General features: G+C 34.4%; 8 protein-coding genes, 2 long non-coding RNA genes and 1 pseudogene across 15 annotated transcripts; 4 read left to right on the top strand and 7 right to left on the bottom strand.

Annotated features, from left to right (window-relative positions):
* Positions 1-10,130: 10,130 nt before the first annotated feature.
* Positions 10,131-29,258, top strand: LOC107915273 (DNA polymerase eta). Its single transcript, XM_016844431.2, has 15 exons — positions 10,131-10,337; positions 10,503-10,623; positions 10,728-10,839; positions 10,940-11,110; positions 11,417-11,581; positions 11,696-11,799; positions 11,949-12,068; positions 25,899-26,022; positions 26,846-26,959; positions 27,090-27,305; positions 27,408-27,516; positions 27,597-27,706; positions 28,153-28,228; positions 28,317-28,423; positions 28,799-29,258. Exons 1-15 carry the CDS (start codon positions 10,316-10,318, stop codon positions 29,114-29,116), a joined length of 1,989 nt encoding a protein of 662 aa, XP_016699920.2. The 5' UTR covers positions 10,131-10,315; the 3' UTR covers positions 29,117-29,258.
* Positions 11,824-13,364, bottom strand: LOC121217868 (uncharacterized). The gene is made up of 2 exons (XR_005914072.1): positions 12,819-13,364; positions 11,824-12,301 (listed from the first exon to the last, which is right to left on the bottom strand). It is a non-coding gene; the product is annotated as an uncharacterized lncRNA (long non-coding RNA).
* A 1,970-nt stretch (positions 29,259-31,228) lies between the features above and the next one.
* Positions 31,229-36,700, bottom strand: LOC107914093 (pentatricopeptide repeat-containing protein At4g20090). Its single transcript, XM_016842839.2, has 3 exons — positions 33,964-36,700; positions 31,819-33,388; positions 31,229-31,695 (listed from the first exon to the last, which is right to left on the bottom strand). The coding sequence occupies exon 1, from the start codon at positions 36,214-36,216 to the stop codon at positions 34,318-34,320; it is 1,899 nt and encodes a 632-aa protein (XP_016698328.2). The 5' UTR covers positions 36,217-36,700; the 3' UTR covers positions 31,229-31,695; positions 31,819-33,388; positions 33,964-34,317.
* On the top strand, positions 31,762-33,248 carry LOC121217121 (cationic amino acid transporter 5-like; annotated as a pseudogene).
* A 676-nt stretch (positions 36,701-37,376) lies between the features above and the next one.
* On the bottom strand, positions 37,377-40,914 carry LOC107914092 (renalase-like). Of its 4 annotated transcripts, none has more exons than XM_016842838.2 (4): positions 40,780-40,913; positions 39,040-39,309; positions 38,702-38,828; positions 37,377-38,165 (listed from the first exon to the last, which is right to left on the bottom strand). In XM_016842838.2, exons 1-4 carry the CDS (start codon positions 40,843-40,845, stop codon positions 38,143-38,145), a joined length of 486 nt encoding a protein of 161 aa, XP_016698327.1. In that variant the 5' UTR covers positions 40,846-40,913; the 3' UTR covers positions 37,377-38,142. The 4 variants fall into 4 exon arrangements, with proteins under 4 accessions (XP_016698327.1, XP_040950314.1, XP_040950313.1 ...); XM_041094380.1 differs by lacking the exon at positions 40,780-40,913 and adding an exon at positions 39,890-40,746; XM_041094379.1 differs by lacking the exon at positions 37,377-38,165 and adding an exon at positions 39,890-40,682 and having other exon boundaries at positions 38,304-38,828; positions 40,780-40,914.
* Positions 40,915-40,982: 68 nt separating this feature from the next.
* On the top strand, positions 40,983-42,243 carry LOC107914091 (putative serine/threonine-protein kinase). The gene has a single exon (XM_016842837.2). The coding sequence runs from the start codon at positions 40,983-40,985 to the stop codon at positions 42,081-42,083; it is 1,101 nt and encodes a 366-aa protein (XP_016698326.1). The 3' UTR covers positions 42,084-42,243.
* Positions 42,244-44,053: 1,810 nt separating this feature from the next.
* On the top strand, positions 44,054-46,071 carry LOC121217869 (uncharacterized). The gene is made up of 2 exons (XR_005914073.1): positions 44,054-44,290; positions 45,933-46,071. It is a non-coding gene; the product is annotated as an uncharacterized lncRNA (long non-coding RNA).
* A 5,518-nt stretch (positions 46,072-51,589) lies between these two features.
* Positions 51,590-54,074, bottom strand: LOC107914090 (protein NRT1/ PTR FAMILY 5.7). Of its 2 annotated transcripts, XR_001688699.2 has the most exons (4): positions 53,822-54,036; positions 53,537-53,757; positions 52,025-53,441; positions 51,590-51,901 (listed from the first exon to the last, which is right to left on the bottom strand). XR_001688699.2 is itself a non-coding variant. In XM_016842836.2 (3 exons), exons 1-3 carry the CDS (start codon positions 53,943-53,945, stop codon positions 52,092-52,094), a joined length of 1,695 nt encoding a protein of 564 aa, XP_016698325.1. In that variant the 5' UTR covers positions 53,946-54,074; the 3' UTR covers positions 51,590-52,091. The 2 variants fall into 2 exon arrangements, 1 of the variants encoding a protein (XP_016698325.1); XM_016842836.2 differs by having other exon boundaries at positions 51,590-53,441; positions 53,822-54,074.
* A 12,857-nt stretch (positions 54,075-66,931) lies between these two features.
* On the bottom strand, positions 66,932-68,409 carry LOC121217870 (light-harvesting complex-like protein OHP2, chloroplastic). The gene is made up of 2 exons (XM_041094381.1): positions 67,770-68,409; positions 66,932-67,228 (listed from the first exon to the last, which is right to left on the bottom strand). The coding sequence occupies exons 1-2, from the start codon at positions 68,210-68,212 to the stop codon at positions 67,114-67,116; spliced, it is 558 nt and encodes a 185-aa protein (XP_040950315.1). The 5' UTR covers positions 68,213-68,409; the 3' UTR covers positions 66,932-67,113.
* Positions 68,410-74,479: 6,070 nt separating this feature from the next.
* Positions 74,480-78,558, bottom strand: LOC107914088 (uncharacterized). Of its 2 annotated transcripts, none has more exons than XM_016842833.2 (3): positions 78,290-78,558; positions 77,015-77,666; positions 74,480-74,761 (listed from the first exon to the last, which is right to left on the bottom strand). In XM_016842833.2, the coding sequence occupies exons 2-3, from the start codon at positions 77,569-77,571 to the stop codon at positions 74,692-74,694; spliced, it is 627 nt and encodes a 208-aa protein (XP_016698322.1). In that variant the 5' UTR covers positions 77,572-77,666; positions 78,290-78,558; the 3' UTR covers positions 74,480-74,691. The 2 variants fall into 2 exon arrangements, with proteins under 2 accessions (XP_016698322.1, XP_016698321.1); XM_016842832.2 differs by having other exon boundaries at positions 77,015-77,659; positions 78,290-78,509.
* Positions 78,559-80,366: 1,808 nt separating this feature from the next.
* LOC107914087 (uncharacterized) lies at positions 80,367-84,585 on the bottom strand. The gene is made up of 3 exons (XM_016842831.2): positions 84,238-84,585; positions 82,824-82,904; positions 80,367-81,150 (listed from the first exon to the last, which is right to left on the bottom strand). The coding sequence occupies exons 1-3, from the start codon at positions 84,394-84,396 to the stop codon at positions 80,746-80,748; spliced, it is 645 nt and encodes a 214-aa protein (XP_016698320.1). The 5' UTR covers positions 84,397-84,585; the 3' UTR covers positions 80,367-80,745.
* Positions 84,586-106,276: the final 21,691 nt, after the last annotated feature.

Raw genomic sequence — 106,276 nt, forward strand, 5'->3', positions numbered from 1 at the left:
TGGGATCGAGTCACAATGGACTTTGTGTCCGGACTGCCATTGTCAGCAAGTAAGAAAGATGCGATTTGGGTTGTTGTCGATAGACTGACTAAGTCGGCTCACTTTATCCCCGTGCGTACGGATTTTTCATTGGATAAACTAGCTGAATTGTACGTTTCTCAGATTGTGAGATTACACGAGGTACCTATCGGAATCGTTCGACAACATCCGAGGTAAGTTCTTGAGTAAAAGAGCTTAAATTATGATTTGATTAGATCATGTTTTAAGCAAATCAAAATCATGCTCTTTGTGTGTGGCTATTGAGCCGAAATTGCAAGAATGATAAGTGTCTTGTGTTTGAGTTTTGCTAACGAAAACGAAATACGAATGTGCCATGATTTATTGTTAAATGTGCATGGTTATTTGAATGATGTCCGGGCTAAGTCCCGAAGGCTTTGTGCTAAGTGACCATATCCGGACTAAGATCCGAAGGCATTTGTGCGAGATACTAATTCCGGGCTAAGCCCGAAGGCATTTGTGCGAGTTACTAAATCCGGGTTAAGTCCCGAAGGCATTTGTGCGAGTTACTATAACCGGGCTATGTCCCGAAGGCATTTGAACGAGTAGCTATATCCGGTTAAATTCCGAAGGTACGTGATTTGGGAATGAATGATCTTGCTGTAAAAATTTCAGTTAATACGCTTGAAACATCCCAACATTAAGGTATGTTTCGTATGTGCTTTGAATTAGTTGAGCCCTTACAAATAAGTATTCGCTCAGTTGATAAATGAGCTACCGGCCTTTGGCTAAGTTGATCTTTGTGTATGAATAAAAGGGTTGGTAATGTGAAGTAAGTATGATATTGAAAATTTGTGCATATGAAATTATCCGTTTAGCTTCATGAATGCTATACTTTTGTTGTGCTGGAATCCCTTGCTCAAAACTTACTAAGCATAAATTGCTTACTTCGTCTCTTTGATTCTCTGTTTTATAGATTTTGGTTCTCCAGCTATCGGACTCGGGATTTTGAAGTCGAAGTCGCCCACACTATCAAAGCCCCCCCTTTTGGTACAATTTTGGTTGAACTTCGAAATGGCATGTATAGGACTACCCTTTTTGTTGGGGGTCATGGACCTTTTGGACTTGTATAATTTTGGATAGCCATGCGAAAATGGCTTATATATGTTTGAGTATAATGTTATAATCATTTGGTATGGATATGGTTATTGAGAGGTGTGGATATGCTTAACAAGGATTGGCCATGGGAATGGTTAATCACTATCATAATTTGTGCTATTTATGCAAAAAGGGCTAGTTGAATCATGGAAACTATGAAATAGGTAAAGTCTACCTTAAAGGCAGATGCTGACAGCAGCAGTGATGTAGATTTGGAAAATCACTAAAAATAGTAGGAAGGGAATTAAATAGTGAATAAATTATGTAAACGAACCTTGATGAATCTATTTTCATAGGAAAGTAACGAAACAATCATATGGATAGCATGTTAAGAGATATTCAGGTTCTCGTAAGACAGGGCCAGAACGGTTTCTGGATTCCCTGTTTCGACTTTGGAAATTCATTATAAATTAACCAGAGATAATTAGGAGTCATGCCATATATTTATAGATTCCTCTTTGAGTCTAGTTTCTATAGAAACAAACGACATCAGTATTGAAGCCCTGTACAGGGAGATATCCAAGTCGTAATGCGCAAAGGTCAGTGTAGTCGATCCCTGTAACATGGAAGATTTTGACTAATAAACTGTACTAATTGGCCCAACCAAAAATTCTAGAAAAAAATATGTAGATGGGAATATGAGTCTAGTTTCAGGGAAAATTTACGGAACTGGATTCTGAGTTTCTGAACTCAAGATATGATTTTTTAAGCGACTAGTACGCAGATTGGCAGTGTCTGGGAAATTTTTTTTATAAGTGGTTTAAAGTCTGTTAACACCTCGTGTTCGACTCCGGTGACGGTCTCGGGTTCGGGGTGTTACAAAGAAGCATAGAGCTCAATAATAGTTAGATTTCCATATACATAAACTTTCCACATCATGAGTCCATATAACATGTACAAATTATTTCAATGTATTTCAGATATATTTGAGTAATAGTTCATTTAGAACCCATGTTATCTCATATTAGAACTTTATCCGTTGAACCTTTTAAAATATCGATGGATAAGAAGGTAGTACACACAAAGTGTACAAATCTATAATCCGTCAATTCATATTCAGGAATGCTCATATGAGCACATAAACGGGAAGCTCTCTCTCGAGCCATATAACAAGAAGCTCATAAGAGCCATAATCGGGAAGCTCATGCGAGCCATTATCGGGTAGCTTTGGAGAGCCATTAATTGAGAAGCTCATGAGAGAGCCTTTAATTTTAAAGCTCATGAAAGAGCCCTTAATCAGGAAGCTCCGAAGAGCTATATATTGGGAAGCTCATAAGAGTTGCGGTGTGTCCACAACATATGCAGGATCACAACCAATCGGGATGCTCAAAAGAGCTATTAACGGGAAGCTCATGAGAGCCATATATCAGGAAGCTCTTGAGATTCATATATCATAAAACTCAAGAGATTCAATATCAGGATGCTCTTGAGAGCTAATAACGGGACGCTCTTGCGAACTGTGATGTGTCTGCAACACATGTAAGACCACAACCAATTTGGGAACCCTGTATTCCATCGAATTTTATTTGTTCAAACAGAACTTAATACTTGTCAGACATTGGCAGATATGTGATTTATTTACATACATATCAATTACATAATTCACATACACAACATTCAATTCAAACGTATAAATATACAATTTTAGTTACACGAACTTACCTCGACAATGTTCGTGTTCTCAAAAGCTACTAATATGTTACTTTCTCTTTTCCATGATCTAACTCCGTATTTGATCTATCCATATCTATACGAATGAATTTAACATCAATTTGTATTCAATTCAATCCAATTCACATTTTTGGCAAAATTACCATTTTGCCCCTATACTTTTAATTAATTATGATTTTGTCCCTTGGCTCGGAAAATAAAATTCATGTAATTTAATCCTTATTCCAAGCCTAGCTGATTTTTACATATAAAATTAGCAGCTCATGCATTTCATAAAATTCAAATTTTTTTCCATGAATTTTTCATCTTTCCAATTTAGTCCCTAAATCATTATTTCATCGAAATTCCCTTAACAAAAGTTGTTTATCTATCAACAACCTTTTATTTTCTACCATAAAAATTCATAGTTCATAGATATTCATCCATGGAAAAACCCTAACACTTTGATAATTTTACAAGTTAATCCCCGAGATAGCTAGAGTAAGCTATTACGATCCCGAAAATATGAAAATTATTAAAAACGGGACAAGGATACTCACCTGATTAAGCCAAATAAGCTTTTCTTTCTTCAAGTCTCCATAGCTAGGTTTTCCATGTTTTTAATTTAGGAAAGATGATAATATGATGATATTTTACTTTATTTTATTAGTTATCATCTTTTTATCTTTTACTTTCCAATTTCATCCTTTTTTATCAAATTTTCCATTGATGACTAATCATGTTTATCTACTAAATCTTCTTAATGGTCTATTTGCCATATAAGGACCTCAAATTTTGAATTTCATAACTATTTGATCCCTTTAGCTACTAGAATTTAGCTTTTGCACTTTATGCAATTTGGTCCTTTTTATCAAATTAGACATATAATCGGTAAAATTTTCTTAATGAAATTTTCATACGATATTTATATCATAATGCAAACCATGAAATAATATAAAAATATTTTTTCTTCTAAACTCGAATTTGTAATCTCGAAACTAATATTTCGATTTCACTGAAAACGGCTATTACACACTCGTATTTTTGAGTTACTTCATTTTGATTTATAAGGGTTTCATGATACTCTATTTTGTAGATCTCATTATTTTTTGGCATTGGTTGATGATTTCTCTCATGCTATTTGGGTATATCTCATTATTTTTTGGCATTGGTTGATGATTTCTCTCGTGCTATTTCGATTTCACTGAAAACGGGCTATTACACACTCGTATTTTTGAGTTACTTCATTTTGATTTATAAGGGTTTCATGATACTCTATTTTGTAGATCTCATTATTTTTTGGCATTGGCTGATGATTTCTCTCGTGCTATTTGGGTATATCTATTAATTACTAAGGAGGTTTTCAAGATTTTCATGTCATTTATTGCTATGATTAATCGTCAATTTTCTTAACTGATAAAGTTTGTTAGAAGTGATAATATGACAGAATTTAATTTCCTCCAGGATTATTTTATTACAAGTGGCATTATTTTTCTAACATCTTGTGTTGGTACTCCTCAACAAAATGGGAGAGTGGAAAGGAAATATCAGCATATTTTAAATGTGGATCATGCTTTGCGTTTCCAAGGAAATCTACCCATATTTTTGGGGGAGTGTATTTTGGTTGCTTCTCATCTTATAAATCGAACTCATTCACCTCTTCTTTATGGTAAAACACCTATGAAATGTTGTTTGGTAGACCTCCTTTGTTTGATGATCTTTGAGTGTTTGGTTGCTTATGTTTTGATAATAATCAATGTTTTAAGGGTGGTAAGTTTGCGAAAGGGAGCCGAAAGTGTGTTTTTATTGGGTATCATTTTGGCAAAAAAAAAAGGTTGGTATTTGTATTATATGGATTCTAAAAAGTTTTTTGTGTCCCATGATGTGAAATTTTTTAAGGATATTTTTCCGTATTTGGATGGGAATGCTACAACCATTGAGCCCGACCCTGTTGCTCTGCCATATGGAAGTGCAAACACAATTTCTTATACATATTTTGGTGAGTCAGAATTGTTGCAGCCTGCGATAGTTCTTTTGCTTGTCACTCTGTAGCCTGTGAGTTCACCACCTGCGGATTCTTCGACACATGTGGCGTCTTCTTCTTCGGCCGATGACACAATGATACAAGGGGAATTGGGTAACAATGTGCTTGAATTGGAACGAGAGCATGAGGAGAAATTTCCCTCAGTGAAGCTTCGGGATTTTTTCACTCATATCGCCATAAAGAAAATTTCATCTTTGCCTCACATACTTCAGAGCCTTCCTCAAGTACTCTATTTTCTATAGCGCATTATGTTGATTATGACAAATTTACTGTGAAACACCAAAATTTTTTTGCAGCTATTATTGTAGGGGTCGAGCCACAGTCTTTTAAAGAGGCTGTGAAGGATGCAGGATGGCGTGGTGCTATGCAAAAAGAGATTCGTGCTCTAGAGGATAATGGCACTTGGTTTATAAAGACACTTCCTCCTGAAAAGAAAGTTCTGGGTTTACAAGATTAAATATAACTCCAATGGAAGTATTGAGAAACTTGAAGCTAATCTTATTGTTTTTGGTAATCATCAGGTAGAAGGCATTGACTATAATGAAACTTTTGCTCCTGTGGAGAAAATGGTGATTGTTTATGCTTTCTTAGCTATTGCAGCTTCGAAAAATTGGGAGTTGCTTCAGATGGATGTACATAATACCTTTTTGCATAGTGATCTTAATGAAGAGGTTTACATGAAGCTTTTTCCAAGTTTTTCCCTTAATAAGCTTGAAATGGTTTTTCGTTTGCGCAAGTCTTTGTATAGGTTAAAACAGGCTACTCGGTGTTGGTTTGCTAAACTAGTTACTACACTGAAAGGGTATGGATTTGTTCAATCATATTTAGATTATTCTCTCTTTACATACACTAAGGGATCTGTACACATTAATGTGCTAGTTTATGTTGATGATTTGCTTATTTCTGGAAACGATTCTGTTGCTTTGAAAACTTTTAAGAGGTATCTCAGTTCTTGCTTCCATATGAAGGATCTCAGTGTTTTGAAATATTTTTTGGGGATAGAGGTAGCTCGTAGTTCTTTGAGTATATTTCTTTGTTAAAGGAAATACGCACTTGATATTATTTTGGAGAGAGGTCTTTTGGGAGCAAAGCCCACAAGATCGCCAATAAAGCAAAATCATAGATTGACACGTGCTACATGGGCTGTTTTGACTTATCCTGAGTCATACAGACAGTTAACGGGTCATTTGATTTATTTAACAGTAACCAGACCTGATTTAGCATACTCGGTTCATATCTTATCTCAGTTTATACATGAGCCGAGGCAGGAGCATCGGGACGCAACTCTGTGTATTTTTCGGTACTTGAAAGGCTCTCCTGGTCGAAGGATTCTATTGAGATCTAATAGTGATTTGTCCTTAAAGGAGTATTGTGATTCAGATTAGGTTTCTTATTTGTTAACTCGGCGCTCGCTTATTGGTTGGTTTGTCTTTCTGGGACAATCTCCTATTTCCTAAAAAACTAATAACGAACAATTGTTTCTCGTTCTTTCGCTGAGACTGAGTATAGGTTTATGGCTTCCGTAACTTGTGAGCTCAAATGGCTAAAGGCCTTGCTATTGAGCTTAGATGTTCATCATCCTAAAGTTATTCCTTTATTTTGTGATAGACAATCTGCATTGCATATTGCACAAAATCTTGTATTTCACGAGCGTACTAAACATATTGAAGTCGGTTATCACTTTGTTAGAGATGCAATCGAAGATGGGTTGATTGCACCTTCTTATGTTTCAACCTCTGTTCAATTGGCTGACATTTTTACAAAGGCGCTTAGTAAACCGCAATTTGCATACCTTCTTAGCAAATTGGGCATTGATGATCTCCATGCTCTAACTTGAGGGGATGCTAGGATATTATTATGCGATATTATCTTTTAGGAATATATTGTATATTATTGTATATCTTTTAAACATATATTTAAGAATATATTTAGAAATGTATTATACTATGTATAAATATTCTCATCAATATAAGTTAGTTATTATGTAATCAGAATCTCACGAGGAGTTCACCGAGGATGCATGCAAGTGATGGACGACAATAGCAAACAAATCATCGAAGGTGCGTGAAGTTTTGATAATTGTTACAAACTATCAGGTATGGTTAAATGTTAGAAATCTACAAAAGATGATCCAGAAAGCAGGCATAAACAAATTCTTCCCTTACTATATTTAAATACAAATTAATAAAATTATATTTAAATTATCCGAAATTGGATCATTGCAGAGTATGAAGTATTCTAAGTAAAAATTGGGTGTTCAAATGATTTAATTTTTTATAGGTAAATTGAATTGAAGGATTTAAATGAATTTAATCCACATTCGAGATCTGAATCTAAATTAACATCTCTTCTATACATATGCACATACTACATTATAAAAATTAATTACTAAACCAGAAACCCTTTTTTTCCCTCGAGATTACAATTTGCAATATAAACCAGAGCAACACCAATGACACCCTTCATTCCGTATAATATACAAAGCAAGACTTCACATCCACAATTATTTATTATCCTTTATTTTGGCACTTTCTTTCATTATGCAACGAGTATAGACAAACTCATCTCCCTAATTCATTTTTGCTGTCATTCCGTGTCCCAATGAAGAAAAATACTGCAAATCATGATTCCCATTGGCAATTTCCGGAGCATTAACAGACGCAGCCGCCAATGCCTTGATGCACGTTTCAGCATCGGGGCCAATAAGGCTAACATCATAGTTCGCACTCATTGCATCTTCACTCAGTTCATCACTTATCATCCCGAACGACCTGATAGAATTTTTATAAACATTCTGGCACGTTTTGAGAGCTTCCAGAGTCGCTGGTGAACTCGGCTTCTTCATCATTTCGACGATGACCTTCAGCGTTGTGTGAGCTTTGGCCACCGCTTCTTTCATGGCGACATCCACGAGTTGGTTCACGCTCTTCGCGGCATTCGCTTGGGCGTTGGAAAGAGCTTTCAAGCAGAAGTCGTGGTCGAGGATCGCGTCGTCACCGCATACTTTGGCAATGAGTGCTTTAGAAGCTGATCCCCTTGATGGAGAAAAGAAATTGACAGACAAGAATAATATTGTGAAAATTACATTAATGAAATGACTTTGTGATGTCATTTCAATTTGTGTTTGTATTGAAAGGGTTGATGGATGTTGCTAGGTTTTGTTTTCGGATGAATGCATTGATTAGTAAGGTTTTGCCATAGTTTCTTCAATTCTTTTGTAGGAGAAATTGTTTTTGAAAGAGTTGATTTGGGATGAGCAGCGACAACCACAAATTTCCCCTTCTTTTTTTAGCATTAGAACTGAACCTTAGTTGATGGCTAGAATTACGATAGAAGTTCAACCATGAATTTACCGTCTGTGATTCTTATATGTATTTATATCTTAGATTTTTATTAACGTTTTCTTCTATTTTCTTTTATTAATTTTAAAAAGATTAAACCAAAAAAAAATATTTAAATTATATCATACTTCTCAATTTAATACTTAAATAGTATTAAAATTATAATATGTTATCTCAAATGATACTTAAATTGTACTTTATTATTCTAAATTACCTCCACCATTAGAAAAACACTTAACTAATCTTGCAAGGCACTTTAAAATTAAAAAAAAAGTTAAAAAAATATCTTTACCTTAAGTTTTTTTTTAACTTATAAATATGCATGTCTTTCTTTCTTCATCAAAGAACTCCGATAAAAGAAAATTCAAGAACACGTCAAAAAATTTATCCCAACAAAACTCAAATTCCAAAAAGCTTTTCTTTTCCGTTTTTAGACTTCAATTTCAATACATTTCCCACACCGATTCAAATTTCATATATTATTTTTATTAAAAGTAAATTTCTCAAAGAAAATTTATCTAATAGTTAAAAAAATGCGAGAAGAAAAAGTGTGATGGAGATGGAGAGATTGTAAAACAACTGAAAAGCTTTAATTTAATTAAATTTGATTTTTATAATTTAATTTTTTTATTCTTATAATTAAATTTTAATTTAAAAGTATCACATATTACAAAATGACTGGTTAAATGATTTTTTTTAACTGCAAAGATAATTTGAATAACAAAATCTAGTTGAAATACCACTTAAATAATGAAGCACACTTTAGGTACCATTTATGATAAAAAGAAAATTACATATCAACTTTAAAAAAAAAGCATACTTGTTATACTTCCTTTAAATTTGGACACGTGTCAACATAATAAGCTATTCGAAAAACTATCATAATTAGATCTTCAACTCTATCCAATTGTCTTCATGATAAGCCCTCCTAAATCTCTACTCTCCATTCAGCTCTTAGTATCAATAAGAACTTATAAGTTATACTACCCAATTCTTTCTGAAAGACCTAAACTTCTCGCTTTTAGGATAGTCCACTAGACAAGCATCCTTGTCAATTACTCATTTTTTAAGTGTGAACACTCCTTAAATGTGAACACACTCCTAAAAACCATCATGCCCCACCTTAGCATAACAACCTCGTATTACCATAATAGAATGGGTCACACAATACACGTCCTCCCTGATGACAACCACTCTGTAATGGGTTGTCACGTCATACTAATAGATAAAAAGATCTCTTTTATTAATACATTTCTAAACGATGAGAAAGGGACCTTAGAGTCCTTAAGCAACCTTTGAGCATTTATCCCTTTTAATCTCCTCCTTAGCTGCCTTCATATCCTTTTTCTTTTTCAACTTTCCGCCTCTCAAACTGAATCGACCTATTCAACACCACCACATGTTCCTCCTTACCTTCTTTTTATTTTACACTATATCAACAAATTTGAATATTGGAATTTGGTATAAATATGAGGACTAAACAATGAATATTGGAAGGAAACTTGCAATGAACACGTCCATAACGAGGCTGATAAAAGATGAAAGTTGTTCTGAAGTTGCTTTGAGTTACTGTCAATTCATGTAATGACATGCACCACAAGTATTTTTGAGTTCGGATTCTTTATTTTTGCCTCGTAAATCAAACATTGCAATATACAAAATGGAATATTATGTGCAATATGATTAAAAATAGCTTACAATTAATGATTTAAATACTTTTTTTGGGGAGTTTATATGTAAAAATATAAAATAATTACAAATACATATATAAAAAATTAAAAATTAAAAAAATAAATACTAAAATTAACTCATCAAACTATAACCCAAGTATACAACCGAAAGTGAATTTTCTTTTTTGAACTTTTGACCCTTCATTAGAAACAATGACTAAAACGGTAACGGAGTGTCGCGTTGCACCGCATTTTTACAGTCAAAACGATGTGTTGAGGTCGGGACGGGCGGGCACTGGACGTACTCTGTTAAATTACCCTCTCTTTTTTTTTGGCTCTCCTTATTGGTTGATAAAGGTGAAGATTACAGAAGATTTGGAGGGAAAAGAGGAGAGCGAGCACTGCCAGTGGCAAAACCAGAATCGTCTGATTCCAGGGTGATTGCTCATGTTGACATGGATTGCTTCTATGTTCAAGGTTTTTTATGCGATTTAATTTTATTTATGTATATGTTACTTAGGTTTCCGACCAGTTCTTCATTTTCCATTTCGTTTTGTTCTGTTCCAATTTCTCAAACTTGTCTTTCTCTTTGGAATCTCAATTTCTGGCGTAATTAATATCGTTAAACATTATACTTTATAGTGGAGCAAAGAAAGCAACCGCAATTACGGGGTTTACCTACTGCTGTTGTACAGTACAATGAATGGAAAGGAGGGGCTTTGATTGCAGTCAGCTATGAGGCTCGTAAATTCGGGGTTAAGCGGTAATTATAATTTTTAAAGTAATCATTTTCAGGATTCTCAATTGATAAGCTGTGTTTTCTTTTTTTTTCCCCCTTTTTTTTCGTATCTTATGTGTGGTTTTCAGTTCAATGCGTGGCGAGGAAGCAAAGGAGGTTTGCCCACAAGTTCAGTTGGTCCAAGTGCCTGTGGCCCGTGGTAAAGCTGATTTGAGCGGGTACCGGAATGCAGGCTCTGAGGTGCTGGCGATTTGATGAACAATTGTACTCTTTCAAGTATATACTTTCAGTAGTTCATTAGAAACCCATCTTATTGCTGAATTTTTAACAAAATTCACAGGTGGTATCTATTCTTGCAAGGAGAGGTAGATGTGAAAGGGCTTCCATTGATGAAGTGTATCTTGATCTTACTGATGCAGCTGAAATGATGCTAGCTGACAATCCTCCGCAAGGCATGGAGACAATAGATGAGGAAGCTCTTAAATCACATATTCTAGGGCTAAATAATGAGGTTTACTGCCATGCTTTGGATCTTTTGTCATAATATTTAATAATGCTTGATGTTGAAGTTATTTATGAGTTAATGGCACCTCTGTTGATGGACAGATGCCAACATATGTGATTTTAGCTTAAGTGCAATGTCCTTGGAACATAGATGCCTCTATCGCTACGAAATCTAACAAGTTTGTAGGCTTGTATATGTATCCTGTCTTAAATTTTGGTCTCTAGTTGGGATCATTGTGTACTTTTTTGGCATTTTTGCAGTGGTAGGATTTTGCACTACCTAAGATATTATACTGTACATGCAACTGTGCAGGACGGAAGTGATGTGAAAGAAAATGTTAGGAAGTGGATACATAGGCACAATGCTGATCACCGTGATAAATTACTAGCTTGCGGTATCCTCATTGTTGCAGAACTTAGGATGCAGGTTTTGAAGGAGACAGAATTCACTTGTTCTGCAGGCATTGCTCATAATAAGGTAGCTAAAAGTTTTTTCACTCATCTGTAGTTTTTCTGCCAGTACCATAAGGTTCTGTATAAAGGTAACTTTTACTGACCTATGACATCGTCCTAATGCTGACTTTATCACCAGATGCTGGCGAAACTTGCTAGCGGTATGAATAAACCTGCACAACAAACTGTTGTACCTTTCTCATCTGTAAAGGGATTGCTCGATACCTTGCCTATAAGAAAAATGTAAGTTTCTAAAATTTCTGGATGTAACTGAAATGTTGTGTGAGAATTAGTTAATTTCCTTGAGGAATGATATATAAACATCAGCAGCAGAGCAGCTACTTCTCTCCTAATACATGACACATTATTTTGACTAGAAACTTTCTTGCCAGGAAACAGCTTGGAGGCAAGCTGGGGATTTCCTTGCAAATGGACATGGGTGTGAACACTGTTGGAGATCTATTGCAGTTTCCAGAGGAGAAGCTTCAAGAACGTTATGGCATAAATACAGGGTCAATACCTACTATTAATGGGTGTAAAAGCCTATTTTTGCCCGGGCCCATACCAACAAATAACCCAAATAATAAAATCCAAAATAAAATCCCAAAACCCTAAACTTCCACTTGCCTCTTCCCACTCTCCCATGCTGTCTGCCACCAACACCACTCCCACTCTTCCATGCTGTCTGCCACCAGCACCATCACACACCCCCATACCGTCTACCACCACCATGCCTTTGCCGCACCTGCAAACAAGCAAAGGAAAAGGACAAAAAAAAATGGAGCAATAAACAGTAACAGAATATTGTATTTTTGGCTATAAAAGCCACAAGAAAAATCGAACTCGAGGGGGAGGGGCTTCTTTCTTTTTACGAATACAAACACAAAAAAAAACAAAAAAAAACAATACAGAAAAGCTTGAACAAAAAGTCTCCACAAGGTGATTTGATTCTCATTTTTCTTTCGATTTTGTTTCTGTTTTCTTTGATTTATCTATCGCATGAAAAACGAATAAAAGGGGGGATCGATGATATTTTGGGGAAGAATCGATTGTATTTTAGAGGAGAACCGTTTGTAAATAGGGGGCTTTCTTCTTTTTTTTTCCTTTGTTTTCAAGAGAAACGGGTATGGATTTTTGAAGATAAAATACGCAAAAAAAAATATATATTTCTTAGGTGATTACTTGTTGCACTTTTTTTTATTTCAATTTTTCTTCTTTCATTCGACACAAACACGAAATATAAGAGAGGACGAGAGGCTTACCGAAGTTGTATCGTGTTTTCGCTGTCGAAGGGTCTTGCTTTGTTGGTCACAATCAAATTTTGGAGAATGGTTGAGGGCTTGAGATGAGCCTTTCGGCTGAAAAGAAAAGGGGAAATGGGTAGAGTAGAGAGCATTAAGGATTTTTTTTTAAAAAAGAAAATGGGCAAAAGTAAAAATGATTTTAAAACAGTTTTTTTTTATTTTAAATAGTACAATAAAACAGCATTGGAAAGGGGAAAGTCAGCATGCGACTTGGGCCATGTGCATTGTCCCTTTAGATGGGGGATTTGTACTTTTAGTCTCTCCCCTTCGCGCCAGCTTCTAAATTGGCCCAGTTCGCATTTTATGTTCTTGTAAATTTACCCTGAAATTTGCATACTGTCCCAATTTGGCCCAGCCCAGGTGTTGCATTTAGGAGTTTGGATTTTTTTGAGCTTTTGGTCCCTCCTTATTATTCGCGTGTTCGATTTGGTCCTATTCTCTTTATCTTTATTTCGGATCTGCCCCGAATTTTTGTTTTCAATCCAATTTAATCCTTTTAGTTAATTTGCCATTTTATTATTAAAATTGATTAATTATATTTATTTATTAATTTTATTATTTTTGCTATTATTATTATTATCATTATTTTTATTCTGTTATTGTTATTATTTCTCTTGTTGTTTTCATTATTATTTATATTATTGTTAGTACTATTAGTACTCTTTAGTTTATTATTATTATTATTATTTCGTCATTATTTTCTATTATTGTTATTAATATACTATTATTATTCTTATTAATGTATTACTATTATTTTTTTTACTTTATTATTACATTATTACTATTGCTATCATCACATTATTAAACTGATTAATTTCGGATTGATTTTGTCATATTATATATTTTCTCTTTGTATATATTTACATTATTATTGCTATTACTATTATTATTATTATTATTATTATTATTATTATTATTATTATTAGACATAACATATATTTTATATTATTATCAACTTTAAATATTTTACATATGTTATTTCTTTTAAACTTTTGTATATATCGTTTATATGTTAATGATTTTAAATTCTATTATTGTTATTTCCTTTGAACTTTATATACATATCACTTATTTTAAATTTTATCTTAGAGTTTTACTGTGTATTATATTTATATGTAAATTTTCATCTAGACTCTTTTTAAAAAAAAATTCATTAAAACGAAAGAGACGTTTGATATTTGGCAATCCATGAAATTGTGCCCTAACGTGCTGGGTTTCGGTTTTCTCGTTCGACCAAATAGCCGAATATCCTTTTTAAACTTTCAAAATAAGGTAATATTTCGTATTTAGAAAATTCGAGAAAATCGTGCCCTAACTTACTGAGCTTCGATTCTTCTCGCGTTGATCCTAAATAACCAAACATCCTTTTGAAATTAAAATAAATGAGGTTTAAACAAAAAAAAATAAAGGCAAGCTTACTCTCGAAAATACGATGTGTTGTATCCTAACTTACTGGACGTGACATCTTGTTACTTCGAGATAAGGAAGCATTTTCCATTTTGATTTATTTGAGTAATTTTAAAATAACAATATAAGGAGGGATTGTATTTTAAATTCTTTTTGAGTTTTTTAATTTTCGACACCAAGACATTAAGAAATCAACTAGGTACCAATTTTGGGCGTATCGAGGGTGCTAACCTTTCCTCGTGCGTAACCGACTCCCGAACCTGTTTTTGGATTTCGTAGACCAAACTCGTTGTTTTAATAAAATCAAATTGTTTATCAAAAACAACCATTTTACGAGGTGACCCGATCACACCTCATCAAAAAAATTGGTGGCGACTCTCAATTTCGTTTCATTTTCAAAATCCAAGTCGACCCCGTTTTCATCCAAAAAATGGTGTCAACAGCTTGGCGACTCCGCTGGGGACAATAAGAGAGTCAAGCCACGTGTTGATTATTTCTTGTCTTTTTGTCGAAAGTTGAAAATTCGATTTAAATTTACGATCCTCTCATTGCATCTCTTTTGTTTTGAGTTATATTTTTATCGTGTTCAGTATTTTATTTTATACCTCCGCACATTGCATTGCATGACCGCTGGTCATACCCTTTTAAGTGGGAGTGAGAAACTACGCCTTCGTGAGGTTTTCACCTCCGCATGGGATAGTGAATCGCTTCCGGGATACATCCGTACCTATGTCTTCGTGAGATTTTCATCTCCGCATGGCCATAGGGAAATGTATTCCCCTGAACTGAACTCGGTCCATATGAGCCTATAATGGGTGAGGATCGAGGAATCTGCTGGTTCAGGTACCCTTACTCTAGAACCAAACCACATATAGAGAGACCTAGGAGCCTACCCTACGTAGAGCCACTCCAAACCCCTAGTGGTCACCCGAATTACTTTATTTGTTATTTATTCTGCACTAACGTGTTTTGTTTTTTTGTTTATAATTGCATTGTATTACATCATCCTAGGAAGGAGGTGTTGATTCATATTTGATTGCTAAATAGAACAGTTTGTCATAAGAAAACAATTTTTTTTGATAAAGTGGATTATAACACGGTTGTCTAAATATGGTCCAAGTGAATACATGAAAGAAGGCTGATAGTCCATGAAGAAATACAAGACTTTGATTCATTGCCTAAAGACAGAAACTAACAAAGATTATTCGAGAGCTGTCATGTCTTGACTTTCTTAAAAGAGCTGAAAAGTATCATAGAAATAAGTGAGCAACGAGTCGCAGCCTGGATCAAGCAAAAAAAAGGAGTTAATATAGACATCTCTTGGAGAATTCGTCAGACTCGACCATAAGATCCAGATATGAAGAGGAAGAAAGGTGTCTTCACTTGGAATATGAGAGAAAGACCGTGTATGTAGTCCGTTTTATGTAAAGGAATTTGTTTTCTAGAAAAGTTGTTCCAATGAAATTAAATTCAGAATCAATGTCTTCCTTTCTTTTTGCATTCATGCATTTGCATTACATTACATCAAAGAAAAGAATGTGTTGATTCGAAATTCGATTCCTAAATAGAATAGTTTGTCATAAGGAAGCGAATTTCTTGATAAAGTGGATTATAGTGCGGTCGTCTGAATATAGTCTGAGTAAACACGATGAGAGAAAGCTGGTAGTTCACGGAGGAATACATAATGTAATTTCTAGAGATTCAAGCCAACGAAGGCATGACGAGAGAAAGCCGGAAGTCCACGAAGGAATACATGACTTGATTTAATTGCCAACGAAGATTATCCAAGAGCTGGCACTTTTTGATGAGTATCATGGAGATAAGCGAGCAAGAGATCGAGGCTCAGATTAAGCAGTAAGGAGCTAGCAAATGCATCTTTTGGAGAATTTACAGGGTTTAACCATGAAGAAAATATCAGCGTTTACTTGGACTATGAAGGGCAATACCACATATGTAAACTATTTTCATGTAAAAAATCTGTCTTTTAGAAAAATTATTCTAATAGAATTAAATTTAGAATCAACGCCTTCCTTTCTTTTGCATTCATTTCATGCATTTGCATTGCATTGCTTTATTTTGCATTAGACTTTCCCTAAAAGGACCCTAATTAGGTAAAATTATCCCAGTTAACTTGGAAACCGACAAAAGTCAAATGACTAGGCATCTTTACGTTACACGATAATGAGCAAAGAGTTGTAATGCCTTGAACAAGTCAAAAGCCTGAAAGGAATATCGAGGAATTTCAATGATATATCCGAAAAGGGAACTGAGGAATAAAAGTCTCCAAACTTTTGCATATTTGGGAGTGTTTTGAACAATGGGACTGTGGAAGAGATCCCTGTATTTTTAGAGCTAATCTAGAGTAATATTCAGAACACTTGTTGCCCTAAGCCTGGGGGTGATAAGAATCTTTTGTAAAAGGCACATGTCCAAAATCTAATTTTAGTGAAAACTTATCATTCAGTTTCATCTTGAGCAAATATTCTTTCATTCTTTTCATTCCCTTTATAATCATACTATGCATACAAGTATTCTTAGATTCTTTTATTTGGGCCTCCATTTGTTCCAATAACAGGTCTTCAGATATCAACGAGATGAGCGACGCTGTTACGAATTCAGAGTCTCTATTTGAACAAGACATGAGTATAGATGATCCTCAAGATTTTGAAGGTGACCAAGACAGCGTTTTATCTCCGGATTTGTTAAGAATGATGGAAGAAGAAGAAAAACAAATTCTACCCTATAAGGAATCAGTAGAAGTTGTGATCTTAGAAGAGGGCAGAGAGGTAAAAGTTGGCGCTTGCATTGCCAAGGAAACAAGGCAAGAACTTGTTGAGTTGCTTCAAGAGTTTAAAGATGTCTTCGCATGGTCCTACCAAGATATGCCAGGGTTAAGTACTGATATCGTGGTACACCGATTGCCTATAAAGGAAGAATGCAAACCAGTCCAACAAAAGCTTCGAAGGATGAGGCCTGATGTCTTGCTAAAAATAAAGGAAGAAGTTAAGAAGCAATTTGATGCTGGTTTCTTACAGGTGGTCAAGTACTCAGAATGGGTAGCCAATATAGTCCCTGTTCCTAAGAAAGATGGGAAGGTGCGAATGTGTGTGGACTACAGAGACTTGAACAAAGCCAGCCCAAAAGATAATTTCCCACTGCCTCATATCGATACCTTGGTAGACAACACGGCCGGATACTCACTGTTCTCTTTCATGGATGGTTTCTCCGGGTACAACCAAATTAAGATGCTTTCTGAAGACATGGAGAATACCATATTCATAACGATGTAGGGGACGTTTTGTTATAAAGTAATGCCTTTTGGGTTGAAAAATGCGGGAGCAACGTATCAGAGAGTCATGGTAGCATTATTCCATGATATGATGCATAAAGAGATAGAAGTTTATGTTGATGACATGATCGCAAAATCCAGAACAGAAGGGGAACACGTGCAAGTTCTGAGAAAACTGTTTCTAAGGTTAAGGAAGTTCCAGCTAAAACTTAACCCAGCCAAGTGTACTTTCGGGGCGAGATCAAGAAAATTGCTAGGATTCTAAGTCAGCGAAAAGGGAATTGAAATTGACCCAGACAAAGTTAAGGCCATACAAGAATTACCTCCGCCAAGTACTCAAAAAGAAGTTCGGGGTTTCCTAGGAAGACTAAATTACATCGCTCGATTCATTTCACAATTAACTAAGAAATGTGACCCCATATTCCGTCTTCTTAGGAAACACAATCCAGGTGTATGGGATAAAGAGTGCCAGAAAACTTTCGAAAGAGTTAAACATTACTTGTCCAACGCCCCAGTACTGATGCCACCTTGCCCTGACAAGCCACTGATACTATACTTGGCAGTATTTGAGAATTCTATGGGGTGCGTGCTCGGCCAACATGATGAGTCAGGACGAAAGGAAAGAGCGATCTATTATCTCAGTAAGAAGTTCACTGAATGCGAAATGAGATATTCGCCAATTGAAAAATTATGTTGCGCATTGGTTTGGACTACTCGGAGATTGAGACAATACATGTTGTACCATATGACTTGGTTAATCTCAAAGTTAGACCCTCTGAAATACATGATGGAGTCAACTGCTCTAAACGAAAGGATGGCCCGATGGCAAATTCTACTATCTGAATTTGACATAACCTATGTGAATCAAAAGGCTGTAAAAGAGAGCGCGATAGCAGATTTTCTAGCAAGTAGAACCCTGGACGATTATGAGCCTTTGAACTTTGATTTCCCAAATGAGGATCTGATGTATGTGGCAACTACTGAAGCAAGCACACAAGAAGGCAATACTTGGAAATTAAATTTTGACGGAGCCTCAAATGCCATGGGCAACGGAATTGGGGCAGTCTTGGTATCTCCAAACGGTGATCATTATCCTTTCACCAGTAAACTAGATTTTGATTGCACAAATAACATGGCGGAATATGAAGCATGTATCATGGGAATCCGCGCGGCTATGAACGCAAAATCAAGGTACTTGAGGTATATGGGGATTCGGCATTGGTAATTTATCAGCTCAAAGGCGAATGGGAAACAAGAGACCCTAAGTTGATTAGTTACCGAAGGCTAGTCCTAGAATTGATTGAGGAGTTTGACGACATCACTTTTCGTTATCTCCCACGAGACGAGAATCAGATGGCCGACGCTTTAGCTACATTGGCTTCCATGATCAAAGTAAATAAACCAGAGGATGTGAAGCCTATCCAAATGAGCATTTATGATGCTCCAGCCCACTGTTGTAACATTGACGAGGAAGAAAAAAAGGACGACAACCCTTGGTATCAGGACATATTGCAATACGTGAAAAATCGTGAATACCCAAACCAAGCAACTGAGAATGACAAGAGAATGTTGAGGAGGTTGGCCAGTGGTTACGTCTTAGATGGAGAGATCCTGTACAAAAGAGGAAAAGATCAGGTGCTGTTAAGATGTGTGGACGCTGTGGAGGCCAAGCAGATCTTGGAAGAAGTCCATGACGGTATTTGTGGAACACACGCTAACGGTTTCACAATGGCCAGACAGATCATGAGATTTGGATATTATTGGTCTACCATGGAAGGAGACTGCATTAAATATGCTAAGAAGTGCCATAAATGCCAGATTTACGGAGACAAAATTCATGTGCCTCCATCACCTCTTCACGTCATGACTTCCCCATGGCCTTTCTCCATGTGGGCATGGACGTCATTGGGCCGATATCGCCAAAGGCTTCAAACAGACATCGTTTCATTTTTGTAGTGATTGACTACTTTACTAAATGGGTAGAAGCTACTTCATATGCTAATATCACAAAGCTGACAGTCGGTAAATTCTTGAAAAATCATATGTCAATATGGAATGCCAAAAGGGGATCATATTAGACCATGTATTGAATTTGAACAACGGCACGACATCAGAAGTTTGCAGTCTGTTCAAGATTAACACCATGCCGCCCAAAATGAACAGTTCAGTGGAGGCAAAAAAAAAGACAAAAAAAGTAAAAAAACGAGAAAATAAAAAGCAAAAAAAAAACCAAATAAAAGAAAAACCTCTACTGGAGCAACTCAGTTCTCACTAGTATATGGAATAGAGGTAGTTTTACCCATCAAAGTTGATATTTCTACCCTTCAAGTCTTGTCAGAGCTGAATCTGGATGAAGCAAATCCAAACCCGATATGATCAGTTAAATTTGATTGAAGAGGAAAGATTCAAGATTATCCGTCTTGGTCAAAAGTACCAATAATAAAATACGCGAGCTCACCAAAAAGTTCGCCCCAGAGACTTGATATCGAAGAATATTCTTGTCATACAAAATGACTTCAGAAGAAAATGGATGCCGAACTGGAAAGGACCTTATGTGGAAGGCCTTATCTGAAAAAGCATTGATATTGACAGGATGGATGGCAAGAACCTGCCTAATCTCGAGAATTATGATTCAAGAAATAAATACTTCACTTGAAAAAAAACGAAAAGAAAAATAAAAAAAGAAAAAAAGAAAAAAGAAAAAGAAAAAGGAGAGGCCAAGGTGAAAACCCGCAAAGGGCGCCTTGAGACCAAAGGGTTTTGAATTGAAAACCCATGAATAGGCCGTTCAAATTTTGTTCAAAGGTGGGGCATGCGGTAGTCTTGCCCTTTCTGAATTAATAAGAAGGAGAGATGCTACATCTTGGGGCATCAACAAAGCCTTCTAGGACTTCTAAACACATATCAAGTTCAAAAGGGTCCTTAAGAAGTTTGGGGCAGAGAAGCTCATGCTACGATATCTGGGGCACCTATTCCCATTTTATTCATTTTTTGTATTTTTGACAAAATACATCATCTTGATTAATTTATTCTCATTTTGTATTCTAGCAAAATTTGCTATCCTGATTAATGTGTTCATTTAGAGCTTTGCTCTCAACAAATTTTCATCTTATCCATTGTGATAATATTTTCCATCTTATTCATCTCGTATCTCAGCAAAATTTGCTATCTTGATTGATTTGTTTGTTTAGAGCTTTGCTCTCAACAAAATTTTATTTTGTCCATTTTGATAATCTTTTTCAAGCATTTTTCATTGAAATAACGATTAATGGACTGACAATACACACGCAGAAGGAGTTCTGCATATTACTCTGAAAGTTTCTAAATAATACGAGGACCTGAAATAGGACTATTGTTTAGAACTAACCAAACCTAAGGGTTGGAAACATTTGAGAAATGATAGTCTAAATAGCGTCTATTTCTTTGGGTTTTCTGTCAAACTGGCTGAACAAGAAGGCATCAGTGATAGAACCTTGATGAACAATGAGGAATGACAACCTAAGCATTAAAAATGGATCATTCTCATGACATTCTACAAATATAATACATACACATCTAGTTAGGAGCATTTGATTCATTCTGATCATGTCATCCTAAACACTAGGCATAAATAGGTCCATGAAATGGATTTTGCAGGTCATGTTCCCCAGAGAACAGATCAAAGAAACAAATCCTATACCCCTGAAGTTACAGTGGGATGGATTGAAGTCATTAAAGCAAACCTTGTCTTCATGTATTGGCGTGAAGTAGATCAAAGATAGTAGGTCTTGTCTTCCTATATTGGTAGGAAGTGGATCGACGATGCAGATCTTGTCTTCCCATATTGGTGGCGAATTAGATCGCAGAAAGCAGATCTTGTCTTCATGTATTGGCGTGAAGTAGATCAAAGATAACAGGTCATGTCTTCCTATATTGGTAGGAAGTGGATCGACGATGCAGATTCTGTCTTCCTATATTGGTAGGAAGTAGATCGAAGAAAGCAGATCTTGTCTTCATGTATTGGCGTGAAGTAGATCAAAGATAACAGGTCCTGTCTTCCTATATTGGTAGGAAGTGGATCGACGATGCAGATCTTGTCTTCCCATACTGGTGACGAAGTAGATCGAAGAAAGCAGATCTTATCTTCATGTATTGGCGTGAAGTAGATCGAAGATGCAGATTCTGTCTTCCTATATTGGTAGGAAGTAGATCGAAGAAAGCAGATCTTGTCTTCATGTATTGGCGTGAAGTAGATCAAAGATAACAGGTCCGGTCTTCCTATATTGGTAGGAAGTGGATTGACGATGCAGATCTTGTCTTCCCATACTGGTGGCGAAGTAGATCGAAGAAAGCAGATCTTATCTTCATGTATTGGCGTGAAGTAGATCGAAGATTGCAGATCTTGCCTTCCTGTATTTGGCAGAGAAGCAGATCGAAGATGGGAGATTTTACCTCCCTGACTACAGTGGAGTACATTGAAGCCGATAACTCTATCTCCCTGTATTTGGCAGTGGAATAGATTGAAGATTACAGATCTTATCTCCCTAAGCAGTAGTGGAGTAGATCAAAGATGGCAGATTTTACCTCCCTGACTACAGTGGAGTACATTGAAGCCGATAATTCTATCTTCCTGTATTTGACAGTGGAATAGATTGAAGATTGCAGATCTTGCCTTCCTGTATTTGGCAGCGAAGCAGATCGAAGATGGTAGATTTTACCTCCCTGACTACAGTGGAGTACATTGAAGCCGATAATTCTATCTCCCTGTATTTGGCAGTGGAATAGATTGAAGATTGTAGATCTTGCCTTCCTGTATTTGGCAGCGAAGCAGATCAAAGATGGCAGATTTTACCTCCCTGACTACAGTGGAGTACATTGAAGCCGATAATTCTATCTCCCTGTATTTGGCAGTGGAATAGATTGAAGATTGCAGATCTTGCCTTCCTGTATTTGGCAGCGAAGCAGATCAAAGATGGCAGATTTTACCTCCCTGACTATAGTGGAGTACATTGAAGCCGATAACTCTATCTCCCTGTATTTGGCAGTGGAATAGATTGAAGATTGCAGATCTTACCTTCCTGTATTTGGCAGCGAAGCAGGTCGAAGATGGCGGATTTTACCTCCCTGATTACGGTGGAGTACATTAAAGCCAGTAGTTCTATCTCCCTGGGCAACAGTAGAATAGAGTGAAGATTACAGATCTTATCTCCCTAAGCAATAGTGGAGCAGATCACATCCAGTCTTATCTCCCTAAATAGTAGTGGAGCAGACTAAAAACACAAATCTCATCCCCATGGAGTCGTAGCAGAATAGATTGAAGCTACAAGGCGTATCTGAAGTTGCAGTAGAGTGGATCGAAGCAACAAGACGTAGCAGACTGGAATAAGGCTACTTGAAGAAGATGAGCACCAAAAGTCAAGACTCGGCAAGACCGGGCAAAATTGGCCCTTTTGATGTCTTTGCTCTATTCTCGTTACACGAAAATGAGCAAAGAGGGGCAGCTGTAAAAGCCCATTTTTGCCCGGGCCCATACCAACAAATAACCCAAATAATAAAATCCAAAATAAAATCCCAAAACCCTAAACTCCCACTTGCCTCTTCCCACTCTCCCATGCTGTCTGCCACCAACACCACTCCCACTCTCCCATGCTGTCTGCCACCAGCACCATCACACACCCCCATACCGTCTACCACCACCATGCCTTTGCCGCACCTGCAAACAAGCAAAGGAAAAGGACAAAAAAAATGGAGCAATAAACAGTAACAGAATATTGTATTTTTGGCTATAAAAGCCACAAGCAAAATCGAACTCGGGGGGGCTTCTTTCTTTTTACGAATACAGACACAAAAAAAAACAAAAAAAAACAATACAGAAAAGCTTGAACAAAAAGTCTCCACAAGGTGATTTGATTCTCATTTTTCTTTCGATTTCGTTTCTGTTTTCTTTGATTTATCTATCGCAAGAAAAACGAATAAAAGGGGGGATCGATGGTATTTTGGGGAAGAATCGATTGTATTTTAGAGAAGAACGTTTGTAAATAGGGGGCTTTCTTCTTTTTTTTTCCTTTGTTTTCAAGAGAAACGGGTATGGATTTTTGAAGATAAAATACGCAAAAAAAATATATTTCTTAGGTGATTACTTGTTGCACTTTTTTTTATTTCAATTTTTCTTCTTTCATTCGACACAAACACGAAATATAAGAGAGGACGAGAGGCTTACCGAAGTTGTATCGTGTTTTCGCTGTCGAAGGGTCTTGCTTTGTTGGTCACAATCAAATTTTGGAGAATGGTTGAGGGCTTGAGATGAGCCTTTCGGCTGAAAAAAAGGGAAATGGAGAGAGTAGAGAGCATTAAGGATTTTTTTTAAAAAAAAAGAAAAGGGGCAAAAGTAAAAATGATTTTAAAACAGTTTTTTTTATTTTAAATAGTACAATAAAACAGCATTGGAAAGGGGAAAGTCAGCATGCGACTTGGGCCATGTGCATTGTCCCTTTAGATGGGGGATTTGTACTTTTAGTCTCTCCCCTTCGCGCCAGCTTCTAAATTGGCCCAGTTCGCATTTTATGTTCTTGTAAATTTACCCTGAAATTTGCATACTGTCCCAATTTGGCCCAGCCCAGGTGTTGCATTTAGGAGTTTGGATTTTTTTGAGCTTTTGGTCCCTCCTTATTATTCGCGTGTTCGATTTGGTCCTATTCTCTTTATCTTTATTTCGGATCTGCCCCGAATTTTTGTTTTCAATCCAATTTAATCCTTTTAGTTAATTTGCCATTTTATTATTAAAATTGATTAATTATATTTATTTATTAATTTTATTATTTTTGCTATTATTATTATTATCATTATTTTTATTCTGTTATTGTTATTATTTCTCTTGTTGTTTTCATTATTATTTATATTATTGTTAGTACTATTAGTACTCTTTAGTTTATTATTATTATTATTTCGTCATTATTTTCTATTATTGTTATTAATATACTATTATTATTCTTATTAATGTATTACTATTTTTTTTACTTTATTATTACATTATTACTATTGCTATCATCACATTATTAAACTGATTAATTTCGGATTGATTTTGTCATATTATATATTTTCTCTTTGTATATATTTACATTATTATTGCTATTACTATTATTATTATTATTATTATTATTATTATTATTATTATTATTATTAGACATAACATATATTTTATATTATTATCAACTTTAAATATTTTACATATGTTATTTCTTTTAAACTTTTGTATATATCGTTTATATGTTAATGATTTTAAATTCTATTATTGTTATTTCCTTTGAACTTTATATACATATCACTTATTTTAAATTTTATCTTAAAGTTTTACTGTGTATTATATTTATATGTAAATTTTCATCTAGACTCTTTTAAAAAAAATTCATTAAAACGAAAGAGACGTTTGATATTTGGCAATCCATGAAATTGTGCCCTAACGTGCTGGGTTTCGGTTTTCTCGTTCGACCAAATAGTCGAATATCCTTTTTAAACTTTCAAAATAAGGTAATATTTCGTATTTAGAAAATTCGAGAAAATCGTGCCCTAACTTACTGAGCTTCGATTCTTCTCGCGTTGATCCTAAATAACCGAACATCCTTTTGAAATTAAAATAAATGAGGTTTAAACAAAAAAAAATAAAGGCAAGCTTACTCTCGAAAATACGATGTGTTGTATCCTAACTTACTGGACGTGACATCTTGTTACTTCGAGATAAGGAAGCATTTTCCATTTTGATTTATTTGAGTAATTTTAAAATAACAATATAAGGAGGGATTGTATTTTAAATTCTTTTTGAGTTTTTTAATTTTCGACACCAAGACATTAAGAAATCAACTAGGTACCAATTTGGGCGTATCGAGGGTGCTAACCTTTCCTCGTGCGTAACCGACTCCCGAACCTGTTTTTGGATTTCGTAGACCAAACTCGTTGTTTTAATAAAATCAAATTGTTTATCAAAAACAACCATTTTACGAGGTGACCCGATCACACCTCATCAAAAAAGATTGGTGGCGACTCCCAATTTCGTTTCATTTTCAAAATCCAAGTCGACCCCGTTTTCATCCAAAAAATGGTGTCAACAATGGGGCTTTTGCACATGTCTGATATATCTCAGATCATTACAGCTTCTCCTCTTAAAATTTAAAAATTATACTGCATCAAGAGCTGTTATCTAGCACTTTCCAAATTTACATTTGATGTTGACTTCTTGTTTTAATCTTTATATGGTCAAGATCCACCAGAAGAAATTACCATTTTAAGATGTGCTTTAACATTTGCTGATTCATTTAACAACTATCTAAATATGGTTCCTAAATACCTATGTTTTGCATGGGATCTAGAACTTGGCTGTGGAACATTGCAAGAGGAATCAGTGGAGAAGAAGTTGAGGGACGCCTTCTCCCTAAGAGCCATGGTTCTGGAAAGACATTTCCTGGCCCTCGGGCATTAAAGACAGTTCCTGCTGTAAGAGTTTTTCTTAATAAAAAGTGCTCTATGATTTTATCATGTCATGAAGTCAATGTGTTAATCTCCTTTGCAATCATTTTAGCGTGTAGAATTTTGTGCAAACTAAAGAGCATATTTTGTGAGCTTAATCCCTAAGTGTTGGAATTTATAAATGATCATGCAAATTGCAATGCAGTGCTGTCTAATTATGCAATGCCAGTAGTGCTTACGGCCCCTACGGTTCCCTAGATTGCGGTCTATGATGGTGGTGTCTCTTCTTCATATTCAAGGAATGAAAGTATCAAACATTTTACAGTTGTTGGAAATATTCCAAGTGTCATAAAAATGATAGTCTTAGATCTATCGTGCAATGACTATAGCTTTACCAACACCAGTGCCTGTGCTGACTTGTGCTGAATTGGTTATTTATGTGAGTCACGATCGTTGTTAGAGGGATGCTTGACAGGGGTGGCTAACGGAAAGTTTTCTGCTGCAAAAACTGGTGCTGAAATTGGAGAAATGGTTTTCTCAACTATGAATCTGTGTAAAAAGAAATGATCATAGTTGGTGGAAAAGGGAATTGCTTTGCAGCTTTTTGTTTCTAAATTTGCTTACTATCTGCATTTGTTATCTAGCTCTTATATCAATTAATTTACTAGCTTCCATCATTTAGTGATTCCTTCAAAGCATTTTTGGGTCATTTAGCTTGCCTCTTTATATGTTAACCAGGTGATCATAGTTGGTGGAAAAGGGAATTCCTTCAAAGGAATGCCAATGGTTCACTAAGCTCTTATATCTAAAGTTCATATTGTTGTAACTTGCCTCTTTATATGTTAACCAGGTGCAACACTGGCTTAATCAGCTTTGCGAAGAACTTAGTGAACGACTTTGCTCTGACCTGGACCAAAACAAAAGGATAGCACACACGTTAACTCTGCATGCTAGAGCATACAAGGTACCCATCTTTTATCGTTTAGTCTGCATCTCTATGTACCTTTGGCATATTTCTATTAACCAACCCAGATTCTTTTATACGATGTGCTAACTCCAACATTCTATTTTGCTGATTATGAGTATTTCTACAGTCCAGTGACACAGATTCTCAGAAAAAGTTCCCCTCAAAATCTTGTCCCCTAAGGTATGGGACTGCCAAGATCCAGGAAGATGCCTTCAACCTATTTCAAGCTGGATTACGCGAGTATATTGGATTTTATGGTGGTAAGACTCAAGGAAGCCATTGTAGTGGATGGGGAATAACATCTCTTTCTGTTTCAGCCAGTAAAATCGTTCCCATACCATCTGTAAGTTCCAATGTACATTGTTTGCAGTAAATGATGACCTTAACATGGTTTTTGAATGACTAAACACTTTGTATTATGTGTTATCTTTAATATTTTTGGCAGGGAACATGTTCAATTGCGAAGTATTTTCAAGGTCAATCTACATCCCACTTTTCTTCAATGCAATCGTCGGATAACCTTAACACTGAAGCAACGCTTTCGTTACCCTCAGGTCTTCTTGCTTTTCTGATCATTTTCTGGCCTTGTTTATGATTGTAATGCATTTCTGAATGGGACTAGGTGTTTGTTCAGGTAGTGAATGCTACTCAGAGGTGAATTTATCTGAACCGAAAATTGATTTTCCTAAGGAAGAAAGCTGGATTAAGGATACTGTGCCTGATTTAGATCTGCAAGAACAAAAAGTAAATTTCTTGAAGACGAAATTATTACTGTTTAGTTTTTTTGCAGGTTCTTTTCTAAATGGCAGTTTTAAGATGATTAAGCTCTCAAAAGAACAAAAATCAGCAAAGTTTCTAGATGTAGAATATTTAGGAGTTTTTCATTTCCACCGCTAAATTTGAATTGTATATAAAAATTTGCAATTTGACCAGTGATTCGTTTTTGCAATTCAGACTATGATCGTGCGATGCAAGCAACATAGATCTGTAACTATTTTTATTTTTCCTTCATGTAAGAAAGCAAGATATTAAAGTTTTCTTCGTCTATAATGCGTAAGCCTCTTGATATGTGTATAATGTATGTTGTGTAAGAACTATTAACCTATTTTCTGATGTATTCTGTCTTATCTTCCTATTGTTAAATGCTTCTGGTAGTGAACAATCATATTACTAGTTTATTCTGTCTGCAGGATCTATCTAGTACTCTATCAGAGAAGACACAAGATGGGTTCATCCAGGAGGATATTTCACCATTATTACTCTCAGGTGATATCTTTTGGTACTTGCTATTTCCGTTGGCTCCCTAACTGCCCTTTCTAGTTCTGATTTTGTTGTGTTTATTGAGGAACTTAAGGTTGCTTGGAACAGAACCGGAGTAAACAACAACAAGATTTAACTAAGGATGAAAGTCAGTTTAAGTCAGAATACAAGGAGCGAAAAGGAAAAAGATTGGAATACAAGGTTCAATCATGAATTTTACTTATTATATCTTCCTGTGTTATTGCTATTTAGTGTTTTTTATACTGCTATCTAGAGAATACTTGCTCATCATGATCTGGTTTGCTTTGATGGAGAAAATGGTTTTAATATCTAGAAGTTGAACTTTCATGGCTTTTCAATTTCACATTAATCATTCAAGTATATTCAAGGTGGAAGCAAAGGGGAAAAAAGAGAAGAATTTTAATGTTTTCTGAAAAAAATCATGATGCAACTGATTATACATTAGGGTTGCTCATGTGGAACTGGTTTCAGTTTATGCATTTTATAGTTGGCTCTTGTTTCGATTTACGCCACCAACTTTTGCTTAGCTTCTTTTGACATGTTGACTCTTAACAGGGAACATATTCAATAATAGAACTTTTTAAGAGCTACAATCCCAATCCCTCTGGCTCTTTTTTGTCCCACGAGTACAACAGAACTGTTGGAGGCACTGATGCTAGTAGTAGCAGTTACAGTAGAGATGAGGAAGAAGGAAGAAGGGAAGCATGGGGATACAACATTGATGAAATTGATTCATCTGTGATGGAGGAATTGCCGACGGAGATCCAAGACGAGATTAAATCATGGATGCAGCCTCATAAGCGGCGGCCTAATAATATGGTCAAGCGAAGTTGTACCATCTCTCATTATTTCTCACCCTCCAAAAAGTCATAATTATGGAAACAATGATTATATGCAGGATGGATGGCGTCAGTGTGTATAAAACCAAATGAGAAATGTATCAGTCAGATGACACCAAATTAAGAGATATCAATATGAATCTTCTACTCCCATGTATAAAATTAACCATTTTCATAAGCCAATTTTGAATTTTATCTAACGACACCTAAAGCTAGCTAGTTGAAGGTGTGGATCTGCATGGTTGTGTTTATATTTTCACATCAGTCTACTCTATTCATTTTCTTAATCTTTTGTAGTCATACCTTAATATAAACGTGAAAAACGAGTATTGATTAAAAATAATTGATAGCACTACATGTTTTTGAAACTATGATTTAGATTTTAAAAATGTTTTAAATTACTCATCAAAGTATCAGTATTAATCAATTACATCTTTCTATCAATCTAGTTAACATGTGGATCAATTTATAAACATGCATATACATATTATATGAGCTGTTTAAATTTGACATGTTAAAAGAAAATTTTAAATTCAAGCTATTCATAAGGTGGGTACACTTATATTTATAGTTTGATCAATATGTTGTGTCATATTCGAATTAGCATTTAACGTCAAAATTGATGAATAAATTGATGAAATGACTTGATTAATACAATACTAATATTTTTATAATTCAATTAGAACATTACAATATTAATATTTTAAAAATTCAATTAGAAGTTTAAAAAATAAATTAAAATCGAAATGCTAGTTTTGAAAACCTTTGATGCCATCTACTATTAAAAATGAAAACCTGAAATCTTATTCTAAAGTACAAGCAAATCAAATCCAAGTTACAAGGTAGGCTTGCTTTGTAATGGTAAGCCATATCATGTTTATTCTATATTAACTCTGCACATACTTGCACTCTTCTTAACCTGTTTGTGTTTGGTTCATGGGTTGCGACATTTTTCAGTATTAAATTGATTTTCGTTCAACCAGCCTAATAGTAGCGGTGACAAGAAACAAGTAACAAAACAAAAATATTTTTTTCCCAACAACTAGGTAGGAAATATGAAGAGCAATAAATGTTATCATATCGAGTATTCTCTTTCTACCAATCATCACAAGCTTCCTCTGTTTTCGTTGGTATTCCCTTACATTATATGGGTTGAAATAGGGAGTTGTTTCAATGAATGACTTGATTCACCACATTTTTAACATTACTCTTTTCTTTGGTACATATCAATTTGAAGTAAAAAAAAATGTCAGGACCAGCTGACGAGATGTCAATATCTCTCGTTTTTTATGCCTAGCCATTCACTTCTTTCACATCATGAGGATCTGCAAATTAACTATAACGACTTTCTAAGTAGGAAAAAATCCTACCTGCGAAAGAGGGAGAGCCACAGGTCTCGTTATGAAGGGAGACCGAAAGGACTGCCAGAGATGGACAAAAAACAAAGACTGCTGAAGAAAGCTGAGGAAAACTGAGAAAAAGACTGAGGAAGCAAAACAAAAATCGAAGAAAAGGAAAAGATATACGAAACAAGGGAAGAACAGAAGAAGGGTGAAAAGGATGAAGGAAAGAAGATGGTGGGAGGGGAGGTGACCAAGGAATGGTGAGCCACAGCGGTGTAATGGTTGGCTGCACTAAAATCGAAAACCCAAGGTTAGAAACAAAGAGATGAGGTAGAGGATAAGCACTGAGAGAAATTTGTTACACTTGATTTGTTTTCTTAACATCAACGAATATTCATTTTTTTTTATACAATGCTTACTTCTATCCATAATCAATATACGATTCTTCTATTGTTTCGATTGTTTTGTATAAATGTCTCGTATTTTCTTTTTTAAAACAAGAACTATAGAAAACGGATTCCTTTTTGTAACTTATTATCGATTGTGTGGTAAAGTCGTCTGCTGTTACATAGAATACGCCCTTATCAAAATAAACCCTTCTTTCAGAGGCCAAAAGAGCTTAGGCTACGTCGAGGCTAATAGGAATGCACATGTTAGAAATTACTTCAAAATAAATCCAACCTGCTACAATGACTAGGTATGAGCCTATATAGTGTATATATAACATTAACATTAACATGCAAAAAATTCTTATATGTTGAAAATTATAATGCCAAGCCAAGAACACGAATTTGGTTTTGAAATTGAGAATTGAGCCTTAACATTCTTATTTTCCATCTGAAACTAACAAATAGAAACCAAATGACGAGGTCCATATACAACTTTTGTTGGTTGTTAGACCAACCAAAACCATTGGATAAAGTCTGTAAAAAAAAAAAGAAAAGCATCGTCTCAATGGCATGTTAGAACCAAGACTAAGCTAAGGCACAGTACATGATATTAATTATTTAGACTTATGTTACCCGTTATTACTTTTACCTGTCTAAAATATTCTGCATGTCGGACTCTTGACTCTAATGCTGTATGGCAATGGACGAAATGGGAGCCTCACAGTTAGCGACAGTTCAAATCACTAGTAACTAACTAATCAGGCAAGTTGTGATGATAAGGCAAGAGTGTAGAGGCAGTAACATTGTCTTAATATTCAACGGCATTTGAACCACTGTGCCAAGGATCCCACACATTGCTACATCATATTATCATCAGCAGTCTACACCAAGAATTGAAACGCTATGAGAATCTAGAAAACAAAGCAACAGTATTTACATATGAGAACATGGGGTCAAGGTCCCACAAAGAACTCACTGGAGATGAAGCAAAGATGATTTCTTACCACAAGAATCATTCCAGAGTCAGGGTACCTATTAATCAGAACTATCGCAAATATGTTTCTGATTCAAGGCCCATCTTATAAGCCACTCTGATGATGCCAATGAGATATCTTAGCTTCAAAAACAACGCGAGGATGACATGAATTGTTGTCTCCCCTTTCAGGGATCTTACCTGATTTGGATTTGGCTCCATTATTGGATAAGGCATCTTTGTGCTCACTTGTCAAGAAGCTCATAATCACTCTGCACTAACCATTGTCATGTTATATGCTGACAATGCTTTTCTTCTGTATTTGCTATACATAGTTTGTAGCATACATACTAGAGGCAGATCAATTGTTAAGTTATCTAAGAATTGAATTAGGAGATTATTTGACATTCATCACAGCTGGAAGGAAACATTCTTCTGAAAGCATTGCTGGAACTGCAGCAGTTATCAGACATGGACTTCTTCACCACTCTCCTACACTGTCAACCTAAGTCACTAGGTATCCATAAAAACATCAACAAGCAAAATAACCTTTTGGAAACCATTGCAGTTGCAGTTTTGGCAATTGCTACAACCACTGCAGTAAACAGCATGAAGAAAACTTCACAATCCAAACAGATAGCAACTTCAGCGAATACACTAGTAATATTGTTAGTGATAATTCCAGGGTTCGCTCATGCCAACACATCAAATTTCAACACCCTTTTCTTCTGGCCAAAAGAATAAAAATACATCACTGTTATATATTGCTTGCTAACACTTTTCCGATGTATGACACAGATAGATCCAGGTGCTTCCTATTCTGTTGCTGCTGGAATGAAATGGACTAAGTAGTACCTAGTAGCTCTTGGTGCCCTTAAGGGGTAACCACTGTCCTTCTGGTAGAGGCACTAGGGCAGGCAAGATACACTAATCATATTGCATGAGCACAAGTGATCCGACCATGGTCTTTTGTCCATCCAGACTGGAACACCAAAAACTACCGTCTCAAGTGGTCTGATTGCTTTCTTTTCAAGCTTGAATGTCTTAACAAGCTAGCCATCTGTGAGCATTCTAGTCATATTCATGTTGATTGATGTTGCACTTCTTGTGAGGAGATACTATATAACTGCTTCCTCAATAGGAACTTCATCTGACTGGAGATTAAGGCCTCATTATTGGACAGGTTACATAGTAACAATTCCACTTTGGTTCCTGGGGACGTTGGGAATGTCAATTTTCTTCCCAGCTGAAGACACCAATAATTTGGGGGGGTCCCAAGGGTTCCATGTTCTCCATAGTTGTCAATTGCAACAAATATTTTCGTGATGGGGTATTTGAACCTTAAGCTTTAATAAGATTTGGAATCTCTGCAGGGGTAATGCTGGTTTACTACATTTTCTTAGCCTCCATATAACTTATGATGTGGAGTATCAACAAAAGATGTTAAGCCCTGAAGGCTAAGAAGGAATGCATAGGCTTAGTCTATCATGTTCCACTATCTACTCGTCTTTTTGGCGAGTTGTCTGTATTCCACCATCTATCTCTAGTCCATAAACAAGATTGTCAATAGTGTTCAGTGCAGCATTCTTCAGCTATAAGCCCTGTGTTTTACAGTTAAAATCAGATCATTACTCTTGTCATCCCCAAAACTCTACTTGTACGATGCAGTGAAAAGATGAATGATATATTAAGGTATATCATACATCTAGACAGTAAAAGATTCCCAGCAAGACACTGTAATCATATTCTGCATTTTTAGGCACTGAAATAAGCATTTCATAAAGCCTTTTATTTAGTCAATTGGGCTTCTGTTAATGCACCTGTTGGGGTTGGAGGGGATGGGAGGATTTGGGACATCAATCCTAAGACCTACACAATTGCCTACATAATGATATAATTCAGAGCTAGAGAGGCGGGTTTCATTTGATTGATATAAAGCCCAATGTGTGTTTGATGCATATTCCAATTCCTAGAGAAGACATAATTTTATGTTATTCAATATCTACCTGATTCTAAAACTACTTTCATGTGGCTAGGTCTGAGTATCTTGGGCATAGCTCAGCTGGAGCAACAGAGAATGGAAACATATGCAGACATATGTTAATGCACATGTTCAAGTTATGTCAAAATGACAGCAAGTGAAAACTCGTATATTAAGGGACAATGACTTGTTTACCTTGCATTGTCAGTCTCCTTCAACCTTTGTCAATGTCTCAAGTATTCTGATTGTGAACCACATTTCAGCAATTTGGAGCATAGTCACAGAAATAAAAGGGAATGAGACCATCCCCTATCCAAGATACAAGAGAACATGAAATGAAGTTTAAAAGAGAGTTGTAAAAGCATGTCAAGAAGAAACATTTTGCAGTTAACAGATTGACTTGTATCTCCAATAAAATCCTGCAGATCCATCCTTGAGGATATTATTTCTCAATGTAACTATGATGAGAAAAGAAACTATTCTGCTCAGCGATGAAGAAATCTTTCAGAATTAACCACTTAAGGATTTACAAAATCACAAACAAAAGAATTAAGAGTCTAGGTTTCTCCAACACTTGTCAATGGCAGCTTGAACTTTTTGAGGTTTACAGAGCTCTTGGACAACTCTTTCCCAAGTTGATGCTTTTGGTGGCAAAAAATTCTGTAGCATCACTTGCATAATTCTGGAAGCACCAAAAACTCTTTGCCTGTTTAATAACCGGATGACAAGCTCATCTAAAAACTCCCTTCCATCTTGAGGAGGGTCTAGCTTCTCTCTCAGTGTTCTCAAAAATATATTGCATGTGGCTATGTCAGGATCACAGGCCCTATCCAGCATGCCGTTTAAGAGATCAATGGCATGAGAAATGCTATTTTGGTTGCATAAAGCATTAAAAAGTATATTATAGGTGACCACATCTGGTTGGGATTCAGTCTCTTGACAAAGCATCTCATGAAAAAGTTTCAAAGCTTCTTCTATTGAGCCAGCATTGCAGAGGCCCTGAATCACTGAACTGTAAGCCACTGCATCAGGTTTACAACCTTTTTCTAACATCTCTCTCCAGACCATCATAGCTTTGCTGAGATTACCAACCTCACAAAGGCCATGGATCAGTATGCTGTAATAAACCTTGTTGTGAATACATTCATGTTCTGCCATGTCTTTCCATAGCTGGACTGCCTTATGGCTATTGCCCGCCTTGAAGAAACCCTTCATCAGGGAGCTATATGTATAAGCATTAGGGGTGCAACCCTTGTCTATCATTTCAGATAGAACTTCCTCGGCTTCATTTGGCTTTCCTTCACGACACAAACCATCTATAAAAGCACTATAAACAACAGTGTTTGGTTTACATCCTTTTTCCATCATTTGAGTCCATAGTTTCCTTGCATCCTCGGACTTACCACTCTTGAACAACCCACTAATAAGGGCTGAGTAAACATATTCATTCACTCCATACCCTCTTTCCTGCACAGCAGTCATTAGCTTAAATGCATCCTCCGCTCTCCCTAGCTTAACAAGCCCATTAATGATGGTTCCATATGTGACGTCATTAGGAATACAATTACTGGACACCATGCGATCCAAAAGACTAACTGCCTTATCCAACTTCCCCTTCATACACAAACCATGAATGAGTGTGTTATAAGTGACCTGGTTAGGACAACAACCTTTGAGAAACATATTGTCCACTAGCTTGGCAGCGCGAACCAAGTCACCCTTTTTGCATAACCCATTAATCAATACATTAAAGATAACAGGAGAAGGGAAGCAACCCTCGGTTTGCATCTCGTCCAACAAGGAAACAGCCTCATCAATCCTATCCTCCTTGCATAATCCATCCATCAATGTACAGTAAGTATAGACATCGGGCGGACATTTCCTCAGAGGCATTTCTCTGAACACCTCGACTGCACGATCGACCCATCCCAACTTACACAAGGCTTTAAGAAGCAGGTTGAAAGTGAGCACATTTGGAGAAATATTGGTGTTCTTGGCATTAACGGAACGATTATAAAAGTCCAAGGCTCGATGATAAAAGCCCTCTCGTATAATGACGTTGAGAACAGAATTAAAGGACTTAACAGTGGGTATGCAATGAAAATCAAGGGACATCCTATGGAACAAATCCACAGCTTTATCGGGTAAATGGGCTCTCCCATAAGCCTTGAAGATGACTAGAAAACACTTCTCAATAAAAACTCGGTTTTGGAGCTTCATCCGACATAAAACATTGTCTAAAGAAGCAAAATCAGCAGTATGGGCATAGTGGCGAATGAGGGAATAGAAAGTGGAATCGCCTAATCTAAAAGAACCGGATTGGGGAGTGGAGTTGAAAAGCTGATCGGAGAGAGGCGGGTACTGGGAGGGTCCTTGCCCTCGGGACACTTTACCCGGGAATGAAGAGAGGCCCCTGCTGATTGTGTTGATAACACTGAGCCTTGCCATAGTGGACTGAAGCGCAGACAGCAATCGAATGAACTAATGTTGGCAACGCATTCAAAATTCAACAATCCACCATTTTTTTGAGTTTGAGAAACATACAGTGAAGTACAAGCAAACACACTGGTCACCGTTGCCCTACCTTGCTTGCTTGTGCTCGGTTTTTCCCCATAAAATGTAGAACATAATTTATTTTCTTGCTTTTAATTTATTACGGATTATACAGGCTTTATTATGTTATTTTGCCTACCAAATCAGGCGCGTGGAAAATTGGCTTTCGATCCACTGTGATTGTACTACGGTGAAATCTTTTACCTCATATCGAAGTACCATTCATCTAAAATTACACTAAGAGTGCGTTTGGTTCACTGTATTGGATTAGAGATGTATTGGATTAGAAGTGTATTGGATTAGAGGTGTATTGGATTAGAGGTGTAATAGCAAATCAACTGTTTGGTTGAATGTAATGGAATAGATGCGTAATAGTAATCTTGTGTTTGGTTGAATGGAATAGAGGTGTAATAGCATAGTGGAAAAAACTAAAATGACTAGAATACCCTTAGCATAAATTTATTTTGGTAAATGATTATTGTTATTGTTATTTAAATTTTAATAAGATTATTATTATCAATAATAAATATTTTAATCATATTTAAACATAATTATTATTAAACATATTTTAATTAAAATATATAATTTAATAAAATTCTTAATAAAAACATAATTTGATTTTGGAAATAAACAAAATACTCAATTTAATTTTATTATATTTTTTAAAATTTACTCACATTATAACATTAAGAACAACAAATGAGAGCGTATCCAGTAATTTTGGCAACAATCTCTTTAATTTTCGTAATGCTAAAATATTACCTTATTTTTTTTAAATTAAATCGATGAAAAGAAATTCATAGGTGCATTTTCATATAAATAATTGAATTATTCAAAATTACATGCATTTAGAGATAAATATTTTACCCAGCACTATGCTTGTTCGACTCGTAAAAGGCAAAAATTAGGATTCAAAATTAAATTATAATTTTTATGATAATAAAAATTACTTAGGACATCATGTTCTCAAAAACTCAAACCTTTATCAACATAGAATTGAATCGAATATCGTTTTCATCTTCACAAGTTTCTATACATAAACTATGAACACGGAATTAAACAATACAAAAATGGTATTCTTCTTCCATTGACATTTGATATCAGCTTCAGAAAAGGCAAAAGACAAGAATAAAGAGATAAAACAAAAGATTAAATCAATCCTATATCCTTGACTGACATAATTTACCTTAAAAACTCTATACTTTAACCAATCCCACCTATATGATTTTTCTGTTTTCCTATACATAACTTAAAGCTTACTTGGAACCAAGTCATTGTATTGTATTTCATGTAATTTTTTGAAGCAGATCCTCATCTCCTCCATCTGCATTGAAGGAATAGATGTCGACCGGGGCCACCGTGCAACCCATGGCATTCTGCTTGGTTCTTTTATTACAAAAGGAGCCTCGGTGTTTGTCTAGATAGATTACAATCACGGTGATTGGAGCTTGGCGAACCTTGATATTCGATTTATAGCTGACGGATTGCATCAGAGCCATTGGTAAGGAATGTCAGCCGCCAAGAGCAAGAACATGTAGTTCAGTTCACTTGGTTCATATGGTCGTCCAGAAGGTCTAGATTCGAATCTCACTATTTGCAAAATCTTCCTAGGGCAAGAGAAAATCATACTGTGGGACTGTTGCAGGAATCTTTGAAGGTTGAAGATTGAGATTTTAAGTGGCAAGTTGAAATGCTGACATTTCATTGTGTTGTTTTAAGGATGACTCAACCCCTGCAAGTGCAAATTGTCCAATATCATGTCCTTCAATTGCCTCAAATTCCTTCTCTAAGCCAACAGCAAACTCTTCAGGACATGCTCCATCACTTTGTAAATAGTCTGCAATCTACATCATTAAATCCACAACATTTCTTCATTAATCTCTATGTCAAAAGCAAAGGATTCATGAAGGAAACCAAACAGCAAGGAAAATAAATAAATATATATATAGACATACAAATAGATGTTACATTTATATATATGCACTTTTAAGCAAGATCTCGAGTACTGTCCTATAACCTAAATGGTTGGCTTATTTAGCTTTTAAGCCATCCTTTGTATGCATACACTTTTTGTATTCCTACAAAAACAGCTTGTTTCTAACCTCCAAGCATACCTTGATTTGCCCCCAAACAAATACCGAAATATGTCATAACGTGAAATTGTTACCTATTATCTAGAACTTTATCTGCATGGTCAGCCCTATCTAGATCTTGACTGTAACAACAATAGTAAAATGACATTCACAGCTCATTCAGTGCATGCATAAAATTAAATCCTAACCCTATTACCATAAAATCATAAAATAACACTCCTAAGCAAATTTGAATTGAAAAAAATGGGACAGAAGAAAAAAACATAAGTATTGAGGCACAAAATTACCATTATGAGCAATAACAATTGCATCAAATTCCCCACGAGGTTTTCCATTCTCGCTCAAGTGCCACATCCCGTTAAATGGCTCGAGCTTACTTATCCAACAAGGTCTCACTACATTGACCATAGAAGTCTGCACCAAGCATCTAACTTACTCAGATATAACCACTGTTAAAATGTCAACCCAATTAAGCACTTGAGACAATAGGGTCCAATAATGAAAGGCACCACTCTAGACAATTAGTAATTTATTTGTTTCACAAAGTATAACCTTTCCATTCGACTAATAATAAAGCTTTAAAAAGATCAGAATAAGCAGCAAGAACGAAAATGAAGGTGATCACCTCAGAAAGCAAAGAGTCGGCTAAAGGGCGCATCCCATTGACACCTATAAACCTTGGTGGTGATGAAGGAAGAGGAACAAACCGGCCACCTAATTCAAGCTGACCAACTAAACCTTGCCATTCTCGAACCAAGCCTTTCTCCAACCAATAATCAACTAGCTTGGAAAACCGAGAATCACTGACAGTAAAAAACTGAGCAGCATGGTCAAATATAAGTTGTTGAGGATCAATGACTCTAGTTCCCATTCTTCCTCCCAAACCATGCATTCCCTTTTACGGCAAAAGACAACAAGAAACCACATCACTTGCAATTATCCAAACTACATTATGCAATGTTAATGCAAATGGTTGAACTTCTAAACTTGTCCTCCCATAACTAAACTATTGAGCATTAAAAAGAAGAACGGTACCGGAAAATCACATGAAAGGGTTGAATTATATTAGCTTAGGCATGCCAAATTCACAATTTAATTTCATTGAAGACTGGAGTTTCTCTTAACAGAAGAAGAATATTTGAGTGCAATGAATACACAAACAAAAAGAGGCCTTCTCTTCTTCTGTCATAAGACAAGAAATTTAGAGACAACTATTCATCACAGAGATTAATTGCGCAACTCCAAAGTTAAATTTATGCATGAGTTCTAAAACATACTAACAAAATGAATTTCTTTCTATAAATTAAATGCATTGTTTTTATTCAAAAAAAAATCCAATTGTCATATACTCATGTAGGGAAAAGAAAAACATTATTACAAGAAAAGAAACATTTTTTAATTCATTGATCAAAACACCCTAAAGAACAACAATAACCCAAATTAAAGCAGCACGAAAGGTAACCAAAGGAACCAATCGTGTCAAAAACAGTGGACTTAACACCTCTTTTCTCCAAGCTCAAAGCACAAAGAAGACCAGCCATTCCTCCACCAATAATCCCCACGTGAGGGTCAGCTGAAACACCAGCAGTGAACTTGACCTGCTCCTGAGTGAAGGTTATCTTGAGAATTGACCTCCTAGAAGTCCCATATGGTGTTCTTTTCCTGTTCCTTGAAGTGGGTCTTTGTGGGTTTTTGGAGGGTTTTTTGGGTTCTTGTGAACTGCAAATTATAGTTAGAGGTTTTGGGGGTTTAAAGGATTTCTGGGTTTTGAGAGGAAACAGAAATGAAGAAGAAAAACTGGGCAGAGCCGAAGGTGCCATTGTTTCTTTTTCTTTTTGGAGGGAGCGACAACTAGCAACAATCTGGGCAAAGAAATAAGGAAGGAAATCGGATGAAGGAACAGAAGAGAAACAAGGGGATGGGGGGAGGGCAAATCAGGGAGCTGATGCTCAATCAGTAGCTAATCTGGGCAAAGAGGGGGAATAGAAATCGGTGGTTTTCACCGATTAAGAAGGTAATGGATTAGATGCGTATTACCAATACATCAAACCAAACGACGTGTTAAAGAGGTATTAAGTGGGGCCCACCGATTAAGGGTGTATTAGCTTACGTGTTAAAGAGGTATTAGGTGGGGCCCACCGATTAGGGGTGTATTGGCTAAGCCAATACACCCAACCAAACAAGCTGTAATTTTTATTTTTAATTGGCGGTCAGTAAACCGTAATAGTAACAGGAAATGCTTTGTTACCTAAAACTCCCAGAAGACACCTAATTCACGGCCAAAGCGGGACCCAAAAGTAAAGGCCAAAAGAAGTCAGAGTGAGATGAGGTAGAATTTTGAAAATTAAAAAATAAAAAAACTTACCATTAAATACCATTTTTTCTTTCTCTCTCTTCCGTTGACTCGTCCTTTCCACGATGCTGCCACCATTGACCTTCTCCCTTCTCCCCGTTCCTATTCTAGTTGCTGCCTTATTATTCACTCTCTCGTTCACATGGCTGATCTTCCTCCTCTTCTTCTAATCTAACTTTTTTCTTAAAAGAAAAAAAATTGGGCTTTTTTCCTCAATGGATCTAGCTCCTGCTTTAATTGTTGCAGCAATTTCCAGCTTGTTTTCAGTATCTTTAATCTTAGCTTGCATCTTCCTAATCTGCAGATCCACCAAAAAACCCGCTCCCCCTAATCCTCCTCAAACCCGTTCCTTAAACCGAACCCGACCGACCCCTAACCCTGCCACTCTCACCGCATGCGACAGCGCCGCTTTCGATCCATCTCTCACCCGTATCGACATGGCGGAACTCTCTGCCGCCACCAAGAACTTCTCCTCTGATCTCATCATCGGCGACGGCAGCTTTGGCTACGTTTACAAAGCTACTCTGTCCAACGGAGTCACCGTGGCTATTAAGAAGCTCGACCCCAATGCTTTTCAAGGCCTCCGAGAGTTCCGAGCTGAGATGGAAACGCTAGGTAAGCTTCGCCACCCAAACATCGTTAAGATCCTAGGGTTTTGCTCCTCGGGTCTCGATCGGATTTTGATTTATGAGTTCATTGAGAGAGGGAGTCTCGACCAATTGATTTACGGTGAAGATCAAGAAAACCCGGACGGCAGGTTTCTATGTTGGTATACGAGGAAGAAGATAGTTCGTGGGATAGCTAATGGTCTGGCTTATTTGCATGGACTGGATACACCCATCATCCATAGAGATATTAAGGCCAGCAATGTGTTGTTAGATCGGGATTTCGAAGCCCATATTTCTGATTTTGGTCTGGCTCGGCAAATCGAGGAGTCCCAAACACACGTATCCACGCAGGTGGCCGGGACAATGGGCTACATGCCGCCGGAGTACCGTGAAGGGAACACGGCGGCGACGGTTGTGGCAGATGTTTATAGCTTTGGAGTATTGATGATCGAGATAGCCACCCAAAACCGCCCCAATTGGCCGGTGAGGTTTGAGGGGAAAGTTATAGGACTAGTAGAGTGGGCTCGACGAATGGTAGCTCAAAATCGAGAAATAGAAATGGTATATCAAAAGATTCCGAGGGATGCGTTAATTGAAGAAGAGGTTAAGGAGTATTTTCGAATTGCGTGTATGTGTAGCAGTGAAGGATCGAAAGAAAGGCCCGCAATGATACAAGTTGTAGAGCTTTTGAATCAAATTTCGACTTGAATTTTGCGTTAGGAAATTTTCTTCTTCCCTTTTATAAGAATGCTGTATTATTTTGTTCATGATTCTATCTCTAATTGGGGATAGGATCATGTGAATTATGTAAATAGCTTATCATCATTTTGGCTAATAATCAAACTTCCATTAATAATGTTGATGAGAATACATTTTCTCCAACTTGATGTTCGTTTCAGCATCTTTAAAGAGTGGAATTCTTTAAAAAAAATTTAAATCACTCTTTTTTATTTGAATGCATAAAGAGGTTTAAACATAGGTATAAGTAAAACACCAAAAAAAATTAAATTTTGAGTTAATCGAATTAAATTATTTGATTTATTGAGTAATTCAAATAAATAATTTAATTTTTCGAGTCTGAATAATTTAAATAACAAAGCCATGTAAATACTTTGTGGTCCCTACCAATTTCAAAATAAGCAAATTAATCATTCTCAACAACAAAATTAAAATATTCAAAATATTAATAAAAATTATAAATTTTTATTTTTTTAATTATAAAAATTTTAAAAAGTTTAAAGAATACATACAAAAAAATGTTTAAATTTTAAATTTTTCTAAAATAATAATTTTAAGGATCTAAACAAGTAAATTATCAATTCAAGTTTATCATACTAAACTATTTCTCTTATTTTGTTTTAAAAAGATTTTCAAATATATATAATTTTAAATTTATGTGCTCTAACATGAAAATAGTTATATTGTAATAAGATTTATTTTTGACATGTTTAATTTTTTCAATTTAACTTGAACAATTTCGCTCGATTTGACTTGACTACAATTTTATTTCACTTGACTTGATTTGGAAAATTTTCAAACTGAACTATGATAATAAAATAGGACTCCTCAACTTTTCACTTGATTCAGTCGAATGCTCATCTCTAAATGACATAAGAAGTCGAATTGATTGGATTCTCTATTTTTTAATTAACTATTTAAATAATAATAATGATAATCATTAAAAAATATAAAAATATATTTTAAAATATTAATATTTAAAAATAAATATATTTGCAAAAAAAATCAAAGATAAAAAAATATCCAAAACATAATAAAAATCTAAATTTTTTTGTTAAAAATAAAAAATAATAATACCCTATTTTTCGATTGCTTGATTTGAAAGAGTTCAAGCTATTTCTAGTTATATGTCACTAGTTGAATCGGTTGGACTCTCGATTCTCAATCATTTAATTCATTCATCCAATTAAATCAAATTAATCTTAGATCATCTTTTACCTTCTTGAGAAAATGCACTTACCGCATTTAGTAATTCATGTAATTTAAATCTCCTTCATCATTTTGTCCATTCATTCAAATGTCTTATTCGGTAATTAGTTTAGAGTTATAGTGAGCTAGTGAATGGGTCAATTGAACATATATAATTACGGATGAAATAGTTTATAATTAAGTTTCGACTCTTCTTTTATTAATTACAAAATTATTTAGTTATGGTCGATTTAGTCTTAACTCGATTGACATGGACATTGTTGCCAATGCAGGAGAACGTGAGTTCGAGTGCGCCGAAGCACACTATCCTCCCATTTATGAGTTAGGGAGGGGCTATGGGTAGTTTTAGGCATTGTGTCAAAAAAATAGATACAATCAAAACATTTAATGAAAGGGTAAACTATACCTATGGTCACTTTTGTTTACCTCAGGTTACATTTTAGTCACTTATGTTTGAAATGTTACGTTTTAGTCACTTACGTTTTCATGTTGTAACATTTTAGTCATTGAGCCATTAATTGCCATTGACTAGAGGTGCTCGGGCCGCCCGGCCCGACGGCCCGCCCGAAATATGGGAGGGTTTGGGTAAAAATATAGGCCCAAAATATGGGCTTGGGCAAAAAAATAGGCCCGTTTAAAAAATGGGTCGGGCCTCGGGTAAAATTTTTTTGGCACGGGCCCGGCCCGGCCCGAATCTAATTAATATTTTTTTATTTTTTAAATTTATTATTAGATTAACAAATAACAATATAACATTTCCCGTTCCCAATTCCCCTCCCCATTTCCCGTCTCTGATAAATGCCTAACCTAACGCCTTCCCTTCCCTTTTTTTTTCCCCAAATCGGAAACCCACCTCGCTTGATCCACCATTCCACCTCCGGTGACTGGCCTTCCACGACTCCACCTCCGCTCTAACGGTGCTTCCAGTGAATCTAGCCTTCAACATCTTCTACCTTTTAATTTCAAATGTGAGTTTGCTGTTAACGGTTTCCTAATTTTTTAACGTCTTCTCCCTTTTTTGCTTTTTGATGTTGGTTGTGATTTTGATTTTTGCTGTTAATGGTGTTCTGATTTTGATTTTGAGACACTAAATCTTGGGGGATTTTGTTTGTGTTTACACTTTACATCTGTGGACTGCACTTACAAGACATGAAACAAAACCTTGATTCAACAGATCATATACATTTTGTTTGTTTGTGTTTACACTTTACATCTTATGCAACATGAAACAAAATCTTGGGGAGAGTCTTGTCCATGCTAAGATGAGACTAAACTCCATACAAGACAGAACCTGACAATGTTAGCCATGTTCGTTGATCTTTACACAATTCTCCATCTCTTGCCTGTCCAAATACATATGGTACCCAAAATTAATCCATGCACCATTAACAAGCACACACTTTATTTATTTATTTTGCTTTTCAAGACCTGAAGATTGTTGTTTGCATATATAACTAAATGATGATGATGATGATGAACCAAAGAACAAAACATCACTCATTGGTTGTTTACCTTAAGATATATTGACAATGTGGGTTCTGTCTGAAATTTCATCTTACAGGTTCTAGCTTCAACATCTTCAGCTGCAAATGAATATTTTAACTACTAAATGTTTTAACTGTATCTATATCCATAAGATTAAAAAAACATAACATTATTTTATTTTTTTGTTTCACTTTATTATTTATAACATGAATGAGAAACCAGATTGAGGCACCAAAAATAACAAACAAAAATATGTTCTTACCATTATTATTAGTAACTCTGCCTATACTCGAAGAAGATTTTTTCAGTAAGGGTAAAACAGAGAAAGTGAATATTAAAGAACAAAGGGTCTGGAATAAAAATAGTAACCAATTTTCTTCAATACAAAATATACTACTTTTTTCTGGTCACACTTCATCAGTCAAGCCACTTGTTCATTTTTAGTCCAAAACTATCAATCCATGGTTATTATTTCTCTAAAAGTGATCAATTTAATGATATGACATTTTGGAATTTTTCCTTGAAAAATGTTTACCATAATGTAGCACACTAATTCATTGGAAGCTTAAAATGCTTAAAATGTTATTGAATTTAGTTGAAGTATAAAGGTTATATATATATATACAAGGTTCGAATTCACACATGTATAAATTATTGGTTTAATCAAAGGTATGTATATATATGTGTACATAAGGTTCGAATAAATGCATAGGTATATACATGTATAAACCTTTGGATTGGATTTATAATATGTATATTATACTTGTTTAAGTAATTTCGAATAAGCATGCAAATATACTTGTTTACATGTATAATTTCTTGTATTAAGATATGTCATTATATAAGTATATGAGGTTAGCATGTTTCTCTGTTTTGGTTGATCAATAACAGGAAGAAAGCAGTGTGTTTTTTTATGTGCCATGCTTAGTCGAGTATTGTATTCACCTATCACTTATCTAGAAATCAAACTCCAGTTTATATCTTCTAGGGGCGTAGATGCTGACAACTCTTTGCTCATTCCATTATTACTTCACTTCTTGCAGTAGTAACATTTCCCATTGTATTTGTACATGTTATTCATAATTTTAATCTCATCTTTTTTGTTTTTGCTTTGTTTTATTGTAGAAACAAGCTATTGAGGCAAAAAATAGCAGGCCCAGTCAGGTTGCTATCACAAGGCTAGCATAGTTAAATAACTAGTTTTGGTAATTAATTTTATTTGGTACTCAAAATAAGTAATTTTTAACTACTTTTATCTTACTTATTAAATTGAGTATGAAATATAATTTGATATTTGATATAATTTTAATAACAATTAGTTTTAAGTAAGTAAAAAAAAATGGGTCGGGCCGGGCCGGGCTCGGGCCTCATATTTTCTCCACGGGTCGGGCCTGGGCAAAATTTCAGGCCCATATTTTGGGCCTAGCAATCGGGCTAAAATTTTTTCTGGGTCCGGCCCGAACTCGGCCTGACCCGGCCCATGAGCACCTCTACCATTGACAGTGTAACGGTAAGCTGACGTGGCACATTAAATTATCATTTCAAACAAAAATTTTAGGTTAAATTATATAATTGGTCCCCATATTTTTTTCATTTTGAGCAATTTAATTTTTTCTTTTATGTTCTTTTAACTTTTTTTTTCTTTATTTTCCATTTTCTTCTGCTTCCCCGTTTGTTTTCCTACCTTCTCCATTTCTTTTAACATATCAGGAAGTCGAATTGGCAGTGAAGAAAGAATCATGGTACGGGTTTATGGGTTTTGATTATAGGCAATGATGGCTTTTGACTTCTTACTTCTTTCTTCACTGCCAATTCGACTTCTTAATATGTTAAAAGACATGGAGAAGGTAGGAAAATAGAAGGAGAAACAGAAGATAATGGAAAATAAAGAGAAAAAGAGAGAGTAAAGTTTAAAGAATATAAAAGAAAAAAATTAAATTGCCCAAAACAAAAAAAAATATGGGGATCGGTTGTATAATTTAACCTAAAATTTTTGTTTGAAATGATGATTTAACGTGCCATGTCAGCTTACCGTTACACCGTTAACGGCAATTAACGGCTCAGTGATTAAAATGTTACAACAGTATAACGTAAGTGACTAAAACGTAATATTTTAAACATAAGTGACTAAAACGTAATATTTTAAACATAAGTGACCAAAATGTAACTTAAAGTAAACAAAAGTGACCATATGTGTAGTTTATCTTTAATGAAATTGTTCATAAAAAACAAAAAAAAAGTTTTTTTGTTATAAAGTTCGTCCACTAAAAGTAGAATGATCGAACTCCTTATTAATACCATTAAGAAAGCTACTTATATCAAGTTTTAGTTCAATCACCTTGTCATATTTGTGTTATCTCATAGAATATTTGTGATCCTAAGTTAAATCATATTTTTCATTGTTGTATCTTAGACAGTGAAAATTATCATTACATTTGCCAAGTAAAGATAAAATCATTTTTAAAACAAAAAAAAATGATAAAATCATGTGTCTCATACAAATGTCCCATGATCATGTTCTATTTTTACAATTCATACAATGCTAATGAGATATATCTTTATTCTTTTTATCGAGCTATGATTCTATTATTATGAATGAAATCATGTCATGAATAATAAGTTATATACCCAACATACCAACTTTTAGCCTACTAGACTGAGAGCAAAGATTTTCAATATAATAAAGTATATGAGTTATACATGCATGGTCATTTACTTGCTCAGAATTTAGGAAAGGCACGAGTGAATTAATTTATAAATAAATCTAAGACTAATCCAACTTGGATCATATTTATCGTATTATCAATTTAAACAATCACATCTATGTCTTTATTTCATGGGAGTCAATCTAGCTCCAATAGCTAAGATGACCTAATAGGCGTAAAACCATAAGGTGCCCAAAATCCCGGGTACGCCAAAAAAGTACCGGGCAATGACATCGCCATCGATTGCTGCATGGGCGCTTGCATCGGTGGCGATGGGTACGCCGACATCTTTCTCGACACAGGGTTCGACATCGACTTCTTCTTAGGGGTGTAGTATGTGGGGGATGTCGGTGAAGCGAAATATGTACTTATAGGAACAGAAAAATCGGCCATATGCAGCGGTGGCCCACAGTGCGGTGGTGCTTGTGAATAAAACACAAGATTACTTAATTGAATGAGAATACGTGGACCGAAGTGACCCGAATATTGTGCAGCCACAGGCAGCGCATCTTCTGCCGAAACGGATGACAAACCCATCGTGTGGTCGCGTCCCCTCCTAGTATGTTGTGACGATCCTTGTGACCTCTTCGCCCAAATTTGTCGACTCCTCCCCTCTGGTGATAGCATATGTGACTTAACGACAATTCTAAACCATGCCAAGTAATCATCAACTATCGTTGTGTCCGCTAAGAAAAATTGTTCACAAACGGTTATAGATTGCATCCTACAATCCCATGCCACGATGTGCTCCTCGTACTGCTTCAACCAGTCGATGTTGTCCTTCCCTCACATGTCCACCTTGTGCAACTCCTTCAGGTCTTGTGATGGCGGCGAAATTCGTTGCTTCTACCTGAACTGCCGCAACATCTGCTCTGTTTCATGCATTTCCACCATCATGTACACTATCAACAACACCTTCACGTCCCACATCTGCCGATTGCGCAACACTTCCGGCGAGATGTAGAATATGACATCAGTGTCAGCGTACGACATCCATTCAAATTGAAAAGTAAAATTATAAATATCATTATTTATGAATGTTTTTTACAAATTATTACGTAATTAATATAGGTTCAAAAGAATAGGTAACTAACTTCGGCTTCCGAACGTTGATCTAAAAATAGCCTAATATCTTCTAAATCTTCGTGTAGTCCCACGTAGCTCGACTTATGGTTCCACCTGTACAAACGATATATTAGTCCAAACATATAATAATAAATGTTATTGTACAAACCACGTATTTGTTAATAAATAATGTTTACCTCGTCACCAACGGGAACATATATGGGTCGATCACCTTGGGACGTAGAAATGGTAGTCCCCACCAAGCCCACGATTACAATAAGAGTAGATAACCACCAATCGACGTCGCACTTGGTAGCGTGGCTAGACATATCTCCCGATTCAACATGGACAATACGGCAGATCCCCAACTTAGTTTCCCGCACTCATTAAAGTCCACTAGATGTAGTAGTCACCTTACATGCACCAAATTTTAAAATTTGTCGGGCATTAAAATGCACCCGATTAACGTCATGATGTATGCTCGAGCGTATTGTTGTATCACCTTATCTATTCAGTCTTCAGGGTCCTTAGGGAGCTCGTTGAAATTATCTTTCAACCAATTCATCGATATCCAACTACCTTTGAACTTGTCTAGAACCTTCCCCGACAGTGATTGGCAGAGGTTCACTTTGCTTGGAACGATCGCAGATCTCGTGATGATTGATCTATCCACTGTTAGACTGAGTTGCAGCGCTACGTCTTCGAGTGTGATTGTACACTCACCGCATGGAAGATGGAAAGTATGTGTTTCGGGCCTTCATCTTTCCACCAATGCACTGATTAGTTGCAAATCGAGTTTATAGCCCTGAACATACGAGACGCATGTAAGAATCCAACTACTTGCAAGTGTTCGCGAATTTTAGGGGTCACAGGCTTTCCCATATTATGGATGAAACCCCCCAAAACACGATTGTCCGCCTATTTACACAATAAAAAGTATAATTATAATAAAAAAATAAATTTAATATTATTGAAATTAACGAAATTTAAATTTCGGTCTTACCATTGCTAATTGGGCGGCGGAAATATACTTGTCGTCGAAGCGGATTAGGGAGGCGGTCATTCATGAGAAATCAATTTAAATGAATAAAAACGAGATAATTAAAAATAAAAATATCGAAAAATATTTAAAACAAGAGAGTTGAGAGGCTTGGGAGGGTTTGAGAGAATTGAGAGAGTTGAGCGAATGATGTGAATGAAAAAAATATTATAGGGTAAAAAAAAGTTACCGTTGGGTGTATTTATTTTTTTTTACTATCGGCGGCAATGTTCAAAAAGCGGTTGGAATCTGACCATTAGCTGGAAAGCGCGTCTAGTTGGATGAGCTTTCTAGTTAAATCGACCTAAATCCTTAATTGATTTTAAAACCGACGTAAAACCCTAATTAAAATTTTTTGACATACATGCCTTATTTTGCCAAATCCACCACCATGTTCACAGTATTGTCATCCTTTAATTCTTCGAGATGGACTTTCTTGGTGATTCGATCTTCATTAGAATCTTCTTCTCTACCATCTCGGTCGTCGGACGAGATCACGATTGTATTCATTGAAACATTTTTAACATATTCAACCCACAATATAGTTTTACTTTATATAATTAATGCAAAGTAACATTATTCAAAATAATAAGTAATTAACATAATTAACTCTAATATTAAATAAGTGGTAATTAATTTACTTAAAATTCTATCCAAACTCTATTTTACATCAATAAAATTAACAAAATTTTTTAAAAAAATAGCACAACTTTATTTATGTCAAAATTTTTAACTAATAATAGTAAATTTTAATTTTAATTTTAATTTATCATAACTTTTTTTCCTTATATTTTATACTTAAAGTTTTATTCAATAATTAATTATTATAATTATAATTTAATTATTTTAAATATTTAATTATTAGAACTTCTATTAAATTATAATTTTTTAAATATATAATTATTTCAATTTCAATTTTATTTAAACTTTTTAACTAATAATTCTAAATTATATATTACAAATTTAGTAATATGAAAAAATAAAAAATATTCTTAATTTTTTTTTCAAACTTGTGTTGTTATATGTATATATATACACATTATAGATTGCGATATTATTCCCATTTTTCAAAAGTTCACCTTTTCTCTCTTCTTTCTCTTCTATCCTTCCCTTTTTCGGCGAGCATCCGCTGCCGGAGAACCCAATGTTCTCCGGTTTTCAACGGCGGAGCACGGTGGTTGGTAAAAAATCTTCAAATATTTTTTCCTTTTTTTAGAAAATTGAAAAGAAACAGATATCTTTCTTTCTTAAAAAAAAAAAAAACCAGCTTCGACACTTAAAAACAAAATCAATCTTTTTTCATTATTATTTTTTGGGTTCTCCAGATCTAGGGATATGGTGGCTTCCTCACGGCCCCAAAAAAATCGATATGCAAGCCTTCAAGAAACACAATAGCACTTGAAATATGCTTTTGGTGTTTTGGGATCTTTGTGTGTGTAACTGATTAGTATTTTGATGACAATGGTCTCTGTTTTGGTTGATTTTTCTCCGATCGGTTCTTTTTGTGTGTGTGAATGTGCAGGTCTTTATAATGCTCAAAAGTTTTTACCAAGACATTGTTTTACAATTTCGATTCTGTCTTGGGATTCAAGGTTTTGCATAAACATATTTTTCTTGTGCATCAAACATCAAAGGTTTTGTGTTCGTGTTCTTGATCTGAAAGAAACTCGAAAATTTCACACTATGATTTTTGTTAAAAGTTTTGGGATTTTAATATTTTTCTGTATTTTTTTTTTGCTTCTTTTTGGAAAATAAAATAAAATAAAATATATAATATATATGACATCATAGGGATGATAATAGTAATAAGAATATGTGGTATTAATTTCACTTAAATGCATTCAATGTGCTCCTTGACTTTCCTTAACCATGTACGGTGGCTGTAGATTTTTCAAAACTCTAACTTCAATTTTCATTATAGAGGTGTGAAAGTTAATTATAAATGTATTTAAAACAAAATTATAAATTACAAATTTGCAATCAATAATTCAATATTCATTAACAAATACTTGAATGACAATTACACATTTGCAAGGGTAAATAAAGGCAAATTTATTAGATATCCCTCTAATAAACAATTTTTACGTATCATCCCTTCAGGTAAGCATTTTTTACGTGTCAACTCTTTATCTCTTTCCCGCATCCTTTTCTCCATCAATCATGTTGCAAGAGAGTAAATGGAGTTTCCTTCTTATTGGAGACATTTAGGAACACATTTAGCAATCACCTATTTAAGAGTTTACGTCTACGAGTTGGCCATGAATAATAATAAATTACGTCTAAACCTGTACAAAACAAAACCAATACATGGTCAACTCTATAATAAATACTAACATAAAATTTGTAAAAGATCTCAACTCCACCCATTTTACTTGCAAATAATAACGGGTGCTATAACACTACTCCACCTGTATATGTATTTGAATTTTGAACCCACTGTTGAGTTTCAAGTTTTGCAGTTAATTGGATCTGCTATTACCCCCCCTTTTGGACCCGATTCCCGAAACTTCGGTTCCTCAATGATTTCCTCCCAAAATCATTCCAACCACTAGTAGCCATTGAATCACCATGTAAAGGGAAATAAGGAGGAGATGAGGCTCCTTTCAGTACCCTTTTAGTGGAGAATTCCTGGGTAATTAACTGTTCAGCTGAGGATGGATTTCCCAAGGGTTCACCGGAGGAGGATGCAGGAGGTGCTTGTGCTAGACCCTCTTCCATTTCCATATTACTACCCACCACATCCTCTTCTGGAGCTATCTTCCAATAAGATGCGTATGCAGCGACACTAAAGAAAGCCAATGAACCTAAGCTTATCATCGCCAGCATCAGAAAATATCTGTCCAGATGACTTGTGCTACTTTCGTCACCAAACCACCCTCTGAAAGCAAATATGGTTAATATACTAAGAAATTTCCCCATTCCCATCACGATTTCTTTGAACAGTAACTCATAAACTTTCATGGATCCCGGGACGAGGTTATAGAAACAACCCTCAATCCCTGCCTCAACAAGTCCGCTCATGATTCCTAACAGTAAATACTGAGGAGTCAACCACAAGATACTCATCGGAATCTTCTCAACTTCGCTTTTGGGGATCTCATATTCTTTGATTAACTTCAATCTGCGAACCTCCACCTTCCAAGCTGTTATGCAACACAAAAACGAAACAAGCATTCCGAGTGTAATTCTCACGACAAAAGCACGCTTTCGTTGGTTTTTGTTACACAACTTTGAGGTTACAAAATCAACCAACCCCGCAGTTACGAAGGTTGTTAAGGAACTGAGGACAGAGAAATAATTTAGAGGAATTCTGAAACCGTTGCCGATTCCATTTTCCAGATAGTCACTTTGTTCGAGGAAGAATGTGGTGCCGGCTGCCTCTACCAGGCAATAGACGAGGAGTGTTATCCAAAAGGGGACTAATCTTCTCCAGCCGTTCATGATCTGTAATGTAATTTTTCTTTCGGGTGGTTCTTTGCTGTAACACCTGATGCCTTGCACAAAGAACAAGGAAGCCGTTCCAGTTATTATTGATGAAATCAGGATAGGTTTCTTCAATGATAGGCGGCTTGAGATTGAAACTATAGTAAAAATGAGGACACCAAGAAACCAAGAAGTACACCACCAAAACTGGTGTCGAGCCTCGGCCCTTTCCCGGTTCTGATACTCTGCCTCTGCCACTTGGGAGTTCTGGTTCCGACCAAACTGATCTTTGAGAAATGCTTTCAGAGTTGGACTTAGTCCACCCTTCCCCAGGGTTACAAGTAGCAGTGCCACGTAAAATATTCTACTGTCTTTATACTCAAAACATAATATCACTAATCCCTGTAATTATTAAGAGTATCGAATTAGTTCCTTTATACTATCTTATGACAGCTGAAAAGCTAGCTTTCTAGTGATGAATAAACGTCCCCACTCACAGTGATGAAAGCTGCAGTGGTGTAACCAACGACCTTGAATCGACCCAAACGTTCGTCTGCTACATATGCGACGATAGCTGCAACGAGTAGTGATGCGCCTTCTTGGGCATTGACAATGGCGGCAGCTATTGGGAGACGGTAGCTTTTCCAATTGCTTGTGATGTAAGTTATCAGCACGAAAAAAAATGCATGCTCTACAAACGCATGACTGAAAACTAAACCTGCATTTCGTGTATGAAACTTATCAACTCATTTTAGCAAATGAACTAAAACGGCTAAAATTACCTGAGATGAATAAAGCAGCTTTGGAGAAACAAATATAATAAGACGCCCAGTTGGATACTTCTTGCCCCATCTCCAACAACATTTTAGCTACTGAATCTGAATTTTTGCAAGTGTTTATAATCATTTAACTTGTATTATTATATTTATAGTAACTCCTACCGTGGAAAAATATTACTACCGGCCGCAATGAACCAACCGAGAATCTACATTGTAAGTGCGTGCCTGTGAACGGTGGAGCCCGGTTTTTAGAATAACATTATTTGCGTAACGTGTACGCAACCATATTAAATACATCCACTCTTTTAGGGTTGTACAGGGCCGGACTGGGTAGGCCTGTTTTCTGGATCTGGTCCGGTTCAAAGAGATTAAAATTTTATTTTAATTCGACTCGAATAAAAATATTAAAACTCTATTAAAATTTTTATATTATATTTTTACATAAAAATAAATTTAAAAATATAATATATTAAATACACTTAAAAATTAAAATAAATATTTTCAAACAAATAATTTTTAAAAATTTAAATAACTCTAAATAATTGTAACTTAACATGCAAATATATCTAAAATAGTAACAAAATTAATAATAAAATAATAAATATATAATATTCAAATAATAATAAAATAATAGCAATATAATAATAAAATGATAACAAAGCAATGAAAAAAAAGTTAAAAAAAGCAGTAATATATATTTTTTTTGCAAATTTGGGTTAAATTAGGCCAGGCCCAAAAAGCTTACTCGAGGCTTGACCTATTTAGAAAATGGGCTTCATTTTTATCCAAACTTATTTTTCGGGTCTATATTTTTGTCTAAACCCTCCCACTTTTCGAGTGACTCGGCTCATAAACAACTCTACCCTCTTTAAACAAAAATATTGTTTTCGAACAAAAACAATTATATTACGTCTCATAATAACAATATACAACAATTGTATTCATTTTCCTCCGTCAATTGTATTCGGTATTTTAATTAAAATTTATAATTTTAAATGGGTGAGAATTGGGTTTTTTACGAAAATAATCCAAAAAAATAAAAAATACCAAAATAGTATAATTTTTTATTTACGAAAATGGTATAAATTTTTTAAAAAACATAAAAGTAAAAAAAAAAACTGGGGATTGAAGTGACAGGACCCTAGTGGAGGGTAGACCTGTCCATGGGCCGGGCCGGGCCTGGAAAAAATTTTTGGCCCACCTCCTAGGCCCGGGCCTGGCCTAGCCTGAAATATGGGCCTGAAATTTTGCCCAGGCCCGTCCTGGCCCATTTTTTAATAAATATTTAAAATTTATTTTAAAAATAAAAAAAATAAAAAAAATTATTTTAAAAGTATTTTTAAAATTAAAAAATTAAAAAATATATTTATTATATTCGGGCCAGGCCCGGCCCAAAAAAGTGGTGCCCGAGGCCCGGCCCGTTTTTTAAACAGACCTCGTTTTTTTGCCCAATCCCATATTTCAGGCCTATATTTTTACCTGAACCCTCCCATATTTCGGGCGGACCGTCGGGTCGGGCCGGGCCGCCCGGCCCATGGACAGGTCTTTTGGAGGGCCTGCCACAGGAGTCACCAGCCTTTATATTGGGGGGACCATTCGGCTGGAGGAAAAGAAAGAAAAAGAAAGAAAAGGAAAGGAGAAGAGGGAGGGAAGGAAAAAGAAATAAAAAAAATAAGCAAAGGTATTTTTTTTGTATTATTTGTGTAAAAAAATTGTGTTATGTACATTGTATGTGTTTTATTATTTTATTTAGCATATATTTTTTTATGAAATTTATTTAGCATGAAAAAACCCATGTTATGTACATTCTATGTTGATTAGATATTTAAGTAATGAAATTTATTTAGCATGTTGTAATGAGTTTTTTTACAAAATAGAATTAAAAATAAAATAATAATAATAATATGTTTAAGAAAACATAAAATACGAAAAAAAAACGGAAGTACTATATTTACTGAAAGTAATAAAATCTGAAAATAAAAAAAATACGAACAATTTATTTAAAATAAAGGTTTTTTACTAAATTTATATAAAAAACACACTAAATTAATACATTTCAAACATAATGTACTTAAAGAATGTAAAATAATAAAATATGAGAATAATATATTTTTTGAAAGTGAGAAAATCTGGAAAAAAAATACGAACAAATAGCCGAAATAATATTTTTTACTAAATTAATACATTTCAAAGATAATCTACTAAAATAATGTAAAATAATAAAATACGAAAATAATATATTTTTATTGAAAGTAATAAAATCAGGGAAAAAAATACGAATAAAGGGCCGAAATAAGGGTTTTTTTAAAATTTTATTTAAAAAACACAGTAAATTAATACATTTTAAACATAATGTACTAAAATAATGTAAAATAATAAAATACGAAAATAATATGTTTTTATTGAAAGTAATAAATATCGGGAAAAAAATACGAACAAATGGCCGAAATAAGGGTTTTTTTATAAATTTATTTAAAAAACACACTAAATTAATATATTTCAAATATAATGTACTAAAATAATGTAAAATAATAAAATTAAAAAATAGTATATTTTTTAAAGGTAATAAAATCCGGGAAAAAAATACGAATAAAGGGCCGAAATAAGGGTTTTTTACTAAATTTGTTTTGAAGTTGTAGGCATCGCAATGGCTCGATTGATTAACGACGATCCTCACATATCTGATACGGCTAATAATATGGTAATATATTATTATTTGTTAATCACTGGTTCTATTAAAAAAGGTTATACGTAATATATAGAAATAAATCATGTTATCCTAATATTTATTTTCTGTAATTTAACACTATCAGGGCTCGTACCGCGTATTAAGGGTCGGGTGAATGGTATAGGATATACGTAATATATAAAAATAAATCACGGGTTTCTTGCACTTTTTTGTACATTACAAAGTTTATACTTTTTGTATAAATTTAATTATTCTAATTTTATGTATGCTTACTTACTATGGAATTGGTCATTCACATACCAGCATAAATTTAATTATTATAAATTTAATTATAATTACACATAACAATTTTACAGCATAAGCTCAATTCCGACCCGATCTTGACGATTGTCCAACATGATAGCTTGGTCATTCACATACCTGCATAAATTTAATTATTATAAATTTAATTATAATTACACATAACAATTTTACAGCATAAGCTCAATTCTGACCCGATCTTGACGATTGTCCAACATGATAGTTTCGCTGAGAGCATTTATTCTGATTATAACCACTTAACCTGCATAATCCATAACGCTTACCATCGGATTTCTCCCTAATGTCTATTTCATTCTGGATTCTGGATGATTGTGGACGACCTCTTGGATTCCTGTGTAGCCCTCTGTCTGGGACAAACTCGAAAGTCGTCGGAGGCACCTCCCACGTAGACAGGTCAGGCAGGACGGGGAACTCATTTTCCCAGACACGCAATGTGTGCTCGAGTGTGTACACATCATCGACAAATTGTTCAACATTAAGGTTCACTTTAGTACACGCTGCCACGACATGCGCACATGGATAATGAAGTGTTTCGAACCTCCTGCAGTCGCGTCGTCTGTTCTAGAGATCAACTCTATAGGACCTAGGTGGTATACCGGGTCGACGACTGATGGTCTCAGTAACTCGAAACGTGTCCAGGCGTCGTGAATATATTTCTACATTCATCGACCTCACCATTCGACAGTTTACAACCATTGCATCCCTGACATCTTCGACAAACACGTGTCCTGCCTCGATCTGGTCGACTTGTTGCTGACCCATTCTTGGCATAAAGGTAGCCAACCTGTAGAATATAGCCGAGAAGACAGATGCAATCGGAAGATGTCATGTTTTCAACAACACAGCGTTGACCCCCTCCACTAAGTTTGTGGTCATTTGACCATAACGAAAGCCCTCGTCAAAACTTTGAGCCCATTGTCACGGTTCTATTATACCCAACCATTGTCGGAAAGATGTGTTTTTTTGACCCTCTATGTCACTCTCAAGTCGAATCATTCTTTGGCGGAAAATATGTGGCTCTAACTCGTACGCTATATACGTATTAAGAAAAGATAAGTTTCAGTAACTCGATAACATAAAATATTACAACTTATATTGAAAAAAAAAGGTTATCATTTACCCATTGCCACTACTTGTCTCTTCCAGTCTGCATTCTTATAATCTTTATGGAAGTTAGTCGCAATGTGACGGATGCAGTAAACGGATCTTCATGGCACATCAGAACGCCTAATTGCTGCAATTAAACATTTCCCTCAATCGGAGATGATGCAAATATTATCGTTGCTAATAACATACCTCCGCAGGTTGGTAAGAAAGAATTCCCAAGATTCTAAGTTCTCCTTATCTACGATGGCAAATGCTATCGGGAGCACGTTTCTATTGCCGTCTTGAGCAACCGCAAGAAGTAGGATCTGTGTATATTTTCCATATAGCCAGGTCCCATCCACCTGCACAAATGGCTTGCAGTAGGGAAATGCTCGCGCACATGGATCAAACGTCCAGAACATCCGATGAAAAATTTTTTTTCCCGGCTGTAATTGGTCATCCGAGTCGTAACAAGGTCTTGTCTGTAACTCAATCACAGTCCCCGGTACGTACTCCCACATAGCAGTTATCCATCATTGTAGCTTGTTATACAACAAATCGTAATCCCCATACAATTTCTCCATTGTCATCTGTTTAGCTATCCACGCCTTTCGATATGATACTCGATACTAGAACCATTCTTACATTTTGACAATCAGTACCGAAACTTTAATGGTCGGCATGTCCTTCACCATTAACATGATACAAGTACAGATAGTTTTCGAATCAAGTTTTCGATGATCTTCTGTCATACGTGTTGATGTGCATGTATAAGGCCCAACAAATTTTCGTATCTCCCACATCTGAGAATTTTGAATGAATGCAGCTCGTACCCGACAATTACAGCCTTCCGTTGCCTTCCAACACTCCCCAATATATATTGTCGGTTTAGACACTGCGACTTTATAATCTATTGACATGTTCATGCTATACCGTTTAATAGCACGTACGCACCCTTCTTTACTTTTGAATCTCTGGCCTACGAATAACTCCTCATTATCAGAATTTACGGCCAGCCGGTGAGCAGAAATTATTTCAGGGTACTCCGGGAACTCAGCTACATGCGCTGCGTCGGGGTCTATGAGCGACATATGTGGCCCAAGATTACTATGTATCAAAATACGTCGCATCTGGTTCCCGACCGAAGAAGCGTTAATATTTTCGTCGTTATTCACATCTTCATCGTCAATATCATCAGGTACATCGTCCACATCGGGATCACTGTCACTATTGACCTCTTCATCACAATGATCGCTACCATCGTATCCATCATCACCAACCACATTAATATCGGGTGTAATATTCAAATCGATACCGATCCCACCTATAGTCAATTCACTATCAACGTACAATATTGGAGCCATCATGCACGGTTCTTGAGCTCCGTGTTCTTCACCATATGCATTGACATCTTCATTTTGCTCCATACCAGCTAACTCAGCAAATAAGTGAATCGGTGCATTTTTGTCACTCTCATTCCCACAGTAAAGAGCGACCATTGTCTCCACGTCTTCGTCGTTTACAAGTTCCATTTCGGTGAATTTGATCGGATTTGTCGAAACTGGAAACTTGTAGAAAAATTTTTGATATACTTCTCCCACAACGTCTAACAATTTTTGCATTAATCATTCCCTTCATATCATCCAACGAGGCATTTCTATTAGATCTCATTGCTATTTGTTGCCGACATTCAAATATACATCCAATAGTTGTTGTCAAGATGATTCCATCGAAATAAACGCATACAAAAAACTTATCATCCATCTTCAATATTCAATCTGTTAAAAAATAAAAAAAATTCAAAAAAATTTTCGAACAGTAAATAAATTACTTAAATAAAAAAACTAATGTTTCAATATGCAATTTTTTCATTCTTAAGCTCATACTATTTCAGTTATCATTTTGTACATGAACAACGTTTAACCACTAGTCGTAATTACTAACACAATAATAATAATAATAATAGTTTTTTACTCAAAATAATACTAACTAACAATAATAATTAGGATTTTACTAAAAATAATAACTAACAATAATATAATGTAAAAACTAACAATCATACTAACTAAAATAATAATTAGGGTTTTTACTAATCCTAATAACTAACCATAATAATAATATTAGTTTTTTACTAACAATAATACTAAGTAACAATAATTATTAATAACTAAACCCTAAAAAATAACAATAATAATACTAACTAAAATAATAATTTGGGTTTTTATTAATCTTCATAACTAACCATAATAACTAACTAACAACAAAAAACAATAAAAATTATACAAAAAAAACATAATAACAAGATAATCCATTATTTTTTAGAAAAATGCCTTATTTTTCTATTTTTTTCTTCTCTTTCTTTCTCCTTCCTCTATTCTCTTTCTCTCTTTTTCTTTTCTTTTTCCGGCACCACCTTCTTCTTCTTCTTCTCCTTCAGCTGGTCTGAAATGGGCTTATTATACTAGAAGTGGTGCCGCCTGTGGCAGGCCCATCATCTAGATTTCAACTTTTTTTAACTGTTTTATTTTTTTGTTTTTTGTACCATTTCCGTAAATAAAAAAAATTATACTATTTTGATATTTTTAAAATTTTTTTATATTATTTTAGTAAAAAACCCGATGAGAATCTCTATTAGATTAATCTAAAGTATTATATATATATTAGTATTTATTAAATAGTTAAAAAAATTAACATAAAATATATAATTAAAAATTTAACTTATGATTAATTTGATATGCATAATTTATAAGAATGAAACATGATAATTAAATTATTAAAATATTAATCTTACAAAAATAAAAAAATTATGTATGAATAGATCTTTCTCCTTTTAAATATAATATGGACATGCTTAATAATATAAAATAATTTGGAAGTTAAATGCAACTTACTTATGATAAATATAGGTTTATAATTTTTATTTATTTATACAAAACTAAAGAAATACAAAATTTATCAAACAAGTAAATTAAACGTTGAGAATAAAACTATTTTACCTCTTTAAATAAATAAATCAACGTATAACAATTATTTAACCCTAAAAATTGATTGCTAATATATGGGGACATTGAAATGAAGTAGACGAGTCAAATCCGACATTTGTACATAAGAAAACAAGTGAAAATAAAACGAAAATTTGTCAATTCACATTGGTAGTTGGTACAATGTCGGCAAATTTATTTCTATTTTTCTCTGAGACATTCACTTCAAGTCCCTGCTGTCCCGGTTGGCGTGGCGGTCACCATTTATTCTTAGTATAGAGATCCTAACAAATATGTAATTAGTATGAAGTAAATATTCTAATTATTGAGTCAATGTACTATAGACAAAGGAAACAAAGAGTTAAAATAACTTTTATATATTTGTTTGTATTTTAAGAAGTTTATAATTGATTATTTTTAGGGTTAGAGTTGAATTATAAATTTTGGTAAGAGTTAAAATGTATTTTTATTATTGTATTAATTAATGTTTTTAAAAGATTATCCCTCTCATAAGACTCCTAATCATGATATCAAATTAACTAAACATAAATTTAATTTAACAATACTCGAAGATTTAAACTTCTAAAACATTTGAACTCGGATGCGTGAAACTCTACACCCAAATTTTAATTATCAATATTACTTACATTTTTATATTTTTTGAAGATACACTTTTACTATTTCATCAATAATTGTTATCTTTTTATAAAAATATTGCTTAATTTTTTATATTATTCTTATTCTTTTCACCCATAGTCATAATACTCATTTATTTTATGTATTGTTCATATTTTAATTTTTCATTTTGTCTAATTGATATTGTTAAAATAATTTACAATATGCCACATATTATAATTATTTTTTATCATAATAATATTTAAAGTATATTTAAATAAATTTGGCATGTAAAATTTGTTGTAGGCAGGGTTGAACCCTTTCATATATTTGCATTATTTTATGTTATTTATTTCATTGTTTTGGATTAGTGTTAAATATACTCTTTTTTTTAAATTTCATTAAAAATGTATTTTTTCTTGTTTAAAAAAGAACAGTACAGGCTATTACATAGCAATTAGTTTAATAGTAAATAATCCGTTGAGGTCTTTATGTGGTGCATTTAGAGCAAAATCAAGAGGTTGAGACCAACAATGAACGCTAATGCCCCATTCTTTCTGCAGCCTTTGCTAAGCAATTAACTAGTCTATTTTCATATATTTGTATTGTGGCATAAGAACTTGGGTTCAATCCTTAACAACACCACCTCTACCCCTAACTATCAAAAGAAAATAATAATAACTTCTTAGGTTCTAATCTTATTGTGTTAAATTATTGATTTTGTATAAGAATATAAAAGGACAAAAATACCCACATAATAATGCAACTTTGTATAAAAGCACTTTCTTTAGTCATTTTTTTTTATCCAAAATGACAACTTAATTATGAACTTAAATAATAGTTGTAATAAGGCCCAATCGGCCTGGGCCCACGTAATAAGCCAAAACAAAAAAATGAACAGGCCTACATTTTGCAAGCCCAACAAAGCAGCCCAAACCCAAAGATCAACACAGCAAAACACAAAAAACAAAACCCTAGCCGCATCTACCTCAGCGCTGCAACAGCATCCACGCGACGCCCAATGCCCGATTGCCGCAGACCAAAATGATTTTTAAGGTGGACCGGTCACACCTTAATAAAGGATCGGTGGCGACTCCAGTTTTATTTTTAAAAAGTCGACAACTAAAATTTTTGTTTTCAAAAAACGGTTTCGACAATAGTATTAAAATATAAAATTATTATTATAATTGTCGATTGAGTCTTAGCTCGGTTAGCATTAGCATTGTTGCTAGTGCAGAAGTTCGTGGATTTGAGTGTTCTGAAGCGCGTTTATCCCCCTATTTAAAAGTTGGGATGAGTTACGAGAATTTAAACTAAAACCATTAATGTCACTGTTCCTAAACAAATTGTGACTAAACTTTTGTGCTCCATTATCTGTAGAACCCTGACTACATTGTATTCTTGTTGTTGCTAGTCCCTCAAGCTTCACTACATTGGGGTGATCCAACTTCTGTAATATCATTATTTATTGTGCCATAAATTTCACACTCCCAAGATCTGATATGTCAAACCGGAACTTCTTCACTTTTGTGTTCCATTACCTGTAGTCCCTCAAGCTTCACAACATTGGGATGATCCAACTTCTGTAATATCATTATTTATTGTGCCATAAATTTCACACTCCCAAGATCTGATATTTCAAACCGAGACCTTCTTCAAGTCAACTATCTTTTGTATCATTTTCTTACCATAGAATTGACCATTTTTCAAGTTATACTTGTATCAGTTGCTCACAGAATTAAGGGAAATAATATCATCAACCTTCAATAAATTCTTGTTACTTGGATCAAGTGTGGTAAAAAGCAACTCAGATCATATAAAACAACCAACTTGGTCCTGTCCAGTTTAGATTATTCAACACTCTAGCCAAGTTAGTAAAGAATGAGAGCATCAAAGATTTTAGTGAATCTTTTTCTTTTTTCTTTCCAGCACTTCCTTTGTAGACAAAATTGTTTGCAACACATGCATCGATGATATCATGTGCTTTATGATATCATCAGACAGGGAAATAATAGTGAAACTAGAAGCCCTGATCATTGAATTGTGCTTGTCATTGTTGTACAAATAGCTGAAACTTGAGAATGCAATCCCCTTAACACTTCCATGGGAAAAACTGAAGAGTTAAGATTGGAATATGCAAACCACTAGCATTTTTGCCATTTTAGAATTTAGAAGTTGCAATGCAAGATAACGTATGACAAACAGAACTTAAGAAGGGTGTAACACTCCTAACCCGTATCCATCGTCAGAATAGGGTTATAGAGTATTACCGGAGTTTACAAATTAATTTACAGACATTTCATTTCATCAAGCATTTATATTTATAACCAATCAAAATCAAAACATTAATGAGCTAACATTGGCCAATTTAACTTATACATGTCATTATAACCAGAATCAAGTCATCCAAAATTATCGATAAAACCAATGGATAGTGTGATATATCTTCGACAAGCTTCCAACCCAATCTAGCTTCTGATAATCATTTCAATGCATCTAATAATTATACATATTACCAATAACAATTCAATTCCAATAAGAAAACACATATTTATATAATATTCATCACCAAATAACATTCACTTTAATTAAAATTATACAAAATATAGTTCATACGAACTTACCAGGCTAAATTGCAAAAATACCAAAATTCAGGGACATTTTGGTAATTTTTATTTTCCTCGAAATTTCCACCCAATCTTGATCTAAATTAATATTTCATTCAATTTATTAATTTAAATAATAAAACAATTCATTTCATGCAATTTGGTCACTTTTTGACATTTTTACAAAATTACCCTTAAAATTTTACTTTTATTCAATTTAGTCCCTGAACCTAAAACATGCAAATTAGCCATTTTTAATGAAAACTAATGCTAGTTGAATAATCATATATTTTCCTCCTCCTCCTGTCCTTTCCACATCCTTAATGTATATAACATGTTTATATGTAACATTATCTATAATTTCACTATTTATTTATATGTTCATTCAAAGCTGTCCACTTGAGTCATAGTCACTAAATTATTTATATCTTGAGCTACGAAACTCCGAATTAAGATCCGCTAAATTTATATGAAACTATACTCACATATCTTATTACCATAAAATTTTCAGAATTTATGGTTTAGCCAATAAGTACAATTTATTCTTTAAAGTCATCCCTGTTCTACTGTCTGACAGTTTCGACCCTTCTTCACTAAAAATTAATTATCTCCTCGTACAGGATTCAGATGATGTTCCCGTTTGTTTCTATTGAAAATAAACTCATTAATAATTTTAAACATATAAATTCTAACCCCCAATTATTTTTATACAATTTTTAATGATTTTCCAAAGTCAAAAAAGGGGAACCCGAATTCATTCTGACCTTGTCTCACAAAATTTATTATACCTGATGATTTACAATTCAATTACTTACACCGTTTCTTCTATGAGAAACTAGACTCAATAAGCTTTAATTCCATATTTTTAATCCTCTAATTCGATCTCTACAATTTATGGTGATTTTTCAAAGTTAGTCTTCTGCTGCTGTCCAAAACTATTTTAGTGCAAGATGTTAATTACTAAGTTTATAACTCCCTATTTCCCTTTCTCTATAATATTTCCCATCACTTTTACACTTATTTCCCTTCACTAACATATCAAGAATATAAGACCTTATATAAGAAAACTCTACTATAACATCATTTCCATGCTTTTTCAATAATATCAAACTTAAAAATATATTGAAATCTTGATGTTCTTACCTTGCCCTTTTAGTTTCAAACTTTAACTTGATTTTCTCTCTCCTCCAGCTTCTATTTCTTGAATCTAACTTGATATTTTAGCTCCCCATAGTCTCCTTGTTATCTTTCTCTCTTGATGGATATGGAAATTCTTTTGATTTCTAAGTGAAAATGGTGAGTATTTGGTGAAAGGACTAAATTGTAAAGAAAAGAAAACCTTCTTTCTTTCTTCTTCTTCTCACGTTGGTGCATGGGAAAGATGATGATAATTTTTCATCTTTCTCTCCTTATATATTAAATACAATAATAAAATAATAATAAAATAATAAAATATCTCTTTAAAATATTAATAAACTAATATTTATTTATTTAATTAATCTAAAATATCACCAACATCATCATTGCCTTTTGGATTTCTCTCTCTCTTCTAATTGACCATTTTGTCCTTTATAATCTTTAAAATTTTCATTCTTGAGTCATCACTTAATTTGGTAAAATTATGATTTAGTCCCTCAAAATTCTTTACCTTTTCAATTTGATCCTAATTCATCCATTTTCCTTATTTTACTAAATTAAGTATACCTACTTTATTACTGTAGTAATTTTCTGGGTATTAGAGGGGCTTCATCATAGAATGTAGAAAAAGAAAAACTGTCCAATAGGATGTTGCCAAGTCATGATACTGATCCCACATGAAGGGTCATGAAGGGTGTTAACTATCTGATTTGGCTAACTTGTCTCATCTGTCAGACAGCAATTGGGAAGGGAGAATCCTCATTCTTCTGACCTTCTAAACTGCTGCAGCTACCCTTAACCCTGAGCAACAGGACCTAAACTTGAATCTATCATATTTGGTAGACATTGATAAGTAAGGATTCAATCAACCCTACATTTTTATCTTATAATCTCCTACATCCTACAACTTCAACTATGGATCATGGAATATTTAGCCGTTGAACAAACTTTGTGAACTTTTGAAATAGTTCAACAACTGTGTGATCTCTTTTGCCTGTTGGAAGCAAGCACCCTGAGGCATTGATTCAAAATTTTCACAATAGATTTTTAAAATTGCCAACTTGTTGCATGATATTGTTATTTTTGGCCTTTTATGACAGACCATTGATTATGATGCTATGCTGCAATTTTGTTTTTTTTTTTTTCGCATTTTCCTCTAATCATATGGATTTTATTTTTCTGTAAAAGAAGTTATTTAAGAAACATTTTTTATGTCTATTGTGAAGTTTTTCATCATTCATTATGGTAACTTGTACCTATTTCCTCTGGTGCTACTCTGCCCTTTTTTTCCCACCGAGATGAAACTTGTTTATTATATATATAATATTAAGGTATCCTGCCACACCACTAGCAGGCAATTTCTCCAACTTGAACTCATGATAGCTGTGAACACCCTCGGCCAATGAACCAAACACTGGGGTTCAGTCCAAAACTTTCTTTAACCTATCGAATTAACTAGTTTCTCCTAGCCTTTTTACATTTTATCATAAGAAGCTATTCAAAATGTTATAAAAACTTAATTACTTCATAATCAAATTAATGCCACAATCAGAGGGCTCACTAACTGATTTAATGTGGTGTAAACATGATGAAATGTGCCCATTCCTGTAGCAATTCATAACTAAAATTACAAGCAAGGCGGCTAGTATTCTGCAGAAAAAAGCTACAAACATCAAAATAAAGAACTTGATGACTTGAAATCCAAGCAAATTGTTGAGATACAGCTTGTTATAATTGATTGGTGAAGCAACAAGAATGGCAAACAACTTGCTCAACAAGTTGCAGACAAAACATTGGATATAACTTACAGAAATCATAAAGTATGACTAGCAGCAGCATTGTGGTATACAAGAAAAAGAGTCATTCCAAATCTATTATCCCGAAATTCGAGAGCATGATCTTTACTTGATCGACAAAATCCGAGCCTGTTGCATACTCGGTTAACATCCCAACAGCAAAACCAAACATTGCCCATCTGCAACACCAACATCCCCAAAATCAATTACAAACAGTAAGTATTTGTATGTCATTACAAGCAGCAAGGATAAGGGTTTTAGAACAAGTTAAATGCAATAACAAACTAAACAGAAAATGCTTAAAAATGTGAAAAGAAAGTTCAAGTTTTAGAGTGTGTCTGTGTTGGCATGTACATACATACATATAATATATATATCTTCTTCCAAGGAAGATATTTGGTTGCTTCAATCAAAATCCGTTATTAGTGGACACTTCTGTTCTATGAACTATTCTCTCAATATCACGCAATGTGCTCATAACTCATATGCTATGGCTATGGCTATTCTGCTAAAGTTATCAAACAGATTTATAAGGTTTTGAAATCAAATTTTAAGAATATGATTGATAAAATCCACATCCACACACCCCAAATCTCAAAACTTCCATAAGATGGCAAATAACATATCCGCACCAATGTAATTGTTGTTCACTCAGTTTTTAATTAAGACAAAGCAAAATTAAGGGTAAAAATAAAGGGCATAAATAATAATTCCATTTACCTTCCATTAGCAATCTCATTCTTCCCAAGGAACCCAAAGAAAGGCCCTTGACTAGATTCCTCAAGCTTCTTCTGCTTAAAGTATTCTTGCAGCTCCTTTGCCTTCTGTCTCTGAAACTCCAAAGTGATCACATTCTGGTCCCCAACAGCTGCCGCTGAAGGCGGCGGAGACGGAGGGGAAGAAAAAGAAGGAGGTGTCGGTTGTGGCGGAGGAGAAGCGGAGGGAGAAGAAGGTGGGACGGGTTTCAAAGGAGGTGGTGGAGAAGGTGCCACAGGTCTTCTCAAAGGACCCTCAGTTTGAGAACTTCTTATCGTCACAATATAAGGCTTGGGTGGTACAGACAATCTACAACTGGTCGAAGATGAGGTTGATGAGGAACATGGAGGTGAAGCAGAAGAAGGGTTTGGGATTTTCAGACATGAGATTGAGGTTGCCATAGACATTAGTATTAGGTGGTTGTTTTTTCTTTGGTTTATCTAAACTCTGGGGATTTTTGTGTGTACTTTTTATGATCTTACAGGGTTGAGATTTGTGTCAGAACTTAGAAGTGGGGTGTGTGGATAAGGCGTCGCCAAGTTTCAACGGACAGATGGCTTTGAACGTATGTGTAGCTGTCCATTTCGACATGAGACCATTACATAGAATAAAATTATTATTATTTATTATTATAAATACATGAGATAAAATAGTATGAAATAAATAATATAAAAATGTTTAACACATATTCTTAAAATGTGCACACAATTTCCATGAAAAATAACAAATAAAAAATTCTAAATAAAGAATAATTATTAGATTAATATTTGATACATCGGCATTATATATATTTTTTCATTTTATAAGTTGTTTTAAAAAATTATCATTTATATATTTTTTAAAATATTTATTTTTTTAATATTTTATTGAATTCTATAAGAAATTTGTCAACCTTTGAACTTTAGTTGTGAAGTAAAAAAACTACATTGATAGTATACTAAATATTATTCCATAATTATTTAGTTTAATTTTTTTAAATGAGATGAATATGCAACTATTTAGTTTATTAGAAAATGGGGGGGGTTAGTATTTGAAAATTATTAGTGGTAAAATCACTTTTTGGAGCTTGAACTTGGTAATTACTTTTACATTTAGGCTTAAACTTTTTTTAGTCTTTGAACTTGGAAATAATTGTCAAGTTCAGATTCTAATGTAAGAGTGATTATCGAGTTCAAGGACTAACTTAGGCAAAAAAAAAGAGTTTAAGCCTCAATGTGAGAACAATTGTCTAGTTCAAACCCCAACATGATAACAATTGCCAAGTTCAAAAACTAACTTGGATAAAAAAAAAACTCAAACAGAGTTGTTGACAAGTTTAGACCCAAGAAAATGATATAACCAAATTATTGAATAATCAAAATTCTCTGTTTTGCTTTTCCTAATTATTTCAGGAAAGGTTGAAACTAGAAAATTGGTTTAGGGAATAAAAATGAATAATAAATTTTTAGAGGGTCAAGTGTGATTTTATCATTAAATTAATTTGCGATTTCACAAAATTAAAAGGGAGTTATAAATTAATTTACCAATTTGGGGGGGGGGGGGCCAAAGTCCATTGCCCCTGTTGTCGCCCCTCGTTTCAAGAGTCTCCACCATACTAAATCCAAATTTATTTTTTTATTAGAATTCAGAATTTTTATTTTTCTAAATAAATCTTGGGTTTGTGTTTGGAGATTCCTTTGGATCATTGGACTTTGATTTCAAATTTTTCCCCTCCAATTAATTTGTTGAATTGAGGGAGCTCCGGAGAATTTAAATTATTTAAAGACAATCAATTCTTTCTACTTAGACTTGTGACAGCTCTTCAAACATTTTTTTTTTCTTAGGATTTGTGGGAGCTTTAAAGAATTTAGAGAAATTTGGATGCACCACTAGACTAAATCATTAAAACAGCAGCAATGTCGATTAAATTATTTATTTCAATGATAATGTAATAGTAAAATTAAATTTAGTAGTAGGACTAGGAGATGCATTTAATAAAAGTGTATATAGGTATATTATTTATATATATGTCTTAATAATATTTATAAACAATACATATTAACTCTAAAAACAATACATATTATTACGTATATTAATTAAAAATTTTAATTTATTAACTAATTATACAATTATATAAATCTATTATTATATTAAATAAATATCTTAAAAATAAATTAACCAAGTAAAATATTTATAATAAATAACTTAAAATATATTTTATAAAAAATGAATAAAATTAGAACAAAAAGTATTGCCAGGAAAAAAATGGTAGAAAGTAATTATAGAGGGTCCAATTAACACTTGCCAGAATTCTACCTAAAATATCTAACGATTTTAAGTCTCTTTTTTTCGCAAACCGTGACAAATGGTATATTTTTAATAGATTCATTTAGATTGATATTAATATAATTATACTGATAAAATTTTGAATCAATTTAATATTTTTAGCGCATTAATTTAAAATATTGTGTAATAGTCTGATTTTAGGCCTAGTCAGAACAATGGTTTCGGGACCACAAATCCGACGAGAAAAAAAAATGTAATGGCCTGAATTTTCAGAGGTGTCGGAACGGTGATTCGAGATCACTAAATTCGACAAATGGGTAGAAAATATTATTAATTTAGTAAGTATAAGTTAAATGTGAAGTTAGGAAAATTTTTGAAATAGTGAATAGTGCACTAGAAATAAATATTAAAATAATTAGAATCGAAATGAGGTATCAAGACCTCGGGGATTTTAAACCGAGCCATAAATATTTTTATAAATATTTATAGAGTGTTAAAAATTTAGTATTAAAGTTTCGTTAAGAAATTTTAAAGTTCCGATAATTAATTGAACAAAAAGGACTAAATTGTAACAAATGCAAAATTTTAGGAAATAATTAAATAGTTTAAATGATAAAAGGAAGAGGGCTTAAAAGGCAAATAGACTCAAGGTCTATTTGGGCTGGACGGCAAAGGCATGAAATCAGCAAGAAAGTAATAAGAATTAAGGGCAAAATTGGAATATTGTAAAATTTGCTTAATAAAGTTAGGACCAAAGTGGAATTATCTAGATTTCTCTTCATTTTTCTGAATTCTCATAAGCTAAAACACCATGGAAGGGCTTCTTTAAGCTGGTTCTTCATATTTTTATTACAAGTAAGTTCAATTCTTGACTATTTCTTAAAATTTTTGTATTTTTATGACTTTTACAACTAGGCCCACTTGTTAAATTCATTAGTTTTTGATTTTATGAAAGAAGTTGAAAGTTGATATGAATATGTGCTGAAATTATATGATGATTTAGCATGAAATTAGAGCTTTAAATTGTTCATATGCTGATTTTATTGAAAGAATTGAATAGAAAGTGAATGTTTGGGACCTAATAGTAAAAGAGTTTGAAGATAGAGCTATATGTGTAAATTCTGAATTTCAATAGTTGTGTAACAACTTATAATGTCTAGGTAAAGTATTAATTGAGAAAATTAGATTAATTGAGGGGTTAATTGAGAAAGGACCGAATTGTATAAACTGTGAAATTTGGGGCAAAATGGAAATCAACATTTTGCACTAAAGCAGTTTTGGACAGCAGCAGTAGTGTAACTTTGAAAAATCACCAAAAATTGTAGAGATTGAATTATAGGATGAATAAAATATGAAACTAAAGCTTATTGAGTCTAGTTTCTTATAAAAGAAACGGTGTGAGCAATGGAATTGTAAATCATGAGATATAATAGATTTTGTGAGACAAGGTCAGAATGAATTCGGGTTTTCCTGTTCTGACTTTGGAAAATCATTAAAAATTGTACAAAAATTATTATGAGTTATAATTTATATGGTTAGAATCCTTAATGAGTCTATTTTTAGAATAAATAAACAAAAACATCATCTGAATTTTTTAAAATGAGATAATTAATTTTTTAGTGAAGAGTGGTCGGAACTGTCATACAGCGAAACAGGAGAAACTTTAAAGAATAAATTGTACTATTTGGCTGAACCAAAAATTCTTAAAATTTTATTTTATGAAGATGTGTGAGTCTAGTTTCAGAGAAAATTAACGGATCTTAATTTGGAGCTCTGTACCTCCGGATAAAAATAATTTAGTGACTCTGACACGGATAAACAGTTTTGAATATACATGTGAGTGAATAGTGAAATTATAGCTGATGTTGTTTAAGTGTGTTATACACATTAAGGATGTGGAATGGAGAGGAGGAGGAGGAAAAATTGGGAAATATATGAATGATTTGTGTATAATTGGTCATATGCTTGATTTTAATTGATAAACAATGAAATAGAAATGATGCTTATATTTGTGCATTATTGGTCATGGTTTAAGCTCATGTGTGAAAATAAAAGTTTCATAGCATGTGTGTATGGTATATTCGGTATATGATTTGGCATGAAATAATGTCATTAATGGTTTATGAATTAACACATGTTGGTAAGCCTGATACATGAATAAATGTTGTGCTCATCCATGCTTATAATGCTTATGTTATACGTGTATTTGGCTAACATATTTGGTGTATATGCTTAGGCTTTGGCCAAGTAGTGGCCAGATTATGCCACGTTAAATTTATAAGTTATGCATTGAAATGGTTTATCGTGTGGTTAGTTCCAAAAAGAGTTATGTTTAAATACACTAGCTTGCAACTATGGTTGAATGATATGCTTATATCTTGTGTGATGTGCATAGAAACAAGTATGGAAAGATAATGAAATAATAAGTTCATATGGCTGAAATTTAATGATTAAATGTTAATTTCATGAATTATACAATGTATGATGAAATGTATTTATTTTTGAAATGAGAATAAAATAAAAATGTGAAAAATCGAATAAATGATCAAATTAAGCGGAACACCAGATTTGAGTACTTCTGATCAAGTGACAAAGTGATAAGTGGTAGCTTTAGCTACACTTATCACTTATCTGATCAAGTGAAAAAGTGATAAGTGTTATACTTATCTGATCAAGTGACAAAGTGATAAGTGTTAGTCTTAGCTACACTTATCTGATCAAGTGAGAAAGTGATAAGTGGTAGCCTAGCTACACTTATCTGATCAGGGACAAGTGATAAGTGATCATACGTAAGACCATAGTTATACTATGGCAAAATGAAAGTGAAGTACTCAATTTTCCGTAACCGTTCCCTAATTTGATTAAGGATGGTAAGTGACAAATGGGCCCAAAAGAATCAAAGTAAATGGATAAGTGGTAGTGTATTTATATCAGGACGATGTTGTTATTCAAGCTAAAGTGATATTTTCATTGCAAAATTGAGAATTTCATAAATGTGTTATTGAATGGTATAATCAATAAACATTGAGTTAAATGGTAAATACGTATTAGTGTTGAACTTGATGTCATTGAATTGTACGTGAATTAAATGGAAATTGCTAGTGATATGATCTAAATCGTGAGCATGAGAAATTGCGAATTGAAGGAAATGAAAATGAAGCATTGAATTGCATGAGTATGTATCGGGTCTCGTAAGACCTAAATTATTATGATTATAACATTTTGAGGATATACTGTGAAAGGTTATAGGAGCATGTTAATTATTTTGAAAGTTTTAATTTAGATGAAATTTTATAACTCGGTTAAATACGTTTACAAGTGCATGTGTTTTAGTAATGCCTCATACCCTATTCCGGTATTGAATACGGGTAAGGGGTGTTACGTATTGTCTATATTAATATATTTAATAATTAATTTTTTTTAACATAAAATATTATCTTTTTATTTTACTCTAAACTTAATATACATGATTTATATAAATGAAACATGAAATATGATTGTTAAAATATTGATCATAAAAAGAAATTAATGAATTCATCGAATATATATATAAATATAAATGATAAAAAAGAGTTCGGTTACTATAATGAAAGAAGAAAGGTTGTTAAATGGTTAATATAATAAAAGAAACTTTACAAACGAAAACCTCCAAACGGATAAAACTATTGCCATACCTGAAAAATAAAGTTAACATTGCAACATTTTAAATTAATCTGTAAAGTGTTATTTTTTTTATTCTATACGCAATGTATAAAATAATAACAATAATAAATTTAGTCATTATCATTTATATTTTTGTCAAATTAATCTTATTCTTTTTAATTAAATTTAATCTTCAACCTTTTAAAAAAGATAAAAAATTAAAATGTTGAGCATAACAACTTGTATATAAAACAAGTATTGCCATGTCCAAATAATACATAAAGATTGCCACACATTTGCCATGCCAACATAAATCTAATATTTTAATTGATATTTTCATTAAAAAATTGATTTAATTAATCAATACTCAAATTAGGTTAAAAAATAAAGACCAAATTAATAAAAAAAATTAAATATTAAAAACTAAATTTACTCAAAAAATTATTAGACGATGCTGAATTTTTTTTTAAACATATCCACTTAACTATTCATATATGTATGACCAAGTAACTAAACTATTCAAAGAACCGGAATAGACTTGGAAAATATATCTACACAAACCTACACAATGATAATAATACACGTGGAACCTCGAAAATTCCTGAAACCACCTCTTTACTATTAAGTTACACATTAAAAAAAACAAAGGTGATGACTCAGACGGAAATTTTAATTGGATAACCAACCGGCTACATCTTAAAACATCAGAAGAGCGTCAAGTAAACAAGTAAAAGTACTAGAGAAACAAATTGAAAGCCTGGGAAAGATGATAAAAATGAAACATCAAATTATTAAATATTTAAATATAGACACAAAAATATCAATCCAACTAAGGTGGCCCAGAAAGAGGGCTCCTTTTCTACAATTTTAAAAAAAAAAAACATTTTGCTTCTTCTTTGCCCAAAATTCAATTGAACATTTCCAAGATTAACCTCTTTTACCTGACATATGCATCATTCAACTCAAGATATGACCCAAACTACATAATTGTACACGAACAACTTCTTTCACTTCCATTATCAAATTCATCGTCCGATCCACCTGTTTCACTGACATTAGACAGAAACGTACAATTTCATCACCATAGTTCAAGGTAATCTTATGATAGACTCAAAAAAGAAAAAAAGTGAATAAAGACTGAAAGAGCGAGGGATTGGCATGCAAAAACATGAAAAGAAGAACTAACAAGGAGGCTATTTGAACAGTTAAATAAAAATAAACAAGAAACCTAGGATCTTCACCATCTAGGTAGTAAGAAGCGATACCTGGCTATGGAATTACTGCAAACCAAACGAATGTGCACTATGGATAACATATTTAACAGTTTTGGAATATGGAACTGAAAGGAAAACTGGTAGGTTACTTATTAAAATAGCCATGCCAACGGCATACAATGCACATATTTCTTGCGAGTCTTTTGACAAAATACTTGGGAAAAAAAACAGAGGATGAAGGAAGACTGCTAAGTGATTATCTGCCTAGTGCTATATAAGAAGACAATATTACCATTCCAAAAATGCATGCTGACATGCATCTAATAACAAAATCACATTCAACAACTCAACTAAAACCTAAGGGGATATATATGTATTAAGTATGCATGTATATTTTACTAGTGCATACCTTGGAATTCTAAATGAAAGTGTAATCCAGGAGGGAAAGCTCCTCCAAAAACACAGGTACGTTTTATAACACAATTGTCTGGTCCTCTATCATTTTCAGTATGGACCAGTCCTCAAAAACATAAATGCACCATTGATATACCAACCGTACACTCTAATCAATGACAAGCAAGCAGTGATCCAACATTGATGTATCACAACACCTTGAACAACTTAAAGGCGTTCACACATAGAAAAACCATTAACTCCAAATGTAATTAATGTTCAATCTCTACCGACCAAACACCCCTTTGCATGGATTTAAAATAAGATAATCAGCTGTCTTCCTGTTTAGTTGCTTTCTGATGACCAATTAAAATTGATATGAAAATTACTTACTACTTAAATCCAAAGTACACGTAAAAATTTGAACATCACATAAAAATTTATTGAAAAAAATTTCTAAAACTTTCAAATTTTGAGTTTACTTGTCAAGATCCATGATAAATCTAATATCATTTCTATAAATGAAGTTGACATATTAGCTACCCAAATGATACATTCAAGAGTACGTTCTCCTTAATAAAAAAGAAAAAGAAGAAAGATTATTTTTCCTCATAGAATAATCACAGTGATCTCAGTGATCCATGATCAATCCAATATCTTTTCTATAAATGAAGTTGACATATTAGCTACCCAAGTGATACATTCAAGAGTACTTATTAAAAAAAAGAGTATTTTTCCTCATAGAATAATCTCAGTGATCTTGAGTAAAAACTCAGAAGTATGCCCACAACTTTAGCATTTCTAATAATTTTCTTCTTAAGCTTTAAAATATTTTAGTCCCAAGAAAATTTACTTTCATCTATATGCTTTTGAAGGCTGTCATTACTCATCGTAATAACACAAATTACCACCTACTAGGAAATAATGATGCATTCCACTCAATTTATTCAAATGATAACTCAAACAGGAGTAGGGCATGTTAATCACATTTTGAAAGCCTAAAAATATGTGTCGGCTTCTTACATAACCTCAAAAGATCATATATTTGAGAACCAATGCTCTAAAATCAGATCTATGTAAATCATGAACCAGGAACTATGCAGTATGCACTCATGCATCGTAACTAAGCAACCAGTAGCAAGGCTTCCTATACATTTACAACCAAGAAACCAACCCAAAGTTTGACAAAATTTAGCATCAACAGAGAAGTCCAATTCATATCTATGGGGCATGTTGTAACATCATTCAGATCCAATTTCAAGTTTCCAACATGTTATTTTACTGTTCAAGAAGTAAATACCTCAAATTCAAATTTTCTATTGTTACCATTCTTTGAAGGAAAACTATGTATCAAAATAAGATTGCACAAAGCTGTTTTGATTTATAGTATTACACAAATTGCAATGGGTGTCAGCAGAATTCAGAGAAAGTTTTAGTATTTTCTCAAGCAAGAAAATTTTGATATGTGAATGATCACACTATTTTACGACCCATGGGGCATGAGTGTCCATAGAATCATGGGGGATGCTATTAAGTATTCAAAACTCCCTTAATAACTAGCTATAGAACAATGAGAAGTGTAAGTTCAACATGCACATAAACTAAGACAGAAAACATATCATGATAGCATATAAACTTTAAAAAAATGTTACTGCATTGCCCTAGAACCTTAATTAAGAGCAGAATTTATCGTACCTGGGCTCAAATTCCCTGATTTCAGCTAGCTCACTACCATGAGCATCCGTCCACTGTACCTTTCTTCGTTCTGGATGACTAGGGATATCACCATCCTTTTCCCCTGATGCCTCATGGTCATTAACATCCTCAACAGGAATGAGAGTATTGATTGGTCGCTTCTTCAAACTACTTTTAAGGGCAATCTCTCTTACATTACTATTTCCATCATCAAGTTGACTTGCGTGATCATTAGTTTTATCCAAAACATGAAGTTCTGGCAAGACATCCTGCTGTTGAACAGGGCCAACTTTCAAAGCCGATGCGGCATCAAGTCCAGCGGAAGTGCGACCAAAGCAGACAAAAGAGGTGCACCCTCGGGAGAGCCGGTTCTTGATGGAAGCCAGTTGATTCAGGTCAGGTTCAGATTCTTGGTCCACCAACTGGTAATGATTCCACGGCGAAACTCTCATGGGCTTGTCCTCGTGTTTCTGACCCAAGAGAAGAAGGGCCAAGCCCTTGCTATACCCAGACACTGAAGAACTGAAGAACCCTCCTCCTTCTACTGTCAATAACATGAGTTCTTCTCATCTGGGGCAACCAGATAACACCTTTGTTTTTCTTTTCAACAACCCTCAAGTTACAACAAATTGAAGCAAACTAGCCCTAACTCCTTCATCCATCCATATCTCACAGTCAGTGAAAGTTATGAAAATTTCCCAAACAATCAAATTTAACAATCAATTAAAGGCAAAGCTCTTAAATTTCATATGTAGTTACTAAGGAAGTGCAAATCGAAGCAACCAAAAGTTATTGCAGACATAATAACTATTGAATTCCTTAAAATTATCAACAATGTCAATCCTCTTTAAACAATTTACTACCATACATAATTAATATCCATGAATTTATTAAATAATTATTTAAACTTCAATGCATTAATTTTATTGTTTTTAAGCTCTAAGGAAAAAAATCAACAGAGTTAGTATTTTATACACTGGACCAGCTCACAGCAACACTCAATAAATATAGAGAAACTCTTAAGAACATCCATGGCAAATAGAAAATAAAAAAATTTAAGAGTGATTTAAGATCTGTCTATTTTTTATGAAACAAGGGCCAGCTTAAAGCAGTGCTCTCTGTTTGATTGAAGTGAAACCATTAAAAATGGAACACATAGAAGATGACAGTGAACATCTAAAATTAAAAGGAGAAAAAATGAAATGATTTCCTTTCCTTTCACTTTCTCGGGAAACAAACAAGAAATCAGATAAAAAAAGGAGCTTCAAAATTTACCTGATGGCGATTAAACGGATCTGAAGAGTAGAAGAAACTCAAGAAAATCAAAATTGGCGGCGCCGGAATGTTCGATCGCGGCGAACGTACGAATTAATCGACGAGATTTTGAAAAAAGGCGAGGCAAAATAGGAAAATAAAAATAAAAGCCGAAGAAAAAAAAAGAAATATTAGAGTAGGGGGAAATAAAAAGAAAGCGTTTATGTTTAGTTGCTAAAGTAATCCTTGTAAATATAAATAATTTAAATATAAATATAATATATATTAAATTATTGAATCAATCATATTTATTAATAATTTTTATAAATAATTCTAAGTGAATGATAAGGATAGTGACATCCACGGCGGAAGATAGCGATTAGCGGTGGGTCCCATTTTTTCTTATTTGTTTTTTGGATCTTTTAAGAGAAAAAATCAAAAAAAGAAGAAAGAAAGATATGATGGGAAATTGTGTGTTGGAAAGGTAAACTCATAATTAATAGGGATTATGATTTTTTTGACCTCTTAACTTTGTAAGAAAATTATTTTAGTGTTTTATATATTTTTAGATTATTTTAGTAATTAAATTTGTATTTTTTACCAAATCACTTTAAAATAAATAAAAAATTATATTTATTAATTTTACTGATATGGTATATACATGACTTACCACGTTAATAACATATCAGCATTTAACTAATTCTTTTAAATTTTAAAAATATTATTTTTTATAAATTTTATACATTTTAAATGATTTCTAATTTTTAAAAATAATTCTTATAAATTTTTTTTGAAAATTTAAAAAATTAATTAAATATTAACTTGTCATTTACATGGTAATCCACGTGTACGTCATGTCACATTAACAAAGTTAAAAAAGGGTTAACTTTTTCATCTATTTTGATTGATTTGACAAAAACAAAAAAAACACAAGTTTAAAAGTTAAAAAAGATGAAATTTTAAATAAAAGGTTAAAATAACTTTTTTATAAAGTTGGAGGGTCAAAAAAGTTATTATACCTAATAAAGGAAAGATTGGCTTTGTTTGTTTATAATAACATTGCTGTTGAGTCTTAATCAGTAATTAAAATTTTTTAACTTTTTATCAACCAAGTCTTAGATGGTTAATCTTATTGTTATTGTAAAAATTTGAACAACAAGGCTCCGAATAAATTTAAAGCATTCCATTCTAAGAACAGCGAATTATGAACTACTTAAATATTCTTTGTTAGTTCCTGAATTCATATACAATTTGAAAAATTAAAATGACTCTAATTTCGGGTTGCAAACTTTTTTTTTTTACCAATAACTTGATTGTTGGGTAGATACTCCTATTCAATTGGGATTCAATATTAAATACTCATATTGACACATATTATAATTAAATTTAAATATTTTATAAGTTAATCGATTTCAAAGAAAAAAATGGTATAATTATGTAATCAGTTACCATCCATACCTAATCAGATTCCATCCATACCTATTATTAAATTTTAAAAAATCAAAATTATTTTGAAGTTTAATTGCCGTGGTGACCCTTTGTTTATTGGTATCTCAGGATAGTGATGGAGGTCAAAGGAAGGCGGATTAAGGTTAAAGTTGGTGGAATAAAGCCATAGCCACATATTCCTAGCTATAATGGTTTTAATAATGAGCTAGTGCTAGGCAGACATGGTCTTAAGCAATAAAAGGAACTATGCATAGTTTTGTTTCTTTTATTATTTTGTAAACCCACTTTTTTTTTTATGGCTATTTGTCACATTTATCGTTGCATCATCAAATTCTTACTGCTATGCTATTTGACTGACTTTTACAAATGTACGTTTGAATGTTTCAACCCAAAAACAGAAAACTGTGTGTGAAATATCGTAGAATTAAATTATTAAAAATTGTTCAAAAAATAGTTTAGAATATTTATTTGGCCATTGTACTTTGTACAAGTTTTTTTTCTTTATACTATAAGATATTTTAAATATTTTTCAGCGCAAACCATGTTTAAAATTGTTTTGTATGAAGCAGTTATCAAAGTATAATAAGGCTGTTGTAGGATTTCATAGCTAGAACAAAGATTCTACATAAACAAAATGATCAAATCCAAATAAGCAATCACAAGGAATTCTTATAAAGTAAAATTTGAGAGAATTTTAACAAGCCCTTCGAAATATTTTTTCCCCTTAAAAAAGTAGCTGAATTTTGATTGAACAAAAAATGCTTTACTATGAAATTTCAACCCTCCAAGCAAATAGAACTGAAACACAAACCGAGCACAAAGACAACACACTACACTAATCTTTTTCAAACGCCTTCAACCAGTCACCTGTGCCAATGTGCTTTTTATTTCTGTGTGATGTTTAACCATCTTTATGTCATGCTTTCTTTACTTTGGTAACAGCAGCGACAAACAAAATGGTGATGCACCAAAAGCCCTTCCTGATCTTGTTAATCGTTGGGGGTTCAAAAGGAAGTTACCTTGCATTCTCAGTAGGTAGATTCATGAGATGGACTATCGGCATGCATGTCCATTGAGGAGTCATTAGAGCTGAGAGGATTTGAATCCCTAGTCTGGTTTTGGAGAAAGCTAGGTTCATTGTTCCTGGCTCCATTTCCTGAAGGAAGGCCGCCATTAGGACAGTAGCCTTCTTGAGCAATGTGGTAATGCTGGAGACTCCGACGAACAGGACTTGATAAAGCATTTGAGAACACTAAATTTTTGGACTGCTGATCACAATGGTCAGGGCGAGTTCCCTGCACAGCAGTTTGGCCAGATGAGCCTGTAGAGACCATGAAACCGGTATTCATGAACTGCATTGCAGGCTGGGAATGCTGCTGTTCGCTTGGTGCTCTAGGTGACGTTGATGGCTCTTCACCATAGTCCAGTTCATTCTAAAACCGGATCACACAATATTCAGATTTTCAGAAAATGATAGAAGTTATCACAAAAAGGAAGGATCAGAAAACACACAAGGGTAACTCGTGCCGAAAGGATCACAAGAAGATCCCCACATTTCAGAAGGGAGAACCAACCCTTGCTATCTTCGAAACAAATATACTAGCATTTGCAAAAATCTTTAGAGGCCAAAATTAGATCACAAAACTAACCATTTTTGCTTCCAAGAGCAAATAATGCGTTTCACCATCAAGGTACTAAATACTGATGTCACTCAAGGACATTTGGCATCTAGTTGATTAGTGTGCAAACTTAACTACCGAAGAACATAATAATACTCTTGCAAGTCTTTCACCCTTTCTGATGCAAAATATGAGAACTAAACAAAGACAGATTTGTTGTTTAATATGCAGTAAATATATTGAAGTTACTGTTTATAGCAGTGATCTTTGTACAAGCACTTGATTTTGACACTTGAACAACATAGATGGCCTACTACATTTTAGAATACTATAGTGTAATATAACGATGCACATGCAAGGGAGAGAATTAACAGCAACAGATTGAAAGGAGGTTGCCCCTGCACATCCATGTTCTGTGTTCGCAATTGTAATGGCAGCTATCTTACTTCATGAGTCATTGATCTATAAGTGTTCTTTTTAGTGTAAAAAGAGACCTCTAACCAGCCAAAATCCTTGGCCAAAGTACAAAAACTGAATCAGCATGCTGGTTGTGGCATATTTTATGACTAAGGTCACCTCTATATTCTATAACAGTTAAGTCAATATCCTAGGGCAAGTACTAACAAAGAGTTCAATGATTGAGTAGGACGAATAACCAAAATAAAGCAATATAATAATTTCATATCGATGTGTTCAAAACCAAAATCATAGAAAATAATGATTTCACCAAATTGTGAAGACCCAGGAAATCAACCAAAGCTTATTACAAAGGTACAAGGCTCTTTTGTTTTATTTGCAGAAATATTCACATCTCAGAGATCAATGCAATAAATTTGAAACTAGTACTAGTACCATTAGTCATAAAAACATGCAAAATTGGATCCAAGATTCTTAAAACTACTTCCCCATGTCATTATTCTATTGCAACAAGGAAGACTTGCATGCTTTCAGCATTGACCAACTTGCGTGCAACTAGATTAAATTGTCTCCTCCAAGTACAGGGAACAACAAGATCTTATACAAGTCTAGATAACTTTCTTTGTTCCTTGTTTATAATTTTCCTTCAAATAAAACAAAAAACAACGTTGCATCTCACCACTTCCAAACAATTTAAACAAATGTCAAAAGAGTAGTACTGCACAACGTTCATTTCCAACTTTCAAGTTTGTCTACTATTTGTCAAAACCCAAAACTAGCTGCAAAATCATTTAGATAGAAATAAGAAGCATGCATGAGTTGATTCAAATGTTGTTTATCTTCTCATAAGAGTCTAATATAGAATTACAACCAGATAAAGATTTAACAGACCAGAGAGTTCTGCATGATAAATACTGTAAAAAAACATAATTGACAGAGAAAAAGAGGAAGTACTTTGTCATTCAATGCCAAAAATATTAACAACAAAGAAAAAGGGGTATGTCATTCAATCTTGAGAGGAAGACTTAGATGAAGTTGTCATGAGATACAACATTCAAAGAAGGACAAACCTGAAGGTAACTGAGGATATCCATTGTTGTAACTCTTGATCCTCCCTCTTGTTGTCTCCAAATCCACTGATAGATTTTTTCCTGAAAACAAGTTCAAATAATTCTATTAGAGAACTTCCAAATCCACTAATAATTTTTTTTCCTGAAAATATGAAATAACCATATTAGCGGAACTTCTAACTCGCAATTAGAAGCCCTTTACAGATGACTAATTGAGCAAGTTGACAAAATAAAACGAATAATTTAACAGCTGAAAATTTATAACTCAGTAGATTTACGCTCAATGTTGTGTGAACAAAGCATAGACCCTTGCTCTTAACAAGGGAAGAGTAGAATTTATAAGAAATACTATGTCGTCATTGGAAGATAAACTTCAAAATTGAATTATGATTCTAAAGCATGTCTGAGCGCATGAGTGTGTTGACTTTACCAGAGATTTAAAAGACATCCAAAGTCCTTGTTAGAAGATAAACTTCCAAATTGAATTATGATTCTAAAGTACGTCTGAGCACATATGAGTGAGCTGACATTACCAAAGATTTATAAGCTACTGTCAAGCTGCCGGTACACCCCCTAAATTTCAATCACATTTATTAACACTAAAAATTTAAAATCAAAACCCCTGGAACAGGTTCTAATTAGTTGGTTACATGACCTGGTGACTAACAAGGTTCAAGCTCTAAAAAGAATATACTTGAGGACAAAATATCATGGTTTCATTAGCTTCACTTTTATGAGGCAGCAGAGACTAAGCTTATCCTTAAACAAGGAAGAAAACCTAATCTGATTCATAGACTCCAGCATTTTCCCAGCTGAATCGTTGCAATTAGCGAGTACTGAGCTGAAAGAGGAGAAGGGAAATTCTTTTGTTAATTTGAAACCCCTTGTTAAATGTATCAATTCCCACCAAAGATGAGCTCAACTCAAATTTACCACGACTTATAAGCATCCTCAAGCGATCAGTTCCACTCTTTGCTAAATGCACAACATATCGGCAACTGCATTTGTTCTTTAAACAAAAATATATTATTATCATTTAGGTTTTTCAGCCAAAACAAAATGCACACCATGTAAAGCACAAAGAGACACAAATGCAATATATCCAAAAACGCAAGCAAACAATGAGCTAATAAATTTATTCCAAACCAGTAAACCCCTAAGCATATTCGCATTAAAAATATAAAATTTAACAATAAAATCAGGCTTGATTGATCAAAATAATAAACTTTGAGCCGCTCAAAGATAGACACGCGATAAAACGCAAAACCCAGATATAAAAGTACATAAAGCTAAGATTGCATGCAAATAAATAACCCAAAAATGAAGGAATATGTGTATATATGTATATGTATATGTATATGTATATGTATATGTATATGTATATGTATCTGGAGATGAAGAGAGGGAATTATACAAGGCCATGGCGTTTGCCAGCTTGGAAGGAGAGTTTTTGCTGATTCATGGTCTGAGTATAAAGGTGAGACAAGGAGTTAGCGGCGCTGCAAAAGGAGGCGTACATAGTCCGATCAACCTCATCGAGGCTCGTCGCTATCGACTTCCTTTTCTTCCCCATTTATCCCGATTCCCTCTCTCCTGCGATCGACGGGGGTTCGCGGTTGCTTTTTGGCGATCGATGAAAAGAGAATTTTTCACCTTTCCATTTTGTTTAAACTTTTTTTCTTTTTTTTTTTTTGTACTTTGTGGTTTGTGGTAGAAGATTTGAGAGAAAGCTCGCTTCGTTTTTATACATGTTTTTAATGAGATGATGGTTGAAGCAGGAGGCTTGAGAGACACTTCACGGCAATGCATGCGATCGGGCTGGGCCACTCATACAAAGCCCGTTTAGGCCGCCTCATACATTAGCTTAGCTATACCGCACGACTGAGATACGTAAGCAATGGTTCTAGGAAATTTAGGTCCATTAAAGTGAGATTGATTATTATAATGGTAAGATTAAAATTATTGGTGGGATATGTGTTTAGATTTAACTATAACAATATTTTTAAAGTGAAATATGATAAGAATAGAAAATAATTTTTATTTGAAAATATAATAAATAATTAAAATGTTTAAAATACTAAGTAATGTATTATATATTTATTTTAAAAGTAATATATAATTATTTAAATTTATTTATTATATATATAAAATATTGAAAATATTTAACTTGAAATAATTGAAAACTAAAATAATAAATAATTTAAAAACTTTTAATATAATTGAGTCTTAGCTTGATTGGTATAAGTATTGTTGTTAATATAAGAGAACGTGAATTTGAGTGTGTTGAAACGTATTATCTTTCTGGAGGGACTATAAGACTTTTTTTTTTGAAAGTTCAGAAACTCACTCCCTCCTTATATGTTTTTTCTAATATATTGAGTGGCTCACTCAATTGATCTGAAAGAAGATTGATGAGGGCATTAGAAACCAATAAAAATGAGCAAAGACGTTGTTGGTGATTTCTCTCTTAGCTCAGGGCATAAGATCAATAATTAAAATACTCGTATTTTCTTCTCAAAGAACATGCAAACTAACATAAAGACTTCTATTAGTAGTGCCCTTAGTTTAGTTAGTGTTATAGACTTAGGAGATATCTTGGTGTTCCTCTTCTCCATAAAAAAGTAACTAATGCAACCTATCGATAGATTCTTCAACAGATGCAACAAAAACTTACAAGGTGAAAAGCTCACACTCTCTCTTTTACTGGTAGAGTTACTTTAGCTAAAGCGATTCTAAATTCAATCCCCATTTATGCAATGCATATTGCGGTCATTCTTAAAAGCAGTTGCTTCGAGATGGAGAAATTATTCATAACTTCGTTTGGGGACAATTCATAAAATAAACTGAGATTCATCTTATCAAATGGGGAGATGTTTGTAGGGTGATTGATTGCAGTGAACTAGGCATTCGAAAGATGGAATTTATTAATGACTCATTTCTTATGAAGGTTGCATTCTTACTTGTATCTAAGAGGGATGTTCTTTGGGTGAGAGTGTTATAGTCCAAATATAAGTCTTGAGTGTTGAGAGGTTATGCCTTTGATTCTTTGGAGTTCTAACAGGTTGCAACTTTGGAAGGATGTTTGTGGTGTGCGGGAGGATGTTAGAAGAGGTATTATATGGAACTTTGGTATTTGCAACAATATTGATTTCTAGAGGGATAGATGACTTTATGATTTTGAACCTCTTATTGATTATTATTTAATAAGAATTTGGTATCGGATTCACATGTACCAATCAATTAGATGTTAATACTATTAGGGAATTGGATCGGAATCAATTCGATAGTTTGCTTTCGTTTACTTGTCTTGCAAAAGTCATAGCAACTCTGCCACCTTGATGTAATGACATCAATAACTTCCCAAGCTAGAAACGAGAGAAGAAGCATTTTATAGTTAACTTAAGGGTGTAAAAAGCCCTCAAACTTTTTCAAAAAAAGCAATTAAGTTCCTACCTTTTTTTGCACACAATTAGGTACTTGAACTTTCAAGATGCATAAAAAATGCCGTCAAACTTTTTCAAAAATAGTAATTAAGCCCCTTTTTATTTTGCACTCAATTGCGTACTTGAACTTTCAAAATGCATCAAAAAGGCCCTCAAACTTTTTCAAAAAAAAAGCAATTAAGCTCTTTTTTTTGGCACTCAATTGGGTATTTGAACAGTCAAATGCATCAAAAATGCCCTTTGACCATTAACGTTAACAATTAACCGTTAAATTTAACTACTCCTAATTTTTCAATTAAAGCCACCCGTGTCACAACCACGGTGTGACATGTGGCAAAAAAATTATAAAAAATTAAATTTTAATAGAAAATATATAAAATTTATTAAAAATTAGAAAATAAATTTATAAAAATCATAAAAAATTATAAAAAAATGTAAAATTTTATAAAAATCATTAAAAAATTATAAAATGCATAAAAAGGACCTTTAACCATTAATTTTAACCGTTGACCGTTAAAGTTAACGACCCCCAATTTTTTTTAGTTAAAGCCGTAATGTGTCGCAACACAGCGTGGCATGCGACGAAAAATGACAAAAAATAAAAATCAATAAAAGTTAGAAAAATTATAAAATGCTTCTTTTAGTACAATAATTTTTATAATTTCTTTTCTATGATTTTTATATCTCTTTACTTTTTTATATTTTTTACGACTTTATAAAATTTATAATTTTTTTATATTTCTATATATTTATAATTTTTTTATGATTTTATAATTTTTAATATTTTTATAGTTTTTTATTAAAATTCAATCATTTTTATAACTTTTATTTATTTTTATTTTTATATTTATCATTTTTTTGCCACATGTCATGCTGTGGTTAGACCTGTCCATGGGCCGGGCGGCCCGGCCCGGCCCGACGGCTTGCCCGAAATATAGGAGGATTCGGGTAAAAATATAGGCCCGAAATATGGGCTTGGACAAAAAAATGAGGCCCGTTTAAAAAATAGACCGGGCTCGAGCTCAACTTTTTTGGCCCGGGCCCGGCCTGAATATAATAAATATATATTTTTTATTTTTAATTTTAAAATACTTTAAAAATATTTTTTTATTTTTTATTTTTAAAATATTTTTTGTGTTTATTAAAAACCTGGTCGGGCCGGGCCGGGCTAATTATTTTTTTCCCAGGCCGGGCCTGGGCAAAATTTCAGGCCCATATTTCGGGTCGGCCCGGGCCCAGGCCTAAGAGTCGGGCCGAAATTTTTTCCGGGCCCGGTCCGGCCCGGCCCATGGACAGGTCTAGCTATGGTTGTGACACATGGTGGTTTGAACTGGAAAAAATTAGGGGTGGTTCAAGTATCCAATTGATTGCAAAAAAAAAAAACAGGGGCTTAATTGTTCTTTTTAAAAAAGTTTGAGGGGTTTTTTTATACATTTTGAAAGTTGAAGTACCCAAATAAATGCAAAAAAAGTGTGAGCTATACAGCCCAATTTATGCCCGGGGCCCAACAAGCAGAGACAAAAAAAAAACCCAAACTATTATCTAGCCCAACACCAAATAAAAAAAGAAGAAAAAACCCTAGCCCTAGGTCTTCTGCCGCCAGTCTTCTGGTCACCTGCCCTCTGTGCGCCGCTGCCACCACCCACCGCCACCAACTCGGTCAATCACCTGCAAAATGGAACAAACACGCAAAGAGCAGCAAAAAAATAGAGAAAAAATAGAAATAGATAGGTTATAAAAGCAAAAACACTACCTTTGTATTTTTTTCAACAAAAAACGGTTAATGAAAGCAGATAAAAAAAAACTAAAAAGGTTCATTCCAAAGTTCTACTTTTTTTTCTGTTCTTGCTCTTTTATTTCAATTTTCTGTTGTTTGTTTTTTGCTTTTTAACTAAAACAAGACGAAAAAGAGAAGAAAAGGGACGCTTACCGGTCTTGAAAGCCCGTCTCCGGAGACTACCTTCGGCGTTGGAATCGGACTGAAGGGGGTAGGAAAAACCCCTCCTTTTTCGACTTTTCAGGACTGAAAGGGTAGACCTTTAGGAGGTCGAGAACGGGGTTAAAAACTCACCTTTTCTTGCTGAGACCACCTCTCGCGACGGAGCCCCGACGTTGGTGGCCGACGGTGGTGCCGAACAGGGAAGATGGGGAGGAGAACCGAGAGTTCTCTGTTTCTTTTCTAAAATGGGATGAGAATATGTTTTCTTTTTTTTTTTGCTATTTATATAGGCCACCATATGGCGCCGTTTTGGACTGGAGTGTTATGACCAAAACGACGCCGTTTCACCTAATAACCGAAAACCAGACCCGATGGACCCCAAAGATCCGCGTGTTTTGGACGAAGAGTCTATTTACCCTTTCAGTCCTTCTGCTTCTCGGCTTCCCTCCAATCTGGTCCCTGTTTTAGTTTTTCTCTTTTTAACTTTTCTCCCCTAGGATTTTGCTTTGTTTTCATTTTAGTCCCGTTTTTCATTGTCTTTTTATTTTTATTTTTATTTTTTTAAAAAAATTAATTAGTTTTATTATCATTATTATTACTTTTATTTTTATTATTTGCCTTATTATTATTTACCCATTTGTACTGTTTTTAGATTATGTTATATATATACATACTTACATTTTATACATTTTATATTTTATATATGTATATATACATTCATATTTTTATAATATGTGTACTCATATAATTTTCCAAGTTTACTTACATATGTATATCTACTTAGATATATATTATTTAATATACGAATACACATATTTTATTTTTATGAATATATATACACATTTATCTTTTATTATTTTATGTATATAGTTGCACATCTATATATATATTTTAATTTTCATAAATACATACTTATATACATTATATCTTATACCTTATATTATTTATATATCTTTATATACGCATTTTTAATTTCCATATCTATATACTTTATATCTTATTTATTTATATATCCTTGTATACATATATTTTTATATATTTTATAATGCATACATGCACATAATATATATATATGTACGTTTTTATTTTTATAAAAACATATACATATACCTACCTTTATATTTTATATATTTCATAACTTTATACATATACATAAATGTACACATACATATTTACATATATTTTTACGTACATAGATTTTTCACATTTTCATAGTTTTATGCACACACATGTATCTTTTTACTTTTTTTTATAATCTTATTCATTTATTTATTTATTTCATTTTCATTATTAATTTGAATGAATGCTTTAATTTTATTTGCTTGTATACATTGCTATTTCGTATGTTATTGATTTGTACTTTGTATTATCTTATCTTGGTTGCAATTGCTTGTTTTATTTTTTCACTATTGTATTCAATATCGCCTTGTTACGAGCATTAACATCGTGTTTTATTGTTTCATGTTAGATTAATTTATTTCAATGCATAAATTACGATTTTTAAATAAGCAAAATCTCGTATTTAGATTTGAGAAGGTCGTACCCTAACTTACTGGGTCTCGATTTTCACAATAAATAAATACACGAATCTTTTTAAACTCAAGTTTTAAATGATCTCGGGATTTGAAAAAAGAATCGCGTCCTAACTTACTGGTTGTGATATCGCTTTTAAATCTGAGATAGCTAAAATACTTTTTAAAGCATTTTTTTGCGTATTGGGAATTCGAGATATTGTGTCCTAACTTACTGGATACGATTCTCTTTCTCGATTAACGTAAAATATGCTTCTTTTCCCAAAAAAATTTAATGTTCAATACAAAGATCGTATCTTTAAAATTTTTCCAAGTTTTCAATTCTCGACATCAAGACATTAACTAATCAACTAGGTACCAATTTTTGGGCGTTACGAGGGTGCTAATCCTTCCTCGTACGTAACCGACTCTCGAACTCATTTTCTTGAATTTCGCAGACCAAACTCATTGTTTTAATAGAATTAAATTGTTTATTAAAAACAATCTCTTTTCAAGGTGATCCAATCACACCTTATAAAAAAAGATTGGTGGCGACTCCTGTTTTCTTTTTTAAAATCCAAGTTGACCCCGTTTTTTTTATCCAAAACTGGTGTTAACAGCTTGGTGACTCCACTGAGGAACAAACACGAGAGTCAAGCCACGAGTTGATTACTTTTTTTCTTTTTGTCAAAAATCAAAAACTTAGTTTAAATATACGATCCTTTCGTTGAATTTTTATTCATCTTTATTATGATCTTCATCATTGTTATTCATAATCACTGTGTTTAAGTTCAGATTTATTTCTGCGCTTTGTATTGCATGATCGTTGGTCACACCCTCTTAAGTTGGAGTGAGAAGCTACGCCTTCGTGAGGTTTTCACCTCCGCATGGGATAGTGAATCGCTTCCGGAATACATCCGTACCTATGTCTTCGTGAGATTTTCATCTCCGCATGGCCATAGGGAAATGTATTCCCCTGAATTGAACTCGGTCAATATGAGCCTATAATGGGTGAGGATCGAGGAATCTGCTGGTTCGAGTACCTTTACTTTAAAACCAAACCACATATAGTGAGCCATAGGAACCCACCTAGATGGAACTACGCCAAACCTTAGTGCTTACCCAAATGGATGCTTTATTTATTGTCATTTACTCTAGATCTTGTTCTGTGTTTAATACTGATTTGTTTGTTTGTGATTGCATGGCATTTTCATTTTAAAAGAGGTGTCGATTCACGTTCAGTATCAAGATAGAAAGCTTATCATGGAAAATGGGTTTTTTGATAAAGTAGAAGATAATGCGACTGTACGACTATGGGCTGAGACGACACAACGGGAGAAAGGCGATAGTCTTACCGAGGGGCACGTGTCAGAATTGTGGGATTTCACTTGTATCAGTGTAATCCAGAATGACCTTCGAGAAATGAAAGAAGTCTGGGATCAATGGGATGATGAGACCAAGCAGCTGTTCTATTGTAACTACGGTGACCTGCCTTATCTGCTCAGTATCAAAGTGGACAAGTATTTATTTCGAGCCATTGGTCAATTTTGGAATCCTGCCTACAGTTGTTTCACTTTTGGAAAAGTGGACTTGACGCCTACTGTGGAGGAGTATACAACCTTGCTTCGGTGCCCAAAAACTCAAGTCGACAAGGCTTATTCTAGAGCTGTTGGTGCCCCTCCGTTGTTAAAGAAATTAATGAACATCACTGGGATGAGCGAGCAGTGGGTTGCTACCCGAATCCAGCAGAAAGGCGACAGTAAATGCGTTCCTTGGAAAAGCTTGCGAGATTTGGTGCTAGTACATCCTGATTTAAAGAAAAGGGTCGATGTCTTCGCTTTAGGTATCTACGGACTAGTGGTCTTCCCCAAAGTATTAGGACACATAGACGAGGCCGTTTCTGATTTATTTGATCGGCTTAGTAAATGGGTTACTCCCGCCCTGGCAATACTGGCTAAAACTTTCAGATCCTTGAATGCGTGTCGGAGAGCAGGTGAGGGAAGGTTTATAGGATGTGTGCAGCTCTTATTGGCATGGTTTCATAGTCATTTCTGGAAAGTGGAAAAAGTCTTTTATCGTATATTCTCTGATAGTTATTCCCCTCTAGAAGAATTGGTAGCTACACCAAGGCGGGATGACGTCTCAGAAGAAAAATGGATGGCGATACTCCAGAATCTTCAAGATGAAGATGTTGAATGGAGGGCTCCTTGGTTGATTCTTGATGAGATTTTATACCGGTGCGGAAATTTTGACTGGGTTCCTTTGCTCGAAATATGGAGAGCTGTCGGATATGCTCATCTACTCGTATCAAGACAGTTTAGATCACGACAATTTATACCAGCAACGCAGGGACTGGCCCAATGTGAATTTTCCTATAGGGAGGACAATTACAAGAAAAAATTTCGAGAGATGTCTAGTGCGTGGAACCAAACTCATCGAATGAAGATCTTAGTTGTGGGTCCGGCAATGACCCCCGAGTACAGTCAATGGCATGATCAAAGGGTCAACGACAATATTCCGGTGTCAAATCCAGAAAATGCTCAATCTTTAGAAGAACACCTACAAGTATTGCCCTCCGAGATAAAAATTATCAAACAAGAATTTGAAAAGAGGAGTTCGGAGTTAGGAAAGAAAATAGAGCAACTAGAAGAAGAAGAAATGCAATTAGGACTGGATGTGGACATTCAAAGATTAGAGGCCGACAAATTGAGAAAAGGAAAGAACAAGGCAGATGAAGATTTAGACAACCTGAAGACAGATTACAAGAAGTTGTGTAGGTCAATAAGAACTGCCGGCTTGGGTAAAACGTCAGAACAATGGCGACAGGAAATCCAGGAGGAAAAGACGAAAGCTAATCAATGGGAAAAGATATTTCAGGATACTCGAGTTCGAGAAGTTGCTTTGGAAAAGAGTCTACTAGTCTGCCAAAATGAGAAGACGGAGTTGAAGGTCCGAGTAACTGGGCTAGAAAGGTCGCTTCACCAACATCGTAGTCGTAATTCTACAATTGAATTAAAGGCAAGCTTGGACAAAATTGAAGAATTAAAGGGACAAGTAGGAGAGCTTGAGGATGCATTGCAAAATAGCGAACTCCGAATAGAGCTTCTGGAAAAAGGTAATGAGCAGTGGCAAGGGCAATTCCATCGGTCTCAATTTCAGATTAGAGAAAGAGATTATATTATAGGCGAGGCGAGGGCTCAAGTACACGAAGTAGCTGATCATCTGTAAACCCTAGCGGTTCAGGCTGATCTGTTAAGTTTGAAGTATGAGTCGGAAACGGACCAGGGCCAAGAATTAGCTTGGCTTCTTAGAAAGGTTAAGGCTTTAAGTATAAGGGCAAAGCCGTATATGTAATCTATTTTATGTAAAGAAACTTCTTCTCTAGTAAAGTTTTCTAATGACGTTGAATTGGAATCAGTGCCTCTTTTTTTTTTGCATTCATTTAATGCATTGCATCGCATCATATGCATTAATGACCATTAATGAAGCCTAATTAAATAAAATTATTTCAGTTAACCTAGAAAACCGACACTGTTACGGCACCCGTGCTAAGTTAAAAATTATGAACCAAAAGTTGGAAAAGCTAGAGCGACTTCAAAAGGAAATGCAAGACCAGTTGCAGGTGCAAATGAAAGAACATATAGAAAAGATCCAGCATGACATGGTACAAAAGATGCAGGAGTCTCAAGATGACCTAATGACTAAGTTGACGCAATTAATAACCAAATGAGTAGATAAAGGGAAACGTCTTGTGATTTGAAATGAAGAAGAAAACAATGATGAACAACTTTTTTCTCCAGGTTTTACGCCTCCGCATGCGCAAGTTCAGACTGAACCACATCCACAAAGACCTTCTGTTTCGATTGGGCCTCAGCATTTTCAAGGTGATGTTTCAATGCCAAAGAACCTTCAGGTCGGATCACGCTCTAATCTCGGTGATAATCTGATTAATATTGCTGTCTCGAATTTCAATGAAGTAGTTGAGAATGACAAGGTGAAGGAAGAGTTTCCAAAGCAATTTGAGGAGAAATAGAAATGGGTTGAAGAGAAGTTTAGGGCGATAGAAAGCATTGACAACTATCGTGGAATAGATGCAAAAGATCTGAGCTTGGTCTCAGACTTGGTGTTTCCTTACAAATTTAAGATGCCGAAATTCGAGAAATATAATGGGACCAGTTGCCCAGAAGCTCATATCACTATGTTCTGTAGGAGAATGACGGGGTATATTAATACACAGCTTTCAAGATAGTCTTACAGGAGCGGCGTCAAAATGGTACAATCAGCTAAGCCGAACCAAAATTGCTACTAGGAGAAATTTGGCGTAGGCATTCATGATACAGTACAATCATGTATTAGAAATGATGCCTGACAGGATAACTCTATAGAATTTGGAGAAGAAATCGAACGAAAGTTTCAGACAATATACGCAGAGATGGAGAGATGTGGCAGTTCAGGTGTAACCACCGCTTTTGGAAAAAGAAATGACGATGCTTTTTATTAATACATTGAAGACCCCATTCATTACTCACGTGTTGAGAAGCGCTTCAAAGAATTTATCGGATATAATCATGAACGGGGAAATGATTGAGCATGCCATTAAAGTGGAAGAATAGATGGAGGGGAGAATAATAGAAGGGCAGCCCCGAAGAAAGGAGAAAATGAAGTGAATAATGTGAATGGCTATTAGGTCAATTACCGTGAATCAACCAAAAAAAGTAGTTGCTAATCAACAGGGATCATCAAGACAAGAGTCGGGAGCTAGGCAAACTATTGAAAAGCCCAGTTCACGCCAATCCCGATGTCATTCAAGGAGTTGTACCAGACTTTATTCAATGCACATGTTGTTGCTTCGCGTTACTTGAGTCATCTACAACCTCCGTACCCAAAATGGTATGACACGAACGCGCAATGTGATTATCATGCGGGAATTTCAGGACACCTAATAGAAAATTGTACTGCTTTCAAGAAGGTAGTGGAAGGACTTATCAAAGTGGGTGTTGTCAAACTTGACGACTCACCTAACGTAGAAAATCTGTTACCTAATCACGTTGATAAGGGGGTGAATATGGTGAGCGAAGGTACGGGAGAAGAAGTCAAGACTGACATTGCTGAAGTAAAAACCCCATTGAAACGGGTTTGGAAAGATATAGCAAAAAGAGGGTTAGTTATTTTAGATTTTGAAGAAGGGTATGAGATGGGAAATTACTATGAATTCCACCATAAAATAGGGCACTAAATCCAAGAATGTGAAGGATTCAGGGCTTTGGTTCAAAGTATAATGGATAACAAGGAGATGAAGTTCTATGAAGATGCGGAAGAAAGGAGGAGCATATGCGCGACAGAGTCGGGAACAGGGACTCCGAAAATAAATCATCCTGTGGTCATTATCTCACGCCCTAAGAGTAATGAGGCTAGGGCTCAGGTAACACCGAAAATTATAATCCAGAAACCATCAAATTTCTTATATAATGATAGCAAAATGATGCCGTGGAATTATGGGTGCAATGTGACCATCTTGAGAAAAGAAGCGGAAAGAAATCAGTAAATAGGTTCTTACACGCGCAATGGGAAACGATATGACACTCAAGCAGAGTCGTCAAGGGAAGAGAATTGGAAGAAAGAACAGAGGAAAGGAAAAGTAGAAGTTGAGCCATTGGTTAATAAACTAATAAAAGAAGAGGAGGCGAATGAGTTTTTGAAGTTTCTGAAACACAGTGAATACAGTGTTGTGGAGCAACTGCACAAACAGCCAGCCCGTATTTCTGTATTAGCTTTTCTTCTAAGCTCAGAAGTACATCGAAATGCACTTTTAAAGGTACTAACGAAACATATGTGGCCGATGACATTTCGGTAAACAAGCTGGATTGGTTGGTCAGCAATATAAGTGCTGACAATTTTATTTTCTTCAATGATGATGAAATACCATCTGGAGGAAGGGTTCTACTAAAGCCCTGCACGTTACTGCCCGATGCAAAGGGTACACACTCCCGAGAGCCTTGGTTGATAATGGATCTGCACTGAATGTATTGCCTTTATCCACTCTTAGTCGGTTACCGGTGGACAGTTCACACATGAAAGCATGCCAGAGCATAGTAAGGGCATTTGATGGAACGAAAAAGAGGGTTATGGGGAAAATTGAAGTACCGTTAAGGATTGGCCCAATTACTTATAATGTGGACTTCTTGGTAATGGATGTTAAGCCTTCCTACAACTGTTTATTGAGAAGACCATGGATACACTCAGCCGGGGCAGTACCTTCATCACTACATCAGAAAGTGAAGTTAGTATCGGAGGGTCGGTTGGTAACAATAAATGCGGAGGATGATATTATCACAAAGGTAACTGGTGATGCACTTTATGTGGAAATTAACGATGAGGCACTAGAATGTTCTTTTCAGTTATTAGAATTTGTGAACGCGATGTTTATTACTGAAGGAAGCAGAATTCAAGTACCGAAAATATCCAGGACCACAGAGATGGGGTTGTGATTGATGATAGGAAGAGGAGCTTCACCAGGGAAAGGATTGGGAAAATATCTTCAAGGAAGGATTGAAGTACCGATGCTGAAGGAAAAGTTTGATAGTTTTGGCTTAGGATACAAGCCAGACATAAAGCAGAAGAAGAAAAAAATAGAGAAAAGAAGGGCACGTTTGAACGGATATGAAGTTAAGTGGGAACCTTTGACCTTTCCCCACTTATCTACATCTTTTGTGTCGGGTGGACTTATTCATCATGAGCGTGGAATGTCCAGTAGCAAGGGTATTAAAGAAATATGGGAAAATGTTCATATCAACGCTATAGAAACAACGGAGGAAAGGGCCTTGTTGGAGATCTGCCCTTACGAACCTGGGAGCGAGCTAAACAATTGGACTGCAGAAGAAATCCCTGTAATCTTTAGGGCTTATTCAGAGTAATGCCCAAAATATTCCTGTTATTTTTTTTGCCTAGAAATGATATGAAATCTTTTGTGAAAGAGGCTTGAGCCTAAACATCATTATTCTAATGAAATACACATTTACATTCATTTTGAGCAATCATTCTTTTTTCTTTCCATGCAAGTAGATATTTTCCATTTGATTAATTGTCTTCCAAATAATTATTTCATTTGTAACCTTATTGTACAAATAATTATTCATAAATTTATATATTCTTTGTATATTCTTTGATGCATTCCATCATAGGTCCTCAGATACCAATGACATGAGTAACGCTGCTTCAAACACAAAGTCTATTTTTGAACAAGAAATGTGTTTGGAGGGATCTCGCGACTTTGAAAATGACGAAGACTGTGGTGTATCCCCGGACGTATTGAGGATGGTGGAACAAAAGGATAAGCAGATCCTACCTTATAAGGAATCTTTGGAAATCATGAGCCTAGAGGAAGGAAAAAAGGTAAAAATTAGAACTGAAATCACCGCAAAGACAAAACAAGACCTCATTAAATTGCTCCGAGGGTTCAAAGATGTTTTTGCGTGGTCATACCAAGATATGCTCGGGCTAAGTACTAGCATTGTGGTGTATCGTCTGCCCATAAAAGAGGATTGTAAACCCGTTCAGTAGAAGCTCAGGAGAATGAGACCTGATATTGTGTTGAAAATAAAAGAAGAAGTCAAAAGGCAATTCGACGCTGGATTCTTACAAGAGGTCAAGTATTCGGAATGGGTAGCAAACATCGTCTCTGTTCCTAAAAAAGATGGAAATGTACAAATGTGTGTGGATTATAGGGACTTGAACAAGGCTAGTCTAAAAGATAATTTTCCACTGCCTCACATTGATACTTTGATAGATAACACGGCGGACTATTCATTATTTTCTTTCATAGATGGCTTCTCTAGATACAATCAAATAAAAATGCATCCTGAAGACATGAGGAAAACCACATTCATTACCTTATGGGGAACATTTTGTTACAAGGTAATCCTCTTCGGATTGAAGAATGCGGGAACAACGTATCAAAGAGCTATGGTGACTTTGTTTCACGACATGATGCATAAAGAGATCGAAGTCTAGAACGGAAGAAGAGCATGTTCAAGTCTTGAAAAAGTTATTTTTGAGATTGAGGAAATTTTAGCTCAAGCTTAACCCGGTAAAATGCACGTTTGGAGCCAGATCAGGAAAGTTATTAGGCTTCATAGTTAGCAGAAAGGGGATTGAGGTTGATCTAGACAAAGTAAAAGTAATACGAAATTTACCTCCCCCGCGAATTCAGAAAGAAGTTCGAGGTTTCCTAGGAAGATTGAATTACATTGCTCGGTTCATCTTACAACTGATGGAGAAATGTGATCCAGTATTCCGTCTCTTAAAGAAACATAATCCGGGTGAATGGGATGAGGAATGTCAGAGGGCTTTCGATAAGATAAAGTAATACTTGGCTAATACTCCAATACTATCGCTGCCAAGTCCAGATAGGCCATTCATACTGTATCTAACAGTGTTTGAGAATTCCATGAGATGCATATTGGGCCAACATGATGAGATGGGAAAGAAATAAAGGGCAATATACTATCTCAGCAAGAAATTTACTGATTGCAAAATGAGATACTCATCAATTGAGAGGTTGTGTTGTGCTTTAATCTAGGCAAGCCGAAAACTAAGGCAATATATGTTGTATCATATGACTTGGCTGATTCCAAAGTTGGATCCTTTAAAGTATATGATGGAATTGACTGCTTTAAACGGGAGAATGGCTAGATGGCAGATCTGGCTCTCGGAATTTGACATAGTATATGTAAGTCAGAATACCATAAAGGGGAGTGCAATAGCTGATTTCCTAGCTAGTAGAGCCTTGAAGGACTATGAATCTTTGAATTTTGATTTTCCAAACGAGGACTTGATGTATGTGGCGAACACTGAAGAAAATCCTCAAATAGATCACGTATGGAGGTTAATTTCGATGGAGCTTCAAATGCTAAGGGTAATGGAATCGGGGCAGTCTCGGTATCCCCAAGTGGAGATCATTATCCTGATGCTAGCAAGTTGGACTTTGATTGTACAAATAATATGGCAGAATATGAAGCATGTATTATGGGCATTCGTGCAGCCATTGAACGGAACATCAAAGTGCTAAGAGTATATGGGGATTCGGCATTGGTGATATACTAACTCAAAGGGGAATGAGAGACTAGAGATCCTAAGTTAATCGGTTATAGAAAACTGGTTCTCGAATTGGCTAATGAGTTTGACGATATCACCTTCTGTTACCTCCCACAAGAGGAAAATCAAATGGCTGATGCATTAGCTACTCTGGCTTCGATGATTCAGGTGAATAGACTTGAGGCAATGAGGCCTATTCAGATGAGTATCTATGAGACCTCAGCTCATTGCTGCAATATTGAGGAGGAGGGAAAAGATGATTGTCCTTGGTATCAGAGTATCCTACAGTATGTGAAGAATCGGGAGTACCCTAATCAAGCGACAGAGAATGACAAAAGAACTCTGAGAAGAATGACCATTGAATATGTCTTAGATGGGGAAGTGTTATACAAAAGAAGGAAGGATCAAGTACTGCTAAGATGTGTGGATGCTGTGGAGGGCAAGAAAATTTTGGAGGAAGTCTATGAGGGTATTTGTGGGACGCACGCCAATGGTTTCACGATGGCCAGACATATCATGAGATTTGGGTACTATTGGTCCACTATGGAAGGAGATTGCATTGATTATGCCAAGAAGTGCCACAAATGCCAAATTTATGGAGACAAAATACACGCGCCTCCTTCACCTCTTCACGTAATAATCTCTCCTTGGCCGTTTTCCATGTGGGGTATGGATGTTATTGGGCCAATATCACCAAAGGCCTCTAATGGGCATCGCTTTATATTCGTGGTCATTGATTACTTTACCAAGTGGGTAGAAGCTGCTTCATACGAAAATGTCACGAAGTCAGCAGTCAGCAAATTCTTAAAAAAAGAGATCATTTGTCGATATAGAATGCCTGAGAAGATCATATCCGACAATGTATTGAATTTGAATAATAGCACAATAGCTAAAGTTTGCAGCCAATTTAAATTCAAACATCATAATTCATCATCGTATCGTCTAAAAATGAATGGTGCAGTTGAGGCGGCCAATAAGAACATTAAAAGAATTATGGGGAAAATGACTGAAACTTACAGGGATTGGCATGAGAAGTTATCATTTGCTCTCCTTGCCTATAGAACGTCCATTAGAACTTCTACCGGGGCAACACATTTTTCTCTGGTTTATAGAATGAAGGTAGTATTACCCATTGAAGTTGAGATCCCTTCTCTACGGGTGTTATCTGAACTACAGTTGGACGAGGTCGAATGGGTCCAATCTTAGTACGATCAGTTGAACCTAATAAAATAAAAGAGGTTAAAAGTTATTCACCATGGGCAAATGTACCAGAAACGAATGATGCGAGCCTGTAATAAAAAGGTCCGCCCTAGAGAATTTCGTGAATGAGACTTGGTGCTAAAAAAGATTCTTCCTATGCTAAAAGATTTTAGAGGAAAATGGATGCCAAATTGGGAGGGTCCTTATGTTGTAAAGAAGGCCTTTTCTGGTGGAGCTCTGATTCTAAGTGAGATGGACGGTAAAAATTTGGCAAACCCTGTAAACGTAAATTCCGTCAAGAAATACTTCACTTGAAAGAAAAAGGAACCAAAGTGAAAACTCACAAAGGGCGCTTTGCTTCCTAAAAAAAACCTTTGGAGAGGCTAAGGGCATCTTAGGCCAAAGTGGATTTGAGTTGAAAACCCGAAAAGGGCGGCTCAAATATTGATAAGAATGGGGTATGAGGTGATCAGAGCAATTCAAATTTTGATCAGATTGGGGCATGTGGTGATCTTATTATACCTAAATCAACATGAAAGGGTAGGAGACATCTTGGGGCATCGACAAAGAAATGTAGATCTCCTAAACACATGTCAAACTCAGAATGGTCTTCAGAAAGTTTGTACAGAGAAGTTTAAGCTGCGATATCTGGGGCACCCAATTCTCATATTATTTATATTGAATTTGTTGTTCTTGGAATACTTTATTCTTTTCCAAGATATACATTCCCAATCAATTTCTTTATTATCCTTCTTTACTATTTTGGATAATTTATTCATTTTGAGTTATTCTCAGAACCAGCTTTATTCTTATCCATTGTTATGCCTTTTTTACAAGCATGTTGCATTGGAATAATGATTAATGGACTAATAAAATTTTCACAAAGGAAGTTTTGCATTTTACTCTGAAAAGTTTCTAAATAATATAGGAACCTGAAACAGGACTATTGTTTAGAACACGCCAAATTTTAAGGTTGAAATTTGAGAAAGAAGAGTCTAAGTTTGGACTTTCTCTTTGAATTTTGTTGTCAAATGCATTGATTGAACAAAATGACAAGATATTGTGTTAATGACAAAGCTTAAATAAACAAGCAAGCAATGATCACAGGCAATAGGAAGAGGTTTCCTTGGAGAAGAAATTCTTCATTTTGTGCATGAGCATTTGGTATGACACCATTGGATTGGTATAAAAGACCAAAGAATTTCACATCATGCATCATCGAATAGTGATAGGAGAAGATTGAGGAAAAGGAACCCTTGGATTGTAGTGGGAGAGTGATGGTACAAATTTTTGCGCCCCAATAGATTGAACTTTGAGGTTTACAGCGAGGGCAATTTGACTAAGTGTTTCTTCAAAAAAAAAAGTCAGTCAAGCAGGAAAGTGCTGTAACACGTCAGTCACAAGACCTTAATAAACTTCGAGTAATGATAACCTAAGCAGGATCATTCTCGGAAAAAATAAAATTCTACATTTATGCAAACACCATTCACGCATGTCTAGTTAGGAGCATTTGATTCATTTTGGTCATGCCATCTTAATCATTAGGCATAATTAGGTTTATTATACAAGATATGTTCCTCAGAGAACAGATTAGTGAATATGATAAATCTTGTCTTACTGCATCGACAGCGAAACAGATCAAAGAATCTCAAATCTTATCTCCTTGAGATTACAGCGGAGCAGATTGAAGCTAGTAATCCTATCTCCCTGAGATTACAGTGGAGCGGATTAAAATAAAGGATCTTATCTCTTTGAAGTGACAGTAGAGTGGATCGTGTCAGGTCTTATCTCCCTGAGATTACAGCGGAGCAGATTGAAGCTAGTAATCCTATCTCCCTGAGATTACAGTAGAGCGGATTAAAATAAAAGATCTTATCTCTGAAGTGACAGTAAAGTGGATCGTATCAGGTTTTATCTCCCTGAGATTATAGCGGAGCAGATTGAAGCTAGTAATCCTATCTCCCTGATATTACAGTGGAGCGGATTAAAATAAAGGATCTTATCTCTCTGAAGTGACAGTAGAGTGGATCGTATTAGGTCTTATCTTCTTGAGATTACAGCGGAGCAGATTGAAGCTATTAATCCTATCTCCCTGAGATTACAGTGTAGCGGATTAAAATAAATGATCTTATCTCTCTGAAGTTACAGTAGAGTAGATCGTATCAGGTCTTATCTCCCTGAGATTACAGCGGAGTAGATTGAAGCTAGTAATTCTATCTCCCTGAGATTACAGTGGAGCGAATTAAAATAAAAAATCTTATCTCTCTGAAGTTATAGTGGAGTAGATCGTATCAAGTCTTATCTCCCTGACGTTGCAGTGGAGTAGACTAAAATCACGAATCTCATCCCCTTTAAATTGTTGCGAAGAAGATTGAAGCTACAAGTCAGATTTCTCTGAAGTGCAGTGGAATGAACCGAAGCAACAAGACACAGCGGACTGGAATGAAGCTACGTGAAAAGAGAGGCATCAAAGGAAGTCGAGGCTCGGTGAGACCGGGCAAAATTGGTCTTTCCTAGTCTTTGCTCTGTTATCGTTACACGACAACGAGCAAAGAGAGGCAGCTGTACAACCCAATTTATGCCCGGTGCCCAACAAGCAGAGACAAAACAAAAAACCCGAACTATTACCCAGCCCAACACCAAATAAAAAAAAGAAGAAAAAACCTTAGCCCTAGGTCTTCTGCCGCCAGTCTTCTGGTCACCTGCCTTCTGTGTGCCGCTGCCACCACCCACCGCCACCAACTCGATCAATCACTTGCAAAATGGAACAAACACGCAAAGAGCAGTAAAAAAATAGAGAAAAAATAGAAATAGATAGGTTATAAAAGCAAAAACACTACCTTTGAATTTTTTTCAACAAAAAACGGTTAATGAAAGCAGATAAAAAAAAACTAAAAAGGTTGATTCCAAAGTTCTCCTTTTTTTCTGTTCTTGCTCTTTTATTTCTATTTTCTGTTGTTTGTTTTTTTCTTTTTAACTAAAACAAGACGAAAAAGAGAAGAAAATGGACGCTTACCGGTCTCGAAAGCCCGTCACCGGAGACTACCTTCTGCGTTGAAATCGGACTGAAGGGGGGTAGGAAAAACCCCTCCTTTTTCGACTTTTCGGGACTGAAAGGGTAGACCTTTAAGGGGTCGAGAACGGGGTTAAAAACTCACATTTTCTTGCCGAGACCACCTCTCGCGACGGAGCCCCGACGTTGGTGGCCGACGGTGGTGCCGAACAGGGAAGATGGGGAGGAGAACCGAGAGTTCTCTGTTTCTTTTCTAAAATGGAATGAGAATATGTTTTCTTTTGTTTTTTGCTATTTATATAAGCCACCATACGACGCCATTTTGGACTGGAGTGTTATGACCAAAACGACGCTGTTTCGCCTAATAACCGAAAACCCGACCCGATGGACCCCAAAGATCAGCGTGTTTTGGACGAAGGGTCTATTTACCCTTTCAGTCCTTCTGCTTCTGGGCTTCCCTCCAATCTGGTCCCTATTTTAGTTTCTCTTTTTAACTTTTCTCCCTTGGGATTTTGCTTTGTTTTCATTTTAGTCCCGTTTTTTATTGTCTTTTTATTTTTATTTTTTTTAAAAATTAATTAGTTTTATTATCATTATTATTGCTTTTATTTTTATTATTTGCCTTATTATTATTTACCCATTTGTACTGTTTTTAGATTATGTTATATATATACATACTTACATTTTATATTTTATATATGTATATATACATTCATATTTTTATAATATGTGTACTCATCTAATTTTCCAAGTTTACTTACATATGTATATCTACTTAGATATATATTATTTAATATACGAATACACATATTTTATTTTTATGAATATATATACACATTTATCTTTTATTATTTTATGTATATAGTTGCACATCTATATATATATATTTTAATTTTCATAAATACATACTTATATACATTATATCTTATACCTTATATTATTTATATATCTTTATATACGCATTTTTAATTTCCATATCTATATACTTTATATCTTATTTATTTATATATCCTTGTATACATATATTTTTATATATTTTATAATGCATACATGCACATAATATATATATGTACGTTTTTATTTTTATAAAAATGTATACATATACCTACCTTTATATTTTATATATTTCATAACTTTATACATATACATAAATGTACACATACATATTTACATATATTTTTACGTACATAGATTTTTCACATTTTCATAATTTTATGCACACACATGTATCTTTTTACTTTTTTTTATAATCTTATTCATTTATTTATTTATTTCATTTTCATTATTGATTTGAATGAATGCTTTAATTTTATTTGCTTGTATACATTGCTATTTCGTATGTTATTGATTTGTACTTTGTATTTATCTTATCTTGGTTGCAATTGCTCGTTTTATTTTTTCACTATTGTATTCAATATCGCTTGTTACGAGTATTAACATCGTGTTTTATTGTTTCATGTTAGATTAATTTATTTCAATGCATAAATTACGATTTTTAAATAAGCAAAATCTCGTATTTAGATTTGAGAAGGTCGTACCCTAACTTACTGAGTCTCGATTTTCACAATAAATAAATACACGAATCTTTTCAAACTCAAGTTTTAAATGATCTCGGGATTTGAAAAAAGAATCGCGTCCTAACTTACTGGTTGTGATATCGCTTTTAAATCTGAGATAGCTAAAATACTTTTTAAATAAGCATTTTTTTGCGTATTGGGAATTCGAGATATTGTGTCCTAACTTACTGGATACGATTCTCTTTCTCGATTAACGTAAAATATGCTTCTTTTCCCAAAAAAATTAATGTTCAATACAAAGATCGTATCTTTAAAATTTTTCCAAGTTTTCAATTCTCGACATCAAGACATTAACTAATCAACTAGGTACCAATTTTTGGGCGTTACGAGGGTGCTAATCCTTCCTCATACGTAACCGACTCCCGAACTCATTTTTCTAAATTTCGCAAACCAATCTCTTTGTTTTAATAAAATTAAATTGTTTATTAAAAATAACCTCTTTTCAAGGTGATCCAATCACACCTTATCAAAAAAGATTGCCGGCGACTCCTGTTTTCGTTTTTAAAATTCAAGTCGACCCCTTTTTTTATCCAAAACTAGTGTCAACATGAGCTTAATTATTTTTTTAATTGAGGACTTTTTAGACCCTTGAACTTTTACAGCAACTTATGAAGCATCTTACCTGAGGCTTTCACCGACCCATGATGGAAGCTTATTTGGGGTTTGAGAGGTTAATAGTGAATTAAGTTATTCTTATGGCTTGTTTTTCATGGGAAAATCTTGAAAAATGAAGGAAGGGTGAGAAGACATGAGTTTTAGTGCTATATGCATATTTTGTGAGTGTGCTATTGAGGATATAACTTATATTCTCGGGAGTTATTTTTGGGCTATTTTGACATGGATGGATCTAATAACTAAGGTTGATAAGTCTAACGAGTTTTTTAATTTTGAGTTTAGGAATTAGATGGCTTTGAATATGAATGACAGAGATATGTTGTTTGGGTCCGTTTGTTGGGAACTTTGGAAATAGAGCAATGCTTTGTTATTTGATGAAAACTTTGTTGAAACTGAGAGCATTATGGACAGAAGCTTGCGTCTTAAACATGAAGTTGTTTATGTGTTATAGATGGCATCAAATGTTATAGGGAATGATAAGAGGACATGGAGAATGATTCGGTGGGTGCCACCTCTTGATGGGTTCATGAAAATCAACTCAGATGGAGTTTATTAAGGTAGGAATGGGCTTTGGCAACATCGCGTGGGCCTATGAAGGACATCATCAGCAATTGGATATGGGGTTATGCAAGGAATATAGCAGGGGCGATGCCAAATAATTATTTTAGGAGTTCGAAATTAAATTATTATTTTTATAATTATAAAAATGTAATTTTATTATTTTAATTGCGTATATATTTATAATTTTAAAAGATTAAATTAAAAATTTATCAATTTTAAAGGGTCAAAATATAATTTTATTTTTATTAATTTAAAACTTAAAAAATTTTAAAAAATCTAACTGAAAATTTTTTTATTTTAGAGAGAATTGGGATCAGTCAGCTCCCCTAACTACGCCCATAGAATATAGGTTACTGTAATGTGTACGATACTAAACTTTGGGGAGCTTTCGATGTGCTTGATAAGGCAAGGAAGATAGGTGCTCGTCGGATTATTTGGAGCTTGGCAACTTAGCGGTTGTTAATCAATAAAGGAGATGATTAGATGATAGTAATGCTAATG

The sequence above is a fragment of the Gossypium hirsutum genome, chromosome D05 (assembly GCF_007990345.1).
Source record: "Gossypium hirsutum isolate 1008001.06 chromosome D05, Gossypium_hirsutum_v2.1, whole genome shotgun sequence".
Classification (NCBI taxonomy): Eukaryota; Viridiplantae; Streptophyta; class Magnoliopsida; order Malvales; family Malvaceae; genus Gossypium; species Gossypium hirsutum.

Bases quoted from the DNA above. Each gene is read 5' to 3' on its own strand.
- LOC107914093 (XM_016842839.2), bottom strand. From the start codon at position 36,216: ATGGCAAGGCTCAGTGTTATCAACACAATCAGCAGGGGCCTCTCTTCA.
- LOC107914088 (XM_016842833.2), bottom strand. From the start codon at position 77,571: ATGTTATTGACAGTAGAAGGAGGAGGGTTCTTCAGTTCTTCAGTGTCT. The intron at 74,762-77,014 runs GTACGATAAATT...GTCTAATGTCAG, and splicing joins ATCAGGGAATTTGAGCCCAG to TGAAACAGGTGGATCGGACG.
- LOC107914091 (XM_016842837.2), top strand. From the start codon at position 40,983: ATGGATCTAGCTCCTGCTTTAATTGTTGCAGCAATTTCCAGCTTGTTT.
- LOC107914087 (XM_016842831.2), bottom strand. From the start codon at position 84,396: ATGGGGAAGAAAAGGAAGTCGATAGCGACGAGCCTCGATGAGGTTGAT. The intron at 82,905-84,237 runs GTATAATTCCCT...ACTTGTTTTCAG, and splicing joins CTGGCAAACGCCATGGCCTT to GAAAAAATCTATCAGTGGAT. The intron at 81,151-82,823 runs GTTTGTCCTTCT...ATCCGGTTTTAG, and splicing joins ATATCCTCAGTTACCTTCAG to AATGAACTGGACTATGGTGA.
- LOC107914090 (XM_016842836.2), bottom strand. From the start codon at position 53,945: ATGATTATAAACACTTGCAAAAATTCAGATTCAGTAGCTAAAATGTTG. The intron at 53,758-53,821 runs GTAATTTTAGCC...CACGAAATGCAG, and splicing joins AGCTGCTTTATTCATCTCAG to GTTTAGTTTTCAGTCATGCG. The intron at 53,442-53,536 runs GTGAGTGGGGAC...TAATAATTACAG, and splicing joins CCACTGCAGCTTTCATCACT to GGATTAGTGATATTATGTTT.
- LOC107914092 (XM_041094379.1), bottom strand. From the start codon at position 40,234: ATGGCACCTTCGGCTCTGCCCAGTTTTTCTTCTTCATTTCTGTTTCCT. The intron at 39,310-39,889 runs ATTGGTTCCTTT...TTGCCGTAAAAG, and splicing joins AGTCCACTGTTTTTGACACG to GGAATGCATGGTTTGGGAGG. The intron at 38,829-39,039 runs GTGATCACCTTC...TGCTTGGTGCAG, and splicing joins CCGACTCTTTGCTTTCTGAG to ACTTCTATGGTCAATGTAGT.
- LOC121217870 (XM_041094381.1), bottom strand. From the start codon at position 68,212: ATGTCTATGGCAACCTCAATCTCATGTCTGAAAATCCCAAACCCTTCT. The intron at 67,229-67,769 runs GTAAATGGAATT...TTGGTGTTGCAG, and splicing joins AATGAGATTGCTAATGGAAG to ATGGGCAATGTTTGGTTTTG.
- LOC107915273 (XM_016844431.2), top strand. From the start codon at position 10,316: ATGGATTGCTTCTATGTTCAAG. The intron at 10,338-10,502 runs GTTTTTTATGCG...TATACTTTATAG, and splicing joins GGATTGCTTCTATGTTCAAG to TGGAGCAAAGAAAGCAACCG. The intron at 28,424-28,798 runs GTTCAATCATGA...GACTCTTAACAG, and splicing joins GAAAAAGATTGGAATACAAG to GGAACATATTCAATAATAGA.